This window comes from Tachypleus tridentatus, chromosome 9 (assembly GCF_004210375.1).
Source record: "Tachypleus tridentatus isolate NWPU-2018 chromosome 9, ASM421037v1, whole genome shotgun sequence".
In the NCBI taxonomy this organism is placed as follows: domain Eukaryota; kingdom Metazoa; phylum Arthropoda; class Merostomata; order Xiphosura; family Limulidae; genus Tachypleus; species Tachypleus tridentatus.
The window spans coordinates 138615150-138759328 of record NC_134833.1 but is presented as its reverse complement, the minus strand read 5'-3'; the positions used below and the strand labels follow the sequence as shown (position 1 = coordinate 138759328).

At 34.3% G+C, this 144179-nt stretch overlaps 3 protein-coding genes across 3 annotated transcripts in view; 1 reads left to right on the top strand and 2 right to left on the bottom strand.

Moving 5' to 3' along the window:
* LOC143227495 (neuroglian-like) overlaps positions 1 to 52801 on the bottom strand; it is a 63280-nt gene extending 10479 nt beyond the window's left edge. Inside the window, exons 1-5 of the mRNA XM_076458936.1 lie at positions 52677 to 52801; positions 19317 to 19416; positions 10737 to 10944; positions 6262 to 6449; positions 3229 to 3382 (exon numbers count right to left, since the gene is read on the bottom strand). Coding sequence (XP_076315051.1) covers positions 3229 to 3269 — 41 coding nt within the window. The 5' untranslated portion in view covers positions 3270 to 3382; positions 6262 to 6449; positions 10737 to 10944; positions 19317 to 19416; positions 52677 to 52801. The remainder of the gene's footprint in view (positions 1 to 3228; positions 3383 to 6261; positions 6450 to 10736; positions 10945 to 19316; positions 19417 to 52676) is intronic.
* Positions 52802 to 91670: 38869 nt separating this feature from the next.
* On the bottom strand, positions 91671 to 107360 carry LOC143226499 (protein RD3-like). Its single transcript, XM_076457526.1, has 4 exons — positions 107222 to 107360; positions 105133 to 105263; positions 102127 to 102285; positions 91671 to 94387 (listed from the first exon to the last, which is right to left on the bottom strand). Exons 2-4 carry the CDS (start codon positions 105229 to 105231, stop codon positions 94079 to 94081), a joined length of 567 nt encoding a protein of 188 aa, XP_076313641.1. The 5' UTR covers positions 105232 to 105263; positions 107222 to 107360; the 3' UTR covers positions 91671 to 94078.
* A 19662-nt stretch (positions 107361 to 127022) lies between these two features.
* Positions 127023 to 136754, top strand: LOC143226498 (dual specificity tyrosine-phosphorylation-regulated kinase 2-like). The gene has a single exon (XM_076457525.1). The coding sequence runs from the start codon at positions 127236 to 127238 to the stop codon at positions 129045 to 129047; it is 1812 nt and encodes a 603-aa protein (XP_076313640.1). The 5' UTR covers positions 127023 to 127235; the 3' UTR covers positions 129048 to 136754.
* Positions 136755 to 144179: the final 7425 nt, after the last annotated feature.

Here is a 144179-nt window from a genome sequence, read left to right as displayed (position 1 = left end):
CCAGAAGATTATTTGAATGTCATGTTTCGAAATTTAAAGAAAATAAACACAGTGATGTACGCTTTGGTTTTATACACAAAGTCAATGACGTTAACACACAGATTTAAGCCATACGTAAACCTATATAGTTAAAACGTATATTGAACGAAGTTAAATAAATGCATCTTAATAAAATAAAATAGTAGAGATATGGCCCCTTGTCTAAAAAAAAACACCAAACAGAAAACTTAATTAGAAAAACAACAGTGGGTAGATCACTTTGACGTTTAATTCTCAGGCAAATTAGTCTGAATAAAACCATAACAACTGACAAGTTGAGTAAACTTATTTATTATAATAATAATATTATAGGTAGAAAGATTATTGCATTTTTTCTTTTATCCTAATCAAAATTAAGTCAAACAGGAAGTACTAGTGTAATGTATATAATCAACAAGTATTTGATAAACACAAAATAAATTACAACACAAGTTGTAACAAATCTCCATGATACAAGCAGCTACTCCAGAAGAGCCGAAAACAACAAATTATTGTTCAGCAATTTTTAATATATTGATGTAACTCTGTTTTCCGATGAGAGAATTATTTGACGAAAATAATGCGAAGTTCAGACCAGAAGAATATAGTATGCGTAACGATAACAAATGAGTTTATTTCTTCTGTAACGTTTGCTTCAGGCTATTAATTCTGTCACCTGCCTACAATATTATTTTTGAGCCCAAGCCCACTAATAACGTTTTCTCTCTCAATTGAAATTGACTCGATAATTGTACTACGAATAACATACTCATAAACTTGCTTGAACACTCTCACGGTTAATCGATCGATTAACAGAATAAACATCATAAATATCATTGTTCTGAATACTTCACTTTTCACTAACGCTTTACTAACTGAAAAATTACTGGCTCAGTCGTATTTATACCTGTAACTTTCTTTGTTTTAGATGTTTTGTAAACCCCAGGGCCAGATTAAGATGGGAGCTGCAACTCCAGGCCCACTGAAAAAATAAGTACACCACGCTCAAGTAAAAAAGTCGCGCATCAGAAAATATGTACATTCCATATCAATAATGGTTTCAGCATTAAAAATTTTCTGAAAAAATATCCGATCTTAGTCATTCATGATAAACCTACGTGTATAAAGCTTTCAGTCACAAACAATCTTCGTGTTCCCTACGCCTCGATCTTAACGTTATGTGCCCTCTAACAAATAAACAAATTACAACATTAAAACAATACGAAGAAAACAGTTGCCCAAGGTTACAGTAAACACTATATAAATTATTCTACAACTTCCTTGCTCTTATAATATCCTTATTACTTATTATCTCACTAATATAATATGTTTCGGAGTCTACAATAAAATTTAACACGTGACTAACCAAAAAAAGATATTGGTAAGAAAACCGAAATTATCGTTTTTTTATGAGAAAATTACAATTTAAAAATATTATTGTATTGGTTTTGAACATTTATAAGTTTTAAATAATATATAAAATGTATATTAATTTGTTCTATTAAAAAAAAAGAGTATTATGCTGAGATTTACATTAAATTGATAATGTAATAAGTAGTAAATTGATCAAGTAAAAAGAATAAAATAAAGTAATAAGTGTTTCAAATTGTATCAAAAAAGATGTAGTTTTACAGAGAGATTTCGATAAACAGCTGCCATATACATTTTACTCTTCATAAAATTAAAGTTATGTGTATTAGTTAACATAATAATTGGGAAAACTCTGAGTGATGTTAGTTAATAATAAAATGTGAGCATAGCTATATCCAAATCATCAAATCTTTCAAAATAATATATAGCTTGAATAAAGAAAATGGAATATTACATTATATACATAGTAATGTCGAGTAAGAGTCAAATGAAGTCGTCGGTTCACTGTGTGATATAAAGGTTCGGCCTCGCGTGAATGGTTTGGCCATTATATTTAAATTAATAAAATATATTTGACCATTGGAGGGGCTTAAAAGAAAAACAACCAGGATCATTTCAGGGTTTAAATGGTTATACTATGAAGGGAAGTTAAAATATTTTTACACATATTTGTTGGATACAAGAATGGTTAGGGAGAACGTTATTGTGGATTTTAAGATCATTAAAAGTTTGGAATTCATAAGTTTAACTGACAATTTCGTACAAAAACTTTGCACTTAGTAAAATTAGAAGATACACTTTGAAGATGTATAAGATTCAGACAGTCAAAACAACGCTACTTTTCTTATAAGGTGGAATACACTGTCTTAGACGTTGCAGTGGTTGTAACAATGAAAAATTTAAGAAGCGATTGAATGAGTATTTTGGAGATCAGGGTTAGATATTGGTAAAAAAGGTTTGAAGTAAAATGGTATTAGAATATGGGATAACACAGATGATAAATCGGATCCCTATGCCCTATGGAAATGAAATTAAACAATTAAAACTTTTAAAACTCTCTTCACCCAATATCTTATAACAGTCAATTTACATGAATAAGTATTGTTACTTTGTTACTTGTGTAAATATGCTAATATGTGTCCATACACAAATACAATTACAATTGACTTTGAGTTACAAAAATATTTTGGGAAAAAAAAATATCATGCTGTAACAATAGATCATAACGTTATAAATGATAATATATTTTAACTTTTTTTCTTTTCTTTTATCTTTAACTAGTAAAGCATTTGCGTGGTTAATGAGGATGACAGGTTTCGAACGCAGGACACCTAGGAATCATATTGACTAACATAAAAATATTTCCAGATGGATATTCCAATATACACACACATGTTGCAGTCGCAAGTAGACCTAACTCTTAAGTAAAAATGTTTTATGTCTTAACAATATTCCAATAATATATTTAACAACAGAATTAACAGATGTTACAAACATATCTAAAACAGGAGTGAAAATTTCATGACGTTAGAAAAACACAAAGGTTCAGGAAGTCTCGACATAAATAAATAAAATCCTATAACCCGAGTGCTTTCGAAGGTGGGCCTTTTTCTTCAGGGGCAAAATGGGAATCTTAATCCCAGTTTGCTCCTGAATAAGAAAGGCCCACCTCGAAAGCGCTCAGTTATCGGGTTTTATTCATAGAAATGAAAGAAATATGTTGTATTGATAAATGGTAACACGTGACGTGATAAAAAAGTGATTTAAAAGGTTTTTAAGTGAAAACTTCATCATTATATGCGACAAGAAAACAAACTAATACAGTGTTATAATGACTACCTGTTGATATTACGAGGCTCACCGCTGTTGGGCTGGATCATCCAGAACACATATGGTTGCGGGTGCCCTTTGGGCGGATAACAATTTAAACTGAGAGGCAATCCTTCCTTGACCTCTATCTTTTTTATTTTTTCTTTTGGAAAAAAGTTTAATTCTGGAAGAAAGAATACTTTGTTTGAAATATATATTTACATTCTCAATTTTTATTTGTTTTATATTTTTGAGAATGCAAGTGTGCTATGGATAACGAGCATAATTATATTTCTGATGAACGACATTGTAAATGTTTTATTATTATTTTTTTGTCAGTGTCTATGTTCTCCTTTATTGCAAATAAACAATATTTTGCTTTAATTTGGATAATAATAAAGAACTTAACATTATTTATTATTCGTGACGTTTATATCAGTTTTGTTTCTTTATTGTAAGCACAAAGCCACACGATGTACTTTCTGTGTTGCGTCCATAATGCGTATTGAAAACAGATTTATACCGATGAAACTTTGTAGAATGGACGGCGACTACCTGTTGTGGAGACACAAGTGTAGAGGGACGACGTTTCGAAAGTCTTCCGCCTTTCGTTTTCAAGCCTTGAAGTCCTCTACACTTGTGTCTCCACAACAGGCAGTTGCCGTCCATTTTACAAAGTTTCATCATGAATACTCTGCCTAAATAATCTATCAAATAACAAATTTATACCGTTATAAGTCCTTATTAATTACGAGCATTGAAGACAACAACAATAACCAAACAAAACCTTTACACATGAACAAGAAATTTTTACATTACTTTAACAAGGAAAAATTAACACAGTTTTAATTTTTTAAATGTATGTGTGCATATATATTTTTAAAACGACAGGCTTACTTTGAAGAGATTAATATACTAACTACCTGTTTGAATACGAAACTAGCGTTACTTTTAGTTTAACTATAACTTTTTTATTTATTACAAAATGTACTGGCCTGGCATGACCGAGCGCGTAAGGCGTGCGACTCGTAATCCGAGGGTTGCGGGTTCGCGCCCGCGTCACGCTAAACATGCTCGCCCTCCCAGCCGTGGGGGCGTTATAATGTGACGGTCAATCCCACTATTCGTTGGTAATAGAGTAGCCCAAGAGTTGGCGGTGGGTGGTGATGACTAGCTGCCTATCCTCTAGTCTCACACTGCTAAATTAGGGACGGCTAGCACAGATAGCCCTCGAGTAGCTTTGTGCGAAATTCCAAAAACAACAAAAAACAAACAAAATGTACTACAAAACTTAAACGTCGTATATCCCGATTTTGATATTATTTATTAAATATTTGTAATATGTATATGATTCGATTTTTCCCTATAAAATATGTAACATGCTATATGTTTTTAATTTAAAATATATGACGTAAATATCACTTAGAAACTACAGTATTATTTTATAAATTCGGACAACGTACCCTTCACGTACAGGCTGCAACTAAATTTCTACGTAAAGCTTCGTCGTACTCGACAATACTCAATAAATTTAATCAATTTTAGATTATTGATGTCTGACCATATTCCTATTGCAGGTAAAATATTTACTGGACGGCGTGTAAATCTACGTGAAAAGCTTGGAGGTGACAGACGGATGCCTAACGTTTTTAAAACTGTGACGCTGACATTTACAAATTCTGTCATTAACGAGAAATCTGACATTTGTAGTACTTTTTTATTTCTGCTTTACTTACTTTCTGTAAATTTTAGTGTACGTCGTTATTAGCACAGTCATATAAAAGGTAAAATGACTTTTATTCTATACACATAATATGCATTTCTATAATCCTTTCCGAAGCCAGAAGTCCCGTCGTATTACTAAATATACGTATACACTCGACAACTGATTGTCCTTGAATTATAAGGCTGTGTGGAAATCTTGAAGTACTATCACGTGCAAGTTCACGTCGCTACATCATCTTCGTAGTGAGTTTATCCCTCTATATTGCCCGCACAACCAAGCCCCTTAATGAAAAACGACGGCTATTGTACAGTTGAAAATATATTTAGATCCAATGTTAAAACATGACAGTCATAGCGGATAATGCGAATTCTAAGAGCCTTCATATATATCTTCTTCCTCATTTCTAAACGTTTTCTTTCCAAAAAGTCGCGACCTCTAGACGTGGCGTTTGAAATAAACTCCTGGTTACATTACAGATACTGCACTTCCCAGCTTCACAGTAGAATTTATAGACCACGGTTTGTTTTAATCCAAGCATAAAACATATATATATATATATTGAGTACCATGGCTCCTTAACAATATACGTTTGTATGGACAGTAGTGTCAAATTCCTTTTATAATTAATATTTCTACTAGGTACATAATCTTGACGTGAAACCACCTTTAATTTTATACATATTTGAATTTGATAATAACTAAGAGTGAAAAAATAATAGTTGTAATATAATTAAGCCTAGGATAACTAACCTCATAGAAGGAAACAATTATAATGGTCAAAATAAATAAAAATTACGAACAACAACAATAAATAAATGAAAAACAACTTACCAGGGAAATAGCAGTGATAAGATGATAATGGTGGCAAAATAAATATATTTGATTAACATGCGCAAGCTCTCACAAAAATAATAAATTATCACAAAAACTTAACATGATATACATAAAAGTAAATTTAACAGGGATTATGTTTTCATCACAAAATTGTGAATTTAATTAGTTTATTTTTGAAATTCATGCAAAGCTACACGAGGGTTGTCTGCACTAGTCGTCCCTAATTTAGCAATATAAGACTAAAGAGAAGGCAGCTAGTCATCACCACCCACCGCCAACTCTTAGGCTACTCTCTTACAAACGAATAACTGAAGTGACTGCCACATTATAACGCCCCCACAGCTGAAAGAGCGAGCATGTTTGGTGTGATGGACATTCGAACCAGCGACCCTCGGAGTATATGAATTTAGTACATGTTTAAGCTGGAAATGTATGTTTTTAAGCATTTTTGCGACCGTAAGTTTCATTTTAATCAAGATTACATTTTTTTGTTCGTGTCTTACCTGATTTCCTAAGGAAAACACTGTTAGATAACGATACACCATATGGATTCTTTGCAAAACATTGGTACCTTCCTTCATCTGAAGCTTGAGGATGGGAGAAGTTCAGTGTGCCTACTCCTTTAAGCTGGGTCACTCTTTCTCCTACGAGGTCAAGGTCAAAGCGTTTTCCATTTTTTGTCCAATAGTACCTAGTGGTGGTTTTTTTTTGTTTTTTTTTAGAAAAAAAGCATTTGAAGTGTTGAGGTGATTAGTAAACTTTGCCTAAAATAAGAGTAAGCTTGGAAAGACACAAACGCTAAATATTTTTTATAAAGAATTTCAAATATCTTTTAATTAACAAGTTTATTAGAAAATCTTGAAAACCACTTTCATTGTGACTGAGCATCACATTTCTCTAATCTCACCATTGGTTATGTAGTTTGGTTAAGATTCGGGTCTGTTATCACAATCAACAACCTTTCCTTAGCGGAAGGATACCATTGAGATAGCGGAAGGATGATGCCAAGGGAGACGTCAAGCACTGAAATATCCAATAACATTGTCACAGATGTAGCACAAACCGACAGTGATGGTGTCAACACTGGATAGGTTTTATAATTGACATCCTTAGTTTCATTCCCCCAAAACAGTGGACTCCTTGTGTACTTACCCAAGATATTTGGCCAGAAGTAACAGGATTCGGCCTACAAATCAAACCTATTATACCCATCCTACAGAACAAGGCCATAAGCAAAATACCTAGACCCCACTCGCCTCACACACACACAAGTTGTTGTTCAAAGCACTTTGTTTCAAAAGTAAATAAAATATTTTCTCTTTCTGGATTTGTAAACAAGTTTTTAAAATATTAACACACAATATAAACTGAACACGTAATATATATGTATGCAACATAAGTAAAGTTTGTTTTCGAGAATAACTTACTTTGTTCTTTCTTTCTTCTATTTTATTTTGTCTAAACGGAGGAAATATCAGGATTATCCCCCCCGTCTACTGCTGCACTACTAAAACACCTTTTATTACCACAACAGACACATAGTAATTCAAGCTTAGCGAACGCAATTAACCTTGCTTCAAAGTTATAACTTATTAAACTACTTAAATCGCACTTGCATCTCTTAGCTACGTTTATACTAGAGCATGAATAAAAAAAAACGCGAGTTAAATATCAAAACTAAAGTTAGTTCACGAAAAGTACCTGTCTAAGTTCTGCATCGTGGAAGAGAAACGGAGCCACAAATGTAAAGTTTTGGCCAAAGTGTTTGCATATTTTATAACAAATGAGATCATTGTTATTAACATAGAATACTTAGTTCTATTAAACTGAGAAAACACAGTTTTATTAGACATCTGTATAAAGATGTGTAATTCATCTATCACAACAAAACAAACACTGCTGGCCAAAACCTTAAGGCCACTGAACATAAAGAAAAAAATATGCATTTTGCGTTGTTAGACTCAACCACTTATTTTCGAAGCTCTACTCAAATAAGAAAAATAGAAATAAGAAAAAGGAAAATAAAAGTAGAAAACGTTTTTAGCATTTAATAGAAAAATGTGAACACTATGGAATTAGCCTAAATACTAGTTGGTCAAAAGTTTAAGACCATACCAAAAAGAAGTCCTAAACAAGATAGGAAATGCCCAACAAGAGGTCTCAGTAGTGAGTTGCACGGCCATCAATGCGAATAACTTCAAACATTCGCTTTGACATGGTCGATATAAGCGTTTGCAGAAGGCTGGCTGGAATGTTATTCCAAGTGGTGAAGATAGCTTCACGAAGATCATGCACTGTTTGGAATTGACGTCTATTTCTATAGACTTCCCTTGCCATCCACCCCCAAACATTTTCAATAGGGTTCAGTTCGGGCGAACACGCTGGATGGTCCAAAAGAATCACGCTATTCGCCATGAAAAAGTCCTTTGTCCTGCGGGCATTGTGGATTGCAGCGTTGTCCTGGTGAAAGATCCAGTCATTTCCACACAAGGATGCTCTCTCCAACATGCCAATGTAGCCAGCTGCTGTTTGACGCCCCAGTATAACCTGAAGCTCCATTGTTCCATGGAAGGAGAAAGCATCCCAGATCATGATGGAACCTTCTCTGCTGTGTCGTGTAGAAAATGTCTCCAATGGGATATCCTTATCATGCCAGTAACGTTGGAAGTCAACTGGACCATTCATGTTACATTTTTTTCTCATCAGAAAACAAACTCTTCGTCCACTTTTCTACGTTCCACGTTTGGTGCTTTTCAGCAAAGTTTAACCGAGCTGTTTTATGGTGTGAAGGAGACGTGGCCTTTGAAGACATTCACCGTTTTTAAAGCCTTTCTCTAGTAGATGCCGTTTGATTGTTCTTGAGCTGCATTCTGCGTCTGAAAGGGCCTTAATTTGGTTTGACGATCAGCTGGTGTCTTACCGGACAACCCGTCGAACCCTCCTGCTCAACGCCGGCGAAATTTTTTTGGGCCGATCACTTGAAATTCTCGTTCTGTATCTCTCAGGGTCTTTTAAGAAATTTGCAACAGCAATCTTACTATGCCCAAACTCACCAGCGATGGCGCATTGAGAGAGACCTTGCTTTTGCAGCTCGACAATTCTGCCACGTTCAAACTCTGTCAACTTTTTAGTCTTTGCCATGTTTTTATCCAATGTAACACAGGAGGTGTCAGTGGGAGATGTTGACAACGCTAATGCTTGAACACAAATAACTAATTTCGGTACTTCTTTACCAATTAACGCTTCGTTTCAGCATGGTCTTCACTTTTGACCAGCTAGTATTTAGGCTACCTTCATAGTGTCCACATTTTCCCTATTAAATGCTAAAAAAGTTTTTTATTTTCTCTTTTCTTATTTTCATTTTTCTAAGGTCTACTCAAATAAGTGGTTGAGTCTAACAACGCAAAATACATATTTTTCTTTATGTTCATTGGCCTGAAGATTTTGGCCAGCAGTGTATATAATGATAAAATATAAGATAAAATTAATATAAATAGCATCTGTAACCTTAATTTAGTCCGTATTAAACATTCAATACTTGGTTAGTCCTACTTGTATTCTGGTAACCTCCGCAAGGTAACATGGCATGCTGTTGATGAGGTTATTGATGCCATCCATTGTGATTTCATCCAAACTTGTCAATAGAAGGTACTGAAACTCAGTTACAATAGCTGACTTAGGGTCGTAGTTAGCAATTTTATTGCTCAGTGGGATTATAATTTGGATACTTTCTCGCCATCAAGAACCGGAGACTTTGCTGGTCATGGTAACTTTGTACGTTCCTCTTGGTTAAAATAATTCGGTACAATACACACACTGTGGGCAGTGGTGTTGTAATCCAAGAACACAGATTTATTGCCAAACATTATGCAAGTATATGGCAGAAATATCTGCTTCGTGTAATGCCTATAGGAGGCGGCGCCACTGACGTTACTCTGCTGGATATGAAGCGCAGATTTTCCACTGTTATGAATAGGTACCCAAATGTAAACTACAACACCTTCTTTGCATTACCTGTGAGAAAGACATTCTTCCCTCATCTGTTATTCAGGGAAACAACGAACACGAATCCTGCCATCAGCTTTAACAAGTCGGAAACAGGATTTGGTTGAAAAGATGACATGTCGCCAATGTCCTAACTGTAACTTTTTATACTTGTTATGCTGTCTTTTCCAAGTAACACAGTGGCGACGTTGGATTCTGTTTAATATTGGTCAGGAGAATGCTCTTCTTGCAAAGTAACAATTTTTTTGGTCAATCTCTTGTTCATTGTTTTTTCTAAATACTCTGGAATGAATGTGTTCATGTAATTCCTGTTGTAAAGTGTTGCAAGACTTTTTTTGACTTTAACAAGTTAACCTGATCAAAACAAGGCCATCTCAGGAGTAGGTTTTCGATATCTATCAGTCGACTTTCCTGGAATAATGATTCTTGTAGTACGATGACGTTTCATGATTCTGGATACAGTAAATCGGGATACCCTACTGTTCTGGTAATGTCCGTTTGCTTCTTACCATTTCTGGAAAGTTGGGCAATTTGACGCCCTATAACTTATTCTGGCACTAACGAGGCTTAACTCTGCACTAAGTACAGAGAAATTGTCTGAACAAAGTGTTGATATGTTTATAAAAAGATTATACCAAAACGGGTTTATATTCTGATGAACAAATGCTCAAAACAACTTATTCACATCAAAATAGCTGCTGGTTCACATTTGTCCGATCATACACTACCTTCTCTGTTACTATTAGGGCATTTAGGTAATAAAAACTCTATACATGCAGACAATAACATCAGTATAGAACAGTATGTAAACATTTTGGCCAAAACTATAGGTGATCAGGAATAAAAGACTTATATAATACAGGACATTTAAACGGCAGAAAAGTCATTGCTAGTATTACAAGCAAGAAGTGACCGATGAAATGACTTTATTAATAATGAACATAACAATCGAGATACAACAAATTACACTTACAGAGGCTGTGGATCCCCTTCAGCTTCACATTTCAGGATTACTGGAATGATGGACTCGCCTTTGTGAGTGCTACGTGATAAAACTGTTCTGATTGTGATGGTTGAATGACGATGGTTGGAGGAGACGGAATATAAAGGACATCATTAGCGCTACAGATTTCCAGGAGGATCGCAAGAAGAAGTAATGATAAATGGACCATCTTGGAGCACTATAAGCAAGACAAAAATCTGTTTTTAAATTGAAAATAGCTGCATTAGCAAGTACTTCTTTTCTCAGTTTTGAAGATCACATTCTACCAGCTATGCTATGAAAATATACTCGAAACTAATGTTCTCCAGCGAATATCTTTCCAACACATAAACATCATATAAACTAGTACGTAATATGAACATTGTGAACATAAATTTGCATTTGTTACGTTAATGTTGACACAGTGCATACGCAAGCCTCCCTTTTGAAACAAATATTGCAGCAAGGACACTACAAAATAAAATTGCCCTAAAAGTTATCATACTACTCTATGTGTATTAGCCCAGCATGGCACTGGACTCGTATCCCCGTCACACCAAACATGCTCGCCCTTTCATCCGTAAAGGAGTTCTAATATGACAGTCAATTCCACTATTCGTTTGTAAAAGAGTAGCCCAATATTACCCTTGGCTGTATTGCACTACTGAAGACCTATTTGAGTATTACACTTGGCTGTATTGCACAACTGAAGACTTACTTGAATATTACCCTTGGCTGTTTTGCACTACTGAAGACTTACTTGAGTATTGCACTTGGCTGTATTGCACTACTGAAGACTTACTTGAGTATTACACTTGGCTGTATTGCACTACTGAAAACTTACTTGAGTATTACACTTGGCTGTATTGCACAACTGAAGACTTACTTGAACATTACCCTTGGCTGTTTTGCACTACTGAAGACTTACTTGAGTATTACACTTGGCTGTATTGCACTACTGAAGACTTACTTGAGTATTACACTTGGCTGTATTGCACTACTGAAGACTTACTTGAGTATTACACTTGACTGTATTGCACTACTGAAGACTTACTTGAGTATTACACTTGGCTGTATTGCACTACTGAAGACTTACTTGAGTATTACACTTGACTGTATTGCACTACTGAAGACTTACTTGAGTATTACACTTGGCTGTATTGCACTACTGAAGACTTACTTGAATATTACACTTGGCTGTATTGCACTAGTGAAAACTTACTGAAACATATATGTTTATAGGTACAAGAGGAATTCAACAGTAACTGTATGTTTCAGTTTTGGTTTCTTGTCAGTTAAGAATAACCAGTTTTGTGTTTGGTTCATATAGAGTAATTTTAGCATAATGCTTATTTTAATACTTCATAGTTTTCTACAACTACAAAACTGCTGTTACACGTTAGAACTTTGCCGCTGAATGTGCCAAGTATCAGAAGCTACGGTGACAAAGGTATTGGTATACAATTACTGAAGTACTGGGGATAATATACACGACTGCGTCTGTTTGGTCAGATTAGGATAATATAACTGATAGATCAGGACAAGTTTCGGACAACAATGAACGACAGTGTGATATAAATATGGACGTGTTTTTACAATACTGGTTGAACGATGGTGAGAGGTTTGTTTGTTTTCCACTTGTCCTTATTAAAACAATTTCTTACCTATGTACAGAAAGAAGAAACCTATCGTTCCAACAGACGATTATTAATCAGAGTTTGGGTTCAAGCATCAGCCAACGTTAAGTCAGTCAAAACTACAGAAACAAGCTACTACGGTTTTATATAGACTCCTAAACTGTCAAGCCTCAAAAGAATTACCGATTTTCTTGAGCAATCCATGGAACTTAACACAAAATTAATGCGTTGCCCACAACCTATTCGTTACCCCAACCCCCCACGCACCTGGCGTCATAAATGAACCTCTATTGTAAAGCTTGGAAACACGTTGAGTGACGCTTTGATTCAACAGCACCTTATAAACCCAAGGAATTTACGTAAGCCAGTATATCAAAAATGCAATTGCGTCTCTAGGACAAACTGCCAGTTCATCTGTCAATTTGGATTACGACGTTCATAGATTATAAACTGTCAGTAATAAAGGTCTCAGCAGAACAGTGAAACCTTGCTATGTGTCCTTGTCTTTGTGATTAACAGGAAAAGGTTTAACAGCTCATCTTTAAAACTTACAATAATAAATTTTTCGTTTTTTCTAACCTTAGAAAATTAAAAAAAAATTAGACCCATCAATTCTTTTCTATAGTTTCTTAAATATAGGTTACATTTTTGTTAAATAAAACTACATTAGAATAGTTTTAAAGTTAATTCTATCTCTCTTTTTAAGCTGAGTTTTACAACTGTTGAATTAAACTTTCAGTTATACCAACTTTATATTTTTACAAAGTTTCTAAGTACAGGAAATATATAGAATAACTCATTAGTGATGACTATAAATCCAGTTGAAGTAAATATACAGTAGAAACAGCTGAGATGGATTTTAAAAAAATTAGTTAAAACACAAAATAAGTAACAGCGTATGGACTACATCATTAATTTAATATGGACTTTTTAAGACTTCATTCTTAACCTGATAAAACGTTGTTACTTATTTTGTGTTTAAAATAAAACTTATTAATACCCATGTTAGTCGTCTTTATAATACAATAACAACTTGTTTCAAACATCTTCAACTTCACTGATTAAATACATTCCAGCTACAGTGTAAGAACTGATCGTGGGAAAAAAAATTATAAAGTTTCACAGCTTTAGAAAGCTTTTAAGGAAACCCACATCATAGCCTTAATACAATAGATTCAGTGTTCTATTGAAATACTTGATAGCTTTCAATTTGATAATACACAGCAGATCAGTGAGAAGGTTTGCGGTCTTCTTTTCGTTAGCGGAATAAAAAAAAAAACTACAAAGAAACAGCGACTAAAGAAGAATTAGAGCCAAAACAGGAGCTTTAAGAAAAAAATTCTGTCAAAATTATAACATGCACGTGCACATATACACTCACGTATTCATAAAATGTTAATAAAAAAAAGAAGGAAATCGTGTAAACGAAAGAAAGAATAAAAAGAGATTGTTTTCTCTATGTATCAGCTGTGAATACAGTTCACTTGTGTTTTTCTGTTTCCGCCAACCAAACAAACGATAATATCAATCTTCAAATATAATTTTTGTTATTTACACATTTCAGTTTTTAATGATCTATTTCATTACTTAAGTTGACTACACCTTAAGTCACAGATGTTTTGCCCCCCCTCATTTTTTTCTTTTATATATTTCGTTATATGCAAACTAATGTTTCGGAGGTTTAAAAAAAGTCTTCAAAACGTTCAGGTAGGTCTGCGTCCTACAGAAGAGCCTCACTGAAGTCTGGGACGTTAGATGTAGCTAAACTTATCCGTTCAAGAGGTCATATCGCGGTGGCTGAAAGCATTCTTGATGTTTATTACGAAATACTGAATTCGTTTGATAAACGTAAAACTATTGCCAAGATACGATTTTGTTATGTTAGAGTTATATGTTTAGTTATCATGAATAAATGTAAGTATATATATATATATATAAAGGCCCTATGTGCATGTGTCCGTTTGTATGTACGCTAGAGAGTAAGCCAAAAATACAAATCACGTTTACTTTTAGAAATATCCTCACTTTCATCTAGCCTTCGAAATTATTAAATATATAAAAAATACCAATACTTTGAAAAATACTAAACAGTAAAAGGTAGGGTGTTGACAGAAGGGTGTTGTGCATTTCCTAGTAATAAAAAATACCGCAGCATACACGTCCTCGAATGTCTCAACCTAACACATGTATGATATTACACAACTGAAACTAACTATGAAAACAGATCTTAGATCTGATTGGCTATTCTCAAGAAAAAAAAACTGTTCGGTCTCAGTAAAAGAAGCTTTATGTGAATCAACTTCCATTTCTGACAACACATTCTCTTTCATGTTTGGTTGTGAAAAGATATCCTATATAACATTTACAAAGTTTATAAACCTAGCACCAGATGCCACTGCTAACACGTTTTGCTTTTCTTTACCACCAGTTGTTCTTCTTGGGCTTAAATAATTATTTTACTCCTCTTGCCAGATGTCACTGGTGCGTAACACATAGGTGCAGTCTGTCACCTCACGCCTACTAGTAATACGAAAATGACGTTCCTTAACTTTTTGGTGAGGTGTCTCTGGTACATTAATCAGTTAATTTTACAATGGTAAATATTAATGATTATGTACACAGAAGCAGTATATTTCTCCTTCTCTCTTTTTTTATTCTTTATCGGAGTAGTCATGTAAGAATATACAAGGGTTTGTGAACGATTCTCAAAATAAAGAAAATGTAAATTTTTAACTTTTATATCCTAACTTTTTATTTACATTACTCTTACCTTAACGTAAATGTGCAATAACATTTCGAGTGTCTAGTAAACACCACCCTTTTAAATTACATACCCACTCTGGTATCAGTTAAGATACGAGCTTAACAAGATACGAGATTAGTTATGCTTTAACAGTTGAGTAAAAAAAAAAAAAGTTGTAGTAGTTATAACCGAATAACTCAATGAAAAAAAAAACAACAAACAACTAAGCTGTATGTCTTCTGAACAGTTTCAGTTTGAACAATTTAGGTCACAAGACTGGATCATACCTTTATCATGACATGTTTAATTTTTACACAAATTTAATAAGTTCAGGCGTTTGTCAGTTCGTGTAAACGTAAGCCAAAAGGCCATATGTGTATGAAATTGTAGAATGCAACAAGTACAAGAAAAAACAAAACAAAGATAACAGAAAGTACTTAAGCGTATCACGGAGTTTTCTAACGCGTAGAACGAGCGACAAGGATCAATACGTTTAATAATGGCTAAAAACGATTCGCTGCCACGCCAGCATTCAAATCAACCAATAGGTTTTTAACGCGTGGTGTAACCAGTTTAATTAATTAATTAATATATATATACACCACTTGTTACAAATCTTTATCTTGTACTGTTATACAAACGTACTTACACACACACATTTCTATTGGTAATAAATTATTTGATTTTTTTGGGAGGTAGAAATAAAATATAGAACTAGAAGGGGGTGTAACTGTGACGTAAGCGAAGGGGATACTGAAGAAAAAGTAATAACTTAGGGATCAGAACATCTGGTTTCTGGATCATGATTTATATTCCACCAGTCTTTGCAGTTTTATTTACGTCGACTGAAATCCCTATAGATTTGTATTGAAAAAAATCACAAAAATTAAACTATAGTTTATTTACATTTGATTTGCTTTGACGTAAAGCTACATAATTCACTTTATCTTCTACGGGGAATCGAACTTCGGATTTTAGGTTCGTAAGTCTGTAATCTTATTGACGACCCACCGGGGGACGCCCCATTAATACTTACGTGGCTCATTCCACCAGACTTCTACTCCAAAAGCGCTTTTAAAGTAAGTTAATTTGAAACTAGCATGCAATTCATGTTAGACAATAATATAAACAATATAACATTTATAGTTATTCTCTAATTTTTTATTGGTTTTGTATATACATGTCCGAACAATACATTTTGAAAAGTACTTTTTTCAGCTTCACATTTCTTAAGTTAGCCCTAAAAATATTAAAGGTGCAATAAATGTAATTACACTAGACTTACATTAACTGCCGAGTCTGTGATTTAAGCTGAAAGTGTGTATGGTTTTAATAACGAAATATAAAAAGAACTTAAGCCTCCTTTTTTTAACATTGGGATTGACTGTCACATTATAATGCCCCCACGACTGAAAGGGCGAGCATGTTGCTTGATGTGACGGGTTTTCGAATCTGCGACCCTTAGATTACTAGTCGAGAGCCCTATTTTCTTCACAATAGTCTAAAATATAATATGCTAATATGTTAATAGGAAAGTGTTACTTAATAGTAATTAACACAATGGTAGAATAGTATGGAGCTCTACTTTGTTTTTTCTATTTTTGTCTCTCTCTCTCTATAGGCTTAAGTGCTTGAGCAGATTTCAAACTTAGGTCAAATTTACAGAGTAAATGCTGGGTGTGGTTGGTTGGTATGCCTAAGCCAACAAAACTGTCATCGTGGTTTCATTGACGCCAGATTTTAGGATTAGTTTTAAGTCCTGTTGGTAATGGTTCGTTGTAAACAAACGCTGCTTGGCATTGTAACATAAAACCTTTTTACAAAGCTAAAAGATAAAATATCACAATCGTCTTATAAATATTGATTTTTTATCTTTCTATGTTTTACGCTTTGATCGACTTATAAATAAAAACTTTTGTCTTGTAATTGATGATTTAATCTTATAAATAAAGATTTTTTTTTTTTTAAATGATAACTTGATCTTTATAAGTATTGATTTATTTCAGGATGTGTGTTAAGCTGTAAACACAAAAGTCTTAATAATGTTTAGTTTAATTTTTTCAGTTTCTTCAAATATCAACATATCGTTTTATGTAGCTATAATAAAACATAATACATTTTTCTCTCAGAAAAATCTAAGCTATAGAAACAGCCACGAAGTGTAAGAACATTTGAAAGGATATTATTTGAATTTTTTTTAATATCAAATTTTGAATTTTATTACGTCATTCAATTCAAATTATTTTCTTGTAAGATTTCACGGTTTTTAAACACTGCAGCAACTGTTCAAATATTACGAACAATTTATTATATATTGGCAAAAATGCTTTTAAAAGAGCATAGAAATGTATCTCTAAAGCTTAATAGTTACGACATTTGACTGAGAGTGGCAGGTTCATATCCCATTCAACCTTCTACCCTTTCTGATGTGCTCGTCCTTTCAGCTGTGGAAGTATTATGATGTCATGATCAATTCTAATCGTTCTCAAAGAACAGCCCCAGAGTTGGTGATGGATGCTGTTTAATCGCTGCCTTATCTCTATTAGGAACAGCTAGCAGAGACATCACTCCGAGTTCCATTACGAGAAATGCAACAAACAGAGGCCTATCTTTCGAAATCATGTATAATTTTTTTGAATTGTAGCTTAATATTTCCTTCCGACCCACTAAACTATAAATTATTATTTTTATTTTATGTTGTTTCATATTTAATAAAAAAAATGGTGTAATATCAAAAACTGATCTCATAAAATTTTGACGCGTTTACTAGAAAATATGAACATCGCCCACAAACTACTAGGTTTTGGACATAAAGAATGTCTCCAAGATTAAACTACTAGAACGGGGTCGGGTTTGGTAGTTTAATATTACCCACAAATCAACTGGTGAATGTAGATAAATGGTTCTCAAAATAATAAATCATAATTCTTTAACAAAAATGTCTAAACTTTATTTTGACAATTCAGTTAAATGTTTTGGAAAAGGTGAGTGTTAACCAGAGGTTAATGAATGTGATATTCTAAGGATAAGCCAAGCAAACATACAACAAATACTTTCATTCAGGAGGTCCATGGACCTAATAAACAGAAGTGTAGTGATTTGGTGCAGATGGAATAAAAAAAAAAAGATAAGACAAGGCGCGAAATTGAAAAACGACATCACATCATTAATTGAAGACAAAAAATAAACTAATTAGAAACATTTGAAGACTATTAGTATTTCTGATGACAGCAGAACGCGCGATCAGTAGGTTAAAAGTAATGGCGATTAGTTATTGCGACAGAATTCCTACAACAAGTCTTGACTTTAAAACCAGGAATGGAACAGCTATTGATAAAAAGTATTAAACTGCTTCCACATTACACATTCTCTCTGGAGCTGACCAATCACATATCTTTATTTCGTGTGAGAGCCGTAAAGTAGTTCCATATACAAACGGTAAAGTAGAACACAATGCAGGTATTACATAAAATGTTGGATATTTTCTATGAATGAACCCTGCTACACAAAGTAACACATAACTTCGACCGAATTTAATAGGTTCTGATTTATAACTCTACACAAACATGCACAGTTTTGCAAAGTTAAGATATATGTTACGGTAAATTAAGACATATCGTACTTTCAGAACAATACTTATTGAACGTCATTCAATAATACAGGTCAAATGCCAGGAAATAAAAGAGATCAAGGTCAGTAATAAAGATAAAATTCACGCAAAAATACAGGTCGAAAGACACGCGATAATAGAGATGAAAATTCATGCAAACACGTATAAAACAAGCTGAAGAGCAAGTAGCATGCCATCCAGGAATCGGCTAAATCGGTGTAAGTTAAAACGAGCTAAAGACCCAGATCACAACAAGCTATACATCACGTACGTGACATGAAATACGTAAATGACAATTATGTTTCTGTTATTTTTAAAGAATTTTATCATAGTTTTTCAAGCTAAATAACCCTCAGTGGTACAGCGGTATGTCTGCGGATTCACATCGCTAGAAACTGAGTTTCGACACTCGTGGTAGGCAGAACATAGATAGCCCACTGGGTATCTTTGTGCTTAATTCCACACAAACAAATTAAACCATTCAAGACTGAATTTTTTTTATCATAACTACACTCTCGTTGAGCTCAGCAGTTTTTATTTTTTATTATAATAAGAACCAGTGAATGAACTGCTATACTTACGTGGAAGTCAGATGTAGGATTATTGAAGTGATGGAAGTCAGCAGTTTAGAAGCTCAACTGATATATATAGATCATGTACCTTGTCTTGTAGTCTAAGTAACTAAAGGAAGAACAAATAGTATAAGTAATATTTTCTATTATATTCTACACAGCAATAACTTTCATTTTATCTAAATTATATACATTGATAAATATCTTTGCCATTGTAAATTAAGGTAGTTTAAGAGCTGATATCAATTTTTTTGAGAAGTGTGTCATTTTCGCTCTTCTAATAACTATAGTAATGTTAAAATTAAAGGTAAAACATCCGGTAGTAAAGTTATATTTAAAAATAAGAATGAAATTCAAATAAAATAATTACCCCAAAAGTATAATATCCAAGAAAGTGTGTACAAGTATATATTTACTACGTGGGCCTCAGCATGGCCAGGTGGTTAGGGCGCTCGACTCGTAATCTGAGATATGCGGGTTTGAATCCCTGTCACACCAAATATGCTCGCCCTTTCAGCCGTGTGTATATGTGTGGGGTTATAAGGTACTGTCAATCCTACTATTCGTTGGTGAAAGAGTAGCTCAAGGGTTGGCGGTAGGTGGTGATGACTAACTTGCCTTCCTTCTAGTCTATTATTGCTAAACAGCTAGCGCAGATATTCCCCGTGTAGCTTTACGCAAAATTCAAAACAAATAAACAAAAAAATTTCCTGCGTGAAAATAAGGCATTTTTAATTTCTTATAGAGATAACAAGCCTGATTTATAAGCCTGCTTTACATATCTGATTACACTAAAATTCCACCATTTCAAATCATCACCGCTTCTTTACGAACTTGCACGCACCGCAAGGCCTTCTTCCACTCGGAATGGTGTGCTTTTAAAATACTTTATCTGTGAGTCACTTTGGGATCAAATACTACCTGTTATTTAAATAAGTATAAATATTTCATCTTATATGACGATATAATCTTATTACATAAGATAATATACAGTCCGTTGTAAACTACAGTTATTTATTAAAGAAGATCGTTGGAAGTAACTATCTTCTTTCAACACATGTACTTATGGCTACTAAGTCAACCTCTACCTATTTCGAAATTACATTCTAAGATTGATAATACAGGCAACAAACCCTTACTCATAAATCGAACTACCTCTTTTAATTTATTTTAAATTTAGAGTGTAAGTAAAGTATTTTTTTGCAGTTAAGCACAAAGCTGCACAATGAATTGCCTCTGCTCTGCTCACCACGGGTATCGAAATCCAGTTTCTAGCGTTGTAAGTCCACAGACGTACCGCTGTGTCATTGGGAGCGTAAGAATATGGGTTGTATATTTAAAAGTACTTTTAACAAAGCATGTACAACGTGATACTATGGTTTGTGGCCATGATCGTATCTATTGATCAGACAACGTAAAGAATGAACTGTTTATGAATCAACGTCGTCAAAGTTCACTACACATCATCAACACCAGAGGGAAACGTAGTAAAAGTGAAAACGCAAAGCATGTGAGACTACTAAACTCAGAGCTAACACACGTCTTTAGTGTTTTTTTCCTTTTTTTTTATACATTGGTCCTGAAATCACTTAACTGGCTTTGCTTAGTCTCATGGTCATGATTACGCAGTAACACTAAACACTGTAACAACTTCTGCGAAGTGCAGAGAGACCAGGCTATGGTTATAGACGTTGACAAAATTTCCTTCCAGTCTATGACCATACACGTTAACAAAATTTCCTGCCAGTCTATGACCATACGCGTTAACAAAATTTCCTGCCAGTCTATGACCATACACGTTGACAAAATTTCCTGCCAGTCTATGACCATACACGTTGACAAAATTTCCTGCCAGTCTATGACCATACACGTTAACAAAATTTCCTGCCAGTCTATGACCATACACGTTAACAAAATTTCCTGCCAGTCTATGACCATACACGTTAACAAAATTTCCTGCCAGTCTATGACCATACACGTTGACAAAATTTCCTGCCAGTCTATGACCATACACATTGACAAAATTTCCTGCCTGTGTGTGTGTTTTTCTCATAACATGAGGCTATTTGCTGAACCCATCGTCCCTGTATGTGTTTTAAAAGCAGACGACTTGACAGGTACATCTTCAAATGGGATTTTTCCAACACCTTTTCTCGTGAATACAGACATTAGTTTTGAGATGAGGTTAAAAGTTTAAAACTTTGGCTAAAAAGCAATCATTAATCTTTGTAAATTATATTGTTAATGATATTATAAGATATTCTCAGTTTCATTGTAGTACATATATGAACTTAATAATTCGTTTGTTTTTTTCTAGGTCTATGAGGGCGTTCTTTTAGGGTACAGTTTTATAGTTCACTAATGTCCTAAACGCTCTGCTGTGAGAGTATAGAAGGTCTTTTTCTTCTAAGTGTTGTGTCCGATAATTCCGCATTTCTTTAACAATGTTGACATCTTCTTCCAGTTACAAGACAATTCTATAAGCGTTGAGCTTTTAATAGTCGGAAATTCACTACGAACCAAATACGTAGGCTAAACATGTCGCACTTAGCGACACGTTATTGTATTAGAAAATGCAAGTCATCCCAACAAAGTATTATTAAATTTCTTTATTGTTAAATTTGAGGTTGATGAAGTAAGTTTCCAAGGTTGAAGTCATGTTATAATCAGGTCTTTCTGATCCGAGAAAGTCAGTTACAGATTAGATCTCTCCAAATCTTTCTTCACAACGGCAAGACAAATAGGACATTAATGCTAAGTTATATGCATATATCGTAGGCAATAATTGAATATTAAATGATAAAGTGAAATAAGATTTGAGACATTAGGGAAGGCAATTTATAACAGTTACCTCCACCCCCTCCATCGAGAAGTTCAGAAATCGTCTGTCAAGTCTGTTCTGGAGTGAATAATTTCGACATTGAGGGCATTTCTCAGAGTTGAGTACAATATATGATTTCTATGTGATAGTTAAGGTATTTCATTTTATTTTTTCTAAAGAAGTTTAGGTTTTCTGAGATCAGAGAGCCCACTTAAAAGTTATTGAATGGTGGGACTTGGCCACTTGAATAAAGGAGTTGTAGTTCACATACGTCCTCATCAAGAGTGTCACCTTTAAACATATGGACTGTTTCTACTTGGACAAGTTTGTTCCGGAAACGTTACACGGTGATTTATCACTAAAATAAACAGCAAAGGAGGACATTTGACTCAAGCGAATAAACAGAACAAAATATTCATTCAAAAGAATGTGTTCGTCTGATATCAAATCGTTTGGTTAATGTTTTCGTTGTGACTTCTTACTGGCTGCTGGTGTAGAAGAAGCCTTTCCAAATAAGTCCACACAGGACAAGAACAACAGTAAGAACACTGTAACAAGGCTGAGAACCTCCAACTTATGCCAGTTTGTACAAATACCAATGTTGAAATATCTATTAATTTCATCCTTCAATAATTAAATTTTCGTTTTGGTGTTCTGTACGCTGTAAAAAAAAAGAAAAAAGTAAATATAAGGTTATTATTCTTTTAGTTAAAATTACACGCTGCAATGACTACCTCACAAAAGATTCTTTTGGTTTGGCCTGTGTCTGTGTTCACTCTCTGAGGTGGGGAAAGCCTATTTCAGGATACGACACAGACACTTGTAGAAACTGATATGTATGGATTATGTGTAATGTGAAACTCTTCTGATTTGAAAGTATGATATAATTATTATTGTCCATGTACAATACAAGTGTTTTGGAAAACGTTTTTCGCACCAGCAGCCAGGATAGTGACAACAGAATTAAAGAATTTGATAAATCAGCCATAAATATAGAGACCATTTTCATGAATAGATTGTTCACTTGTGGTTATTTGTTTGCTTTGCCGTCAATTTTCAGTTTAGTCTCACCGTGGTATTTTGATGTATTATAGTAAGTTTTGGCAACATACTCGATACCAGAGTTCCTGAATAAGTATATCAGTGGCTCTGCTTCAAATGGGTTTGACACAGGGCCAAACTAATACAAGCTTCTCTGAGATAGCTGTTCTGTATTAAACATTAACTATGCCTTTTGAACATCCGACTTACGACGATATTATTCATAATCTGTAGAATATATATATATATATAATTAGAAAAGTACTTGAATATACGTTACTACAAGTATACTATAAGCTAATCATGCAAAGGCAAAAATAAGTTATTTCTACTGAGACGGTCGGAATTCTTGATCTGTTGATGACAACTGTAGATAGGAAGAAGATTGATAATAATCTTCCTCAGAACAATCAACATCGAGAATTGAATGTTTTTTCAGCTGATGGAGTCAGATGACTCTGGATTTGTTATACCATGGTCTTCTCTGTCAGATGAATCCCGATTTATTCCCCCATGATCTTTTATATCAGATGTATCTGAACTTGTTCTCCCATGATCTTTTCTGTTAAATGTATTTGAACTTATTCTCCCATGATCTTCTCTGTCAGCTGTACGTTCTCTAACCTCATAATCGTAAATTAGGCTTTTGGTTATGTGCTCGTTGTTCATGTCGATAACTTGCTAAATGTTCTACTTTTGTTCTAATACTCATAAATACCATAAAAAAGCATGCACGTGATACTGTGAGCTAGATGAAAATAAGCGAATCTGAACAGTCTCGTAGAAGCAAACAACAAAGTTAAAAATATAGAAAGTGGTGACTAATGACTTCTTACATTGGTTGTTTATACATAAATCTTCGTAATTCAATACGTTACAATCTTGTGAAGCTAAAGGCAAAGGTAAAAGAGGCGTAAAAGGTAGCTATCAACCAGCACATTATCTAACAATACGTTTTGCTCTTTTTGTGTCTGTACACGTGGTATTAAGTCTTCCTTGGAAGACTACTGTAAGACCTAGAGTAATCAATATCCATCCTCCCTCTCCATAACTAAATGATGAGCATTTATAATATAGTTGAAATTTTGAGGGACGGTAGATCTAGTTTAAAACAAGGTTTAACACAGGAGGTAAAAGCACTCGAAAGAAAGCTCATTAAAAAATGTCAAGGTCGTTGTGTATTGGATACTGATAAGTTATGGGGCTCTGAAGACAAGCCTATAATTTCCAGAAGTTATATTTATGATGTAGATAGATCTATACTCTTTGACGTTAGAAATATTCCTGTGATTTTGCTGTGTAGTTATTAAATAAACAAAACTAATACATGAAATATAGTAGACAGTGTCACCTAGGTATCATTCCATGAATCTCAAACCAACAAAATGCAACTTCTATATATATAATCCTCAACAAAATACCACTTGTATATTATATTTATAATCTTCAACAAAATGTACATGTATATAGTAGTTATAATCTTCAATAAAATGTAACCTGTGTATTATCATACTATAATGGAACTCTTGCTTATATGACACTAGAATAACTTGTTAATACGCTACGTGAAACCCCTCAACTTCACGAAATTTGTATCCTGTATGCATGTAGGTTTGCAATAGATGTCACGATTTTTCCGTTTATCCTCCACTTCCCATCACGGATAACTTTATTTTTTACCATTCTCAGGGTTCAGATACGACGTCATGAAAACGTCATACGCGGGATCTAATGCATTGGCGCCATCTATACAAATATAATAGTAGTGTCTGTTATATGCTCATGTAAATACTTCGCAGGGTGTAGATGGATCTTCATTAAAATTGGTGTGGAGATTCATTAGGTCCATGGGGAAATACACACAAATTTTTAATTTTGCATTTTGCGGTTTTATGAGAGTTTTTGCGGTTTTCTTTACTACTACTTCACTCCTGTTGATGGATCTTTATCAAACTTGATATTAAGTTTTGTTGGATCCATGCGGAGATAGATATATGCAAACTTTGAATTTCACAGTTTGGGTTTTGCTGTTTTTTTTGGGCGTTTTGGGATTTTTAAAGTTATATATAAAGGAAACAAATGTTCATGTCCCGAAATAACATTTCATTAATCATGAATTTATATAACTTTCGTCCAGACTACGGGTATCTCAGCTACTAGTTATAATTCTGAACAAAACATACGTGTATATTACAGTTATAATTTTCAATAAAATACAACTTGTGTACTATAGTCTTATCCCTAAACAAAATACACCTGTATATTATTGTTATAATCCTCAACAAACTATTACCTCTATATTGTTGTTACAATTCTAATGATGCCAGCAAATTTTCAAATGAAATCGCAAATGATTTTGGCGGTTTGCAAATTATTGTATATTTCACAGAAGGTCAATGATAGTAAAATATTTCACAGAAAGTCAGTGATAGTAAAACATTTCACAGAAGGTCAATGATAGTAAAACATTTCACAGAAGGTCAATGATAGTAAAACATTTCACAGAAGGTCAATGATAGTAAAACATTTCACAGAAGGTCAATGATAGTAAAACAGTGTGAAATATGTCAGATCCTTCTTTTTAATCTTTCTTGATATTGCTGTAGTAAGATTATTTGTTTTTATTAAGTTACTTCTAAAACATAAGATAAATATTTTAAGGCTTAATACTATAATACTGCTAAAAATAACTGCATGGTACTACATCAAAACATTTTTTTTTCATTTGGCATCTTTTAATGTAAAACTTTTAGCTAGAAAGAGGTGGATAACTAGTCAGAAGCTCTCGCACGGCTTCAATGTTTCAAGGCCCATCACGGCCAGGTGGTTAAGGAACTCGACTCGTAATCCGACGGTCACGGGTTCGAATCTCCGTCACACCAAACATGCTTGCCCTTTCAGCCGTGGTCCGTCACACCAAACATGCTTGCCCTTTCAGCCGTGGGGGCGTTATAAAGTTTCGGTCAATCCCACTATTCGTTGGTAAAAGAGTAGCCCAAGAGTTGATGGTAGGTGGTGATGACTATCTGCCTTCCCTCTAGTCTTATAATGCTAAATTAGGGACAGCTCGCTCAAACAGCTGTCGTGTATCTTTGCGCGATATTACAAAGAAGTTACACAACCACTTCTGGTTATTATACAAATAAATATTTTAATCGCCCTATTATAATAATTTCCTACAGCCTTTTATGAGACAGTTTTTTTTCTGTAAAAAGGTACTTTGATATGCATGCTGCCCACATTTTTTGCTCTCATCATGTTTGCGTTCTGCGTAGAAAGTATATTTTAAGGAAACAATCTGGTAAGAGTTAATCTCGCTTTTATTTTCTAGCATAGGAACTTCCGTTGCCCACGCACACGAACAATTATGTTTATGGCAGTTATCGTTTAACGGATTAACTATATTAGTTACAGACAGACACACACAGAGGTAGGGCATAACTGAACGTATAATGACAGCCATTTTGTAGTTGGCAGGGTTCTTTCATCCTCTGGCAAGCCTGAAGACAGAGAATGAAATGGTTGAACGGTAATTTACGAATCAGTAAAATACAGAAAAAAACAAAAGAAGATATTGACCGAAACGTTCAGGAACGTAATTCTCGTGATTGAAACCAATTATATTAATAAATCTTCATTGCTCATAATGATATTTTAAGCCACTAAACTACACATGGTTACGCACAATTATAACTCACGTACGAGTACTAGCCAGCTATGATGACCCCAAATACTCCCAACTTGCATGACTCTATTGAACACGATCTTTATACATCGACTTCTAGAGAGAAATTAAAAATAACACGAAGAGTCCCAGCTCCCGGGATTACGTATCAATCATCAGCAAAGCGGCCACGTGACATACATACACGTGAGTATTCGAATACCATTGGTTATACTGTTTATAGTTATGTTCACGAAATATGATTCGCTAGTTTGGAGTATCACTTCATTAAAAGTGTTCATTCGGGTACAGTTTGATTGTTTATATTGCGATTTCCAGAGTCCGCCAGACGTTTGTGTGTTTAATACAAACGTGTAGTGGCACCCTCGTGTTAGACCTGCGTGTTTAAAAGCGTTGGTGGCCACCTATATACTTAGTTCGAGATTGTGTTACGTCGCTTCTCGTGTATCAGGTTACTGAGAAGGGTGGAACAATAAGGCTTTATTCTTTATACAGACGGCTTAGTTTCCGTTAATTACGTTCGCATCAACGGAAATACATTCCGTACAACAAGTTTAGCTATAGATGGTAATGCATGTTGTTTCTAATCTAGAGGTGTTTTTTCTTCTTCAATATTTGAGGAATGTATGAGATCGGCGTATGGGTTCCATATCACTCTCTTTGTTGTGTATAATATACAAAACATTCACTCCACTTCACTCTCTCTGTTGTGTATATAACGTACAAAACATTCATTCCACTTCACTTTCTCTGTTGTGTATAACATACAAAACATTCATTCCACTTCACTCTCTCTGTTGTGTATAACGTACAAAACATTCATTCCACTTCACTTTCTCTGTTGTGTATAACGTATAAAACATTCATTCCACTTCACTTTCTCTGTTGTGTATAACGTACAAAACATTCACTCCACTCTCATACAAAAATTCATTCACTCTCTCTGTTGTGTATAACATACAAAACATTCATTCCACTTCACTCTCTGTTGTGTATAATATGTTGTCTATAACAAAACATTCACTCCACTTCACTCTCTCTGTACAAAAACATTCATTCCACTCTCACTTCACTCTCTCTGTTGTGTATAACGTACAAAACATTCATTCCACTTCACTCTCTCTGTTGTGTATAACATACAAAACATTCATTCCACTTCACTCTCTCTGTTGTGTATAACGTACAAAACATTCACTCTCTCTGTTGTGTATAACGTACAAAACATTTACTCCACTTCACTTTCTCTGTTGTGTATAACGTACAAAACATTCATTCCACTTCACTACAAAACATTCACTCTGTTGTGTATAACGTACAAAACATTCACTCCACTCACTCTCCACTTCACTCTCTGTCTGTTGTGTATAACGTACAAAACATTCATTCCACTTCACTCCATAACTTCATTCCACTTCACTTTCTCTGTTGTGTATAACGTACATACACTTCACTCTCTCTGTTGTGTATAACATACAAAACATTCATTCCACTTCACTCTCTCTGTTGTGTATAACGTATAAAACATTCATTCCACTTCACTTTCTCTGTTGTGTATAACGTACAAAACATTCACTCCACTTCACTCTCTCTGTTGTGTATAGCGTACAAAACATTCATTCCACTTCACTCTCTCTGTTGTGTATAACATACAAAACATTCATTCCACTTCACTCTCTCTGTTGTCTATAACGTACAAAACATTCACTCCACTTCACTCTCTCTGTTGTGTATAACGTACAAAACATTCACTTTAAGACAAAAACAAATATATAAATAGTCTATTTTGATTTTCCTTCAGTCTCACATTTCTTGATGAATCTAGAGAGCATTCATCGAGGTACCAAATAATATTAATTAAACCACAGTATACAAATTATACGATTAGAAGATAATATGACTTCTCTGTACAGCTCTGATGACGTAGGAAAGTGTTTTCAAATTCGTCGCAACTTTTTGGTATAAGAAAAATTAGAAACAAGTTTGGATAACAAGAGTTAGCTTCATACCCAAAATATTAGAAGTTTCATGTCATTTACATCAGTGGTGCTCTTTACCTGAGAATCGATAGAACTACTTAAGTTATATTTGTTAAAGATATAATAAGCTAGGCGTGGCATAGTTCTTAACAAACTGGGCCACAATTCATGGTTCGATCTCACCACCTTCATCAGGTTTTAACTGTGGCCCGTGAGGGCGCCACGGTTAAGACTATGACAAATAATCTCGCTATTAGGTTATGAATATGCATGTTGGAGACCAACGCTACCGACTGTTGCCCTCGTCACAGCAGTTCGAAATAAAAATTAGGCCTGAAACTTGGAGGTCTCTGACCTGGTGGTTTGTCTCATAGTGGCTCAGTTGAACGTCTGCAAGCTTAAGGCGCTAAAAATTTAGCTCATGTGTCACATAAGGTGATTTTTAAGGTGAAAAATACCAAGTTTTAAGATATAATGTGAAGTTTAGAATTACCAAGACTTAATATTTAGCCCTTTATTTGCACTCCTTATGTATATTAATAACCTTACATAGTTTGATACAAGAAACTAACATATTATTCTGAGCCGTTTCATTCAGCATTCGCAACGTTCACTTCCAGGCGTACTTAAAAGAAAATAAAAGAGAACATTTGAATTTAATCGTATATTTCATTTTTTCAACACCAGGGAAACATTTTCGCACATGCTCCTTCACCCTCACCCTGCGTTGATAAATCTTCGGGCTGAATACGCTAACAACCGGGTTTAAATGCCCAGGGTGGGCAGAGCGCAGATAGCCCAATGTGCTTACCAATTACTAAACAAACATCTCTTCACACGTGAAGTTTTGATGATGAGTGATAGTTAAAAAAAAATTTCTTTTACAGAATGTTCTTGTGACCTCAGAGGAACTGATAAAGAGAGATAAAGTGTAGTTATTGGTGCTAAAATGAAATTTCTCGCTTTATTAACAATTAAAAAAACACATTTAATACTTCAGGTGTATTCATATTGGTATTCAAAAGCAAAATAGTCTTCAGTTTGAAACAATAGAACAAGCAAACTTCGATTTAGTTTTAATCGATATTTTATCTTCCAAAGTCAGTGTTGAGTAAGATGCGCGCTATATACGGTAATCTTGACTGAGAAGCGGGAAGTTACGTCACTCGAAAGTCCTTAAAGGAAATAAAAAAGAAAAAGAGAGAGAGAGATAAATAATGCAAAGACAGCGGACTGGGAATTAATATTATTGCACAAGAGTTAATCACATGCTTTCTGATATGCATGTGATTTTAAAAAGTATGGCTGAAAACATTTCCCTGTTCGGTGGTTAAAGATATCCTGATTTATGACGTAAACCTCAAATATTCTAGAAGATAGTTATTTTCACATTTCCTTTTATAACCTACACACATTTTCGGTTTGTTTTATGATTAACAAGACATCAATCACGGAAGTAATTTTGGGTAAAAGAAACTTCTGGTTGAACGTCAGCGAAAAGAGAAGCGAACAAAAAATTATCTTATTCGCCACATATATAGTCATCGATGTCGCAAATAGGAACACATAGCGTTACTTTGATTAGTAATGACAGGAAGAAATGATGAATTATAATACGCATTGACTGTTATAAAATACCAAGAGGTAGTTTTAACCAGGTATAGGCATAACATATGATCGTGTAAGTTACACAGAAGAGTTGTTTAAGACGGTTCTAATACAGCATCTAAAATGAGTGCGTTCTTTACAATGAAACTAGTAGCATTTGTAAGACTGGCCGACAAGCTAGGCTACTAAGACTGGTAACATTAGTGAGAGTGACTGACAAGGTAGGTAACTAAAACTAGTAGCATTAGTGAGAGTAACTGACAAGGTAGGCTACTAAAACTAGTAATATTAGTGAAAGTGACTGACAAGGTAGGTAACTAAAACTAGTAGCATTAGTGAGAGTGACTGACAAGGTAGGTAACTAAAACTATTAGCATTAGTGAGAGTAACTGACAAGGTAGGCTACTAAAACTAGTAATATTAGTGAAAGTGACTGACAAGGTAGGTAACTAAACTAGTAGCATTAGTGAGAGTGACTGACAAGGTAGGTAACTAAAACTAGTAACATTAGTGAGAGTGACTGACAAGGTAGGTAACTAAAACTATTAGCATTAGTGAGAGTGACTGACAAGGTAGGCTACTAAAACTAGTAGCATTAGTGAAAGTGACTGACAAGGTAAGTTACTAAACTATTAACATTAGTGAGAGTGACTGATAAGGTAGGTAACTAAAACTATTAACATTAGTGAGAGTGACTGACAAGGTAGGTCACTAAAACTAGTAGCATTAGTCAGAGTGACTGACAAGGTAGGTAACTAAAACTATTAACATTAGTGAGAGTGACTGACAAGGTAGGTCACTAAAACTAGTAGCATTAGTCAGAGTGACTGACAAGGTAGGTAACTAAAACTAGTAACATTAGTCAGAGCAACTGACAAGCTAGGCTACTAAAACTGATAAGCTATATTGTATGGGAGAGACACTCTGTTATCTGTTCCTCTGTCTCTTTAATAACAAAATCGCGTCCGTAAAACTTGAGATGGACAACAGCTCGTTTCTAGACTTACGATGGGCGTTAACACAGTACACACATTATAAAAGAATAAAGAAATTTCTAGTACTTATCATTAAAACTGATATTCTCCACCCCATCCCATTTTTCTACACACGTTTTAAAAATACGAGTGTAGTCATGTCGATAGGCAAATCGAAAATTGGCTTGTGACTAAGTTATAGGCACGACGTGTTATGTTCACGCCCAGAAATACATGAAATTATTATTATTATTTTTTTTTTTTTACAGAGCAGCATTGTTAAGAAATATACTCTATTGTTATGAATCATATGCTGAAGGCACGCGAACAGTACAATACGTGTTTAACCCACTCTAAGCCTATATGAATTTATTTATGTATCGTCGGATATAAAAAAAAGATTTATACATTTATTTACACGTTAGGCACTGAAAAGCATGCTTCTCATTTCGCTAGTGGGAAGCAATACTTTTCTGACCAATACGTATTTATATTTAAATTGTCTAATAGATGCAGACCTACGTTAACTATCGAAACTCGGTGAATTTTTGATGACCTATTTTAATAGTTCCGGTATTTGTTGCCACTTAACGTAATGCTACGAAATTTTTACAGTTACCAGTAAAATAGCCCCCCGCTGGGACAGCGGTAAATCTTCGAATTTACAACGGTAAAATTAGGGGTTCGATTACCCTAGGTGGATATAGCAGATAGCTATATAGCTTATGATTTGGATGATGTCCACTTAAATCCCAACAGGTCAGACGTGGCTTAGCTGTCAACGAAACTCGGACTGCAAATCCAAAAAGTTTACTTCCATTAGTTTAAGATCCATGAGTGATTTGTAAAAGTGACGGACAAATTTCCTCATTCAGTCAGACAAGACTATTCTAAGAGTTTATTTTGTTTGTTTGTTTGTTTTTGAACTTCGCGCAAAGCTACTCGAGGGCTATCTGCGCTAGCCGTCCCTGATTTGACAGTGCAAGGCCCGGCATGGCCAAGTGGTTAAGGCACTTGACTCGTAATCCGAGGGTCGCGAGTTCAAATCCCCGTCGCACCAAACATGCTCGCCCCTTCAGTCGTGAGGGCGTTATAATGTGACGGTCAATCCCACTATTCGTTGATAAAAGAGTAGCCCAAGAGTTGGCGGTGGGTGGTGATGACTAACTGCCTTCCCTCTATTCTTACACAGCTAAATTAGGGCTATCGCAGATAGCCCTCGTGTAGCTTTGCACGAAATTCAAAACGAACCAAACCAAACTACTATACATGTTTGTTGACTGTTATATAGCGTAACCTGCAATAAATAACGTATTATTTTCTACGTTAAATCGTCCAAAAGAAAGTTTCCACAATAAAAATAAGAGCATCTCCAAGGCACAGCTGTTTAAATCAAAGTTGTTTTGTATATTGGAAAATAAACACAATTTAACTTACGTGCTTTAATTATGAACCCTCTTGAACTTTAACAAGTCCGTATGGCAATTGATTGCTTTTTCCTAGCATCCAGTACTTTGTAGTGACGCGCATCGGCCAACTGGTTTATAACACACTTACCACGAAAGAAATAGAGTTTCGAACTTCTACCCAAGTGCTCATGAGTGTTCCAGTAATAACGAAGTTCTGTGGTCAAAGTTATCATTTTTCTCGGCCTCTGCTCGTACTCAAGATTATAGTATGTTTATTGTATCATTTACATATGAATACTGTTATAAAAAAACTATTTTAAAGGAGTCAATAAAGATTAACAAAACTACTTCAATAATTAAAAAAAGTTTAATCTTTGTTGCTAACTTTTTAAAAACATTGAATTGGAAAATTTTACCATTATAAATGAAAATTCTTGATATTCAAACGAGTTCTTTAATAAAAATGAAAAGTCGCTTTAAAAGGTCTTAAGCAGTATTTTATGCAAACTGTACGTCTGGTCAGATAAGAGTAAGGATAAAAAACTTGAGCTATCCGTGTAATAACGTAGTTAACAGTAAAATGTGAAATGAGCACTGATACAATGTACGTCGTTATGGGATCAAACATGTCCTCCAGTCTTTTGTTGTTGCTGTTGGAATAAAACGTTTCTTAAGATTGCTATTCACCGAAACGTAAACGTTACATTTCAAAAGAAGTTAGACTCCATAATGTTAAGTTAAATATATATGAAATAAAGCCGTTAATAATAATAATACTGAGATGCTCAGGTGTATCTTGGTGACGGAACATCATTTCGACAGTTATGGTCTATATTGTGGTTTATTTTAGTATTTCACATAACTGTCCCTAATTTGAACTGATAGAGGCAGTTAATCAACAGCATCCATCGCCATCCCTTGGGAGATAGGGCCGGTATGACCAGGTGGTTAAGGTGCTCCACTCGTAATCTGAGGGGCGCGAGTTCGAATCTCCGTCGCACCAATCGTGTTCGCCCTTTCATCAGTGGAGGAGTTATGAGATACTCTTGTACAATAGACACACTGTGGGCGGTGGCACTGTAATCCAAGAACTCATATTTATTGCCATACGTTGTCCAAGCATGTGGCAGAAATACTGTCACCGTATGTACTTGTCGGAGGTGCCATTGATGGTTCACTGGAGAACATGAAAAACAGTTTTCCTACCATGATAGATACCTGACCAAACATGTTCTGCACCACCATGTTGCTTGTTGAGAAAACCACCTTCTCTCGTCTGTTCTCCAGGAAAACAATGAACACAAATCCTGTTATCAGCTTTTTCAAGCTGGAAACAGAACTCATTTGAAAAGATGATATGTCATCAATGCATGCTGTCTTTCCCAAGTAACATAGTGACAGCAGCGAATTCTGTTTAATATTGGTCAGCAGAAAGCCTTTTTTGCAAAATAACTTTGTTCGGTCAGTCTCCTGTTCATTGCTCTTCTGAATACCCTGGAATGAATATATTCATACCATTCCTGTCATAAGGTGTTGCAAGGCTTCCTTCGAATTTCATGATGACGAAAAACCACCTGAAGTAGACAGGTATTCTAAAGACGGCTGGTATGGGCATTAAAACTTTAATTAAAATAAAGTACAGATCAACGTTTTAACCTTTTTAGAGCATCTTAAGGTTAACAAAGAGGTAACTATATAACGCTCCCACGGCTGAAAGGGCGAGCATGTTAAGTGACAGGGGTTTGAACTTGTGACCCTCAGGTTGTAAGCCAAGCGCCTTAACCACTAGGTCATCCCAAGCATTCAAATGTTTGAGCAGTGTTATATGCTGACGAACACGCATAGTACATTCTGTAGCATGAGCTTTGTAATTATGACAGTGAATTCCCCTAGTCGGCTCAAAGTATCCCCATAGGTGATGAAAGCTACTAACTGTCCCTCTGGCTAACAGTTTAAAATCTACAATATAAAGTTATCAACACAAAAGTTACGAATAAAGCGCTGGCCATTGAAAAAAAAAAAAAAAATTTACCAGTTGCAATTTATTCTATGTCTGGCGATTCCTTGTGTAATATTATATGATAAACTCGCATATTTGGGAATTACTTTTCAGCGTCGTCCACATGTGTATTTATTTATCCATTATTAAGAATGATCAAGGATCGCACCTGAAATATAACTGTATTATTATTAAACCTACTACTTACAACATTCAGTACAGGACATACTTATAGCGAAATGTTTTGCATATTATGATATCACACTGGTTTCTGCAAATGACACTAGGATCGCTGCACATAATTATTTGCAAATTGTTTTGGTACGTAAGCATAAGATGAAATGAGCAAATGTTGCTTAGACGTTAGAAGTGGAAAATACGACACCATTTCGGCTTGGAACCATGCTCACTCGGGTGGTGTTGACGGAACATTACCAACAAAATGGTTGTGATACTAAGGCAACACCATGGGCATACAAAGGCAAGCCCAACACAAGATGTTGGCAATGAACTGTTATTGCTGTCAGCATATATTGGGTAGAAGTTTTTCAGTGGCTGATTCACTCATGCTCGTCCGCCATGCTTTTCTAACCATACACGTTGACCACTGGCTTAGACCTAACCACACTTGATGACCACTGGTTTAGATCTAACTACACCTGCTAACTGCTGGTTTAGATCTAAACACGCTTGCTGATTGTTGTTTTAGATCTTACTATACCTGCTCACTGTTGATTTATGTTTAACCATGACTGCTGTTTAGATCTAACCATGCCTGCTCACAACTGGTTTAGGCCTAACCACACCTGATGACTGCTGGTTTAGATTCAATCACGCCTGCTTACAACTGGTTTAGACCTAATCACGCCTGACTACTAGTTAGAAACTTTTATAATGTTTCGGGTCTATCCTATAACCATGCAACCATTCTGTATGAGATTCGAGCTCTTCCTAAAGTATAACGGAGCATTCGAAAAAAACGGTGGCAACAATAAACAATTTTCTAGTGGGACCCCTAGTGTCATTTTCAGAAACTAAAGGAATTCGCTGCTCATGATTCCTTGTTCATGCGCGAAAAAGTATTTCGACCATTACATATTCAATACAGTTTCTACCAATTACTTCATCTACTTTATTTTAAGAAAAAATGAGAAGGAAATATTTAAAATTGACGGTAGGTGGCATATACATAGATTATCGTTTTCTTTACATGTAAACTACAATACTTTTGTTTGGAGATAAATATGATATAACTGAATAATTTGATATGTTATCAGAACTGTCTTACTAGCAGTTTATCGTTTCTCGTCATCTGGATTAGCAGAGGATAGAGTTCATGAGGCGCACGTGTTTGGTCAGAGAGTAAAACGAAGGTAAACAAACGGCTTATCTGAATGTCAAGTTTGACATTTAATTTTCACAATACAATTTAACAATTAAAGTTACTGTACTATTCAGAAGTGTATTAATCTCGGAGTCACGTGAGTCACAAATGTATTGTTGCTCAAGAACACACTTAACATGTACCTAATTATAAGGAACACTCTTAAGACGTATCTGACTATAAATAACACTCTAAGGCGTGTCTGTCATAATTATAAATAACACTTTTAAGGTGTATCTAATTATAAGGAACACTCTAAGATGTATTTTACAATTAAGGACATAAACTATCCTTAGGCTCAGCGGTAAGTGTAAGGGCTTATAAAGCTAAAATCTGGATTTAGATACCTGCGGTTGGCAGAACACAGTCAATTGTGTAACTTTGTTCTTAACAACAACTAAAAAATAATAGATTTAAATTACTTTTCCATCTGTTATAACTTAGATAATAGAGTAATTAATACCGAACAAACCATCAAAGACCCTGTATCTATACTTATATTAAACCATAAACCAATTACGTAATATCTATACCCCTAACAAACATCAACCAAAGACATATACATATATCTACATAATAAACAAGCATTACTGTACCTGTAATGGCGTGAAATGTGTCCAAGCAATCTTTAGTTAATAAATAAATCATGGATAAACTATACCCAAAAGACCATTACTTATAGCAAAAAATTGACCATTGAAAGGTCATAATGCGTACAAGTTAAACGTCCACAGTGCCTCCTGCACAGGTACTGAGTTGAAGTAAACTTAACAACAAAACATAGAATTAGAACTTAGGTTAGATATAAAACACAATTATATGTTAATCATACAAAATTATAGAGAGAACAATCAGCAATGAGAAATCCAAACTGTACCAAACCAGACTCATTTTGCAAGAAATGAGAAAGAAAGAAAAAACTGACCTACAGGTCAATGTACCGGATTGTCAAGTGAAGCCACATAGTACTTGAGAAACCACACACACACACATATATATATATATATATATATATATATATATACCACTGATCTTCCAGAAAGTCGTTGATAAACAAGAGAAAACTAAGGTGTTTGTCGTCGGAATTCTGTAAAGTACCATGCTTTCGGATTCTTTGATGAAGCGGTGTACTGTGACACGAGTTTGTTTTCTAACTAGGTTTTAGGAAGTGTTTTGTTTACCAGAATTCTCACCAAAAGTAAGTTTCTAGTGGCATTGTTAAATTCAATATTCATTCGCAAACAGTTAAACAACCTTAAACCTTGAAGACTAAGTACAACGGATAAGCTGTCATGTTATTAAAATAATAACACCAAAATATAGCGTCACAACTCATGTAGGTATCACAAGGTATATCTTGATTATGACCCGGCATGGCCAGGTAGTCAAGGCACTTGACTAGTAATCCGAGGGTCGCGGGTTCAAATCCCAGTCACACCAAACATGCTCGCCCTCTCAGCCGTGGGGGCGTTATAATGTGACAGTCAATCCCACTATTAGTTGGGATTGAGTTGGCGGTGGGTGGTGATGACTAGCTGCCTTCCCTCTAGTCTTACACTGCTGAATTAGAGACGGCTAGAGTAGGTAGCCCTTGTGTAGCTTTGCGCGAAATTCAAAAACAAACAAACAAATATCTTGATTATACCTACAACATATTCATAATTAAACATTACAGTTCGTATGTTCATTTAAAAAATTAAAACCTTAAATATTACTGCTTAAATTGTCAAGCCTTTAAACATTTACAGCTGTTATTAGCAATTCACACTATGCATGATTCACATACTGAAATTACATTCAGGAAGTTCAGCGTCTATCAAACTTTTCTTAGTCATACACGTATAAATAAATCCGTTATGAGTTTATTTTCTAATACGATATCAGGCAGCAAATCGTTGCTGTATTTTGATATTTGAACAACTAGAATTACCACATTTTATCAAATTCGTTATTATTATTTGTTTATCCAAACTATTTACCTTACTATTTTTTTCTCTATGATGTTATTTTTTACACAATTTGAAGTTACACAGAATTTATCACACCGCTGATAAGAAACAGAAAACTCGATACGTGGCATTAATAAACTACAGTTAAACGAGAGATGAAATACGTTAATACGGCATTAACTGGAAAAAGAGCCAGCTAAAGAGGTTATTTAGTGGTTATACAGTATTTTGTACGTAATTCAAACTGACTATATTAAATGTGTACTGAATACAACCTATGTAAGATATAATATTCAATAAAATGGACATCAAGGAATCGGCTTATTGGTGTAAAAAATATAGGTGATTAGAGTGTTCGAAAATGGAGTGGATGGGAAAACAAACCTTATAATGTAACGAAAAGACTGCTAAGCAGCTGACTTCATAAACGGAACGTAACCTTTAATCAACCTTGAGTTCTACTTTTTATCGTACTGTATCAACTTATTCATTGTTTGTCTTTCTTTAGGCGTAAGCACGATAAATTAATTGTATTGCTGGACTTTTACAATTTTAATTTGGTTGGATTTGCTCACAATGTTGTGAAAAACAATCCTGCAAATAGTATTTAAGTTTAAACATATTTCATATTTGTTAGTGTTAAAAATGTATTATTAATAAGTTATCGCAATTACTATTTTAACGTATTTTCCTTCTACCAAATGTATCATTTTGCTAACTTACATGTTTATAACAGTTGAAGATTCATTCGTCAATATTTCACCAACCGATTGTGACCAAACGACAAAAAAACGTTTTTATTCCAGAGTTAGCCAGGGAAATTGACGGCATTAGTAATGATAAACTTTAAATCAAAGAGTGTAATTAAGAAAATAATTTATTATTTTATTTACTTTTTAATAAACTACAACAACATCCTGTAACAAAACTCACCACTTTATGATCTTTTCGTTTAAGCCAATATCCTCGTTCATTTCTTTTTTGTAGAGAAATAAAAATTGCTTATATATTTCTAATATACTGATTCATGTACATCTTTCTACGAACATAATGGAAACTGTTTCTTTATAAGTGTTATCACGATAGAACATTTTGTGAAAACCGTTGTAATAATCGACGTTGACGTGTCGCGAGAAGCCAGCCTTATTTGTTGAAATGATAATATAATTCTGTTGCATATGTTGTTACTTTAAAATACCTCGAGCTAAGTCTCACTCCTACCCATAAAAAAAACACCCACGGGGATAATATTTATGGTTCCTCAGTGGGTACTTCGGTCTAGTTACAAGATGATTTTACAAATGGAACGTGCCACGCATAGAAAATGGAACATGCCCAACAGAACACTTAGATAAACATTCATTATGAATATATATACATGCAGGCTTCAGTTTTACTACTCTATACAGATACAACACCAGCATTCTATATATACTTAATGTTTTCACTATGTAAATATAACTTTAGCATTCTTATGTAACTATAATATTTAATATTTTCACTTCATAAACATTTCATTGATTCTGTATGTAACTATAAGATTCGATATTTTCACTGTGTAAACATTCCGTTAACACCGTACTCAGCTATAAGATTTAAGCTTTTCACTGCGTAAACATACCATTAACTATACACGTAACTATTGGATTAAACTTTTTTAAACACCCTGGCACTCGTTCAAAACTACTCCACATCTGGTGTAACCATCAGTTCTGATGATTATTCTATGAAGTACTGTCTCATGACAACACCATGGCACCCACATTTGGTTCAATGATCAGTTAAGATAACTGTTTGATGAAACACAGCCTCAGAACAATACTCTATCACCCACTAAAATCTACTTCTTACCTAGTTGAAATATCAGCTCTAATAACTGTCTGTAAAACAGTTTCGTGGCAACGCCCTGGCACCAACTAAAAACTAACTCACACATGGTCAAACGATTAGATTTGTTATTGTTCTTTGAAATACCGACTTACAACAACACTCTGAGATTCACTTGAAGACACCTGACATCTGGAAAATAGAGAACAGTTTTCGCAAACACATTTATAAACAGTAGATGTAGAAGAGTGAGACATTCAAGGTTCTTAAGGCACTTGACTAGTAATCCTAGGGTCGCAGGTTCAAATCCCAGTCACACCAAACATACTCGCCCTCTCAGCTGTGGGGTGTTATAATGTTACAGTCAATCCCACTATTCGTTGGGATTGAGTTGGCGGTAGGTGGTGATGACTAGCTGCCTTCCCTCCAGTCTTACACTAATAATAAATCCGTTACGAGTTTATTTTCTAATACGATCTCAGGCAGCAAATCGTTGCTGTACTTTGATATTTGAACAACTAGAATTACCACATTTTATCAAATTCCTTATTATTATTTGTTTATCCAAACTATTTTCCTTACTATTTTCTCTATGATGTTATTTTTTACACAATTTGAGGTTACACAGAACTTATCACAACGCTGATAAGAAACAGAAAACTCGATACGTGGCATTAATAAACTACAGTTAAACGAGAGATGAAATACGTTAATACGGCATTAACTGGAAAAAGAGCCAGCTAAAGAGGTTATTTAGTGGTTATACGGTATTTTGTACATAATTCAAACCGACTATATTAAATGTGTACTGAATACAACTATGTAAGGTATAATATTCAATAAAATTGACATCAAGAAATCGGCTTATTGGTGTTAAAATAATAACTTAATAATTTAAATTAAAACCTTCATCTTTTCACTGTTGTCATCTTGCTACAAACTGCTAGTGTTTTTAGTTATTTGGTATGATTCACACTTTACACAGAAAGTACTAAATGTTAGCTACATGCTGTTATTAAAGGTGATTATAATGAATTTTTTTTTATGTTTTTCCGGGTATTCTCTAATTGGGCGTGGCCCAACTGGCAGTCCCACCAGTTCCATCATTTGATTTATATGTTGAATTCAAGTTTTTACTTTCAAATAACTTCAAGCAATTCTTGTAACCTTATAAGTCTTTATAATGTTTATATCCAGTACAGTCCAGCCTACTATAGGTAAAAGACTGAACCACCTACATTTAATTTAAAGTAAACTTCGTTATTTTTTTACTTAAATTCCATGTTTTGTTTGCAGCATTATTAACTCTAAGTATTACCTCCATATTACATGTTCTCTACTTACATCCTAAGAGTGTTGTTTATATGTACAAGCACGTCTCTATTACAGTTCACTGCTATTTGGTTAACAGGACTGACCTGTCCCTGAGGCGAGAATACACTAACTCAAAAGGAATGTGGCAGGAAACCACAACGGTGGTTGGCGATTATTTTCAGGTCGGCGCTAATTTGTTAGGCAATAAGCTCAGTTTTACAAATAAACAAATCGTGTTATCAGTTAATTGCCACAACAACATGGTGTTAAGTAAACAATCAAAATGAAAATGTATAAAAAACAATTTGTGAAGAACCGAAAGCAAACGTAAGAACTGATCTCAACGTGAACGGTTTAGGCCTAACTACATCGTCGTTCATTTATAAGAAGGGAAGTAACAAATAGTTGCTAGAACACTGAAAATGATAACTCTCAGGTGACAATTGGCTTATATAATGACCAGCAAGCAAGCAATCAATCCTGGACATTGCTTTAGAAAAGTCTACACGGATTAGATGCAATAAAAAAACTGGTCTAAAATTCAAAATAAATACAAAGGATACCATTGTAGTATTCCGAGACTGTAATTTAATTTTTAAACACAAATTCATTAGATTTATTAGCACTAGTGTGCCCTACATCTATGCGTTAACTGCATTATTAATACCATAAAAATAACATTTTTGTGAATATTCTATTCGCTACATGGGCAGCTAGTACCTTCTAGTGAGAGAGAATACTGAAATGTGGAGGTATTACACTATAGAAAAGAGCTCTTGATATCATCGCTCTGAGAGTTAGATTATTATAAGATCAGTAGTCACGTTAGTTCTTTCTTGTATTTTGTTTTTCCAACATGCTAAGCCAGATACTGTTTAACCATAAGTTTGACAAACCCAATATTAACTAAGCACGATCATGGTGAATCGAGGTTTCAGTCGTGACCCTTCAGCCTACAGTGTGAAAAGTGCATTTTAAAAATTCGGTTTCAACGTGACGAGTCCCCAAGTGGGGTGTTCACACTGTATTTTCTGCACTGTCGTTATCTGAAACACATTGTCTTTATCTTAAACGTTCTTGGAATCCCGAAGCAGCACTCTCTTTTGGCTTTAGACCAAATTCTTTATTATCTCGGAAAGTAAATTTGAAAAACAGACAAACAGAAATGAAACGTAATGAAAATTTTTACAAAAACCATTCCAATACGATAAAATCTTACCACATTTCAAAGATTAGTTCAATAATGCAGCGTTTTCAAGGTGTAATAAATAATAAATAATCATTCCTTCTACTTCCTTTTGAGTGACAATAGTAAATGAAACATCTAACATTTGTTTTAGAACATTTCTAAATATCAATATTTAAACTCCTAACTATAAGATTTTGTGACTGACTGAAGCGTGTATTAGTTTCATTAAACCATACTAGTTAACAAGTATAATGGATAGGTAAATAAAAACTACCTCCAACAGTTTTTATAAACACTATCGTAACGATTTTTCCGAACAAAATACCGTCCTAGATTTCAGAACAACAGATTGCTTCAATATATAACATTCAAGCGTACGGTGCGTTATACAATAAACTACACCTTTATACAGTTTAGACTTGAGTTTGTTTCTAAATTTTGTAATACTGTTTTGGTTCTGATTTGACTAAGTTTGACTGTTTTTCTTGTTATAAGTCTCACTCCTTGTCATGTTCGTTAAAACCTTTGAAACCAGTGAATCGTGACGTAGCTACTCTTGAACTAGTCCTTTTTTATTTATTGAGAGTTCATTTATCTTCCACTCCTATTTAATATCTTTAAGCTTTCCAAACAAGTTTCACTATAAAAAAAAATCTGATTTACAGAATGTGAAACATAAAATACTAATTCTATCTATTATAATCTTAAGATATGACGGATATCTGATATAGATTCGATGAACACAAACTGTCGGGTAATAAATTTATCGAAAGGAATAAAAAAATACCAAGTTTGTTAAAATTGTTTCGAAGATATTTTTCTGCCAGGAAAATGAACAGCTTAACCATCCGTATACGTGAGTATACGTCTTAGCCATAAAACAGAACCTACACCTCTGTACAGAACCCTGCTTATTGTTCGCAACCTGATATTTAAACTTTCATGTTACATCGTCAAGCATGTAAATTGAAACGTCTACCGTCTGGAGACTAACTTACACAAACCATACGCAATATCACGGGTCAATATCTTGAATCACGTACCTTGAGTTCAAAGTTTTTCTGTACTTATAATATGCGTATTAATGTTGTGTGTTCCAACTCTAAATATTTGAGGATGTGTCACACAGTATGATTCGTTACGAAGCCATTTCGACACATGTAGGTGGGTTGTCTTATTAGGAAACGTAGTTCTGATTAACTATTAAAGAGATGCAAAAATATGTGAATTTTTAGAGAGACATTGGAGAAGCTGCCTAGATTAAGTGGTTACACCATACAACCTAACACTTCCTTTGGGTCTTAAGTGTAATATTATGTGACTTATCTGTTTACACAATTTGCCCTTAGGGCTTATGTTGCATCCATGTTTAACTAATATATCACCTGCGAACTGGTAGGTGGTCTGGTGAAATCTATCAGAAATGTAATCTTTATCGATTCTACTTGAGTAATAGTTTTCAGGTGTGTATTTTTCTATGGAATAGTTTCGAAGTACATATAAAGATTGACACACAGTAATTCCAAACTCATAAGAAGAAAAAAATCGAGCGTAGGTTTATATTTGCTAAGGATTAAGTGTGGGACACAAAATATTTAACATACTAACTTGACTTATAAACAAGTTAAAAATAGAATAATACAACTTAGTATTTCAAATCTTAAATTCAGATTAAGAATGACCAAGTTCGAAGTATACTTTCATAACAGAGTGAGTGACATTAACAACAATATTTGAATTTAGTATTAGAAGTTATAACGAAATGTGAACCAAAGTTATAAGTTTTTCATCGATTCTGTCTGTTTTATAATTGTTTTGGATACGTTAATTATACCACAAATTAGATATATACTGTTTCCTAAAAAAAATTCATAGTTGCACTTTGCCCACTCAACACTATGAGTGTAGTTGAGAAACGACCATTAGACATACACAAAATGATCGTAATAACTCACTGATAAATTCACAACCTATACTGTGTGGTGAACATAAACGATAGATACAGCTACTGTAATAAATCAAGCATTTTTTTTTTTAGATTTATAAAGTATTTAAAATTTGTTTCTAGTGGAAATACCAGAGTCAGTGAATACCTCAAGGTTTTAACTTCTTCTTAAGGGCGTTATCAAACTGAATGTTATCTTTGTCTGTATCCTTGTATAAAAACAAAATACAAATCATATTCAATATTTATATGTATTTGGTTCTAGATATACGTATTAAGTGTAAAGTAACTTTGACGATCGTCTATATTTTTGGGTTCCACAATCTGTTCTGATACGTATAAACCAGACGATGTCAACTATTGGTTTACTTCCAATTCACTTAGGTTGAAAATATTGACGTACCCATCACGTATCAGAACGTCTACAGTAATCTTTATCTACGTTTAATGTACCGTGTAGTGGTAGTGCGGATCATCTGCGCGATATGACAATTGACTGTTCTACGGTTTTCGTTTTTAATGATCACGTTATGGAAGTAAGGTAGCAGGCTACACAATTCCTGCACGTCCAATTCACATTAACGGTTTGGTTGTCTGGCTTTCAACCCTATATTTGTTTTATATGTAAGATATAAGTAACATCAAACATTGTTCCATTATTTTGTTGCCTTGTTAGTATGTTATTCGATATGCTTCAAATGATTATAAGCCTAAAATTGTTTTTTTTTATAAAAAAGCGTGATTAATACTTCGTGAACAAAGAATATATTTAAGCAAAAGGTTTTATACAATGTTTTCTCAATTGTTTTACAATTTAACTCCATCAAATCCTGAAACTAAACTAATAAGCATCTATATTGTGTCATTACAGCGACGTATACAGATACGTCCTGCACTGTAACAAGGCAAGAGAAAAATGTTTGAATACCAGATGAATTATTTTAAGATTTTCTTTACGCTCTATTTCTCTTGAAACCTGTTTTTTTTATTAAACGTCATCCAGTTCTCACACAACCTGCAACACAGTTCATTTAGTATTTTTATTACCCTTATTTAATTACTTGTATTATCATATCTGATATAGAGTCCATCCGTGTGTTAAATTAGGAATAAATAAACGTTAAATACAGACCTCTTAGAATCGGCCTGGTGTTAAAAACTGATAGTTTTAGACCTACAAAACGGTCTGTTTGTGCTCTGGCCATAGAAACAGAGAGATTCAACCTTGTATTTAAGAACCCTCACGATTATCACTGAGCCACACAAACGCTTTGATTTTAGTCGAAAGGTCGATAAGCGAGAAACTATTGCATAATTTATTGTAATTATTATTATGATGATAAAAATGAATATTTAAAAGTAGTTAGAGTATGAATTTTGATTAATCTTGATTATGTCGCTTGAGAAGACATTTTACTGATTTTAACTAAAACTCAAACCCGATATTTCAATCTGTATTAAAAATCATCTTGAGAACATTTTAACCTGTTTAGTTTAACCTTCATTAATATTTATACAAACAAACATGATTAACTCTAGATATAATGCGATGGTTGTTTGTCATTGTTTATTATCTAGAAAGGAAATGCTACACTTACGTTTTAATAGGCAAAGAATGTTATTAGATATGTTTACACCCACCAGTGGGGAAAGCGATATGTCTGTGAACTTATACTGCTAGAAACCGGGTTTCGATACCCGTGATGGACAGAACACATATACCCCTTTGTATCGCTTTGCTTTTAGTAACAGAAAACAACAATATATATTTACATAATACACTACATCAAAACATGTTTGTCTTCACATCATAGAATTCAAACAGATTATTAATATGTATTTAATTCTATATGGAAAGCTGATCTCAGCGGTGACAGGCCCGGCGTGTCCAGGTGGGTTAAGGCGTTCGACTCGTAATCTAAGGGTCGCGGGTTCAAATCTCCGTCGCACCAAACATGCTCGCCCTTTCAGCTGTGGGGGCGTTATAATACTTCGGTCAATCCCACTATTCGTTGGTAAAAGAGTAGCCCAAGAGTTGGCGGTGGGTGGTGATGACTAGCTGCCTTCCCTTTGGTCTTACACTGCTAAATTAGGGACGGCTAGCGCAGATAGCCCTTGAATATCTTTGCGCGAAATTCAAAACAAACAAACAAACAAACAAACTCAGCGGTTACCACCCAACAGTTCGTCCACGTATATATATATATATATAATTTATTATATTAACTTAAATACAAGCAGAAACAAAATAAAAACGTTACATCAACTGAAAAGATCCCAAGGCACAATCTACAATGTGGGATTATAAAATGTACCCTGAGCTTTGGAGGTGACTGAAGAAGTAGGACCCACATAACGGTGGGGGTGCAGCGCTTTTTATTTTATTTTGGCTTGTTTTTGAGTTAAAATAACAAATTATATTATTAGTTATAGGTTTGGATATGCTGTTTTTAACGCAGTCCTTTTTCATGATTTTATTTATTTTACTATTCAATTTCATTAAAATGTAATTATTTACACTTAAATATATATGTATATTTAGTAGGCCAAATAATGTTTGTGTGTCGGACTCTGGTACGTCAATTGCTTGATAAAATCGTCACAAAAGTGTTAAATATTTGACATAATATTTGACATCAGCTGTTTAAAACTCTTCAGAGATTTGATCCGTTTCCGTCATTATTTTGTGGGATTATAATTTATTGAATATTCGCGGTTCTGGTGCTGTTTTAAGATTTAACTAAGTCGTGTCAGTATCTGAAAGAAAAGTCACAACATCAGCATTTCAGTACCTCAGACTTCGAAACGTTCTGAAGCCGCAGTTACTTTAACACTCCTACGAAAAGTGGGGCCTAATAGGCCCCAGAGCAACTTGAAAGGTTATTAATATTAGGCTAATAAATTTGTATTTGTATTTATCGTTTATTTAATTTGATTCATTTCATCAAATGAAATGGCAATTTCATTTAAATACAAATTTATTAGCCTAATATTAATAACCTTTCAAGTTGCTCTGGGGCCTATTAGGCCCCACTTTTCGTAGGAGTGTTAAGTACTTAAAGCATATGTTACAAATCCTTATAAGGAATGGAGTTATGTACAGCGGCCGGTTTTAGGCGTTGGTTTTATTGAGATATACCGGTCTTGCTTTTTGTTGACACACTTGCACTTGACAAGAATTAATGCCACCTTTGAACAGACAGCATTGGCAGACTGATGTGGTGGACTTTGTTACGTCATTTAAGTCCCTACACGTTCATTGCACCCTATGCTTGTACTTTTATGATTATGATATCCAAAACAATGTTTAGTTTAAAACTAAATTAATAATGAGTAAAAAAATGCTTCTTTCTTAACCACGCAGCTGCACGAGTTTTGATCGATATCAGGTTCATGAACCTAGCCGAGTGTATAACAGACACAGAAGTTATGTGTGTAAAAGTTTAAGATTAGGTATGAGTAATATTTGTTTTATTCAACTAATGACGATGTTCTAATTATGTATATGTATATTAGTTTACACGCTTAGGATTATAAATCAAAATCTTAAAGATCATTGACCACGAGAGTATCACAGACGACAAGACGATGCAGAATTCTCACGAAGATCAGGATTTTCAAAGTTGGAATCTCACAGCGTTGCGTATTTTTATATGAATTAACACGTTGTTGGTAAAAGGTTGGATACTGTTTTCACACGCAACTTGAAAAACATATAATAAAACTGATGGCAAAAATTAGGTTGCCAATATCGTATCGTATATGTTACACCTTATATTCGTAAAACGCAAAATATATATGTGCTTTACTATTACTCTTACTACATATATATTTTAAAAAAATATTATGTTGATTTCAATGTAATATTGGTACGATACAGGCAGCATCTTTTACGATTTCTCACATTTTATACAACTGTTTAGCCACTGATTATATAATATATGTATTTCTTAGTATGATAATTAATATAACATACTATTCATTATGGCACGAAAAAAAAAGAAAATGAACCAGATATGCTGCAATTCAGTTGTGTTTACAAACACAATCTGAAACACTAACTTCCCAAAATTTATTATGTAATACTTCAAAGCGTTATTTTGCTTTGAGGAAATAACCTAAATTGTGACTATTGTGAGCTGTTCTTTTGTTATAGTTCTTCGTTTAGATTTGGTTTATTCAGCACCTCCTTTTGCACCCACTATACAGAGCATGCTGGGACACTTTCCCACATTTATCAGCTTTCTAAATGAATAGTGTGAGTAAAGCAGGTTTCCAGAAAAGGTATGATAACAACATTAGGTTAAGAAAACGATCTGCCTTAGTAGTTCTATGGCTCGTTATCTGGACCTAATTAATAAATTAAAATCTCCCAGACAGTAAAACACATTATGTTTAAATTATTTAAAATGTTTTGAACAAAATAACACATAACCAAATTATAACCAGTTGTCCATCCATTCAATACCAGACAGTCCTTCTCACGTCCCTCCGAATTCAACCTTTCTAGCTCTGTACATGTATATAGGAGTTATTTCCCATGTTTCAATTCTCCATTGTTTTTACCGTTTTCAAGAACTTGTTTCATACTGTAAAGACTACCGGGTTTGATGGTATATATATGGTAGTTTTTTACATAATGGTATATTAAATTTGTCCTGACGTTGTGGTATGACACTAAAAGACCAACTGGCGTTTTCTACGACAATATTCAGCTTATTGTCACTACATGATCAATACGCTCGAAACGTCACATTGTGCAGCGAGTTGGAAAGTCATATTTAACAACCAGTAACGGATAAAAGGTCACATCTACAACACCTAGCTAGCTCCAGATCTGTGAAATTTTGGCGACTTTCTATTAACTTCTTTCCCTTACAAAAAGTAGTTAGTTAGACTTCTCCTTCAAACCGAAACCAAAACCTGATCATTTAGATAGTGCCAATTTAAACTTGGTAAGTCCCTTCACAACTGTAATAAGGGATGGTTCTACACATGGCCATAGATAGAATGAAAATTTACCCTAGTTCCAAACATAGGATCTGCATTATATATTATATACCTTTTTAAATTGTAGTTTACATTCAATTTCAAATATTAACCAAGGTCTGGTTCTGGGTGATCTCACAGCTAGCTACGGCCATGGTTCTATGCACTTTCACATACATTGTAACCACTTAACCACTTCTACTGTGGGTTGGTACAGGACATGAACATACAGGTCTCCTCGTAATTACTAAGGTCGTGTAGAATTGTTACGTGGACCGTGTCGTCATCAGCTATGTATCAGCGAATCATTCACAGAGTTCATCTTAATAAATAATTCTACTTTTTTTTTGTGGATAAATTTCTTAATAAAAGTCTGTATGTTTGCAAACACATATAAGTAACGTATAATGTGAAACAACAACAACATTGAAACATCATTATCCAAGAATGGAAGCTACTATAGTCCCAAAGATTTCCGACATTATAGAACTTTTGGTTAAACTCCTGTAAACCCCAATATTTTTTATTATTATTTTGAAACGCGTATTATTTTTCAAAAAAAAAGAGAAGGAGAGAGAGAGAGAACCTATTCTACATAATAATTATTCTTTAAACAAAATAATTAATTTATTATTTGTCGATCCACAAATGAATTCAACAATTTATGATAATTATCCAATATTCTTTATTAATAAGTTATTTTACGGCCCGGCATGGCCAAGTGTGTTAAGGCGTTCGACTCGTAATCTGAGGGTCGCGGGTTCAAATCCCGGTCGCGCCAAACATGCTCGCCTTTTCAGCGGTGGGGGCGTTATAATGGGACAGTCAATCCCACTGTTCGTTGGTAAAAGAGTAGCCCAAAAGATGGCGGGGGGTAGTGATGACTAGCTGCGTAGTCTTATACTGCTAAATTAGGGACGGCTAGCGCAGATAACTCTCAAGTAGCTTCGCGCGAAATTCAAAAACAGAGAAAGTTATTTCAACAATTTACTACAACTATTCGACCAGTACCAGTTTGGTCAACAATTTATTATAATCATTTAACATTCTTTATTGCTAAGTTATTTCAACAATATGTTACACTTATTTGGCATTTTTTATTACTATTTCAACAATTCACTACAACCATCCGACGTTATTTAATACCAAGTTCGTTTAGCAGTTTATGATAATCATTCAATATTCTTTATTACCAAATCTATTTAACTTGAAATGACAAAGGGTGTGATGTTCCAAACAATGCACAACCGTCAAGTATTAAAGACAGAAATAAGCGACACACTTGGGCCATTTCTACTTTTCAATTGGTTCGAGTTAATGGCACAAAATAATCCAACCGAAACATAATTTAATCTTCAATTTTAACGAATAATTTAATTGTTTTATTTAATACGTTTCAGTTTATTCGATTTAATCAGTTTTGGAATTTCAGCCAAACTCTATGCAATTTCGTAAAATACCTGAAATCAATCTAAAGATTCTATAGTCCTGTTGTTCCACCGAATTCTAGAGACTTTGTTTAAGAACGTACTTGTGGCTATAGTGATACATTCTGTATAAATGCGTAATATGGTATTTTATGAAAAATATGTTTCAGGGGAGCGTTACTGTTTCAAAGTATAACCAAGGACAGTTGGAACAGGTTTGGTCATTCGTACAAAAGCGCTTTTTCTGACCTTATGTTTTTTCCGGATATTTCGTTCCTTTGTTTGACCGATTAATCCTATTCAAGTGACTTACTTATAACAAGTTTTCAGTAATTCCAATGTAACAAATAAACACGATATATTGGAATTGACAAAAAATATATATTATTATGGTACATTTAGCAAATCAAAACTACTTCGCGGAATAAACTCATTGGTTTTAGTTGTTACATGTTACACATCTAGTAGATGCAATGTAACATTGTTTTCAGTTAAAGTGCCAGGAAAGGTTCCTCCCCTCTCTCGTCATGACGAGATATTGAAATGCCTGACAAACCGGTTTTATCCCCAGGGATCATCTGACTCAGCACCACAAAGGTAAGCCTACTATCTTCCCTGGCGTCCACAAAGCGGCTAACAATATTTCTGACCGTCTACGTACTCCACCCCCTGTGGCCAATAAAAAAAATGATGGACCATACTTAGTGAAAATCGTTTTAAGCCTTTTTGTTCACTTCTGTAATGTGGCATTCCATAATATAAAAGAAAAATATAAAGTAGATTCCAGACCCACCACAAACTCTTGGGCTACTTTTTATTCAATAGTCTTATAAAGTGCCAATAGCCCCAGCAAAGAATACGATTTTCTTTTAGTAATGTGACGCGAACCATGAAGTCTTCGAACAACTGACAATACCAAATGCTTAGGCATCTGTTAGTTGTAACTTACCTACATATTTAAAGTTTTTCTCTCCTATATATCAAAATATGAACATTGGTTATCTATATAACATAAATGAAATACATCTTCGACAACGGTTTCAAAATGTACTTGCTACACTTGGACATAAACGATATTTTTAACTACAAAAGCTTAAATGTAATAATTTAAACTCACATTTCGATGGCGCAGAGATGTGTACATAAAGATATAGGCTATAGTGTAATAATGACATTAGAGGGCTCTGCTTCTGAAATGCTTAAAGTAATTCGTCTTCTTTTCTGATTTTTAGCTATCGTATCATATTTAATTATTCTAACGGGTAGTTACATCAGTAAGTTTTACCAATGTGTATTTGGTACGTGCTAGATATGAAAATTTGAAAATATTGACCACTTTTGGGTAAAGCTGCGATAAACAACTTTGATATCAGTACTAATTAAAAATACAATCAGCAAAGTATACAAAGGTTTCGCTATGAGCAAAGCCTTAAATAATTATAGGAATTATTTTATTTTCAAAGACGATTTATGACTCTTTAAATACAAATCTTAATAATTAATTACTTTAATTTAATTTTCCAATACTTTAGTAATGATGCATTACTTTTTTATATTACCCCTAAACGAATGAACGAAAATCAAATTATTTTCTGATCTGCTTCTACGTAACTTGTAATAATATTAAGTTAAACAGTGTGTGTGTTTACGGTAACGTAAGACACACAACCACGAAACGAAAAAAAACTCACGTGTATAGATTTAGAAGACCGCGTAAAATTTAAAATAATAATTTATTCCTTTTTGTCGAAAACAAATAAATAATAACAATAAAAACTAAGTTAAATAAACAAGAAAACTCTTACTTAATGAATATGGAACGAATTGTTTACCTTTTTCAGGAGTTCGTTCAGAAGTGCATATAATCAAATGCTGTCGTTCCAGACGCGGAAACTTACAACCAATGACTATCGTTTGAAAACAGACGAAGCTTTTCAAACCACCTGCTGTACAGATGGCGCCACTAATTTGATCAAAAAACGAACCTCGCTATCGCAAATTTTATAACTTAACTTCAGAGACTGTATGGAAAATGTTTCAAAGTTGTTCTGTTTTTGTTTGTTTTTATAGCACGACGTAAAGGTTATATTTTCTAAGGTGAAACACAATATATCGTAAACAGGCACACACACACACAGAAAGTAAAAGCGACAAAAGACAGGAACTTTATCACGTGGAGTTTCCATTTAAAGAAGCTGTTGGGAACAACTTTCATCACATTGATTTCCTGGTTACGTTTATATCTTTCTATAAATCAATATAACTGATTTTGTTTGTTTTTAATCTGGAATTTCCATGTCTTTAGTCAATGATATAATATATATTTCACTTACATCATTACATCGAGCGTGGTCCAACAATCATTGTTACTGATTCAAGGTTTTGTGGCTCGCGTCCCGTTAACGCTACAAAGACAGAAATCGCGCTCCACACTTTAGGTTCGTGACTCAGTTATAAGAGTGATGGTCAAACCCCAAAATTCGATAAGAGGTTTGTGATTATTGTGAGAGATATTGACTGGTTGCCTTCCATTTAGTCCACTAATTCAAAATTAGGGACGACCAGCGAAATTCAATAAACTGCAATTTATGCCACCATTTAAATTTAGAATATTCCGAAATAAATAATTATTTTATCTGGCATCACCTTTTGGAAATAGTCAAATTTATCTCCACAATACTATAACATTTTTTTAGAGTTATCACCCTTAAATATTTACCTAAATCTACAGTGTAAAGACATATTTTACAGATACAATCTTTAAAATATAAAAAATAACTATACTTAAATACAAGGTTCCACGTTGAGTCTGTAGGAAGCTTACAGACTTCCAAAGCTAAAATTTTAACTTCGATTTCCCGTGATGGGCAGGGTTCAGATTGTCAGTTGTCTGGCTTTGAGCTTAAACATACAAACATTTATATATATAAGAAAATACAATGTAACAACTTTATTGTATTTATATCGATTTTAAAACTTGGAATATCTATAGCTCAGTCTAAAATATGACTACACTTTTATAATTTGAAATATCTATATTTTGATCTACAATGTAATAAGATTACTTTAAATACATCATCTTTGACAACTAAAATACACGAATATAAATACAAAGAACGATAATATTCTTTAACAGATATTTCCATTAGAATTTGTAAAATCCGTATATTAACATACACGGTGTAATAGCATTAGTTTACATATACCACCTTGTTGCTATTACATTTTGAAATATCCGCGTGGTGTCTGAATAAGAAACCCATCAAGAGTGTGGGTTTTCTTATACCAAAGCCACATCGCACTATCTGCTGTGTCTAAAGAGGGAATCGAACTCACTGATTTCGGTGTTGTAAATCCGAAGACTTACCGCTGTTCCAGAGGAAAACGTGCATAAATGTTTTAGTTTAGAAAAACAAAGTTTGAATTCACCAAAATGGTTGAAATTTCCAACACATTCATTTGGTACATTGGGTTGAGCGTACAGTTAAATTAAACGTTGTAACCTCATTCATACGCTAGTCACACATTCTGAGTTGTTTTTTTTTAATTTTGCGCAAAATTATACGAGGGGTATCTGCGCTAGCCGTCCCTAATTTAGCAATGTAAGGCTATAGGGAAGACAGCTAGTCATCACCACCCACCACCAACTCTTGGGCTACTCTTTTACCAACGAATAGTGGGATTGACCATCACATTATAACGCCCCCACGGTTGAAAGGGCATGTTTGGTGTGACGGGGATTCGAACCCTCGACCCTCAGATTACGAGTCGAACGCCTTAACCTACCTGGCCATGAAGGGCCATTCTCAGTGGTCTTTCCCTTTTATGCTCCTGAGGTTTCTAAAGGAAAGAGTTTGAGAATTATTATGCATTTTATTTGTGTGTTCTTTGGTGATGTCAAAGTTCAGGAAGACAGCCCAACTGTAAACTAACACCCATGGGTACCATTATACTTTAGTAAGCTGTTAGGTAATCTTCGATCATTTGACCTCTCTGTTTCATACTGTACCTATGTAAAATACTATATTTGGTAATGATATAAGTTTAATGAAACATTGTACATTTATAATAAAATTTTCTCAGTTAGTTATAAAACGTAGGTTCCTCGTAATCAAACTGCAATTTACTATTCGACTGATTTTAAGTGGGATATTTACTGCTAGAGTAGTTTTATTTATAATGAAGATACGTATCAGTAGCTGTGGGCTGGGGTTCGTTTTATTTATTATGTAAAGAGTATCTTTGAACTTGTGTTCATTTGATTTATAGTGAAAATATTTAGCAGTATTTGTGGACTTGGGTTTGTTTATTCTTTATTGTCCCCCGCTGGTAGAGCGGTAAGTCTATGGATTTACAACCCTAAAATCAGGGGTTCGATTCCCCTCGGTAGACTCAGCAGCTAGCCCGACGTGGCTTTGTAATAAGAAAACACACACATTATTTTTATTTATAATGAAGATATTTAGCACAAGGGTGGATTTGAGTTTGTTTATTTTTTATTTATACTAAAGATATTCACAAACATCTGTGAGCCTGGAATCGTTTGATTTATAGTGGAGAAACTTACCAGTGTCTGTGAGTTTGGGGTTGTATCACATAAATGTAGCTGTATATCACATATGATACCAAAAGGCTCGAACATTATGTCCTGTGAATCTCATGTGATGCACAGGATACGTATAAGGCTAATTAATTATTAACCTTCCCATATTGCTTCATTTTTAATGGGTCAGTTTAAGAGTGGAATGTGACAATGAAACATACGATAAATAAGAGTGGTATTTGTTGGATGTCATGTTTATCTCTTGTAAGCTTAGCTTACAATTCTCTGTCCACTCTGGATATTTTCGCTTTCATATACAGAGTGTTCAAATTGATGCATATTTCATATCATTGTTTAAGCTACAATGTCTTCAGGAAAATGTTCTTCTAAGTTTTCAGTGAGAGTAGACGTTTTGGATGGGACAAAATTGTAATCGTATTGCCAACGTTGTATGATTATAATGTTGTAATCGTATTATCAACGTTGTATGATTATAATGTTGTAATCGTATTGTCAACTTTGTATGATTATAATGTTGTAATCGTATTGTCAACGTTGTATGCTTATAATGTAATCGTACTGTTTACGTTGTATGATTATAATGTTGCTAAAAGTAAGGAAGTTATGCCCAGTTAGAAATAAGGTTAAGTACAACATTGTCCGTTGGATGATGTCTCTTTCTCGATACGTTAGAATACTGTAATTAAAATTATCTAATTAGAAAGTTTTACCACTTTTGATATTTAGAGAAGTGTAATTCGAAATGTTCGTCTTTTATCTATGTATTTGTGTTGTATTGTAAACAATATTAACTTGTGGGCTTTAGGTATCAGAGAACATATTTGATTTTCGCTTCAGTCTGAAGTGGCAACCTTGGTAAGTATAGCAGTCTAATTCTACAATAGATCTATGAAGACAAAAGATGGTCTAAAACGCTGTTTTACTTAACTCTGATTACGAATCTTAAATGGACAAAAATGAGGAATGTGAAAAAACACGTACAGTTTACGTGATTGTTACGAATGTTAGACGTATCTTTATTAATGTATCTACAGTTTATATGATTGTTACAAATGTTAGACGTATCTTTACTAATGTACCTACAGTTTACATGATTGTTACAAATGTTAGATAAATCTTTATTAATGTTTTGTAATTTATTTATATCAAAGGGTAGTAGTAGGGCCAAGTGGTTAGGACACTCGACTCGTAATATAAGGGTCGAGGGTTCGATTCTCTATCACACGAGATATGCTCGCTTTTTCAGCTGTAGGGGTGTTATGAAGAGTATCCTACAAGTTGGCGGTGGGTAGTGATAATTAGCTCGCCTTTAACCTAAATTAGAGATAGCGAGCGCAGGTATTTCTCTTATAGCTTTGTGTAAAAATAAACAAACAATCAAAGGATGTTAGTACTACGACAAATATTTGTAATATGTTCATTAAAATATGTTGTATTACGTTATATTTTTTGTTTTGTAGAGCTCTCATATCACTGTGGTAAAAACTAATAATTTTGTGTTTTTAGACCATTGTTAAATAATACATTATCATGCATTTTTGGATTATTATAATATTTTCACACCTACTCGTGCTCAGTGCACATATTTTGATGTGCGTGCAGTTACATTTATTATAATACATATATTGTAACCTTTTTCTTTAGCTAGTTATACATTGTCATCAGGAATTCCTCTTTGCGAAAAGTAAACTAAACACTAAAAAACACAAAGCAAGACATTACTTGTCAAATATTTTTAAGCTTTCTTTTAAACTCCCTTAAATTAACAACATTTACCATATCTGAAGGCAACTCATTCCAAATATCAACCACCCTCTTAAAAACATAAAGCTGTCTTAGCTGAAGATTACTCTAATCCTGCTAAAATTTATATTCTTGTCCCCTTGTCCTACCATTCTCACCAATAACTATGAAAAAAAAAGATGCATCAATGCTATAAATTTCCTTACCAATCTTAAACATCTCACTGTTTGACATCCGCCCCTTCTCCCAGCGGTATTTTTGTGGACTTACATTGCTAGAAATCGCATTTCGACTCATATAGTCTATTGTGTAGTTTTGCGCCGAACCACAAACAAACAATGTAATCACATCCTCCCTAAGTATTGTTCCATCCTAGTGGCTCTCCTCTGAGCTCTTTAAATTCGTTACGTTTGATTACACCAATATCTATACTGAGTTCAATTTAAAAATCAGTTATATATTTCAAATTTTATTTATTTATTATTTTTCCTTTTGTAGGTGGTAGTGCCAGATTTGATAAACGAATTTGTTAAAAAACACACACACACACTTCATGAGGGTGCGTAAATAAAAGTTAAAATTAGTTTTATGATATATACAAACTTATTATGAAATCCCTTTAATGATATACGTGATGTTCAAGTGCAACCGGAATGACTAAATGTTACCCTGAATGTACTGGAGAACTGCGTTGAGTTTGCCCTGGTTTTCAATATTACTAATTGCTCGTGACAAATATCGAATTATGATATTTCTGCCTACATAGTAAAAGGATCTAATGATAACCTTTCATTCTGTGATTGTGCTCATTAAATAATAATTCACGAGCTGTGCTTCCACTTTCTGCATGAAGTTCATTGAACGCCAAGAACGTCAGGCTTATATAAGTAACGCCATCTAGTAAATAAGATAGCAATTATAGACTTATTTGTAATTCTAAATATATATATTCCCTCCCCTAGCGGCACAGCAATATTTCTGGGTACTTACAATGCTAGAGGCCCGGCATGGCCAGGTGGGTTAAAACGTGCGACTCGTAATTTGAGGGTCTCAGGTTTGCATCGCCGTCGCACCAAACATGCTCGCCTTTTCAGCCGTGGAGGCGTTATAATGTGACGGTCAATCCTACTATTTGTTGGTAAAAGAGTTGCCAAAGAATTGGCGGTGGGTGGTGATGACTAGCTGCCTTCCCTCTAGTCTTACCCTGCTAAATTAGGGACGGCTCGTGTAGATAACCCTCGAGTAGCTTTGCGTGAAATTCAAAAACAAACAAAAACAAACAATACAATGCTAGAAAATAGGTTTCGCTACATGTAGTGGGCAAAGCACAGATAGTCCATTGTATAGCTTTGTACTTGGCTTCACCCACCTCCCCAACAACAAAACAAACTAAATGTACATTGCTTGACTCAATACAGGTTTTTACTTATAACGACTAAAGATTATAAATATCTAAATATACAACATCAGAAAAGGTATGAAGGGTCAAGTAGGCACGTACAAGTTTTACTATATTATTTAAATAGGCACGTACAAGTTTTACTATGTTATTTAAATAGGCACGTACAAGTTTTACTACATTATTTAAATAGGCACGTACAAGTTTTACTATATTATTTAAATAGGCACATACAAGTTTTACTACATTATTTAAATAGGCACGTACAAGTTTTACTATATTATTTAAACAGGCACGTACAAGTTTTATTACATTATTTCTTTTTTGCAGAATCTGTTTGTGTTTGAATTTCACTCAAAATTACACGAAGGCAATATGCACTACCTTGTCCCTAATTTTGAAGTTATGGCTTGTTTGTTTGTAATTAAACACAAGCTACACAATGGGCTATCTCTTCTGTGCCATGGGTATCGAAACCCGGTTTCTAGTGTTGTAGATCCGCAGACATATCGCTGTGTCACTTGGGGATTTGAAATAATAGATCATAGGAAAGGCAGCTAATAAACACCACTCATGGTCAAACTCTTGCCAAATGAAATAATTAGATTTGACTGTAACCTTTATAATGCACACACTGTCCCAGAGCGCATTTAAAAAAAATTGGTAATGGGCAGTGAAGCAAAGAACCTTAGCTCCGCAGTCCAGAGGTACTAATTATTAAGCCACAGTCGACCTTAAGTTTATATGAAATTCTGATAACTTAAAGCCACATCGGGCTATCTGCTGTGTTTACCGAGGGGAACTTAAAGGAAAAAATATTTCAAACAGAATAGTATATATATATATTATTTATAAATAAACAAATAGGTATAGTTAAAATACATAAGAAAATGTAGTGTTTTTTTCAAAGACGAGTTTAAACAAATTAACTTATTAATCTGTAAATAAAAAAGGTATTGTAATGGAACACTATGGGTTCGAGAAGAGACATGGGAAAACCTATTTGTGCTATGCACACGACTTACGCTCTCGCGGCCCGGCATGGCCAGGTGGGTAAGGCACTCGACTCGTAATCCAAGGGTCGCGGGTTCGAATCTCTGTCACACCAAACATGCTCATCGTTTCAGCCGTGGTAGCGTTATAATGTAACAATCAATCTCACTATTCGTTGGTAAAAGAGTACCCAAGAGTTGGCGGTGGGTGGTGATGACTAGCTGCCTTCTTTTCAGTCTTACACTGCTAAATTAGGGACGGCTAGCGCAGATGACTTTCATGTTGCTTTGCGTGAAATTCAAACCAAACCAAACTATATATAATAAAGAAAATCCAAAAGGATAAAATAAGATCACCAATAAATAAATGAAATTGTAGGTGGCAAAACTGAAAAATTTCAGTACATAACACAATTACTGAATCAAAGAAAAGGACAACAAAGAGAAGAAAAACTAAACCATAAGTTAGGGAGGTCTTTTATACACACGGGAAGAAATTGTATACAGTAATAATAACATCATGTTATACATATATTCACAGATCCTGGGTTTAAAAAGAATGTCATATCATACTCATAAAAAGAAACTTAAAATTACAAAAATACAATAATGAAGCTTTTAAGTAAAACAATATAAATTAGACCATCCAAACGTAAAGATATAAGACATTGCAAAATATACACACACATGTACAAGTAAAACTAAAATGTACCAAATAAAACTAAAGGTAAATTAACAAAATATACATATTTATATGGAAGTGTTTCATCAAGTCTTATCTAAGTGAGGCTGGTGGGCAGGCAGGTCTTCTGATGATAGTCACTGAATGACATCAGTTGCTACAGCCACATTACTCCGAGTTGCAGAAGGTGTTTTCTCAAGTACAAATTTTGTCTGATGCCTATAAAGTAACGAAGCATGTAGTCTGGGTTGGTAGTGGTACCAGCAATACATACTTTCTCTGGAGTTAAAATCCTCTGGACGGTGGTGAGGAGCTCTACTGAAAGTTCCCCGTGGAAAGTAAGGAACAATGCTATTCTTTTATAGATTGTTTAGGCGGAGTAGTCCAGTGTATTCACCAAGGAAATCGTCACTAGAGTCAGTATGGAGCTCATACATAGATACAGCTGGAGTTTAAATACTTTGTTTTTTGTTTACAGCTTTGATCTTTATTCCCAAACACGATATATTCTGTAAAGTATGTGATTATTTATAAATATTCTTATTAACGGTTTGGTACGGTAATACATTTTTGTATTTTTAAACCTATTCCTCCCTCAGAGATGGACCTACTTTTTATTTTTGTATTAGTGCCTCTCCGATAGCCAAGTAACACAGTATTGTGTCTACAGTGTTTCAGAGAACTTCGTTCCCTTTTTCAAGCTGTTGATGGAAAAGCTCTGCTTCTGTACTTGTCGTCTTCTGCTTCATCACCAGATAGTATTACGAGGAAATAATGTTTGTTTGTAGATAAGCACAAAGCTAAACAAGAGACTATCTGTTCTCTGCACACCACGAGTATCGAAACTCAGTTTGTAGCACTATAAGTCTGCAGATATACTCCTGTGCCACTGGGGGGGAGGGAGTTAAGGAAGAAAAAAAATAAAAGTTGCCTGTATACCAACACTGTTACTGGAATGTCGGCATCAAAGAACAGCATGTTGAACATGTGTAAAGCTACAGTGGGTTGAACGGTTAGGGCAGGAATGTCTTTTTTTGGTAAGTATGTCAAATAGCTAAATTTGTATTAAGCACAAAGAGTTAAGAAATACTGTGGTTGAATGTGAGGATGAGAAAGACCAGTATGTCTGTTATCTTATGTTATATAAAAAGAAAACAAATAGGGTCAGAACTCAGAGAGTTCAGACTTAAACATAGAATGGTGAATGGTGAAACTTACTTTCCAACTATACACAGATGTTTTTTTCAAGAGCATTTATGCATAGTTGTTGAATGTAAAGGTTGCACACATACCATCTAAAACATAATTATTTTTTTAAAAGTATCCAAGTAACTCTAATTGTCTAAGTGCTAATGTACAATAACACATACACAAAAGGTAACATAGAACACTGTATAACTATCCTATGAAGCGACGTTCCAGCTGCATAAACCAGCTCGTTCAAATTGGAACATGACCTCGAATGGATTTAACACGTTCAAAATTATAACCTTAGAAAATATTTTAAAAAGTTGGAAACATAAATTATAGGCCCCACAAGGCCACGTGGGTTAAGGCGTTTGACTCGTAATCCGAGGGTCGCTGGTTCGAGTCCCGGTCGCACCACACATGCTCGCTCTTTCAGCCGTGGTAGCGTTATGATGTCACGGTCAATCCCACTATTCGTTGGTAAAAGTGTAGCCCAAGAGTTGGCGGTGGGTGGTGATGACTAGCTGCCTTCCTCTAGCCTTACACTGCTAAACTAGGGACGGCTAGCGCAGATAGCCCCTGAGTAGTTTTGCGCGAAATTAAAAAAAAACAAAACAAACATAAATTGTGTAAGTTATAGGAGATATAATTTCAATACTTCACAGTGTTAATACGTATGTCATAGGTTTGTGTAGAATTATGCACAAAGCTACGCATTGGGCTATTTGTGCTCTGCTCTATACGAGTATCGAAACCCGGTTTTTAGCGGTGTGAATCTGCAGACATACCGCTCTTCCAGTGTGGGATGCGTAATTTCTAGGAAATGGTGATATAATTTATATACTTCACAATTTTAATACGTATCTTAGAGGAAAGGGTGATATAAATTATACACTTCGCAGTTTTAATACGTATGTTGTAGGAGAGATGATATAATTTATATACTTCACAGTTTTAATACGTATGTTGTAGGAAATGGTGACATAATTTATACACTTCACAGTTTTAATACGTATGTTATAGGAAAGGATGATATAATTTATACACTTCACAGTTTTAATACGTATGTTATAGGAAAGGGTGATATAATTTATACACTTCACAGTTTTAATACGTATGTTATAGGAAAGGATGATATAATTTATACACTTCACAGTTTTAGTACGCATGTTATAGGAAAGGATGATATAATTTATACACTTCACAGTTTTAATTTCAACAGTCGCATATGGCTCTAAGAAGTGAAATCTCAAGCTAAATGAACATTTTAATTTCCTAAAGCCTTATTTAAATACATTATTCTTCACGAATGTTGGTATTATTAGATACAGTGAGGTATAATTTCCTTCCTAAAGAAGGTTTAGCCAAAATAATTTTCACAAAGGTACCATTACTTTATAACCTATACCAACTATATACACGTTAACTGAACAAGAGAATAATATTTGGAAAGCATCGGTAAAACACCGTAACACAATGTAAGCTTTACATTGTTTAAGGTTAAATAAATTACGTTGCTCGTCTTTAGAATTTCAACCCCATGATAACATTTTTCTAATATTAGAATAAAAATTTAGCTTTCTGGTAATTAAACTGACAGTATAATAAAATTTAACATATTTAAAGTTATTGCCTACTTTAAGATCTGTTAAATTACCAAAAATCAAGACTTACTAATAATAGCAATCTTAATGGTTTCTTTACTGGCTCGATATGAGTTGGTGAGGTAGCTGATAATACTATCACTACTATCAGTAATATACTTCCCAGGTTTATCATAGTTAGCTGTAAGATGTGTTTATGCAGATGTGTAAATAGAAGATAATATGTTGCTGAAAGAACAGTTAATAATATTTTTAACGCGTTTTACTGAATGAAAGTGGTGGATGTTACATGTGTTAAATGATTCCTTGATAGTGAGAAAAATACTGGTTGTGTGCTTTCTATATTACACAGATTTCCAGTGGCTTCGTATCTTGCTCTTTTAACTTGGTCATTAAACATTAATGTACATGTAGCTTTGAGCTACTGTAAGGATAAATCAACTGATAAGATAACTTACATTTCTTAAAATAACACAATCATATCCACCTGCCACCTTTCAAGGCTTTCACCATCATTAACTATACAGTAAACTTTAGATTTTCTTCAGAAGAATGAGTTGCCAGTGAGAAACAATATGTTTAGCACGGTTGAGAAACCTTGTAAAGCTTTTTCTAGTATCGATCAGTGGAGAAATTTGCAACCTGAAAATTAATTAATAATTAATTTTTCCAGTTGTGCTGTAGGAATTAGATGATACTGTAAGTCGCAAGATATATTAAAATTCGTAACAAAAATAAGTTTTATTTGTTGTTAAGCACAAAGCTATACAATCTGTGTTCTATCCAGTTCGGGTATCGAAACCCTATTTTTAACGAGAAAATATCTTAAACGTATCATTGAGTCGCCAGGCACTAAAAATAAGTAGTTAGATAATCTGATCCTTTACTGAGTTTTTGTATGCCTTTAGATGCAGGGTTAGCGTTATAAGATAGGTAAAACAGGCAATCAGTTATCAATAAAAACTAATAATAACTCTATATATGAAGTTATTTGTCAAGATCGCTGTGTTTATGATATCAACTCTCTTGTTGTTACTCTCTTTCTCTAGATGAGCATATCTACTATAAGTAACCAATTGGAGGGCTGAGGAGGAATATTCTGTTTCTCTCCGAACGTAATATAAAAATTATAGTTATGTTTTCTTTTCAGGAAGCACGTAGAATAAAAACACTTCAAAAATATGCAACTGAGAAAAAAAAGCCAATTTTCTCAGGTTTTGCAAAGCAAAACGTTAAAAGGGAGAGAAAATATTGCTATTAGAATGGTTCAAGAAAGCACTACAACTAAAATCTTTGAAAATACCAAAGCTAAAACTCTTTGCTATGACGCAGCTTCTGATGACACAGACAGTTATAAAAAGAAGAAAAGCAGGCACAAAGCGAAACAATGTTTGTATTTTGTTTGAGTGATATAACCAAATGGCCAAAAGAAAAACTACAAATTCAAAGGTGTGACAGTTTTTGGTTGAAATGGATGGAGTGAAATTCTGGATATTTTGTTTTTTCAAAAAAGACAACAAATTATTAGAAGCAATGGCCTTTCAATGCAGAAGAAATATTTAGCCACTAGGGTCAGTGTTAGTGGGCATAATTCTGGTAGCGTAGATAAGCTTTTAAAGTTGTACATTGAAGACAGCACTTTAGTGCGGTCCATTTGGATGTATGTCTGATAAAAACCTGTAAGACCACATAAATGCATTATATTTTAGTATTACTTTGTATGTATTTTCATCAAAACGACACCGTTTCATTTATAAATTAATCAAGTTATTCAATTTACACGGGAAGAAGCATTTAATCTTAACTTATTGGTCCGATTATAAGGAAATGTAGCATTTCCTGATAAGGCAAAGAGTTGTTGCCTGTATCAAAGATACAGTCTTTGATAAATATTTAGACTGTAAAACTCATAGTCACCTTATACTCGTGATCGACCACAGACCCTCTCTTCCTAATCTAACCTGTCGCGTTCCTGAATGACAAGATAGCTATCTGTCTAAGCATGCTTACCAGATAATCAATTAAGATCATTGATAATTCTTGCAACTAATCCATTTCTAGGTTCAGTTCTTCAGTTATATTATTGATTTTGCAAATCTAAAAAAGGACGTTATTATACTTAGTTTTATTTCCCATGGTTTCTGAAAATGGGAGTCGCCTTATATTCGGGATTACCTTATAATCGGGCCAATACATAACAACTAAATGATATTTTTAATTACATACGAACACAATATTCCATTAGCTTAAGACCCTGCATTGCCAGGAGGTTAAGGCATTCGACTCGTAATCTGAAGGACGCCGGTTAAAATTCCTGTCACATCAAACATGCTCGCCCTTTCAGCCGTGGGAGCGTTTAAATGTGACTGTCAATCCAACTATTCGTTGGTAAAAGAGTACCCCAAGAGTTGGCGATGGGTGGTGATGGCTAGCTGCCTTCACTCTAGTCTTACACTGCTAAAATAGGGAGAGCTAGCACAGATAGCCCTGGTGTAACTTTGCGCGAAATTCAAAACAAACCAAGCCAAACCATTAGCTCGATGGTAATATGTCCACCCTATTTACACTTTGCTCTATCCCAATTGCAACAAATTAGTTTTTTGTCTTTTAGAAGTCGGTAATTTATCATCTCTCGTTCAGGAATTGACTGGTCACGTAGCTAGCCAGGTCAAGCCATGGCTAGGCCACTACATATTCAGTTTTTGTTTTTGCTGCAGGAGTTTTGGCATAACTTGTCACTAATATTTTTATGTTGACAAGAAAAGTCTGCAGGTCATTTAGAAGCAGTTCAACATTGAGAGGAGTTAGAATATTTATTGGGTATAAACTAAACCTCTCTCTGTGGCACAACACTATGTCTGCAGACTTACAATGCTAGAATCCAAGTTTCGATATCCGTGGCAGAACACAGATAGCCCATTGTATAGTTTTGTGCTTGCTTAAAAAAAATATAAACCAAATAATTAAAAGGGAAAGTCTACACCTCATTAAATAAACGATGAACCATTATCAAGTTGTTCTAGAATAACTTATTGTCTTATTAATGGCATTAAAAGTATCACGTCTTATGGAAGTCACGAAAAGCTCGTCATCCACATTCATTATGATTTCCTGAAGTTTGTTGAATACTTAAACCTGCCACGAAAAAGAACGTTAATATTACTTTGTAAAAAGTCCAGAAACACTACCTCGAAAATGACGCCCTGAATGAACTAAATCATCACCGTCCAGTTCATCCAGGGTTATATGCTGAATGCTGTTAGAAATGACAAAGATTTTCTCGAAGATCCTCCGGGCATAACTGTTTAGAACATGTGACAAAAATCAGTTTGTTTGTCACAACTATTGAGGTATCTGCATATGAAGAATGCACGATAGAAGTTATTATTTTAATAATTTTAATACTTTTCTTAAGCCTTTAATAACTAAATATAGGTAGATGCATTTCATTTGTAATTTTCTGGTTTGTTGAAGATTTGAAAGTAAAACTAAATGGGTAACACGCTGAAACTTGCCAGTAATGTTCAGATTAGTTTGGATTGGAATTCGTTTAAACTTCGTGATCCTATTAGAATAATTATTGTTGCACGGGTTGTTGTTTTTTATTACTTTTATAAAACAAATAAGAAAGGTCAGTCCACTTCAAGATATCACAAACATTTTGCTTCTTCAAGTTCTATGTTTAGGTCAAACAATGTTCACCAATATACTTGACTTTTGTATCTTTAGTTCTACGAAAGACAAAATTAATAGTTACAGCATTGAACTAACTAGTTTGCTGACAGTAACAGAGAAGTTGACAAATATTTCACAGATTAATCGTTAACTGACATGTAAACTTGCTCACACACTCTTGTCTGGCTAGTATTTTGTATATTGCTCAAAAAATTTCATAAACTTTGTAGAAAACTCAGACATTAAAACTACAACCATAACGGTAAGTTGAACAACCTTCCACCTAAACAACAGAAACATCTACATCATAAACACTGATTACAAAGATTTAATGTTAACGACCTTAAGTAAGATTCACAATTTAAATGGATGAGTTTTAGAATGATCATCAAACTTCACTATTTTATGAAGAATAGTACAGTTAGTAGTAACTAATATATCTTTACTGGCATATTTTCAGGCATTTTGTTTATTCCACTAGAGTTAGTGACATCCTTATAAATGGGATGTCGAATAATTGTAAACAAATGCGAAGAAACTAATGAACACCTCTGATACCACACTTGACTTTTCCCGTTAAATACTTAACCCAGCAGGTGATAAAATGAAAGTTCCTCTGATATAAATGCTTTTAAAGCTATATTTTGTACTTCATAACATGACAGTAAAAATCGCCGCTGCAAAAGATGATGAGATCTGAAGTTAGGTTGGAACTTGAAAAATAAAGTATGTTGTAGTGAAAAGAATCATTTATATTCCTTACAGAATCTAGAAAGACAGGAGATCCAAGACAAAAGTCATCATCCATGACTGTGATGGAAGTACTTCAGTGAGAGGACAGCTAGCTGGTTCATTTGAAAGAAAACTTTGTTAGTATTAAGTCAACCTACTGAAGACCCCAAGTTTCTTGTGAAGACAGTTTCAGATAACAATTTATCAGTGAAAAGTCAAATTGTTGAAGTGTCTAGGGTTTTTTGTTGAGAATATTTCCAGAGTCTTACTAATGATGGAAACACGTGTGGATTTTTCTCGACCACGTATCTGGAGATAACTTTACCAATGACAAGATAGTAAGTGACAATAAGTGAAAAGAAAATATTCTATTGTTGTATCACAAGAAATACATAGAAAAGATTTAGTGAACTGACAGTTCAGTGAGAGTAAATGATATAACAAAACGAGATTATTTTGCTAATCATAATTGTGATTGTACTTTGTTTGATACATTTTATTAATGATATATGCTGATTATAATGTATGTGTATTAATAATAACTTTTGTTATTTGTTAACAATGATTTTATAATTAATTATGCAAGTCTAACGAAATGGAAGAACATTTCATGAAACACACCAAATATCGTGTGGGTTTTTACATTCTTTATAGTAGTAATCTCAGGGTCGCGAGTTCGAGTCCTCGTCATACCAAACATGCTCGCCCTTTCAGCCGTAGGGGCGTTATAATGTGACGGTCAATTCCCCTATTCGTTGGTAAAAGAGTAGCAATCTCAGGGTCGCGAGTTCGAGTCCTCGTCATACCAAACATGCTCGCCCTTTCAGCCGTAGGGGCGTTATAATGTGACGGTCAATTCCACTACTCGTTGGTAAAAGAGTAGCCCAAGAGTTGGCGGTGGGTGGTGATGACTAGCTGCCTTCGCTCTAGTCTTACACTGCTAAATTATGGACGGTTAGTGCAGATAGCTCTCGTGTAGCTCTGCGCGAAATTCAAAACAAACCAAACCAATTTTTATAGTAGGTGTCTGTGACTTCTTTAAACAACAAACGGACAACACACAATCCACTTTTTAAAAATAATATATTCAAAACAAGTAAAACATACCTAGAGAACTTCGTTACAAGATTGATTATCACAGTTGTATTCAGAGTTTTAAATAACTGCATATTGTTTTCGTCAAAGTCTATACAAGTGTGTTCAGTTACTTCATTACATTATTTGACAAGACAAATAATTCTTCACTGTCTCTTATGTTACAACAAAAGCTGTGATACTTTTATTTTAGAAATCACCACTATACTTTCTCTATAGCTGTACTCGCAGTCACGCAAGCTAATTTCACTTTCACTAACTTACATCCTTGCACTAACTTAGTTACCTATATATAAATACCACCTGACTGAAGCCTAGAACTTTCTACAAAGTATGAGGTATATTATGATGTGACGAGAGTTAATTAAAGCAACGAGAAAAATTCAGAAGATTCACGTAACATGACATTAGTTCACAGCAACTGAACTACACAACAAATGATTCGTCAATATTTACATAAGCAAACTGGCATAATTACTTGTTCTAAAAATAACTTATTTTAACGCTCACGCGATATAAACGCGTATTAAACTTAAAATGAACAGTCGTGTATATCTAACAATGAAGCAAGCCTAATCTGCGCTTTTAACCAAATATAAGTTAAATAGCATGTTGTGAGAACAACACATAAGTAATCATATTAAAAATTAATTGCAACTCTTAATATGTTAAGATGATGGCAATAGATCCAATGATGTACTGTTGTGTATGAGTGAGAACACAAGGACACAAAACTAAATCAATAGTTTAATCAATTTGTTCCCTGTGGAAGACAATGACCGAGTCTAGTATAGAATTTAGTTCGAGATTCAACACTTCTTAATATTAAAACCTGTGTTCTGAGAGAAAGGGTTTCTATCAAGGATATAAAAGACGAGTTCATCAAAGAATGACTTAAGAAATATACGTTCTCTGAGCCTGTGAAACAACTGGAGTTGAGAACAATAGGTGATATGAAAGGTCAAAACATTAGAGCACAAAATTCTATGGTTAATGCACCAATGAAATGGTGTATTCCATCTAGTATTTACTCTCATATTAAGGCTTTAAGGTGGACCACAAAATGGTATGTAAATTCGTCCTTGTACTATAAAACACTGGAACAGCTGATGGTATCCCTACCAAAAAGAAAGAAATTCAAACGATGCATCACACTGAAAAGCTAGAAGAGTTGTTACATTGACTGGGCAAACGACAATTTTTATTAAAGATGGAAGTGCATAATTATCATTGTGAACAATGCACCTGGCAACTTCCTATAGGTTTATCACAAGGTGTTTGATTTGATGGCAGAGAATTGTAATATTATAATTAGCACATAAAGAGAAAAACCGACGTCTATAAAATCAATGAAAGTAAAAAAAGAATGTATGCAAACTCATCGTGGAAAGTGAAAATACAAAGAAATCAGCAGATTCAAAGCTGTTTCTCACAAATGATGAAAATAAGAGCAGTTTGTGCAGGTTTTGCATGATGTGAGGGCAACAATTTCTCAGTGAGAAAGTTTGGAGTGAAATAACAGCATACTCCTTGACCACAGAAGAATGTAAGACAACAGATAAAATAGAAATCAAAACTCTTTGTTCCACACAATAAAATACAGATGAAAAAATGATTCTCTAGTACAAGAAAAAAGGTCACGTGTCTATGTCAGAACAAAGTTTAGTGACAGACAAACATTTTTCACTGTGTAACATTTTGCTCAAAACCAGAAATTTGTTATTTCCTCGTCCAGGTGACTGTTGTTGAGACATTTAAACACTATATTAATTGTTTGTTTGTTTTGAATTTCGGGTAAAGCTACACGAGAGCTATATGCGCTAGCCGTCCCTAATTTTGAAGTGTAAGACTACAGGGAAGGCAGCTAGTCATCACCACCCACTGCCAACTCTTGGGCTACTCTTTTATCAACGAATAGTGGGATTGACTGTCACATTATAACGCTCCCACGGCTGAAAGGGTGAGCATGTTTGGTGTAACAGAGATTCGAACCCACGACCCTCAGATTACGAGTCGAGTGCCTTAACCACCTGGCCATGTCGGACCTGAAATGTGGTAATATGTCATATATCAACACTCGAGCTCGCAACATGGAAACACTGACAGGTGTTCTCACAAGATTGTGAGCTTGTTGAATTTACAAACCCTGATCACCACGTGGCTGGGAAAGTCATTGCAAAAGCAGCGGTATTGGCCTATTGTACTGAATGTGGTAATTTCATTGGTGGACAGATCAATTAGTGACACTTCAGGAATTCTAGGAAAAGCAAGTGAAGGACACTCATTTAGTATGGGTACTCCTTGCCATAAAGTAAAGTGAAGATCAAACACAACCATTACGGATAAAGAAACGTGTCACACTTAATGTAACCTGTGGCACCTGTATGGGAAGTTACGGGTGTAAGAAGGTGTAACGTACCAGATGTATAAACCAGGGAGATGTAGCTTTTAATCTGTGACGCAACTAATGGTCCCCAATGTTCGCATGTGGGAAATACTTCATATTTTGCATAACCTAAACACTAAAAGCCACCAAAGAGTATTTCATGCTTATATTAACACACACAGTTAATTATTCTGGCTACATTTACAAAAGGAGACTGAGTGCTATTGTGAATATTGTGCCGTGTGTATCACCAGGAGGAAAAACTGGTCAAAATGTGGAATGTTTCTGGAAAATGAATGAAGTAATTTTATGTGCTAACTGTTTCTTTACTAAGCATCCTAAGATTATATACTGCCTTAATCTGTTGTTGATGCGTTGGTTGAAAAACAGATAACATGACTTAGTAGTCGTTAAGAAATTCACATTAATGAAAAGCCTAATATCAACTGTTATTTGTAGATTTATGTAAGCCTGATGGTTTAGTGGAATGGATGGTAATAAAAAAAACACAAACGTAGCTTATTAAATCTGTTTATCCCGATTGCACTGGTCAGGACTGACATCTTAATAGCGTGTATGCGACAGACGAAAAGTTACGTGGTTATTTACCCAACATGCCATAGTGTCGATAGGAATATGTGATGTAGTTGAGGTCTGCAATAGTTGATACACATCAATTCACACATCAATATTGGGAAAGGCCACCATTCGATACGGAGGCCACTCGGTCTAGCAGAACTAAATCTTGCATCATTCTAAGGCTAACTCAATCTATTACACTGTGAGTTGTGGTGCTTGATTAACGACTTTCAATATTTTTCTAATTTACCAATGATCAGTTGTTGAGTACAGAGAATGACCCTTAACAACACCCAATCATCTTAACCTCTTGTAGCTTCTTTTATGATCAAACACGAACATTGACGTAGAGTCTTCACCTACAAAATGTAAAGAAAGAAACTTCGTTCTGATTTTTTTTTTGTACAAACGACTTTGGTCTAGATCTTGAAACTCCAGATGGAGCATAGGACTTCAACATTTCACCATCAGATACGGTTCCGGACTGTCTTCTTTCCACTTCAGCTCATTCCCATCATCCTTAACTCTTCATCAACCAATCTTCTGCAAGTCGTTTTTAGACGGTACTCTTTTCTTCTGCCTCAGAGGTTCCACTCGAGAGCTTGTCTGGTGATGTTTTCCACTTTTCAGAAGTTATTTCTAATCTAACCATATTATTTTCTTTTTGCAATTTGGATAAAAAGTGGATGTTAGTTTGTTCTCTTAACAAAAGGCTTAATGGTATGTAATTCATATTGTGGGGAATAATTATTATTTTATTATTGTATAATTACGATAATTGGTATACATAAACATTGTTCACAAATAACTTCTTTATATATAAGTGCAATATTAAGTATCATTTACACAAGACTATATCTGTAGGTATGTGTGTCATGCGTATTACTTCCAGATGTACGGTGTATGGACTGTACTCTTAATCAGCACGAAATATTAATTAGGTTGCTATAAATAGTGGTTAAATAGTTATTCTTTCAACGTGTTTCTCCTATTCGTTTGTTTGTTTCTTTGTAATATCAACTATAGTAGGTGGGTCCACCCATGATGGTGCTATATGTCAGCAGCCGATCATTTTTCATCTGTTTGTTCAGTTGTTGTTGTTGTTTTAAATTAAGCACAAAGCTACACAATGGGCTATCTGAGCTCTGCCCACCACCGGTATCGAAACTTGGTTTTTAACGTTGTAAGTTCGTAGACATACCGCTGAGCCACTAGGGGGGGCTGTTTGTTCTTCTGTGATGCCAACTGTAGTGGATTGGTCGACTCTTCAGAGTTGTATGACAAGATCGTGGAGTTGGTACATTTATTTTTACCATTGAAAGCTGCACTTGGCCTGCGATAGTCTGGGTATATGTAGGTGTGCCATTTATTGTACAACACAAATATTTGTCCAAGCTGTTTTACCTTTAACTGGAAGGTCTTTGTTGAGCTAAATTCTTCGTGGGATTATTTATTTTATGATGTTGAGACAGAGCTGAGTTTATCAGCTCGTAGATGGCGGGACAGTAGCAGTTAGAACTCGGGTAGCGCCACCTTTCGTTCACGTATTTATTGTAAATATGCCCGTCTGTCATATGCTCAAAGTGAGAAGTTTGAAAGGTCTGTGTAGAACCTAATTAAACAAAAATGAATCATGTAAAATTAAAGGAAGACAGCTGCAGCCAGTAAGAAATAAACTGACGCCCTAGAAAACAACTTACGAGCATCTAAAAATGAGTTGGTTTTATGTAGCATAATCAAGTTATTATACATATTCAACTATGTTTCACACGCCTTTCTTTAGTTAATTAATTTACGAATATGATGTTTTAATATCCAGTAATGTTTTATATGCGTTCTCAATATACAATTATTTTCGTTTTGTTTTCTGAAAACAACAACAAACAAACGAACTCATCTTCAATAACTTTTAAGTTATTTTACCCTCCGCCAAAACAAAGCGAAATGTTTTGGATTGACTAACTATGCTTAAGTTATTTGGTGAAACTAGAACGTATGTGTGTTACATATACTATCAATATTTAAGTAATTTAGATGAAACCAAGTAATAAGTCTCCCTGTGAGACAGAAGTAAGCTTACTGATTTACAACGCTAAAATCCAGAGTTCGAGTATCCATAGTGAACAAATTAGACAGCTCGAGGTGGTTTTTCTCTGAAACAAAGAAATTAATTTATAATTTCTTCCAAGGTGTTGTGTTTTATAAGTATAAATTTTCGTGTTATTTATATAAATCTGTGTGTTTTTGTGTGCGTTTTTCACCAAGGGGAATCGTCCCCCTGATTTTAGTGTTGTAAATCCGTAGTCTTACCGCTGTACTAGCAGGAGGCTGTATAAACCTGTTTTACTGTTATTGTATTATACTTTACCTGTAAAAATAGAAAATACATTATTTTATGAAACTAATATGTTTGCTAATCACCTACTTTGAAAGCATCATCTTGGTAAAAGCTCCTGTCTGTTGTTTGTTTCTCAACATAAAACTACATATTGGGCTATCTGTTTTGTGCTTGCTACGCGTATCTAAACAATGTTTTAGCGCTGAGCTACTGTGATGGTTTACATGAAATGAAACCGGAAAATGTAATATGTAGCAGAATTTAATTATTCTAGATATTTTAGTTATGCATTTATTTTCATAAAGTATAATTACTGTTGTAAGGGCGGTCGATGTCTGTAATATAGGCTGTATTTCATTGTGGCCGCTATATAAACTATAAATTTATGTATGTAATATAATTTGATTGGTGATAAAGTGGTTGTAATATTTTATATTATTATATATTTTTGTATGGTTCTCACACTGTTTGATTATGTATGAAAGTCAACTAGATGTTGTAACTCAATTTTCGTTGAAAGATGTTTTAGTTCTGAGACTAATTATTGTTGTGGAATCATTCTTATTATAATGTTTGGTGACATTCATTGCTGAATTTGTAATCATTATTGCCGTATTTTATACCTTGTTAGACGCTACATCATGGAAGACACACCCTAATTTCAGAAAAACAATTCTAAGAAAAAATATTTTGACTCAGCAACCAGCACCTTGATACAGCCTTGACTTTTTTCAACCTACTGAGAAATATAGTCAAATGCATCATATTCTTCATCGTATATTGATAACATTAGTTAAATTGAATGTTTTATGCTATTGAAAATACTTGTAATTGGTAAGTAACAACATTATGATAATCCCTTTTAAGTAGATCATAAGCTAACCCCTTCTGTAACCAATCACATTTGTCTTGGAAGATGCATGGGGATTTTTCAAAGTGTTTTCTTTAAAAATACTTGACTGGATACAAGAAGTATTTCTATATGAAATCATGTTAGTCTTCTGCTTTGTCAATTCAAAAACGAATTTCAGTTTTACTCAGGGTCGAATTAAGGACAAATGATGCTCTAAGCAAGCTCAACAATGGTGCCCCCCTCGGCCCCTCCACTGCTTAACTGACAAGACATTGAGACTCAATAAGTGCTGAAAGTGAAATAAAAGTTTGAAAATTTATAACCCTTCTTCAGTTTTCTTCCAGGTCAGACCCCACAACTATATTAAATAAAAACTTTTTTATTTTTTTTATTTAACTGATTGGGCATGGATCAAAATCAACTAATGACTGAGGCCTTTCATTTAGAAATGAGGAGGGAAATCACTTTGATTAATGATAATAAAAAATAATTATTTTTATTGTGTATTTTTTAACTCTGAGTTAAAAATTTTCACGTTGATGTTAACAAAAATGAAAATTATTTACTTAATACTTTAATATTTATTTAAATTTTAAAAAGTTTTATTCTAGAGTTTTTAATTGCAAATTCTTTGATCAAACCCTGAAAACTAATTTGGCGTAACAAATCTGCTTCTATACTCAGTAGATACAAGGCATACAGCCTGTGTTGTCACATAGTTGTTCTGTTGGGATTTTTAACATGCGTGAGTTGAGAAAATGAACGCTCAGCTGTGCAGTTTGTGACCGTTAATGTTAAAAATATATTCGCAATGCAATGTCTACGTTTGAAAACGCACATTCAATTTTGTCTTCTGAAATTATTTTATAAAGTTTAGCATGATTGAATCTGATTCTTACAGTCTTTGTTGCACTGAACTTATGGCGCACATATGAGTGAAACTGCTGAAGTTCGGCAGAGAAATTAGTGTCCAAGTCCTCTGGGTAAGCATCAATTAGCTTTTGAAAACACTGAGAGTACCTTTCAGTTCCAGCAGATTAAGTGACATCATTTGATACATCACTTAGGAAGGAAAATCTGTTTATTATTTCTTTGTAAATCTCTCCTCTTCTTCTCATCTGGGTTTCTGAGTTGTCAACAATTGTGTAGAAGGTGATGATAGGAAATTTATCTCTGGCATTTGGATCTACTTCTTGTGCATCTCCGTCATTGAGTACCTTCTTTCTAACTCGTTTGCGAGTTTTAGCTGCATTGTAATCAACATCTGGTAGTATTTCCTTTGCAACTGTTTCAAATCTTTCAAAGTCATCCCTTAAAGTGCGTAGTTGGTTAGCTAATGACCCGTACAGATCTGCCTATGTTTTTAAGTTCACATCCTTATTTTGCAGAACTTGACTTGCTTTACGAAACTTTTGCAAAATTTCATCCCACATGATCAACATAAAAACAAATTCTAATCATTGCACCTTATTTGTAATATTGTCTGCTTCTCTTCTAGTGTCTTCCTTTTGTAACTGGTCTTCAACTAGACATTCTAAAGTTCCCAAAATCTTAAAGAAAGACTTCAAAACTGCTTTTGTTACCATAGCATGTGCCCCCCATCTTGTATCAGAGAGGGATATTAACACACTTTCATTTCTAAGACAAGCTTTAAGAATTTTCCATCGGCTGGTTGAGGCTGAAAAAATATATAGAGCAAGTGTATTAGAGAAGACATTTAACTGCCACTTGAAAGCAGTCAACAGCACTTCAGCTTACCAGATATTATAGTGAATAGGCTGCACAGGGCACCTGTATGGCAAACTTATTTTCTTCTAAAATCTTTTGCTGCATCCCCTTATACCACCCAGATATGTTAACAGCATTGTTGTAAGACTGACTCCTACATTTTAAAAATTAAATTTGCAAACTTCACGTAAGTACAGCAATACCTGGTTTGCCATTTCCTCACCAGTGTGGATTTTCGGTTCCAGAAAGGTTATAAAGCGTTCAACAGGCTGCCCATCTTTTAAGTTTCAAAGTACAACACTTAACTTATCTGTATGTGATTGATCTGGCGTCGAGTCAACTGACAAGCTAAAATAACCAGAAGAATTTACTTCATCAAGAATGAATATGTGAACCTTCTGAGCCATTGGTTCATTGAGTTCTTCACAGGTGGTTTTGGACAAGTAAGAAGGATTTCCTTTTCCAGAATTTCCAGAATTCGAAATGTGCTGTGAACCAAATTTTTCATCTGTTCCTCGAAAAGCCAGGCCACGTTCAGCTAACGTATGAATAACGGCTATTACACGCTCCAAGACATGTTCCCAGTAATTGCACTTTTCTTTAATTTGTTTTTCTAACTCTTGTTGCAAGCCTAAACCTTGTCTGAAAGTTAAGTATGTTAGCATAGAGTTTCGGTGAGTAGTGCTTCTCTCATGATGATTAATTACAATAGTATTTTGTCAGTCACTAAACCCTTCTCTTTCAACAAAATGCGAGGAAAATTTAGGGGTAAAAATTTACAAACAAAGCAGTAAACTGACCTGTTGATGGTGAATACAATTACCACTCTCTTGTATTGCTCACCATTGGCTTTTACCCCAAAGAAAGGTTTTTGAGAATAGTATCTCGTTGGTTCGCCACTATTGAAAGTCCGGCAAGATTTGCCAAATGGCCCATTGTGGTGTTGACAGTCAGTGGGTCCACAAACAATCCAATAAGCCACATCATCAACAGAGAAAACGAGCCACAACCATGGATATTTTGCTTTAGTTTTTTCATCTTTTGTAGACTTTTGTAGCGTTTTACCATAGTCCAGTAGATTTTCATTTTCAGCAATTATTTCAATTTCAGACTGTCTTGAAGAGTAACTTGCATCAACATTAACGCTAGAAATATCAGAAAAATTTACAGGCAAAGTGAGATCAGTTTTGAGACTTGTGCCATTTGAGCCAGCCTGTAACACCTCAACGTCATCATGATGTTCTGACTTTGAAGTGGACAAACTGGAACTTGTAGGTGTGGAGCTTGGTTCAACTTTAATCTTGTTAGAGTCAGATGACTTGTGCCAGTTGAGCCAGCCTGTGACACCTTAAATCACGTTTAAAGCCGGACACCCTTGTATTTATCCCCTAAGTAAATCTCAGCTTTAGATCTGTTTATATTATTACATAATCACAAGGGAATACATACCCAAATACTCTTATAGGTTACATGTAATCTATGAACGGTGGTATTGCTACGGTGGCATTCCTTTCTAATTTTTCTTTGGTATGATAAATTTCAAAACATGTGCTCACACACAAAGGAGTTTTTACAGCAAGTTGTTTAAAACCAAAAAACTTACGGCTCAGAAAAGCTTCAGTGAGAAACACACTTATAAAAATATTACAAAACACATGAATAACGCGATACTAACGGAAATAAAACTAAAACAAACGAGACAGTAACTCAAATATAACGTACGAAAACAGAAGCCCCAAAAAAACTTAAAACTAACCACATCTCTGTACACATCTGTCACCATTTCGTTTGACTCATGTTTCTGTGATATTATACTCTTATTTTTTTGCAGATGTAACTAAATAAAGTAGTAAAAGGTAAAACAAAACAGTTCCACTGCCTATAATTTCTTATAAATAGCCATAACAGAAGGAATGATTGGAAAATATTTCATCTTCAAGGTCAGACATCATAACATATGATCATCTTTTACCTGAAGTTTTATCAACATTTTGTACTGCTCTTTTGAGTAATCTTTCGCAAATCAATGACTTCTTACTTTAGATAAATAGTTTAGTAGTTTGTTGAAACTTTAGTCACTCACCGAGCTAAAGAAAATTTTCTTTTAACAATGCAGAGTAAAGTCGAACACGAAAGAGGATAACAAAAAAAATCGACTAACGTTGAGTGTAGCAGTGAAAGAGTTAAGGGCATGATAGCTAGGGGAAAAACTGTGGTGTCCCCCTTCTCTTGGTGCCCTAAGCACGTGCCTGTTTTACCTAATAGTTAAGATGAACACAGATGACCTAAGAAGTTGAAACGTTGTTTTATACACTATTTTAATTAAAGTTTTAATACCCATACCAGCCGTCTTGAGGTACATTTTTACTTCAAGTGGGTTCCTCGTCATCACGAATTATAGTAAGATTTGTTGCCCCTGGTGACTGACTGTTCAATACTGAAGTTGAGCAAGAATTAGCAAACAAAACAAAATCCGATAACGGCTGGAACGTGAGTAGATTAACCTTTAACGTTTCGATATCATAAAAAGAATGCACCAAGTTAATCTTAATTTCAGAATAACTCTAGGTTGACTCTACTCTTGTTCAGACCTTTAATACTCGTTTCTTGTTCACAAATGTTAAGTGTAAAAGTACGCAACATTGTATTTTCTGCTAACAGTACCGCATTGCTAATACACAACACAAGGGAGTTATGGTTTACAGTGTACATTGGTTTGTAGAAAGCTTCTAATGCATATAATTAGAGAAGTAGGCTAATTAGCCTTAGCCTATATGTTTGAGCTTTAGGCCTACATTCCGGTAAATTAAACTGTATTTTAGATGAATAGCAACAAGCGTATCTTAATTTTAGTCCTAGAACAGTTACGATGTTTGAAGATAATATTAGGCTTAAGTATTACTTAAAAGAGGACCGTATATTACACGTTTTGAAAACTATAAAGACCGCGCGCGCGAAAGACCACTGGACTTGAAACGGACAGAGAATCGCGAACTGTTTTATTAATTGGCTTCACTCTAAATTTTCGTTGTTTCAGTTAGAAAGTGATACTACAAATAAATGCTTTTGTACGCCACACTCACTGCCTCAAGTAAATCAAATTATAATATTAATACAAGATAAACAAAATATTTATTGTGTGAACGTTTAATTCGTTTATCATCGTGCACTCAGCAAATTGTGCTTGAGTAACTGATAGTAAAAATATTGATATGAACAGTGTTTACAAAGCATTAGTAAAAATAAGGCATTATTTCATCTCATAACTCCTTTTTAAATGAATTTTTCCATACCTTAAATTCAGCATTATAAATAAATAATGCATTTTTATAATATGTTTTGTGAAAAAAACACTCAGTGAAACATTTTAAAAAATTCTCAGTATCCTTTATAAAACTGTTTAATTATTTTTTTCAGAAAGTACCAGTACCAGACGAACTCAAAATTAACGACAGCATAATTGATGATGACGCTTTAAAAGACCCTGTGGGATTCAAGGCTCTATATAACCAAATAAAATTTCAACGGTACAGAGCAACTGACGTATTCACTCGTTTAGACAGGAGTAAGAAAGGACATTTCACCCTTGCTGATATTAAAGAAGGCACGTGTTTGGTGAGGAATAGATACCACGCACTTACTAAGAGGAAAACCCCCTATTTTTGTGTCATAAAAATATAGTTTTATAGTTGTGTTAGCTACTTATAGTATTTAGCATTTTCTATATAGTTTACATTCTTCCGATGAAGCATTAGCATTTTTAGCTTGAAATAATCGCATAGAATGGGTTCTGTGGACATTTTATAATTAGAAGTCCGAAGCCATATTGCTGCTGCCAGGTTCTTTACAGAAGATATCTTTGACTTGTTGGCGATAAATTTCAACAATAAACAAACAGCAACATAGTTCATTTGTTTTAAAATAATATATTAAAACAAGTGAAACGTATACACAAGTACTCGTAACACCGTTGGTTACCACAGTTGTATCGAGAGGTTTAAAACTGTCTCTTCTTCATCAAAGTCAACACAGACTGGTTTAATTACTTCAGAACACAAATGATAAAACGAATTATTATTTTCTGTTATTATAATATAGTCTTTCATAACTTCACTTTAAAAATCACCATTGCACGTGATACTACATAGTACCAGAGAACTAGATCTAAATAATATTCTTCTATGTATATTTATACCCCAATAGAAGTCTGGAACTTATACGCAATACTGGACATTATTATGCATTAATACTCAATTAAAATAACGAGACAAATTCAGAATGTTCTAGTAACATGAATCAACATTGCAACAGTCAATAACTCGTAACAACTGAACGTACAGGTTATAGCAACGTGTGATTTGCAAACAAACTTGCTATGAATGTCGCTTGTAAAGATAACTAAATATAACACCTGCGTTATATAAATTATCCAGATCATAATTCTCCATTAATCGTAAGCTAAAACAGTTGTGTATATTTAACAGGTACATGTGGTTTTGAGTACAAACAAGCTTTGTCGTGTCACGGAAATAGCGCTGTAAAGAGATTGTGGGCTTAAGATTTAAGTATTTTTGTAAGTTTTTATTTTGTACAAAGCAAGATTTGAGATCTGTACTGCTCTTAAAGCCATTTGAACATTATAAGAGCAAAATCTGGCTCTTGAAACTACAGAGCACACAATATACAAGTTAGACCTTCAACTTCTTACTGAAGTGCTTATGTGAAATTAATTGCATCGATATACGAATGTTTTTGCCAGCAAAAGAAAATGATTAGCACGTGACGATTAATATGCAGTACAAGGTATATTTACTTCTTTAGTAGGTAATATAATCTTTGACATGCAATTAGAGTAGCTATCTTGTATTGTGTTGTGCATATGATTGGCGTTTTAAATTACAGAATTTGTGTTTATTCCATGAATAATTTATACGTTTATATATAAGTCGTTTATATATATAGATTAGTACAACAATAATCTTTACTTTAGATTTTATGTATTATATAAAATTTTACTTCAATGTTATGTTTAAAGCTATATACTGGTCGTCTCTTTAAAAGTCTTATTCTGGTTCCAGTGACAAATGTGAAGTTCGTGAGGTTGAAACTATTAAGATACATTCTTGTGGTGAAGACACTGATGATATGCAAGCTGGTTTATTTGAGCCTCAAACGGTTTCAAGCACTGAAGACTCCATTCTTTGTAAGTCATCATTATCACAGTGCACTACAACAACCATGGAATCGTGAGAGATTTACCATGGTATTTTTGTAGTCACTGAGCTATGCATTGGTATAGTCAATTTATTAACACCAGCAACATTACTTTTCATGAAAGATGTCAAATAGTACTAATGTATTAAATATGTAAAGGTATTGCTAGCTTTACAAGCATGTGGCGATACCAAATGTTTTCCTGCACCTTTTAATGGCAAGTTTAAAATAGTCTGGGTTGAAAAATACCAATGGTTGTTATGCAGCCCAAAGTTAGATAGAATGTTTTGTAATACATATGTTACCCTACTTTCAGTTTATAATCGATGTCACGAAATCATTTAACATATGGGTAAAAAAATCAGGGATACTTCAAGCAACCATTCTAAGAATGTTTATTATCATGATTCTGTGCAGGCTGCTGATGCTTTGAAGGCTTCCATTAAACGCCCATCATCAAGTAGAATTTATATTATCACCAACAGTTCCCTTCAATTATGTATAACTTAAATAAATATATCCTTCATGAAAGAGATCACGCCATTTTGATTTTTAGGAAAACAAGGCTTGGCATTTCGGTGTGACACTGAATATGTTCAAGCAGAAACATGATACTGAAAACAATGAGATGCTGAGACATTATTTGTATAATCCCAAGACAAAATATGATACGTATTTATCTCCATTTTCACAAAAAAAGGCATAATAGATGTCATAGGATATGATGTTATTCGAGTGAAAATCATTCATGAAGTAGAAAAATGGTTATGAAGTGTCTTCTTATAAGGCGTGGGACTCATAATCTGAGGGTCGCAGGATCGCATCCCCGTCGCGCCAAACATGCTCGCCATTTCAGCCGTGGGGGCGTTATAATGTGACGGTCAATCCTACTATTCGTTGGTAAAAGAGTAGTTCAAGATTTGGGGGTGGGTGGTGATGGCTAGCTGCCTTCCCTCTAGTCTTACACTGCTAAATTAGGGACGGCTAGCACAGATAGCCCTCGAGTAGCTTTGTGCGAAATTCAAAAACAAAACAAAAAGTCTTCTCATAATGTAGAACATTTATCAAATATCTTCGCTTTGTAGATGGCAACTGTGATAATAAGGAAGAATTTGTTAGCTTTGTTAAGCTCAGAGGGTCAGAGCAAAAAATATACTATGTATAATTACAAATATATTGACTGATGTTGGATTATATCTAAATGAACTGCTTCGTCAAGAATATAATGGAACATCCGCCATAGCTGGCGAGAGACTGGTGTCCAAAAACAAATTCGTCAAAATAAAATATGGTATGCTTATAGCACTGGTCACTCACTTAATTTTGGTAATATATAAATTATATATTATATAAATTCATTTTCAGTCCCATCAGTACGAAACTGTGTCGAAATATTTAAAGGAATAACTATTTGAATTAAGTCTTCAACTAAACATAGGAAACTATTAAAGACAACCAATTAAAAGGGCATTCAGCATGGAGCAGCTTCATCACGTCTTTCACTACTCAATGTGTGCATCACACTCTGAGTTTAGAATATTGGAGATTGGGACAGACTCTCTTTATGTCATCCTTTGTTACTTCACTCTAGTGAAGTTATTATGTGTGGAAATGATAATTTTGAAATGTTTAATGACAACTGGGTTGCTCAAGGTAATACAAATGCTATGGCTTATCTGAAAATATTGGTATTATTTAGATTCATTTTTTTAAACAGATTCACAACGTTACATTTACTATTTTTAAGAAGCTTCTGTAAACTTACAATGTCCAAACCAAGACATTGTTTCTGGTGTTTCCATGATAGAACAATGCTGTAAAGAACTGACTTCATTAAGAGTGAACATAGATGATATTCACATTTTATCTTGAAGCATAGCAGTAATATTACAAACAAATCCAATATTAATGTTAACAAGTTACAAGTTAGTCAACTACAAGCCCAACATGTAAATGTAGAATATAATTCCGTGGAGGGTTACCTTAATAAAACGGTAAACATTCCTTTTGTTGAACACATTATCAGTAATCTTTCCTCCAGATTTGATACACAAATACAACAAGCGGATCAGTTCAGAAACTGCCATCAAAACATCCACAAGAGTTTTCTATCTCTGATATCAGACAAGTTATGGATTTGTACAAGGAGGATTTACCAAATACTGATATCTTTTATGAAGAAATTCATTGGTGGAAGACAAGGTGGTTTTCTACACCTCTCCAGGATAAGCCCCTGATACTGATTGACTCATTGAAATCATAGTTCAATGTACCAAATATCTTTATGTTACTGAAAGTCTTTACCATACTGTCACTAAGTTCATGTGAAGTTTGACATCTGGTCTCCAAGGTTGAAACATTACCTGAGTTTACACAAACACTTGCCTTAATATGTAATCATTGTGACACTGCTATCAACACTTAAACTGTATGTAAATTATTTATGGAAATATACCCTATAAAAATGGAGCATATTATCCTGTTATTTCACGCGCACGTTCACGTACGTACATGATAGCCAATGATTGAAATCGCTAATATGCTATTGTTGTACACAGTTGTTTAATTTAGTATTATAATTTAACAATAAATAACTACCTTGTACGTAGATAATACAGTAATTTACTGTAATAAAACATACATATTTATACTAATGTACGTTTAGATCCTCATAACGAATAATGGTTTGCTTACTTTTCATTGGATTCTTGTGAATTTTATGCAGCCATGTAACTATTTAAGTTACATTTCATGCAAAATGGCTTCCAGAATTAATCTCATAACACGTTTTTTTTTTTTTTTTCTGGGCGGTGGCTCCTCCATACGCTTGAAGCATTAGCACGCTGATTGTATTTCACACGATATGTGTGTTGGCTTTTGTTTTCAAATATTAAAACCCAGTTTCAAGCGTTCTGCGCGGCCTGTTTACAATCTCTTATATCTATTGTTTGTTGATTTTAGAATTTCGCGCAAAGCTACTCGAGGGCTATCTGCGCTAGCCGTCCCTAATTTAACAGTGTAAGACTAGAGGGAAGGCAGCTAGTCATCACCACCCACCGCCAACTCTTGGGCTACTCTTTTACCAACAAACAGTGGGGCTGACCGTAACATTATAACGCCTCCACGGCTGAAATGGCGAGCATGTTTGGTGCGACAGGGATTCGAACCCGCGACCCTTGGATTATGAGTCGAACGCCTTAACCCACCTGGCCATGCCGGGCCGTTCTTATATCTATCAAACCGCATCGTAATATGTTTAAATTAGACTTTCGGAGTTGTTCAATCTCTTTGTAGTTGAGCTGCTAGTGCTGATGCATAATTTTTCCTCATTTGCATGTTATCGACGGACATTCGAAAGTAAAGCATCACTCATTATTCTAAAAACAATTCTGAGCTTGAGATAATATGTTATCAAACTTTATGTTTTATTGCTGTAAAAAAGGAAACGAATAAATATCATTCTTACATTTTAGGAACGATCACTAAAAACTGAAACTAAAACCATACCGCTAGAAACTGACTGATAGATATCATAAAATACATATTTGTGTTTTGTCTGAGATTAAACGAGCAGTAAAATTCTACTACAATATCCATATTATTTATGTAACGTATTTTTATATGAAGTTCATTGCAAAGGTGTAAAGTATTGTTATTTAACATTTTATGGAAAGCGTATGTGCCATACTATTAGAAATAATATTCTATTACTTCTTATATAATTTTATCGTAATAAATTTTATGAACTAGAAACTGCCTGTGTAACACCTTCAGATGCACAGATTATTATCGCTATATTTTCTTCAACTAGAAAAATTTCTAACTGATGACGAAGTTCTAGATGTTACGACGACACTTGACAATCAAAGGAAACGTCATGTGACATTCTTCGACTTGATGAAAGGCATCGCTATGATTCGTCGAGAGAAACGTGTACGAAGAGCTGCTCACAAAATCATGTATGTAGAAACTTTGTAATAGGTTAAAAATAGATGTTTTTATCTGCAGCTTATTTGGTCATCTTGTGTTTTAGTCCTAAACATTTACCCAAAAACAGATAGTAACAAGAACCTAAGTATTTATAGTAAGTCGAAGACATGGTACTTACTTTTTATCAGTACAAAGTTACCTTGAATAAGACAGAATCTTTTTATTGAGTGCGAAAATTGTTTATATATATATTTTTTTTTTTTTTTTCATAATGTATGGAAGAGTGCAACTTGAAAATAAAAGTAAACTTCAGTATACTGTAATAACTGTATATAACCTTAATACATTATTACCTGTTTATAGTACCAACAAACCGTAAGAGTTGCAAGTCATCCTAAGATTAAAGGTAAAATTGACCGAAACTGGGTTTACCACAAAAAATGAACGAAATATATTTTTTAACATTTCTTCTCACTTCGACTAAGGATATAATTAATTCACATCTTCATTACATGTCTAGTGAAGGTTTACCACTACCGTTATCAAAGTATCCTGTCTCTAAAAAGACGCTTAGCGATGACAGAATAGCCCAAAATGAATTCTCCGGGAAGAAAAATATTAGTGTAAATATAAAAACACTAGACGTTGACAAAGAGAAATGCGGTGCTCACGAGAAATTAAAAAAGGCGTAACTAATGAACAGTTGTTGGAAGCGACGAAAACCCTATCAAACCCATTGAATATGTTGTGCTTGAAAAGAAAATTCTCAGATTGAGACAAGAAAAATGCAAATGTTGAAAAGAATTGATCAGTCAAAGAGAGAGGTAGGACAGGACTTCTTGCTTTTATATCTGAAGAGTAAATGAAAAGTTCTACACGTTTTGAGACTTGAAAATACCACGAAAGAATTATATGGTGCAGGAGAGTAGGTAAAAAAGAAAAAAATGTCAAGGAGAGGAGGTGATATATTGAGAATTAATTTAATAGGTTAAAATACTTATCATACTAGAAACCTATTAAATGTTGAATGTATAATAATAAAACGACGCTTCTATGTGTGTGTGTGTCCGGGTACTGTTACTAACTGGCCTCATTAAGAAGTTTCATACACTCTTCCATGTGGAAAAATAAGTAATATCCAGGTGCACAGCCATAGCTTTAAGAGGAAAAAAACAAGAAACCTGACATTTTGCACCCATGCTAAGTTTACCCTGAGGGTGTGCAACTGTGTATTATTACTTATCTACGTGCGCACGCGCATGCGCGTCTTTTTATGAGCCAAGTTAACGAAAAATGACATAAAAAATATTGACTGTCATAATTCCAAGAGAAAATAATCTAGAAACCTATAATTGTGCACACATACTAAGGGTATGCACCTGATGTTATTACTTACCCGAGTACACGCCTTTTTAAATGAAGGAAGCTAGCGAAAAACCAAGTGTTTCTTTCACACCAGTGAATAACCAGGCTTCATTCGGGTTATTAGGTTATTAGATGAGTATGTTACCGTGTGTGTATTCAGAACCTGTTTAAACATAAAGGTATAACCTTTATACGTTTCTTGCTACGCAACATGATGTAAAAGTCGTTGTTGAAATGCATTATTACCCAAATTTACTGGCTTTTCTAAACATTAGAAGTTGTTATACAAGTCACCGCTACTTTGTCTTATTAAAAAAATGCATACGCGCATGCATGTGAAAAAGACACGTAATAATACATAGTTGCACACCCTCGGGGTCAACTTTGCACAGGTGAAATATTTCAGGTTCCTAGGTTCTTTCCTCTTGGAATTAAGGCGGTGAATCTTAGCATTACTTATTTCACACACACACACGCACACACACGAGCATGTTCAAAAATTTTAATAAGGCAAGTTAGTAGAACTGCCTAACTTAGTTTGGGTCATTAGGTTGATATATTCTAGATGACTATGTAAGTGTGTGTATTCGGAACATATTATAGCATAAAAGTATGATCTATGTACTTTTCTTGCTGTACAACATAACAGAAAAGCTATTATTGGAATATATTGTTATCAAAACGCATTGTTTTTTTATATATTAGAAATTGTTACGTGTGGTTTTCCGTTAGATTGTCTCATTAAAAAGATGTGCATGCGCGCAAGCACGAAAGTGCGTGTTCGTCTATCCGTAATTTGTATTTGTAAAATAAGGAGCCACTTATATTCTATATGGTTGTTTTGAGAAAGAAAAAGCGACGGAAAGGGTCAAAAACACCTTCTTCGAATACGTCTGCTAAGACATAAAAAATCGACAAAGACTGACAAACATAAAACGCAAGGATTTTATTTATGCTATGCATAAAAGAAAGGTAGGATTGGATTTTAGTTAAAATATAGAGATGTTCAGTTATTCAAACACTGGTGACAGAATTAAATAAAAGTCGGAAATGAACATAAACACTTGTGTAGAGTAACAACTATATAATTGTTTTAAATAGAGACGGAAAGCGACACCTGAACGATTCCTAGAACATTTTATGTCACTTTTCAGTGTACAATTTGTTTGTTTTTCAATTTCACGCAAAGCTATATGAGGGATATCTGCGCTAGCCATCCCTAATTTAGCAGTGTAAGACTACAGGGAAGGCAGCTAGTCATCATCATCCACCGCCAACTCTTGGGCAATTCTTTAAAATACCAACGAACAGTGAGATTGACCGTAACATTATAACACCCCAACGGCTGAAAGGACGAGCATGTTTGATGTGACGGGATCTATCTGCGCTAGATGTCCCTAATTTAGCAGTGTAAGATTAGAGGGAAGGCAGCTAGTCATCACCACCCACCGCGTACTACTTTTGGGTTACTATTTTACCAACGAATAGTGGAATTGACCGTAACTTTATAACGCCCCAACGGCTGAAAGGGCGAGCATATTTAATTCGAACTCGCGACCCTCAGATTACGAGACGAGTGCCTTAACTACATGGTCATGCCGGGCCTCAGCGTACAAGCCTCGCTAGATACAATAAAGAACACTACACTTATTACTTACTTTATGCTAGTAAGTTGAGTCTTTTAACCTGTTTGAAATTTCTTTTTTTTTTTACACATATACAGCTCTGTTACTAACAACGCAAAATGCATATTTTTTCTTCATATTCATTGGCCTTAAGATTTTGGCCAGCACTGTACATGCTACAGTTGACCTTAAACAATACAGAACTTTCGAAGCAAATTATGTGAGTAATCACTTTTCGCTGCATCACTTAACTGGATCACTTATTGCCCTAATAATTAGTTCATCAGTGATTTTTGTAGCTTACCACTCATTATTTATGGACCTTTTATTATGCTGTATGGAAAGACTATGAGTAGTACATTAAATAGCGAGTTTACTTACTGATCAATTATATTTTATTACAAGTTACAGCTTTTACAGTAAGTGAGATTTGTTTTTAGAATATAAGGACATTTTGATAAGTGGTGAAATCATTCTCGAATACACAAGTTGTACATGAAGAATGATCGCACCAATGATTTAATGTTTTTAAATTACAAATTACAGCTTTTACAATGAGATTTTTAAGAACAGGTGCGACCTTTCGATAATTGGTAAAATAATTCTCGAGTGAAACAAATTGTACTGAACCAAATGCTGAGCCATTTCCCGCTCACCTCCTATTTATTTTGAAACGGTCCCTCATATACACTTAATTCTGCATATGACATGTGAATAACCAATCAAAAGCACATAATTTCCCAAAGTAATTTTTTTTGTTTCCCAACCATTTTCCAAATATTACGATGTCGGTTCTTTCTGTAGGTATAAACCTTTATGCTAGTAAGTTGAGTCTTTTAGCCTGTTTGAAGTTCTTGTTTTTTTACGCATATACAGCTCTGTTACTAAACTAAATAAATTATAATGGGTTTTTATTGTATCGATATAGTAATTTGTTATTTTATGGTTACACAAATGTTTTATATAAAACCTAAAAAAAGTATTTCGTTTTACATCTTCCACTTGCGAAATTTCTTAAAGCCTAGCATCGTACGCCAAGCAGAACCCGAATACAAAGGTCGTTAATAGAAGAGAGAATTGTTTGCTTTACTTCTTTATTTATTGTTCCTACGTTCTAAGAAAAATTAGTTTAAATCTTATTTGTAAATAGCAAAAATATATATACGCACGTATAATGTGTTATAACTCAAATGTTATTGTATTTTAGAAAATACTAGTTCACTGAAGAACAACCAACAGATATCAATTTGTAAGGACCACAGTAACATGAGTGCGCGTGCGAATCATAATTGTAACTTTTATTTTAGCCAGCAATGGTTGAAATGTCCGTATGTTAAGAAATATGTAATGTTAGGACATTTAAATGTTGGTGTTTTCGAGTTATAATTTGCAGCCATTTTAGAAAGAAAAAGTACAATGTATATATTTACTTCCTAATTTTTATGGTGGTTACGAGATCGCTCAAATCTATCGAATATGTACAGAAAATCCGATTTGATAGTGAAAATAACAGATAAAATAGAAAGTTTTGCTTTAAAAAATCATTTGACAATTATTTGGAGGTTATAATGATTTAACGTGCGAAATTTGAAAATTTACTCATGCATAGAAGTATTTTTAGTCTTAAAATGAAAATTGCTCTACATCTTGCCTGGTAAACATTCTGAAAAATATTACGAGAAAAATTTTAATTAAAATGTCTTACTACTTAATTTAAAAACCTGATATTACGTGTATGAAAGCATTATAATGTTTACTAATAAGCTGAACAAATTTTGTAAACATATGCTTACATGATCAAAAACCATAGTATAATTACCCTCATGGATGTTTTCGTGTTTACAAGTTGGGTGAATTCCACAGCACTCTTAGTAAACTGCGCCCACGGTAATAAAGTAAGAGCTGCATAACTGAGTGAGGTATCCAAACATAATTATAAGAACTTTTTATGTATAGATACGTTTTCTCAACTAACCTGTATAAAATCCAGTGTTTGTCTACGCTTGATTTCTCGAAATAGGAGAATAATAAACTCCAAACTGCATTTATCCAAGTAGAATTGTTCAATTACTATCTGTCCATTACGATTTTAATAATGGGGGTGAAAGGGGACCATGAGAGGAGTTCCGTGAAACCTTATAACTGTAGTGAGTGTTGGGTATATTAAGCCTAACGTAAAGACGTAGTGCGGGATAACCTAGTCTGGAGCTAAGTGTATGATATTTATCATGGAAGTAAGAATATTGATCCAATTTTAAACTTAAATCTTTTCTGAATTAAGCTATTTTCTGTAATATTATCGACGTCTTAATAAAATACAAACTTCTTTAATCAAAAGATATTCTAAATTAAGAATACAGTTTTCTTTCCAGTATATTTAATTTTGCACTTTCACTACATAGACTAACAATGATATTAAGTTATATTTTTGTTGCTAAGTGACGTGACATTAAGGCCACGTTGTTGTAACATAGTGTTACTAAAACGTACTGGTTGCAATATATTAGAAGTTGTCAATATAACAGTTTTTTTCAATAATTATTCTACAAATACCCCACGAATTTATTTCAGGAATTATCTTAATTTTGATTGGTTCACAAAGAAATGCACCAACGTTTGATTCCTCGACTGCACTTTTCCTGCTTATTTGTCGGTCAATCTTGATTTCGCAAAATGTATTTATTTCAGTTAGCTATGTGATGTGAGGTTAGTGTATACTCTTAGGTGAGAAAGGTAATATTTACTCCGTTAAATTTGACGAGCTATACGCTAATTTATAAATAACAAGTCCTTTATCTACCTTATCTTTAGACAATCACCTTATATTTTCCTATTTTTTTTACTAGCGTCGCTTATATTAAGCCTAATATAAGAACATATATATAGTGTATTAAATCATTTGTATCCTCACTGGTTACAAAATATTGAATATACAGGATTTGATTTCAGGTAAATCGCACTTCTGCATATTTCATAGATTTTACCTTTTCGTTACTCATGTTATACATTTTATAGAAGACGTGAAAATATTCACAGTGAATATACGAGCTATGTACGTATATACATCGCAATATTTTTAATAATGGTTATCAATAAATGGCATATTAAATAATTCATATTCATATATTATAGTATTAAATCTTCCAATAATGAAGTAATTTATTTATTAAGTCTTCTAAGAATACAAAGTGTCATTTACACACGTATTCATTACATTATCAGTGATTACAAAAATTCAATATTACGTTTTTTAACAATTCATTGAGTCGTTTATTTATTTAATTATGTTTTAAAAGTTTACAATTTATATTTTTTTATTTACGTATTATTTCACTACATTATCACTACTTATTTATTACAACTAATAAGGTTTTCAACAATATGGTCCTCAGTGGTACAGCAGTATATCTGTGGACTCACACTTCTAGCTTCAGGGTTTTGATACCCGTGGTAGGTAGAGCACATATATCCTCTTGTGTAAATTGTTTGCTCGATTCCAAACAACTCGAACAATATACTGTTTTTTAATTATTTATTCGTCGTATCAAATCTTTCAATAGTAAAATTCGTCAATTACTTATTTATTCATTACACATAGATTCTCTAAAATGCACAGAACCATTTTTAAAATTAAATCTCCAATAATAGAAAATTGATTACATACATAACTATTACGCCATATTTGTCAACACAAACACTCACTTGGAAGTTACAATGAATATTAACATTGACTTAACATAGGCGTAGGAACCAAGAAGTTGGGGGATGAGGGGTAAACTACTCATTAAAAAATGAAATTTTTACTGTGTGAAAAGGAAGTACAAAAGGTAGAATACAGACTGCAAAGGTAAACATTTAACACTAGAATGTGGTAGCGCTTTATGTGTAATTTAACATTTGGTGTTGGGATGAATCCGTGAGAGAAACAACGTGTGTTCTAATGTAATTAACTCAAGAGATATATCATTTTTGTGTATATATATGTTTGGATTTACCTATTATTTATGTAAATTCTAACTTTCCGAACAGTTTGTATTTTAACTATAAATGGGATTTTTCTATTTTGTTTTATGTTTCAAAGGATTTTTTTTTCAAATAGTCCTGTTTCATATTTTTACTGTTTTCGCATCTTCAAGTAATTGTGAGGATATTTGTCGTATCTGTGGGTCTCGTGTAAGTGTGGTTAGTTTCAGTGCATTGCAACGCATTATCAAGAGATGCGAGTTTCTGATGATCTCTATAGATAAAGAAATAAGTTGTGATATGCAAATTACAAATACCTTGCTCTCCTACAGTATACGTTCAATATTTGTAAAACTTTAAAAATTTTCTAATAATCTAATTCTAATCATATTAAATTCAACCGAGGTCATGTGTTAGTTCAGCCCTAAGTATTACTTTCTGTAGAATTATCTAGTCATACAAACTACCTACTATTTTAATGAATAATTGTGTTGTATTCTGCTTTGTCTTGCATATGTGAGACTGCTCTACAAATGTCATATGAGGCATAGTTACTTCTGAGTCCTTGTGATACTTATTTCTGATTGGCCAGATACATGCTGAAAGTAACTTTTAAATGCAGTTTGGTGTTAAAATTCAGATTTCATTGTTTCGCAAGGTTAAAGACCTCCTGTGGAATCTTGTAGTTGTCTTTCACAAGTGTTCAACTTGCTTATCGTGAGATCAATTAAAGCTAATCTTTGTTTAATTAATTGTATTTTGTTCCCATTACTTTTTACTTAAATACGTTTTATTTTTAGTTAGTCCAATAACACAATATCTATTTTCATTTGTTGATCAGCCTGTATTTAAATTAGTCTCCTATTTGCTTCAATAAATAATATGGTTATTTTTATATCAACTTGTCTCTTTCATTCCACCGAATATTAAATTGCTATACCTGTCCTGTTGCATAATAGTGAATCTTAAGTTGTTGCGAAGGTCAGATGGCTGTATACTATGTAGGTTATTGTGGTCTGACGTAATAGCGATGTATAATTTTACAAAAACAAAGAATAAAATACAGTACACGCTGTCTTATATTTTGCAAACAATGGAAAAATATTCTTTAGAACATGATTATGGAAATTATAGAAAAGTTAATTTATACTGGGCCAACTTACTCAGTTCTGAAGTACGCTTTAAAACTTGCTGTGTAAGGAGTAATCTATATGAAAAACAAACAAACTTGTTTCATTGCTTAACTTATCATAACAGAATGTAGGAAGTAGGAAGAAGATCACTTTTAGATTTTTAATTTGTTTAAGGGATAAGCCTACTTCTTTGGGGGATGGGTCTTCTGTCAAACACAAAGAAAGACCCACACATTAGATGTTCGGCTCTTTAGATCCCCCAGGCAAGATGCGTTCTTACGACAATATCAAGTTGTTAAGGAGAAATTTGAGTGTTAAACCTTTACACAGGAACGTTTTTGTTTGAGTGCCAAGCAGTTTAAGTTTACTTCTACGTTGAATCACGTGTGCATTTACTAACTCATAGCCAAGAGAAGGGTTTCTTCTAACATATCCAGTTGTGGTTATTACACTGGGAGGTCTTCTACCCTGCTGCTGAGTGTTGGAACACTTTGTGTCCTCATGACATCAATATTGCTATCTCTTCGGACCATGGCAAAAGGAGACACTTTACTAGATGGTCCTCGAAGCCAGGCCAAACTAGCAACTCTCTCTAGTGCTGCACTTTTTACTCGTCTGCTAGGTAGAGGAACCGGCACATTAACAGTATCAGTTACTAGGTCTCTCATCAATTGAACAATCTCTTCGGGTTTCATTCCTGGCGTTACATGTTCTCTGAACTTAATGATGACTTGGTTGCAATCTGTAGGTTTTACCTGTTCGTTAAAAGAAATGTAAAGATTCTACAAGTATAAACAATAGCAAAATATGTCATATACGTCACTCTTAATATTTACTGAATGTGATTCACAATTTTGAGAAAGTTGTGTTTCAATTTCTTTAGCGAGATAAGATGAAAGAAATCCAGTTTCATGAGTGTGCGACATACACAAATATTCTGCGTGTGTGTCTTCTTATAGCAAAACACATCAGTAGTTTCATGAGTGTGCGACATACACAAATATTCTGCGTGTGCGTCTTCTTATAGCAAAACACATCAGTCTATCTGCTGTTTTCACCGAAGGGAATCAAACCCCTGATTTTAGCGTTGTAAACCCTTAGACTTACCCCTGTCTCAGCGGAGAACACAGACATATTATGTATTTTCCAATGCCTTATTTAGTATGGAATTTTTACACACTTCTTTATCAATGTAGCATTTATTCTGAATACAGAATGCTGGTGAAGGGTTGTTGCTGTTGTTTGTAGTTAAACATAAAGCTACTCAAAGGGTTAACTGTGCTCTGCCCACCATAGGTATCGAAACCCGTTTATAGTGGCATAAGTACCCAGAAATACCTCAGTGTCACTAGGGGCACTGAGTAAGGGACTCACTAAGTTCATTTCACTCTACTCTCACATAAATTGGCCATTATATTAGGACGATACATGTACTTTCTAATAAGGCAGACTTCTGTAGTGTAGAACGTGGTATATAGACATCGATGGTGATATTATCCATTTAAAACTCAGATGATCCAAAAATACAATGCCCTATAGTTTGAAGTGAGATTTACAATAAATTAATTGGACAGTCTGTGCTTCTTGAGAAGAATGACATTTTGTTTTTATTATGTAATGCCATGTTTTTTTTTTCAATATAGAACAAAATAGTTTGAAATTATTGTAGATATTGATCTGCTTTAAACATATTATCACTCTTTCAGTGCACGTGTCTTGAACTTAAGTTGTGTTTGTGTTGAAATAAAGACTGTTTCACTGTGCATATCATGTGCGGTTTCTTTCTTTGCTTCAAACTCAGTCTAGGCTAAGCATATTTATATTTTGTTCCAACTTGAATTTTTATTATAACTTATTGTTATTCTATTGCTCATACTTAACTACTGTAAAGTAAACCACTACACTTAGAATCACCACATGGTAGGAAGGAGAAAATCTGGTGTCATTACTATATGATTTGTTTTTTTGCAGAGCGTTTCTTTTTTTCTAGATGGGTGTATTTGCTTGCACTCTCCTAAACTTTTTTGAATCTGAGAAAATGAAATTTTTCATGAGTTGAAGGAATTATTTTGACAAATTTTGTTTGCTGTTAAATTTCGCACAAAGCTACATGAGGACTATCTGTGCTAGCCGTCCCTAATATAGTAGTGTAAGACTAGAGGGAGGGAAGCTAGTTATCATCACCCACGCCAACTCTTGAGCTACTCTGTTATCAGCGAAGAGTGGGATTGGCCGTCACATTATAACGCCCCCACAGCTGAAAGGACACGTATGCCTGGTGTGACGGGGATTCGAACCCGCGACCATCAGATTATGAGTTGAATGCCTTAACCACCTGGGTTTTGTTTACGGCTTAAAAGAAGCACTTTGTCTCAGAACTTGGCTGCTTACAAAGATGATTTTGCTAGTTTTATGGAAAAGCATACAACACTAACAGATCATAAGGACGTTTTTACTGATAACTTTACTGAGAGATTCGTCACTGAGCAGATAAGGCATCATCATTTTAGTATGAGAGAAATTCTTACCTTTATTGAGGAAGATTTTTATGGCAACAAGGTGTAAAGGTGTAAATTCCGGACTTTGAATAGAAGTAGAAGAAAGGTTGGCAGCAGCTGCTATGGCTGTAAATTGGACTTATCATCATATTCCAATGAGTTTCTCACTCCAGGCTCGAGTTTTGTCTAGATCAAACCAACAGCTGACATATTCTAGCATTATACACAATACTACTGACTCCTAGTCAATGGATATTGCTTCTTTGGTGAACCCATAATGTTTGTTTCATAGCTGGTGACAATAATGCCTCCATCTAGACGTTGCTTTGGAAAGGAGGATGAAACTGCCTTTATCTTTTTATGTAGTAAGATAGGTGACACTACCATTTTTGACCAACTGGAGGAGAGTTAATAGTCAGAAGTAGCTACTTCTACACTGGAAAATTAACAGAGACTGGGCTCGGATTGAGCCACCAACTTAGAAGAGAGCAGCTTGCGGCTTTTGCTAGAAGGTTTGGTAATCAGCTCTCCTCTTTGAAGTATGAATTGGGCTTCTGAAACTAAAAGGATGAGAGTTTCTTGTTAATAAATGAACTATCGGGAACTTGGTTGATTTTGCAATATATCAAGCGCTCTTAGTGAAAATCCACTATAGCCAGTTAATACTAAATGGTGACAGATGGAAACACATGTCTAACTATGTCAGTCACAGAATAAAGGTAGTCATATTCATTCTTGAGTTTGAAATTAGCATCCCGTTGTTGGATGTAATGCTTGTGCTACAGGTGAATTGCGTTTCTGCTGGGGGAAACAGCAGTTGCTTATCAGATCAAGCCTTAGAACAGTGGACTAGACACGTATATGTTACAGAGGAACACGTTGCACTTCAGTGTACACAAGTGATGTTTTATGATTCACTGTGAATGAGGTGCGTTGTAAGTAACTAATAAACAATTCAAGAAACACACAATTTCCTGTCCAGAAAGTAAGAGAAATAAACCCTGATCTTGTTCTGTGACATAGGCAGTTGGCATTCCAGGCAAACTGAGGATAACGAAAGCTAATGATACATTCAGATTGTGTCACATCTTAAAGCAAATTTTGGTTGTTGACATATCGAAGCACTCTTATTTCAACACAGTAGCAGAAGGTTAGTGTCCTGTTGGTTGAGTATTCCATTGTATTTATGGCTGATTTGGTCAAACAGAAAAAAAAATACTCGTCATCACAAAAGCGATATATATATGATTAAATAAGTGCCACACAGGCTTTCATAGAGCATTAGGGATACAATCAACATCAAATTATTTTGGAAAATAATCATGAGCATTCAGAAATTGCATTTTATTTTCCAACACAGATTATGCAGAAGGCAGGTTTGCCAAAATAATGTGCTGATTTCAGACAAATTATCATGTTGATTCCTTTCCCTCTCCATGGCCATATACATTTGTCGAAACATTTAGCACGCCATAGAGGTTTACATTTGTATCTGTTATCACTGACTTTCATCAAATTATATGGTAACTTCTCTTAAGTTATGGCCTGGCATGGTCAGGTGGGTTAAGGAGTACGACTCGTAACCCGAAGGTCGGAGGTTCGCATCCCCGTCGTGAAAGGACATGCCCGTCCTTTCAGCCGTGGGGGCGTTATAATGTTACAGTCAATCCCACTATTCGTTGGTAAAAGAGTATCCCAAGAGTTGGTGGTGGGTGGTGATGACTAGCTGCCTTCCCTCTAGTCTTACACTGCTAAATTAGGGACGGCTAGCACAGATAGCCCTCGAGTAGCTTTGTGCGAAATTCAAAAACAAAACAATCTCTTTAAGTTATTCTTCTGCTTCTAATAAATTGTCAGTTTTGGATTGTTTCCTTTATACGCCCCATTTTAATGTCTAGTAAACATTGAGTAAACTTTGTTTTAGCAAGGTCACTCTCAAACGCAATAGTGGCTTGAGACTGGTAGAACTAAGTTAAATATGCTAGTGGTCATGTATTCAACAAACTGTTCTGTAGTTCTGTGGACATCTGGCTAGAACTTGCCACCTTCCAAATACATTTGTACGTGTTTCTGTAATTTATAGTATTAAACTAAAATAATTGAATATGTATTGAAGTTATTTATAATATTAGCTATAACAATTAATACGTAACATTGAATTTCTTAAACAGTAATATCTACATTGGCCAACTTTGATAGGCTTGGTAGATAAAGTTTTATATTGACAGTTTTGCATTGGTACTGGATAATATTGTTAAGCAGACACAACATCATCAGGTTTTCTTGGGTTAAATCCAAAAATATTGCTAGCAGCAAGGGTACCCAACTGATAACCTAAGACGGAGTTGTCATAAAAGTTCTTGTAGTTTGACTGCATTCATAATTAAGACTATTTTATTATTAACTATAATTATTACTGGATAATCTTAGCATCCCTCCTGGTAAAAGTCATTAAATAATTAATCAGAGGCTGAGACTGTTTTTTGTTTGTTTCCGAATTTCGCATAAAGCTACTCGAGGGCTATCTGTGCTAGCCGTCCCTAATTTAGCAGTGTAAGACTAGAGGGAGGGTAGCTAGTCATCACCACCCACCGCCAACTCTTGGGCTACTCTTTTACCAACGAAATGTGGGATTGACCGTCACATTATAACGCCTCCACGGCTGAAAGGGCGAGCATGTTTGGCGCGACGGGTATGCGAACCCGCGATCCTCAGATTACGAGTAGCATGCCTTAACACACTTGGCCATGCCGGGCCAGGCTGAGACTGACAAGTCAGAAAATGGTGAGAGTACTATTTCCTATCATCTCAAGCCTGCTGTTGGAAGATTTTGAACTGGAGATGGGGCATTTACTTTCTGACTTCTACGACTGTCATTAACTACCGGACAAATAATCAGGACAGTCACTTGCTGCTAGACAATCGACGTCTGAGTGATATTTCTTAATGAAATGTATCAACATGATTCGTATCTTTCGAGTTACTGAACAGTTTCATGTACAAATATCCATAGAATACTGGTAATAACTGTCCAATTATCATAGAGGCATGTCTGTTTTAGTTTGTAAATATCATGCCTCGCAAATAATTAATCTGCATAATTGTTGGGAGTGAAGAAACAAACTCGGTTGAAACGGCATCGAAACCCTGAATTTCCGAATTATTGAGTTATTTTCTCAGTGAAATATTGTTCAACGTTTTTTGTGATTATTGCTCATCCTGTCTAGTCGAATATCAGTGGAACTTCTGTGGGGCAGACCTCTCGAATCTCGTTAATTTACAGTACACTCGAAGTATATATATATAACTTCTTCATGTGCAATGAAAGATTTGTGTTCTTTGTTTGAATTCTCAGTGTTTACCTTTCTGTGAAGCCATCTTAAATGAATGGATCTCGTTAGTTGGACTACTGGTGTTGGTACTTGTGTATAACAGTAAAATTACTTACTGAAGATGATTCCATTATCCTATTGGGATTTCAGAGTGTAATGATACTAAAGTAGCGGTAACAGGAGTTCTAACTCTAAATCATTTAGTTTAGAAGTCTTGGTTTGACTAAATTATGTTATTGAGTGTTTGTGTTATGATGTCGAGAAAAATGTATAATGGCTCGCTGATAGCAAGCAACACGTTACATCACCGCAGCTATTGAAACAGTTAGCAGAGGTACCGGTGTAAGTTACCATAGTAACAGCACACGAGCCGGAGGCAGTCTGTCTGCATTTACTAGTGTAAGTGGCGATGTGTGGTATTGAAATATACGTACATAACAATAGCTGTATATAAATAAATATATGCAAATTGTGTTGTAATGGCGTACGGACGATATGTAAAGTGTTGTATAATACAAAAGAAACAGTTACAGTGATAATTATGAAGACAATTTAAGCCTAAACAGAGGATTTGCTCCAAATGTTAAGCTTTTGAGAACAAAATATGGTTTAATTAGATGTTTGTAAATTATTATTTGAAGATATAGTGCAACTAATATGTCCATTAACTGGTGAGAAGACGTACGAGTTTCGACCTTGAATCTGAAACATTCTCGTGAGTGTGAAGGGTAAGCCTTGGATGAAAACACAGCTCAACACATTCCTTTCGAAAAGCTTCCCAGTAACTCAGTGGTATGTCTACGGACTTAAACCCCAGAAACTGGGTTTCGATACCCGTAGTGGGCAGAACACAAAAAAACCCTTTGTGTAGCTTTGTGTTTAACTGCAAAACAAACAAACCTTTCCATATTTTAGTTGGATCGAATCGAAATATTAGTGAATTGGTGAAATCCGCAAAATGTAAGCGTTTTGCATCCAGTGTTTCACTTATTTATGAGTTAATACCTTTAATCATCTAGAACGAAGTATTTTGACAAACACATAGTTTTACTGAATATTTGCAGAACATTATTTCAGTACGAGGTGCAGTTTAAATGCATCTAAGTACAGAGTGTAAGTGTATAGATGGAGAATAATGTAACAGTAGCGATTCATAGTTGCCTTCAGCTGTGCTTAACTTGTGTCTCAGACTGATGGGTAATGATTTATCAGTCTGTCAGCGTTAATGAATTTAAACTTGTGTCTCAGACTGATGGGTAATGATTTATCAGCCTGTCAGCGTTAATGAATTTAAACTTGTGTCTCAGACTGATGGGTAAGGAGTTATCAGCCTGTCAGCGTTAATGAATTTAAACTTGTGTCTCAGACTGATGGGTAATGATTTATCAATCTGTCAGCGTTAATGAATTTAAACTTGTGTCTCAGACTGATGGGTAATGATTTATCAGTCTGTCAGCGTTAATGAATTTAAACTTGTGTCTCAGACTGATGGGTAATGATTTATCAGCCTGTCAGCGTTAATGAATTTAAACTTGTGTCTCAGACATATAGGGAGTGTTTTATTAGTATGTCAGTGTTAATAAATTTAAATTCGTGTCTGATACTGATAGACAATGATTTATCTGTCTGTCAGTGTTAATAAATTTCAACTTTTGGTTGATTTTATACTGTGTCTGGTCTATTCTTTTTAATTTGTGTGGAAACTGGTGTTTACAGTCTTACATTTTTTTTTTTTTACTACTAGATCAAGCTCTATTTGCATAACCACCAGACAGAAGTGAAATGAATGTGGTTGGTATTACAAAGATGTATAGATGATATATGAAGTGTTACACAAAATATGAACTAAACAGTATTTTAACATCTTAAGTATTAAGATTTACTGCTAAACCACTTAGGTGCAAAATATTTTTAGGAATGAGAGTATATTACACTGATTTAGTTACTGATATGTGAGATATCTCAATTTGTTTCTAATTTTAAAATTACGGATGGCCAGATTGGTCTGAAAGTGAAGGAGGTAGGGAATCTGTGGCATGTAATTAAACTATGTGTGTACTAGCCTTTATATAATAAAGGTAGTTCTTGTTCGTAAGTTTAGAATTTTATTTCACATCCCATATTAATAAATAATGTGATTTGATGAAAAAGTCTTGGTTCTTACCCAGCTGGCGCTAAACATGCTCGCCCTCCCAGCCGTGGGTGCGTATAATGTGACGGTCAATCCCACTATTCGTTGGTAAAAGAGTAGCCCAAGAGTTGGCGGTGGGTGGTGATGACTAGCTGCCTTCCCTCTAGTCTTACACTGCTAAATTAGGGACGGCTAGCACAGATAGCCCTCCAGTAGCTTTGTGCGAAATTCCAAAAAAACAAAACAAACAAACAAACTTACCCAGCTGATGCACTTTCCTTGAAAAATTAACAAGAACTTGTTGTTTCATTAAGTTATTTTATTTTCCTTTGACAAGATGCAAGTTCATGAAAGCCCAAACATTCCCTGAACTATAGCTGGTTTCATTAAAGATAAATAATGCTTATTGTTTATACATATAAATGTGTGTTTGTCTGGGTGTTTGTCTGGAATGCTTATCATTGACAAAAGCAGTATTCTTTCACCTTAGCTAAAAGAATTGTTCTCTAAACTTTGAAAAGGATAAGAGTTACTTGTGAACAAAGGGACTCCAGTTCGAGCTTTTTCATAGGCGGGATATCATAAGATCTGACAGTGTGATCGGTGGCTAACCAGCTGTAATCAACTGATTTCGTGTCACTATTCTTGGTTTTCCTGTCTTCTTCAAGGTGTTGTTTGATCATTGTCTCCACCTGTAGTTATATAATATGTTGATAAAAATCAATTACCTTTTAATAGTAGCAAAAACAGTGCATTTTTGTAAAACTATTATTACTATTCTTATTAGCTTTCTAAAAATATTACACAAAAGATATACTATTTATTGAAAATGTTTATGGACACATCGTATTGTTTAAAACATGTTAACATGAATGAAAACTATAGAATTGTCCTATCAATGTGTTGAAACAGAGCAAGTTTGAATAATTGTGGCATCAATTGCAAAAGGTGAAAAGAGACATCCCATGATAATTCGTATCATCCCCAACTTATCGCAGCATGTACTTGTCTGAAGTAGGACAGCATGTTTGGTCCGCTTGTAATGTGATGTTCTAATGTTTCCCATAGATGGTCAGTTTCGTTGATATCAGAAGATTGTGGTGGTCGGAGTCCATGTTCTGTTCAACAAAACCAGTCTTGAAAGTTACGATTTCGATTAATGGAGTATTTCATCCTAAAATATATAACCATCATCTGGATGGAAACTCAGCATCATAGGGAGCACCTTGTCAACCCTTGTCCATAGATACTCCCTAGTTGACATCTGGCCTTCCTCCAATCAAATAGGTCCGAAACCATGTCTGTCAAGAGTATTAATAACTCTATGTTCAGTAGTCCGAATGATTAGCAAGATGCATTTAGGGGCCAATACTCCATCAGGATTCTTTACAAATATAACCTTCCATTTTGTTTGTTCAGAATCTAGTCCTATTTCACATCATCATTGTAGGCGGCATATCCTTTTGTTTGGGGTTATGAATGCCTTACAAAAACATGCAATGCCATTGAAAGAGTATATTTCTCATTGCATTACACTTGTATCCTGTTTACACTTGAATGTGTTGGTGATATGGCTGACTGTTACTTGCTTAACGCTCCCCCACATTGCTCCAAATCGATTTACCTTCCTGGTCGACTTTGTAACGTTTCTTGCTAAACGTATTTGTTAGCTTTGTTCTTCACGTATATATTTCAGCCTGCTTCTTATAAAGTCGTTTGAGCCATTCTGTTTCTTCATGTTATAAATGTTAATGGAATCTACCAGTGAAGATTCTGTTTGTATACACTTGCTTATCAAGTCGAAACCACGCAATCCAACATGTGAAAGATAGTGAATTCGACGGCCTGTGAGAATAATACTACAATTAATTTAGTATTTTAAACTTTAACAGTGCCTTATGCAACTAAATTTCCAGGCTAAAGGTACCAAATTCAGGAATCTCTGTCTCTAAGTTTGAACTTATGACCAAAAGAAGAAAAACCAGAGAGTGCCCATCACCAACACAACTCCTCTTCTTAAATACAGAATGTACTGTCACTTTTATGATGCACCTACATCTGAAAATAGAGAACGTGATCACTGACACATTTTTAGCTCGAACCTAGGACCTTCGATTATCTAGGCTGGTATTCTAATCACACTCGACTCTCAATTGGTGCGAAAATCGGCGGTAGTTAAATCGTATAGTTTCTGCTTATTAACTTATTTGTATAAACAACTTCCATTTTCATAATACTGTAACCGAATCAATAACTATAAGCAGACATATGAGGTATTTCATTGACACTCAACTCTCACTAGTGTACGGGCAACAAGCTTAGTAAAAAGAGCTTCAGATATAATCATCAATTATAATGAATCTAAATAAAGCGTTGGCTATAACAATTTAAATTAAACCGTTTCCGAAACCAAAATATAGTGAAATAAACATAAATATACAAACCACTAAGTGTCTGAAATACAGTGAAATAAACAGCAACTTGCTCATCACTAGGTGTCTAAAACATAGTGAAACAAATATTAACTTACTAGTCACTTGGTGTCTGAAATGTTGTAAAACAAATGATTCCTTACTAATCACTAGGTGTCTAAAACATTGTGAAACAAATATTAACTTACTTATCACTAGGAATCTGAAATATTGTAAAACACATGATTCCTTACTAGTCACTAGGTGTCTGAAATGTTGTAAAACAAATGATTCCTTACTAATCACTAGGTGTCTAAACCATTGTGAAACAAATATTAACTTACTAGTCACTAGGTGTCTGAAATATTGTAAAACACATGATTCCTTACTAATCTCTGGGCGTCTGAAATATAATGGAAGAAACACGTAATGTCCATATTTCAAACAGAAGCGTTACGCCTAAGAGATTCGAGTCCATAATCGTTTTAGTATGAAATCAATCGTGCTATTCTATTCTGATTTGTGGCCCAGCATGGCCAAATGGGTTAAGGCGCTCGACTCGTAATCTGAGGGTCGCGGGCTCGAATCCATGTCACACCAAACATCTTCGCTCTTTGAGCCGTAGGGTGCTATAATGTTACGCCAAATCCCACTTTTTGTTGGTAAAAGAATAGCCCAAGAGTTGGCGGTGGGTGGTGATGACTAGGTGCCTTCCCTCTAGTCTTACACTCCTAAATTAGGGACGGCTAGCACAGATAGCCCTCATATAGCTTTGCGCGAAATTTACAAGCAAACATAAAACTTTTCTGATTTTTCAAGACACCAGCTGGGTATTTGGGGAACTGTCAAACGGAATCACAGCACGAGCTGGGTATCTGGGGAACTGTCAAACAGAATCACGGCACGAGATGGGTATTTGGGGAACTGTCAAACAGAATCACGGCACGAGCTGGGTATTTGGGCAACTGTCAAACAGAATCACGGCACGAGCTGGGTATTTGGGCAACTGTCAAACAGAATCACGGCACGAGCTGGGTATGAAGGATGTTTTACTAGGCTTACTTTTGTTTATCACGGCTACATACAATTGTTCATGAATTGTCTTGAAGAGTGTTGTTCTCGGCTTACCTCTGTTAGCAAAGATTCAGTCACCAGTTCAGATTCTGACTTGCCAGTTGGTCTGAATCCACTTCCTCGGCGCTTCAGAGAGGACATTGCTTCCCACATGATAATAAGCAAAGTCGTTCTGGGATATTTTACTTGTGTTAAGAATCAAGAAAAACAAAACATGATTACTTTCACAAACTCTAAAATATGAAACACAGACACACCAATTTGATTTTTATGAATATTTATGAAGAGCAATGAATATAATATAATATAATATAATATAATGTCCAAACCATTAAGGATATTATTAGCAAAATACAATTCCCATGTGTGCACGTGTTTTCACTTTAAGGCAAACGTTACAATCAGATAAAACGTCGTTATCTGTTTAGTTTGTTAAGTAGTTCGTTATATTGAGCTCTCAAAGTGAAAGACAATGTCTTTATTGCAAACTACTGAGCCATATAATCTCGCGTTTTGAAACACCTGACTCGAGTGATAAAGCGGTAAGCTTGTTTTCTTCTTGGATTCAGGAAGTACGTCATCATCGATCGAATCTTTATCCTACTGAAAGTCGTAATTCTGGTGATGAGACATTACAAAGAGTGACGTTATTTTTACTATTCAAATGGCGCCATTTTACACAGTCTAATATCGAGTTGAAACTGTAACCAGCCACATATATTAACCAATTCCATACGCCACCTAATAGATGGTAATACTGATTTTCAATATCGAGTCAAAACCAAAGGGCTGATGTGTGTGTATGTTAAGTCGATTTTAATTTAAGCTGGATATTTAATATCGATCTATTTAAACTTATCATTGCCAGCAAAGATATGAAAACTAGTTTGGTTTATATATATAAAAGAAATGACGAGCGCTTTTCTTATAAGATGCGTGAAAAATCAGCGCGACAACATTGTATTCTTAACAACGAACGCAACCTAGTCTTAAAAGTTTGTTTGTTTATTTGTGAATTTCGCACAAAGCTACTCGAGGGCTATCTGTGCTGGCCGTCTTTAAGTTAGCAGTGTAAGACTAGAGGGAAGGCAGCTAGTCATCACCACTCACCGCCAACTCTTGGGCTGCTCTTTTACCAACGAATAGTGGGATTTGGCGTAACATTATAACGCCCCCACGGCTGAAAGGGCGAACATGTTTGGCGCGACGGGTATGCGAACCCGCGACCCTCAGATTACGAGTCGCACGCCTTAACACGCTTGGCCATGCCGGGCCAGTCTTAAAAGACGTTACAATAGGCGCAACATGAAAAGTCATGTCTGTCTACTTACTTGTTTCTCAACTAATCTTAACATTTGAAATGTAAAGAAACATAAACACTCATACACATAAATATATCACATTTATAGTAAAATTTCTTCTCTTCTATCCATCTCAAAGTTTAGGCACCCAGAAAGGTACTATTCACTTCTAATTACGATTGGTTGTCCACTTTCTTCAACGCAAATGACTGAACCGACGGACATACCATGTTTGGAAAATGATGACTTTAATGTTCACTTAGTAATTTATCTTATCTTATAAAAATCCATATCCATTAAATAAAACAACCTATTCTTATTAATAATGTAAGTATTATTATTGTGTTACTTTTTGCCTGATTGCTACTTCGATCTTGAAGTAATAATCAAATACTTTATTTCTTAATATTCTAACTAATAACGCATCATTAATAATATTTACACTCTTTATCACAGAAAGAAATGCTTAAATGACTGTTATTTTTAGGCCTTATTATAGTACTACAAAGAAAGGTTATTTGAAATATTATGAAGGCCCTAATTACACTGTTTTTAGAATCTGGCAGTTCTGAAATGATTTTGAACTATGAACATTTTATTACTTGTCTTTCTTTTTGAAAACGCTATGCTAAGAAAAGTAATTATATTTACATGAAAAAAGTATTTGTTAGATTTAAGCTGTACACAAGTGACTGCTTCCTTGATCTTCGCTAAAACCTGTAAATATTCTTAAAACGTAATATATACAGAAAATTTGACATACGTCGTAGTTTCTATGAACCCTTATTTTTTATTTATCATTTTCTAAAGACTATGACGGCTTCTTCTTTCAATATTCTTACCTGAACCTTCCAACTTCACGAATACGTGTATTCAGTTCGTCTTTTCGTTTAGCTGCAAACGAAACGTCTCTTCCTTAGCCACTCACAGTCGTGTCTGGTGTCTCAACTTTACTTTCTGTTTACTGTCCAACAATCATGAATAAATAAATATTACAAAATTACCTTCCTTTTCATCGATCACTTACGTGTTCATAAAGTAAGTCTGAGAATAAGAAATGCAATGTTCGTGACTGTATTCTACTAGATATTGATTTAAAAACAACGGAAGCAAAGCGACTTACCCGCTTGCGAAAAAAAAACAAACAACTGTCATTTATACGCATGCGTATAAAAGTTAAAAAGGGAAGGCATAGGGAATAAGCTATTAGATAAAAGTAGCTCGTTGCACGTAAAGAACAAATTTGTTGTTTTAATTCCCTGGTTGTCATGGCAACCATTAAAAATGAGATCGGCTCCACAGGTGGGTGTTTAACAGCATCGCTTAATATAATTTTGGGTGCTTACTGAAATACACAGTAGGGAACACTAGCAGAATAAATTGAACCACATCTCTGTGTTCTTAAAAATATGAGTTAGATAACAAAATGTAGGATCGCTTAGATACAGCACTGAATTATTGATAAATACACAGAAGAGGAAACACAAGGAAAAGAAACTGAGACATAGTAGTATGTCCTTAATGAAACACGAATTAAAAAATACAAGAAATGGAAACTTCGAAGAAACACAAGGGATAAGAACCAGAATAATGGAACACTAAGACACAAAAATGCCTGCTTAATAAAACACCGATTATAAATTACAAGGAAAATAACCAAGATAAAGCAACGTGTTATTCGAAGCACAGATTAGATAATACAAACAAGTGCAACATATGTAATCAGACTTCTCTGTCTTGCGTTTATTATCTTTAACTTTGAAAAACATCTCTCCTAGTGCATTTGGGTATTGAAGAATGTCAGGAGAATGTTGTACTTTTTAAGTAAGTTGTTACATGTTTAAGGTTTACGAGGAATGGAAATTGAGTTACAGCACTGTTATTAAAGAAATACAGATAAGACGATATTACCAAGGAACACTGGGATACAGTACTGTGTTGTTAACGGATTAGGGAATATAAGGAAGAAACATTGAACTAGTATACTTTGTTTTTGATGAAACTCTGATTAGGTATTACAAGGAAGCAACATAGAGATACAGTAGTGTGAATTCTTAAAGAAACGTGGATTAGATAACACAAGGTAGGAACATTTAGATACAGCACTGTTTTCTTAATGAAAAACGAATTAGCTGGTGCAAGGAAGGGACACAGTTCTTGATAAAGACAAATTATGGAATGCAAGAAAGAAGCATTGAGATACAATACCGTATCTCAGGGAATACAGAAAATCAGTGACGGATTGGATCCCCTTTGTGAGCAATAGCAAAAGATTTTAGGGGCATTCCATTGACGATCTTATAATTTGTGAGAAGTATATGAAATTACACTCCGTATTGTCCTTACATGTTATCAGACTACGAGTGAGAAAACCCATAACCTGCAAAGACGAAATAAAACTTTTGCTGCAATAATTTTATGTTTATTTTAAATATAGACCTTTAGGCTTATTTGTAAATAGCAAATGCTTATGGTATTAGCATGTTATGGAGTGTGCGAAAACTGCCTGTAAAAGTATAGTTCCTCATACCAGTGTGCATACAATTAAAAACACATGTATACTTTATATAGTAATGTGTTCTTGTACTATATGCGAATAACACATACATGAAATAATACATGTGAGTATCCAGTATTTGTTAGCAACTATAGTATCTGAAAAATCGAATTCAGTACGTCGGCAACCGTTTGATTTTGAGAGCATGTCTATGATTTGACTGTTTGGTATCTCAGCCGTAATGTTGGTTTTAGTGTCTATGGACATGAGAGCTTCGTGATTCTCAGCTGTCAACGGACTCTTCGTGTTTTTTTATTTTTAACTTCGAGAAATATATCTTACAGTGTATTTGAGTGATGGAAAGTATCATAAGAAAGTGGTACGCCTTATGTAAGTTATCACGTGCTATGTGCTTTAGAACATAGCATGTAGTTCTCAAGCACCTACTGAAAAACACATGCTAAACACCACTTGGACCTCTGAAACATTTTGCACGAAGTAACATTCTCCTGTTCTATTCTTTGGTCAGTCTCAGATGCATCATTGTCGTGATCTCCTTCTAAGGCAGTTTTTTAACCTTTATTTTAGTTCATGGACCCCCATGAGACTCTCATTCGAAAACTATGTACCCCTTCCCTAGCAAATGCACATAAGCACACACATACAAACAAAATAATGGAGAAAAAATCATTTTTTGCCCCATTTTCACGGATCCTCTGACACCGTTCCATGGTCACTTGGAGGATCCATGGAATAGACCACTGGTGAAAAAAAAAACACACCGTTTTAAAGCAATGTACTGGTCTTCTGAAGTTTGATTTAACTTCTCATTCACAGAATTGTGAAATGTTCCAGGTCAAATCTTACTTTTGTAAGATTTAGGTGTTGTATGAGCTGACCTATCTTATTCAGTGTTCTGGCAGGCGGTCCCTTTTTTCTTTATGTCAGCAAAATTATTTGAGTCAAAACATTGTATGTCAGCATACAGCTCATCATGTTTTAGACTTCTTATTGTTGATCAAATACCACGATCAAAGTATCAATCGTGTATGTAGTCATAGATGATGTAGTTATATCATATACAGCTCATCATGTTTCATAATACTTACGTTATCGCTTTTCTTTTCCTTCTGGCAGGTAATTCAGCTGACGTCATCACATTCCTCAACATCTCACCATTAATACTGAACAAACTTTTATTAGTTTGTCCGACAAGTTCAACTACTCCAGCTACAATGTTTTGCATGTCGTCTCTCGGCTCTCAGTTAAACTGTACACTCTTGTACTTGCTTTCAAGCTTGACATGAATCAAATAAACTTGTTTGAAGATATTCTGATGCGGGTGTGATATGAAGTGGACATGAATGTGTGTGTGGTCAAAATTGTTTCGTTCCTCAGAAAGCCCTCCAGTATCCCTCTAACCTCTGTTTTTGTAGTAACATCATACGACTTTGAATGCTGCAATGTAATCAGATACTTGGTCAAATCTGGTGATGCACTTTATGTTTTTGACCTAAGACTGGTAGAGGGATAAAGTGGTCAAGTAGCTGCCAACTAAGATTTCCCATAGCAATACTTAGTTACTATTGTAATGCTAGGAATATTATAAATAAAACTGATGAGTTAAAACTAGTTGTGGAAATTGAGGATTTTGACATTGTGGGTATCACTGAGACTTGATTGTATATGAACAATTTTGAGAAGGTAAATTCTTTGAAATACCGTGCAACTGATTATATACTAGAAATAGAGTATTGAAAAGAGGGGAAGCAATAGCTTTATATGTGAGGAGTGAAAGGCATCCTGTTGAATTAGAACACATTAAAGAAAATAAGACTGAGGTAAAGTCAGTGTGGGTTACTATTAGTGGATATAAAGGGAGAAGTCTTGCAATTGGGATTTGTTACAGACAATCAGGTCAGATTGTAGAAGTTAAAGAGAAATTTTATAATAAGATCAAAGTAGTAGCTGAAAGAGATGTTATTATGGGATATTTTAATTTCAGAGGTGTTGATTGGAAAAATGTTGAGTCTGACAGTGAAAGGACAGGGTTTCGGACTTGTCCAGAATACTTTTATACACCAACTGGTTATGGAATCTACAAGAGAGAAAGCTATATTACATTTAATATTAGCATCTGCTGTTGATATTACAGACAGTGTTGTGGTTGATGAGCATTTAAGTAAAAGTGGCTATTGCACTATTAGATTTGGGATTTTACTACATGTAGAATTAAGGAAGAATAGTAACCTGATTCCAAACTTCAGTGAAGTCAATGTTTATATTATGAGAGATGATCTGGCTTCTATAGATTGGGTTAAAGAGCTGGAAGAAATTTTAAACAGATGTGGGAAAACTTTAGGGAAACATTGATAGGAATACAGCGCATTCATATTTCATATAGAAAAAAAATGTCTGTGGGATCGTGTTAGGAATAAATATAATAAATTCAAGAAATTTAAACTTTCTGGAAATAATAAGGACTTAGAAGACTATAGGTAATGAAAAAAGTTGGTTAAAAAGTAAATAAAAGGGTAAAATTGTATATAATACAGAGTTGGCTGAGAGAGTGAAATCAAATAATAAGTAATTCTTTAGGTATATGATGGGTAAACAAAATGTTAGAATGGGGATTGGACCTTTTAAAAATGGTAGTGGAGAGCTGATCTCAGAAGATTATGAGATGGTAAGCTTATTAAATTATATGTTCTATTCACGTTTTATGGAGAAAGATACAAGTATGATGCCTCAACCAGAGCATGAGATGGTAAGCGTATTAAACTATATGTTATATTCACGTTTTATGGAGAAAGATACAAGTATGATGCCTCAACCAGAGCATGAGATGGTAAGCGTATTAAACTATATGTTCTATTCACGTTTTATGGAGAAAGATACAAGTATGATGCCTCAACCAGAGCATGAGATGGTAAGCGTATTAAACTATATGTTCTATTCACGTTTTATGGAGAAAGATACAAGTATGATGCCTCAACCAGAGCATTTAATGTATGGTGAAAATGTTGATGTAAAAGATATTTTAAGTTCTTAAATTGCAAAAGAAAAGTTAGAAAACCTGAAACCTGATAAATTCCTTGAACCAGGAAACTTTTATCCTGGAGTTTTAAAGGAACTTAAAAATGGTATTTGAGAACTGCTAGCTAATAGGCACGGCATGGACAGGTGGGTTAAGGCGTTCGACTCGTAATCTGAGGGTCGCGGGCTCGAATCCCCATCGCACCAAACATGCTCGCCCTTTCAGCCATGGGGGCGTTATAATGATACGGTCAATCCCACTATTTGTTGGTAAAAAGAGTAACCCAAGAGTTGACGGTGGGTGGTGATGACTAGCTGCCTTCCCTTTAGCCTTACACTGCTAAGTTAGGGACGGCTAGCGCAGATACCCCTCGTGTAGCTTTGCGCAAAATTCAAAACAAAAAACAAACAAAACTAGCTAATATTTGTTATAGGTTAATGACTAGTGGAAGAGTATTAGAATATATGAATTTTGTTAATGTTAGTCCAATATTTAAAGGAAGTGCTAAACATTGTCCAGAAAATTACAGGCCAGTTAGTTTTACATCAGTAGTTGTGAGGTTTTGAAGAATGTGATTAAAGATACATTGTAGAGTCACTTAAAACATTTTGATATAATGTCAGAGTCAGTATGGTTTTATTAAGGGGAAATATTGTTTAACAAATTATGTGGAATTTTTTTAGGATGTTGCTGTAAGAGTTGATGTAAGAAATACTATGGATTAGTTTACGTTGATTTTCAGAAAACATTTAATAAGGTGCCTCAAAAACACTTGTTACAAACTTAAATCTATGGCTGTAAAGGAAATGTTAGAAAATAGTAAAAATCTGAGTTAAGTCTTATTCAAGCAGTGTGCCCCAAAACTCTGTGTTGGTTCCTCTGCTGTTTTCGATTTTCATTAAAGATATTGACGCTGTTATAACTAACAAAATTTTGAACTTTGCAAATTGCATTAAAAACTTTGGAGTAGCCAACTGTATGGAAGACGTTTGAAACGTATAGGGAAATATAGATCATTTGATGCAAATATGTGGCAGATGATATTTAACTGTCCGAAATATAAGATGATGCATGTAAGTTTTCTCAAATTAAATTATTATTATGATTTAAATGGGAATATACATCAAACATTATGGTTAAAGAAAAAAGTCTTGATGTTGTGACTTAAAAAATCATCTAAACAGGTAGCATTTATAGAAATACTGAATTCAAGGTATATTATTGTTTTACTGTATAGTTCACTTGTAAGGTCTCATTTAGAGTTCGGTGTACAGTTTTAGGCTCCCTTTCTTAAAAAGGACGTTGAATTGCTAGAGAAGATTCAGAGAAAAGCCACTAGGATGATGCCTGGGATGGTGAGATTGTAGATGAGGAGAGATTAAAATCTCTAAACCTGATTTCTCTGGATAGGAGAAGGGTCAAAACGGATTTAATTGAAAGGTATTAAGGGTATGATAATATAGATCCACCAAACTTTTTGTGTTTAGCAATAAAAACAATAGGATAAGGGAATAAATTCAAATCATTGCAGCATGAGAATGGTCTGCAGTTTGGACAGTATTACTTTTCAAACAGGATGGTTGGCTTTTGGATTGAGCTGCCTTCAAGGGTGATGGAGGCAAAAATTGAGTTCAAGAAAAGATTATATTAATACATGAGTAGCAAGGAGTGGTTATAGCTGGAAGCTGGAAGGGACATTCTTCATGAGCTAAAATGTTCCTTTTTGTCCTTTTAAAATTTTATAGAATTTATGAAGACTGTTTAAACCATATTACTATTTTTTTTTAATTTCAGCATCACTGACTGAAAAATGGAAACCATTATGTGAAATTGACAAACAACTTCAGAAAAAAATGTTTAAGTACTTGTACCCGACGTTTCGGCTTACCCCTTTATCAAGGGTCTATGAACGTCACAGATTACCAAAATGATTTTAAATTACAGTAACCGAAAACAAAACACATCTTCAACAATATAACGGAAAAGTGTACGTGAAACAAGTATAATTGAACAGTTTTGAGTTGTTGGCCATAAAAATGGACAAAACGATAATCATAACATAAAAATAGATAATATGAAAATGACAAAATTAATAATAATAATAAAATATTAAAGGTGCCTGGAAGGGGAGTCTGGATTGAATAAAAAAAATCTGCATAAAATATAAGGAATCACATTTTCTTCGGAAACTGTTTGTTGTTTTTACATAACGTTTAAACCTTAATTTTTACATATTTTCATATTATATTTCTAATGGTTTTACTTTTGACATACATTTCTTACATTACCATTTTAATAATTTATCATAGTTATTTGCATATCTCAATCAGTTTGTAAGACACTTTATCATAACTACAATTATTACAATTCAAGTGCCTCCTAAGAAATCTTTTAGTGGAGAATACACAATCATACTTTTTAAACAAAGGTTATGTAATTTTTCTCCTTCTTTTAAGTGCGTATTAGTACATCATAATGTCTCAGTTTGTAGACAGTTCTAGGCCTCAGTTGGGTAATATATCGGTGATCAAGTCAGTGAAAGTAAAAGTGAAGTTAGACCATATGTGAATTATCCTTACCAAGCGATTTCTAAAGTGAATTTCACAGCTTGTATAGCAATAAGAGAGATAAAGGAAAATAATTTGTCTTTCCAAAAGGCGTTATGAAATAACTGTTTCATTTCCCTCAAAGTTCGCACAGGTGGGTTCAGTAAAATTCAGTATGGCATTGTCCAACGACTCACAAAAACAAAATAAAAAAATCAAATGTTGCACCTCGTTGAGATGGAATAAACGTATGTTAATAATACTATCAACTAATTGTTTGACGAACATGTTTATGTTTAAGTCTAGTGACACATTTACTGAGGTAACAACATCTTCACTTATGTTGAGAAATCCTTGAATTGCTCATGCCTAAAGTCGTCGTTCAGTGGCGCTTTTTTACGATATGGCTGTCAGAATTTTAACGGTATGAATGCAGAAGACCTGTATTTCATGTACAAAGGATGGTTTGCGCTTTTAGCTGAACATTTAACATTTGGGCTTTGTATATTAACAAACTTGAATTCTTTTTCAGACCAAAGTGAGAAGACTAAGTGAAACTTGAATATTTGGATTAGTACATTTTGTTTAATATGGTAGAAAAAATATACTTGTTTTTCTTGAAAAACCTAAAAGGGCAAAGTTTATCCTTTAAATTAACCTTTACTAATTGTTTAATTTAAATTAGTTTTTATATGAATGTTTGTATTTATGATACCATGGTGAATTTTTTTCAATCTTAATATCTTGTAAAACAAACTTTAAAGCTTAACTATATGAACCAGGTCACTATATCAAATTTATAGAGAAAGTGTTTGTTAAAAACTAAAATTTCCATATTTTATTGAGTATTTTTCACGTTTGTATATAATTTGTGACGTGACATCAGACATTAAAATAAATAGTCAGTGGATTAAATCGTTCTTGAAAAATGTGTACACACATGAATTATGTTATATTAGTTTTTAATGTTTTCACAGAAGCTACTTTTACATGTGTAACCTGATTCTCTACGTTTCCTGTAAAGAGCATACATACACATACACATTTATGCATCCAAGATGGGGAAACAGTTTTGCACCCATTTGTAACACTGTCCCATTCTTACATTATTCAGAAGGGCATATAAATACAAAATTCTTACCCGTATCCTTGTAAGTACTCACCTTGACGATGAAACCAGTTACTTCCATGCTGGCTTTATGTTTCATCTACTGCTATACTACCAATCTATGAACCATTGCTTTCTGCCTATGAATACACAAAACACAAGAGTTAGGAAAACTTATCAGGAAAACTTACATTTATATGGTTATAAAAGTAACAAATCCGAGTATCATAAAATTTGGTATTTGTTTGGGTTAGAACATAATTGTGCCTCATCCTGTAATTTATATATATATGTGTGTTTGTGTGAGAGAGAGAGAGAGAGAAATAAAACATAGTGTGTTTGTTGATTACTTCATTATCATGTAGTTACAATCCGTGTTTGTATTTTTGTCATATTATACAACTTTAAACACTTCTAAAACAATATGTATGCGTACTGAGTATTGCTGCATGAGTAATATTAGTCTTCCAGAAGATGTGTTTGATTGAGCTAAATATTTATATTTGGATAGTCTTACAAAATAGATAAATATGTTATAAAGGTAGCGAGCCACGTTTGTTAGCTGTAAGGTACAGTGAAAGTAAAAAAAAAAAAAAATGTCTGCTCTTAGTTTTACTTTACATGTAGCAAATAAAATTGCAAATTTTCGCAAAGTAGTATGTCTGTGAGAAAAACAAGAACTTACCGCAAGAGGGCTACCTTTTTTTATTCATAAACTCTATATTATTAAATGATGCACATTCAAGTGATATGGTGGTACTCAGTGTTGGTTTAAGAGCTAATTCTATTCGAGCAAAAGTAGGTAAACAAAACTGGCTGTAAAAGAACAGAAAACAAAAAGTACGTTAAAACTTTATGCTATTTGCATAATTAAGTAAGATTTATTTATTATGAAATGAACATTATCAGTTTATGGAACACAAACAAATCTAAACATTGAATATATTATAAAGAGTGGTCCAAAGGTAGGTTTACAGTTGCATATGTTGAAGTTATTATTTTATTTTGAGCAGTGGAATCTAATGAATCTGTTGAAATGTGATTGTCTTGTTGAAAATTTCTCTCGGAGATGGACAGGTTGCAATCGAGGAGCCTCTACAGTCACCGGACTTATCTCTATGGACTTTTTGTTGTGGAGAGTAGTAAAGGACAAATTTTTCAGTAGAAAATCGCGCAATGTTGACGAAATGAAAGGTTACATCCCAGACACATTTACAGAACTTGACGGACAGACATACTTGTATCAGAAAGTTTGTAAAGGTGTGGCTGGCAGACTTCAGGATTGTGTGAACAGCGACATGTTTAAGCCTAAGTACCTGCGGGATTAACTTTCTCATAATTCCACGTCACGTGTAAAGTTTAGTTGATAAATTAAACTTAACAATTATTAATTGTATACTGTAATTTTAATTTAATTACCTTAAAAACGTTACAGTTATCAACTATTTACTTTAATTAGTTTGGTTTGAATTTCGCGCATGACTACACGAGAGCTATCTGCGCTAGCCGTCCCTAGAGGAAAGACAGCTAGTCATCACCACCCACCGCCAACTCTTGGGCTACTCTTTTACCAACGAATAGTGGGAATGGCCGTCACATTATAACATACCCACGGCTGAAAGGGCGAGCATGTTTGGTGCAACTGGGATTCGAACCTCTGACCCTCAGATTACGAGTCGAACGCCTTAACCCACCTGGACATTCTGGGCCTTAATTTAATTACTTGAAATAGACTATCAGTTATCAACTGCACACCAACTTTCGGGTTCCTCCACTGGGACAACGGTAAGTCTTCGGAGTTACAATGTTAAAATAAGGGGTTCGATCTCCATTGGTGGACACAGTAGATAGCCCGATGTGGCTTTGCTATTAAAAAACACACACACACAAATACTTTTGGACCATTCTAAATGTACGTACAATATCATAAAACATTTTAATTCTTACATAAAACAAAATTTTGATATTATTTAAAAATCAAAATTTATTTGTGCAGATGAGGTTTACCCAACATCATGACTCTATCAAAAGAAAGCACAGCCATAAGAGAAATTAAAATTATCAAAACTGTTAAATGTATAAGAAAGACTTTTGGTCAAATTAACCCTTTTATTGCTCGAATTCATAGTTAATTTTTATTTACATTTATGTACGCTTGGGATATTATTTTTGTAGATGTTATTTCAGAACTTAAAAGATATTTTTATTTATAACATATATATTCAATACTAAAGAGAGATGACCAAATAATTAATTGTTTTTAATTTAATTTTTTTTGTCATTTCAGAACTCAAAAGATGTTTTTATTTATTTTGTATATATGTATATATATATATTCGATACTGAAGAAAGATGGTCAAATAGTTAACTTTTTTTTCAATTTCAAAAACAAAAGTTATGAAAGAATGAAGGAAAGTGTGTGTGCCTAGTTTGGAATATTAAAAACAAAATTCATGTTATACTTTCACCGTTTTTAAGTAGAAACAGATTTATAAAAAATAACAGATACTTTTAAAGAGTACAATTTGAAAAATTTCGCTTGAGACCTTGAAAATGTTGAAATTAATTTTTATAGACACATAGAATGATACGAAAGCCAACCTTGTAACACGTAAATAGGACACAACAACTATTTCAAAATATACAGGAAAAATAAGTAGACTTAGTTTCTGGAAGATTAAAAAGAGTTGTCTAGATTTTAAAAAAAAAATGATGTTAGTCTCTTTGTGATAGGTCTATTATGCCAGGTTGTCGAGCCTCTTAGCTGCTATTTCAAATTTCTGGCTCTTAACATCATTCTTACTTTAGGCTTGACTCCTGTTTCTGTTTTGTCATTTTAAGTTTTTGTTTAAAGGGAGAGGATACTTGCATCTGGACGGCCAGGTAGATAGGACGCTCGACTCATAATCTGAGGGTTGCGGATTCGAATCCACTTCATACCAATCATGCTCGCCCTTTCAGCCTTGAAGGCATTACTATGTACGGTCAATCCCACTATTCGTCGGTAAATTAATAACCCAAGAGCTGGCGGTGGATGGTGATGACTAGCTGTTTTCCTTCTAGTCTTACACTGGTAAATTAGGGATGGCTAGCGCAGATGGGCCTCCTGTAGCTTTGCGTGAATTTCAAACACACAAACTTGCATCTTGCAAGAGATTGCATATATTCTTCCTGTACCCAATCTAGAAGAGTAATAATGGTGTAATGAAAGCAAGATATATGTATAATATTATTCCGCTCATTTTCTCACTTTAAAGTTGTTTTATTTACCATTAACGTAAGTGTTTGTAAATAACTTGTTTTATTCGACGTAAGGTTTCCTCCCTATTTCTTTAGGAAGCCCAATAAGATCTTATACCTTTTTGGTAATGGAGCCTACTAGAAACAATGCTATTTTAAATTTCAAATACAGAAATGACTAAAAGGGAACAACTGATCATTTCTCTATTAGGCTGGATGTTTTTCTACATATATAGATAGAAGGAAATTATATATTCGTTACAAATATCAAAAAAGTACATTTAAAAGGATGCGACAAGAATTATTTGTTGTGAATTGGGAAGCTGACACTGATCATATGTGAAATATTTTTAAAGACAATGTTTTTAATATTCAGGGTAAACATATTCCTTATAGAAAGTAAAGGCAAGCAACAAGTAGAAAACCATGTTGGCTCACAAATAGTATAATAGATAAAATTTTGAAAAAGCATAAATTTAAAAAAATTAAATTAACTTGTATGACAGGAGATCTAAAAGTTTATAGAAGATCAACAAAGTTGGTCAAACAGGAAATTAGGACATAATAAAGAATGTACAAGAAACAGTTGGCTCAAAATGTTAAAATACAAGTACAAACAAAATGTTATGATGAAGGAAGGACCCCTGACGATGATAAAGGAAGGCTTGCACCAGGTGATTATAAGTTGGCTGGTTATTAAATTTTTCTTTTTATTCAGTTTTTACTAATGCAGATTTAAGCAGTATTTCACATCTTGAACAATTGATAGATGGAAACAAGATCCATCAAAATGACTGCAATAATTCCGAGCTTGTTTAAAAAATTTGAGAAGTTTAAAGAACGATAAGGCTTCTGGACCAGATACTTTTTACCCAAGAATTTAAAGTAGATAAAGAACTGGACATGTGAGCCACTTTCTACTATTTTTTGTACGTTTTTGAATATTGGGCAGATACCAGAGAATTGTAAGTTGGCTAACTTAACTTTTCTTTTTCCAGTAATTATAGGACCATTACTCAGTTGTGGGTAACGTTTTACAAAACCTGATAAAAGATACTTTGCAAAGCTATTTAACCAAGTCTAGAATTTTATTGGACAGTAAACTTTTAACACAATTTAGAGACAATATTGGCTCCTTTACAGTCGAAATATATCTGACTGAAAGTGTCAAAACTACTTTCACAATCTACGTGCTCTCTTTCGATGTACTTATATTTCTTATATTGTAGAGGTGGTTGTTGATAATTATGCATTTGGTAGTCAGGTAGAACTTAAATAGTTAAGAAGTGTTTTTGGATAGTCAATACGGTCTCACTAAGTGAAAATATTACCTTACAAATCTTTTGACATTCTTTGAATAGCTTACTCCTTATGTAGATACGGGGAAGAATATAGATTTCGTATACTTGGATTTTCAGAAAGTCACATAAAAAGCTTGTAAAAGATTATCTCTATAGGTGTGGATGATAGGTTAGCGAATTGGATAGAAGAATCACTGGATGAGAGAAAGATGAGGGTTGTTATAGATGGAGTTCAGTCAGACTGGATTAATGTTACAAGTGGGGTACCTCAGGACTCAGTCTTTGCTTTTTTTTAGTTTCATCAATGACATAGATGAATGAATGATTAATAAATTACATAAATTTGTTCATAATATCAAGATCTTGGGTGTTGCTAACTGTGAAGAGGATGATGTTGCTTTATTAAAATACTGAAATAATTTAGTAAGTTGGGCAAATAAATAGCAAATGAGTTTAAATTATAATAAATAGGAGAGAATGTATTTGTGTTATCATAATTTCAATTATATATATAGTTTGGACAGGAATAACCTTAAAGTTGAATTTTATAGAAAAAAGAAAACTTTTCAGTCAAAATAACTACTCATGCTGATTAATTTTGCAGGTTCACATTTTTTATAAAATATATGTACTAATAAATGAAACATAGAACTTGGTGCAGAAAGAGCCCTTTCCGAGCGGCAATCCGAACGTTTTAGTTTATACGTTTGCCGCTAGGAAAAGTACTGTGACGTAATAGTTGCCAACCAAACCGCCAACGCCAGCGCGTTGAATGTAAATAAACTTGGCCAGTGCATACGGAGAAACAGAGGCGAAGTCTGTTTTGACTTTGTGTTCTGAACAATGTCGTGTAGAGCCATATCAATTCGAACCTACTCCGAACGAACCTAGAACAGTTACTTTTGACACAGATCTGACAAGTTCTAGTGATGAGGACCGTTCCACGAGCGAGAGTAGCGGAACTATGAGTGATACTGATAGCGCCCAGGCTGGTTGCGTGTCGGTCATACCTCCAGTGGAAGAATGGTAAGCCTAAATCATGACAACAAATATGGTCTGTATTATTTCACGTGCAATTTTATGCATCTCGAAACCTCTCTGGTGTTTATAAATTATTGGTATCACAGACTGGGTTTTATTTGTTTATACTTTGCCGACTATGGTTATTAATACTTGGCCCTTCCACAATCATTGTACCGGGTATTTACCCGCGGAATCCAAAACAGTGGGATCCGACACAAAACATGAGCGTTCAAAGTGATTTTGACAAACTTTGCTTGCTGTGAAGTAGTCCAGTTCTTATTGACCATCCGCATCCACTGTCGCTACCTTGCCGATTCCTTCTCCTTGCACGGAAACGAAAAGAAGCTTTTGCCCGATGCCGAACCGTTTTTACAACCATAAGCAACGCAGTAAACCATGTTATCATAAAACAAACATAAAGTAGCAATATCAAGACAAACAATAGTCTCACAAAGTGTAATCCGAAAAAAAGCACCGATAGATTTACATAAAACATCAGCACTGAAAGGAACAAAATGGTCGGCGCGCAACGAAGCGTGTTTGGCAACTATTACGTCATAGTTGTAAAACGTCACGGAAGCAGCCGAATGACCGAGAGGAACTTGAGTTCGAGGACCCGCATATTTTGTTTCATTTTTACTCGAAAATTAAAGTGTTTAAAAATATGGCAACCACACAGGAATTATACCTAACCAAAGTACAGTTTCTAAGGCAATTATTAAATTTGTTGAAAATTCACGTTTAACAGTGTCATGAAAGAAAAGTATCTTGGTTTAATTGTTGATCAGTCTTAAACAGCAGTGTGCTGTTGCTAGTGGCAAAACATTTAGAATGTTGATTGTATCTATATAAATATTGAATACAAGTCTAAAGAAGTTATAATTTCATTGTATAGGTCATTGTTTGGAACACATTATGAGAGTTACTGGAGTGGTGTGTAAGATGGAGGGGTTGTCTTACGAGGAGAGGTTGAGATTTCTCAAACTGTTTTCTCTTGAAAAAGGAAAAGTTAGAAGGAATCTAACTCAGGTATTTCAGATTGTAAAGAGAATTGACAACGTTGATACATAATATTTTTTCATACTTAACACTGTAAGTAATAGGACTATGGAATATTGTATACATTTTAGTAAGATAGGTGTCATCTACAACTAAGAGAATTTTATTTTTCTAAGACGGTGGTGGGCGTTTGGAATGGGCTGCCTTTGCATATTTTGGAGGCAGTAGATTTAAGTGATTTAAGAAAAAAAGTTTGATTATTATATAAATAATAAAGGCCGGTTTCAATATTTTGTTTTGTTTTTAATTAATTTATTTAATAGTTTTAGTTTAGTTTAGAAGATCGGACAGATGCTCCAATAGGTCCCTTGGTGTTCCCAAATATTATGTTATTTATATTTATATATTATTAAAAATGAAAAAAAAACGCATTTATACAAAGCAGTTACTTTATAGATAACACAAAATATGAAATATATGAAATAAGACCAATCAAGGTTTTAGAAAGCAATTTTATAAAAAAAATGATCTGATTATAGCTTAAATATCATCTAGATATAACCTGGTAAGCATATGATTACCTTCGAAGTTGTATAAATTTCAGTAAGGTAAAATAGAAGAAGGAATCATATTATCGTTGCAGGTAACAGTGTTCATTGGAAATCATCAACTTCATATAATATGTAAAAAACTGGTTACAAAGTCTTGACCAATCTGTGTGTAAAAAAGTATGTTTCAGCAGTGATTGATCCTAATTTTAGGTATTTTCCACCAGCGGTGGATCTTATAAAATATCCACATTTGCGTTTTCTTTAAAAAGAAAACTGACAATTTTGTTTTGAATTTTGCGCAAAGCTACACGAGACTATCTGCTCTAGTCGTTCCTAATTTAGCAGTGTAAGACTAGAGGGAAGGTAGCTAGTCATCACTACCCACTGACAACTTTTGGGTTACTTTTTTACCAACGGATAGTGGGAGTGATCGTAACATTATAACGCACCCACGGCTAAAAAGGTGAGCATGTTTGGTGCGATGGGGATTCGAACCTGCGACCCTCAGATTACGAGTCTAGTGTCTTAACCACGTGGCTATGCAGAGCCCTGACAATAATATTTAAAAACTAAAATTTCAGTAACGTTTCTAAAGTTCATAAAAGAAGAGAAAAATTATATTGGATTTTGCCACTAGATGACAGCACGCAATACGAAGAGGAACATGATGAAACATTTTCCACAGTTCGAAATTTCCCTAAAAAAACATTTATGACTGCTTTTAATACTAACATTATAAAACTATCATTTGATTTAATTTCTAATATGTAAAGACCTGGCTGGTTTCAAAGCGCACTACAAACCACACGGAAAAGAGATACTTAGTTCACTGTTCATTACTATTAAGACTGCAGTACAGGGGCTCAACCAAAAGCGGGGGCTAACTACTTTTTTTTTCTCTAAATGCTTCTTTTAAAGTTGTATTGTGTTCCTTGATTTTGTACCAAACATCACATATTAATTTTGTGCAGAAACGTATATCGTTTGTTTTGCTTGAAAGATAATTACTTCCTATAAAAGGCTTATTCCCTGAATTTCTCTTGACTTATGCAAATATATAAATACAAAGATAATGAAAAGTTTGGTATTCAAGTATCTAGCCACTCCTCGAGAAAATCCTGGCGTAGCACGTGCAGTAATATTGTTCAGTTTTTGAAAAAAAATTTTTTTTTTTTTGGTGTGAGCGTTTTTTAAAGCTGTAGAAGCATAATTATAATCAGATGTATTTCCGCGGGGTCAACGAAAGTGTTCTATTTGAAGATTAAATAAAACCAAAATTAAGATCAACAAACATTTTTATTTCTTGCTTTTCAAGTTCATCTATCATGTTATATTGTAGCATACACACTACATAATTCTTCTCTTTATTAATGGCATGTGCATGTTTTTCTGATACCATGAATTCCAACGTTAAACATTTTGTATGTGATATCATTTTAGTGTATACTGACTAACTGACAGACAATACACTACTGTACTGTGGGGGGAGTGGTTAAAACAGGTGACTCCCCCCAAGGGGCCATCGATTCAATTTAAAGGAAATTGTTAGTACCATAATACATTAGTGTTAAGCTTTTGTGTTTTTTTTTAATATAATGAAATAATACTAATGCATTATGGCAGGTATAACTAAAAGTTGTGTTTCTAAAAACTTAAAAGATAAGAACAGTTAACCCATATCAGAACTAGCAGTACATCCGTGAAAATTAAGTGTTGTAAGTGTAGTGAATTGAGTGACGATTTAGTTGTTTTTTTTATGGATAAGACACACAAATAATAAATTGTATTATCACCCTTCAAGTGTGTTTTTGTTATAGAAAAGCCACATCGAATTGCCCGCCATGTCCACTAAGGGGAATCCAACCCCTGAGTGTAGTGTTGTAAATATGAATACTTACTGCTGTTCCTTCACGGAATCGTACACCAGCCGATCGAAAACAATTTTAAGTCTTGTATACATAGATGGCTCATTAGAAAATATCCTGGTGAATCCTTATTCACATTTAATTTTCGGTGATCTCCGAGTTATTGTACACATAATCAACGAGCTCCTTATTTACTCGGAGTTAAGTATGAGGGTTTATAACGCGAAACATTGAGTTTTGATACCTGCGATGAGCACAGCACAGATAACTCAATGTGTAGCTTTGTGTTTAAGAGCAATAAAACAATTATTACCAATCAGTCATCACAGCATATTTGAAGTGAATAACAAATAAAACTTATAGGAAGACTATTTTCTGTGTGATTATAAGCTTCGCTAAGCCTCTAGTAAGTACAAGAGATCGTATTTCCTGGACCACGTTCAAGTTTGTATTTAAACCTTTTTTGATATTATTCGATTGAAAATGGGTATTTACTACGTTAATAACATAAATGTGCAATCAGGTTTATAAACAGGTAGTGGGTTTCTGGTCCGATCTGTTTTATTTTTCTAGTAGAAACACTGTCGGGGAGTACTACTTGTAAATCTACCAGTTTTTATTTATTGTTTCGTTTTTGAATTTCGCGCAAAGATGCACGAGGGCTATCGCACTAGCCGTCCTTAATTAAGCACTGTAAGATTAGAGGGAAGGCAGCTAGTCACCCCCCCTCCCTCAACTCTTGAGCTACTCTTTTACCAACAGATAGTGTGATTGAACGTAATATTATAACGTCACCACAGCTGAAAGGGTGAGCAAGTTTGGTGCGATGGGGGATTCGAACCCACGACCTTCGGATTACGACTCGAGTGCCTTAACCACATGGCCATGCGAGGATTAATTTATTACGTTATTTTAAGTCCAAAGTGATCATTGTTTCCTATAAAATAGTAAATTCAATGTTTAGTATAAAGGTACCTGACAAACAAGGAAACCAATGCTAAACATGATCAACTAAGTTTTGTAGTTTAGAATTATGCGCAGTATTAACCAGTGTTCACTAGCGTTAAATATGCAAAGTTGTACTAAAGTTTACAATAATATAATTCTACTGTATCTAAAAACGGAAAATTTCACCACAGTCCGTTGCTTGGATGTGAATCATCAATAGCGCCACGGTTTTGTGTGTGTTCCTCAACTTTAACACAAGTTCATCTACCTAGTTCGTGAAATGGCCGCTCGCCAGACCTCGGCCGTCAACCTCTTCTCTTTAGATGTTCTGAATCTTATTACACGTACCCCTCACACTGTTCCTCAAGCCTCACAATGGATCAGTCCTACGAGCAGGCACCATTCCAAAACCTAAGCATCCCTTAGGCTGTAACTTTAGTCGTCGGTTCCTTAGAGCAGTTTAGCCAAAACGACTGGACGTTAATGTTAGCGTTTACTTTGCAACATTTTGAGTTACATATTATTAACATTACACGTAATTTCGAAGTGGCAAACATTTTCGTACAAATCCAAATATTCTGAAAATAATTTGGATAAGTATATGCTACAATTAATTTAAAACGTGAGACTTCCAACCATGTTTGTTATTAATAAATTAATAATGTTTGATGAAAATTAAGCTAATTAAAAATAAATTAATAAATTAACAGTCACTTTTATATGTAATAAATGTCTTTGGTCTTATCATGTTGATATTTACAAAGATTTTGTTTTGTTTTGAATTTCGCGCAAAGCTACTCGAGGGCTATCTGCGCTAGTTGTCCCTAATTTAGCAGTGTTAGACTAGAGGAAAGTCAGCTAGTCATCACCACCCACCGCCAACTCTTGGGCTACTCTTTACCAACGAATAGTGGGATAGACTGTACATTATAACGTCCCCACGGCTGAAAGGGCGAGCATGTTTGGTGTGACGGGGATTCGAACCTACGACCCTTAGATTAAGAGTCGAGTTCCCTATCCACCTGGCTATGCCGGGCCATTTACAAAGCTAAAAATGAAAAGCCCACAGTAATCAATTTTACTGACAAATAATAGTTCTCGACGTGAAATACTTTAAAATTTTACCTAGAATACTTAAATCTTAAGCCCCCAATGGCAAAGCAGTATTTTGCGGATTTACACCTTTATAAACTGGATTTCGATACCCGTACCATGGGCAGAGCACAGATAACCCATGGGGTAGCTTTCTGTTTTATTACAAACAAACTAGACTTTTATTTCAAAACATTGAATATGCACGTACACGTAAGATAATAATGCAGGTTTGCATACAATGACGTAAGTTGTCGCTTGAAAAATATAATTTTACATCTCTTGTATTTTATAATTGTAGATTTTTGTAACTCATATATACTAGCGTTATCATCGTCAGCTGATTAAGTTTGCTTTACAGTTATATTTTGATTGGTTGACTATTTATGACGTCAGAAAAACGACGCGTTTCTAGTGCTAACTCAGCGTGCAGCATAGCAACAGCCTTGATGACAGTATAGCAGACTACTGTTACAGTGTTGGTGAACTTGGGATGGAGACCGAACGAAGCAACTTTCTGTTATTTAGTTTATTGTGTTGAGTTTGTGCTAAGGTGCATTGCAAGAAAAACCTCAATGTCAGCGAAAACAGTTATCTGGTCCACAGTTTGTAGGCTAGTAAAAACTAGCTTCTTTGTTAGGCTTAGGCTATGTCTAAAAGCACAAGGGTGAAATCTCAGACAAGCATGCCACTCTCTCGAACAAGATCATTGATCGCCAACATTAATGGCTCGTCGAGCACGTCTTCAAATGATGGCTTTCTCTCCAATATTCCAGAAAAATTTACCAACGTCAATTTACCGCCTATTAAAAGTCAGACAATTGGAGGATTTAAGTCGGAATATCAAGATGCAATAGAAGTGCAACAGTTATTTCAACCGCTTTCAAATCGTTCACAAACGCAACATGGCGACAGCACTAACGTTAGTAGTAATACTAATAATATAACTACTACTGGTAGTGGTAGCATTAATACCAGAGGATCGGTTACTAAACTACCCGAAGTTCGTCCAGCTACATCTGTGGACACTAATACCAATGTCAGTAACAAAAATGCACCTTCCAAAACCAAAACTCTTGTGGCTACGCCAGAACAGGTAATGAAGTTATATATGCATAAACTTACTCCTTATGAACACCATGAAATTTTCAGTTATCATCAAATATATTTCATTGGTGCCAATGCTAAAAAACGACAAGGAGTCATTGGGGCTCCCAGTAACTGTGGTTATGATGATGATCAGGGTTCTTATCTTCATGTGCCTCATGATCACATAGCTTATCGGTATGAAATGCTAAAAATTATAGGCAAGGGGAGTTTTGGTCAAGTAATAAAAGCTTATGACCATAAGAACCACCAACAGGTAGCTTTAAAAATGGTGCGGAATGAAAAACGTTTCCACCGACAAGCACAGGAAGAGATTCGTATTTTAGATCATCTAAGAAAACAGGACAAAGATAATACTATGAATTTAATACACATGTTAGAACACTTCACATTCCGAAATCACATATGTATAACTTTTGAATTACTCAGTATTAACTTGTATGAACTTATTAAGAAAAACAAGTTTCAAGGATTCAGTTTGCAACTTGTTCGGAAGTTTGCTCATTCTTTGCTTCAGTGTTTGGATACTTTGCATCGAAATAAAATTATACATTGTGACTTAAAACCAGAAAATGTGTTATTAAAACAGCAGGGACGTAGCGGAATAAAAGTGATAGATTTTGGTTCAAGTTGCTATGAACATCAAAGAGTATATACTTATATACAGTCCAGATTTTACAGAGCACCAGAAGTGATCCTTGGAGCAAAGTATGGGATGCCAATAGACATGTGGAGCTTAGGCTGCATTCTTGCTGAACTTTTGACAGGCTATCCCCTTCTCCCAGGAGAAGATGAAGGGGACCAGCTGGCTTGTATGATCGAGTTGTTGGGCATGCCACCACAAAAACTTCTGGACCAGTCAAAACGTGCCAAGAACTTTATTAGCTCAAAAGGTTATCCACGTTATTGTAGTACTACAGTTGTAGCTGATGGCACTGTTGTGCTTAATGGTGGTCAGTCTCGACGAGGAAAAATGAGAGGTCCTCCAGGCAGTAAGGACTGGGTGGCAGCTTTAAAAGGGTGTGATGATCCACATTTTATTGATTTTTTGAAACGCTGCTTAGAGTGGGATCCAAGTTTGAGAATGACACCATCAGCAGCCCTCAGACACGAATGGCTACGTCGTCGTCTCCCAAGACCTCCACAAAATACTGTAGACAGTAGTTCTTTAGATTCTCAGCCTGCAACTCAAACCAGTAACCATGTTGGAAGTACTCGCAACAGCCTCATCACACGTGTTAATACAATTGGTGGTGCTAAAGCTCGAACAATAGTAACCACCATTAGTGAAGACATCCCTGGTACAATGAATCCTCACACCAAATTACCCCAAATTAGTAACCCAGTAACTTGATAACTTAGGGTTTTAGAAGTGAGAGAATGTGAGTGCACTTTATAATGAAAGCAAGTTGGCATTGCTAGCTACAGTGCTCAGTGATTAAAATACATTTCTCTCAGTATAATTCTTTGCAAATGTTAGCAAGTCATTGAACATATTTGTTGTAAAATTTGCTGTAAGTATTTTCATTGGTTCCTGTATTTATTGATTTTGTGTGTGTGTGTGAGTTCTTACTGCCATTTTTCTTTTTGAGGTCTAGTAGTAGTTACATGAGAAATTATAATTGTGGTTATTTTTTAACTAAAAATGAAATCCAAAAGGTGAAAAACATTTTTTATGGTAATTAATTTTATTAGTAGTGTTTAAGCATATTTTCCACCTTTCTTCTAGTATGTTCTACTTCTCTTGTTCATTGTTTTTTTTTAAAAAAAACGTACTATGTACTAGCATCATGTTACCTTATCTCTTACAATACAGTACAGTAAATGTTTAAAAGCTTGTGGTAGAGTTCTGCACATGTGCTTTTTAATTAGTTAAATATATATATATATATATATATATACACATTGATTCTCCAGGTTTAAAGTGTTCCTTAAGGTGTTATGTATTAGTGTTTGAAGTTCTAGATGACCATTTATTTCTTAAAAAGTAAGGTGTTTTTAGTTAGTTTGGCAGTCAGTGCCCATTGGAGGAATACTTCTGTAACTTTTGTCAAAGATTAAAAGCACAAATTTGATCTCTAAATTTTCCAACTTAAATTTGTCTTGGGAGAAACAACTTGGCACAAACTCAGGTTTTGTCTTGTTCTTACTGTGCAGTTGGGCTTGGCAGAATTATATTTGTTTCGTTCCTTCATGTGTACTGCAGGCAACAACTATTAAGTGTTTAGTCTTACCATAAACGTCTTGATATCCAATGATATCTAATGTGATACGTTATAGATCTCTAGCATTTTATCAGATGCTTGTATTGATGTATAGTGCAGAAACTGTTTGATGATTCAGCTTTCTTAACATTGGTTATTCCTTATTCTCAGTTTATCTTTTTCAATCTTATTTTGTTTTTTCTTAAGGCTTAAAATTTCACCATAATAAATAAAAACATGCATATGCCTCAGCTGTGGGCTCAGTTCACAATTTTTGATTGCATGTGTTTAATTTACAGTATTAGCTTACCTTAAAAAGTGAAAACATTGTCATTGTGAGTTACACAGAATTTTATCTTGCCAAAAAAGAAAAGGTTACAATACATAAAGTTGTTTTATTTATGTGTTTATTTTTGTAATTTGTTTTTAAAGACCTTAATTTAACATTACTTTCCAGTTATGAAATTTGTTTTATAGGAAGGAAATGGTCTGGGTTTGGATAACTACACACTTACTTGTAAGTCACCTCACAATTTACCTAGCCTCACAAGTGACACGTTTTATGTGTTGTTGTGCAGTGTAGAAAAAGAACCCATTTTTGGTCACATGTTTCTGTAAACCTTGTGTGAAAAGTTTGTGACATAGTTTGTAGGATCTGTACAGGAATATGTGTGTACGTCTGTCAGAAAAACCATTTTTGATGAACAGATACTCTTTGGATCAAATTATTGTGTTCATTGCATTAAATAAACACAACAAGCAGCACTAAGTTACACTTACATAGATGCTCATATTAATGTTTAAATTGTATACTGTATGTATATGTACCAAAAATACTAGATATTACATTTTTATCTCTGATGAAGGAGTTTACAAAATCCACAAGAATACGTGTATGTGTGTCTAAGAAATTATCTATAGTATGGTTATGTTATGCTTGCAAGGAGTAATCTTGTATAAAGTTGTGCATGAGAGTAGCAAGTTCACAGTTTTACACCTAAAATGTAAGGAGTAATTTTGTATCAAGCTGTGTACGTAATAGTAGGCTCACACAGTTTTACACCTTGCTATGATGTAAGGAATAGTTTTGTACAAAGCTGAGTGCATAGTAGAAGTTTCACACAGTTTTACACCTTGCTATGATGTAAGGAATAGTTTTGTACAAAGCTGAGTGCATAGTAGAAGTTTCACACAGTTTTACACCTTGTCAGGATGTAAGGAATAGTTTTGTACAAAGCTGAGTGCATAGTAGAAGTTTTACACCTTGTCAGGATGTAAGGAGTAATCTTGTATAAAGCTGTGTACATAATTGCAGGTTTACACAGTTTTACACTTTTTCAGGATATAAGTAGTAGTTTTGTATTAAGTGGAACACACAGTTTTCTACCTTTTCAGGACATAAGGAGTAGTTTTCTGTAAAGCTGTGCACACAGTAGCAGGTTCACACAGTTTTCTACCTTTTCAGGACATAAGGAGTAGTTTTCTGTAAATCTATGCACACAGTAGCACGTTCACACAGTTTTCTACCTTTTCAGGACGTGAGGAGTAGTTTTCTGTAAAGCTGTGCACACAGTACCAGGTTCACACAGCCTTCTACCTTTTCAGGATGCAAGTAGTAGTTTTCTGTAAAGCTGTGCACACAGTAGCAGGTTCACACAGCCTTCTACCTTATCAGGATGCAAGTAGTAGTTTTCTGTAAAGCTGTGCACACAGTAGCAGGTTCACACAGCCTTCTACCTTTTCAGGATGCAAGTAGTAGTTTTCTGTGAAGCTGTGCACACAGTAGTAGGTTCACACAGTTTTCTACCTTTTCAGGACATGAGGAATAGTTTTCTGTAAATCTATGCACACAGTAGTAGGTTCATACAGTTTCTTTCATCTGTAATATGTTGCACTTTTATAATAATTACTGCACACATTTTAAGATACATGATTCTTATGATAAGGTTAAGTGTATGTAAGATTTGTTGATTACCTTGTCCAAGAAAAGGGCCTTTTGTATTTTGTTAGTATTAAATGATGATTTTGTGGTTCAGACATTATCTAAAAAGGGTTTTTGTGGCTGCTGCCTTTGTTTTACTTTACTGTAGTTTATTTACTTTTCTGTGTAGATTTATGTTGATAAATGTGCATCACATAGCTGTGTTCATTGTTTCTGGGGTGAAAAATGTCTTTTTAGAAGTGTATATTTGTGTGTCATTCCTTCTTAACTATTTGGGAAGTTTCTGTTAGAAAGATATTTGGCATTGGAGTAGTATATAATATGTATTTAAATACACTAAGTAGAATGTATTTTATAAATGCTCTGAAAGTTAAAATTCCTGTTAAATGTATACTTTCAATTGATCTCTGGATGGAAAATCAGTTTGGTTTTACAAACTTTCTTTGTTTAGATGTCATTCAGGAAGAAAGTGAATTTTCTTTATAGTATATCATCCAATACAATTAAGCTACTGTTTTAGTATGTGAGCATACATCTGCTAATGGCAGCTTGTGGTGTACTCACTAAGATAGATGAGGTAGAACAGAATGGAAACTGAGTGATGTTGATTTTGAATGACTGGTTGTAATCAAGTTCTTAGTGTAGGTTGGAGAGAGGTCAAAAGGCTGGAGCATAGATGAGTGGTTAAAAATGTGTTTAATGATGATTTCTTTGTACATGGATCTGTAGGTGGTCACACAGTTTGAACTTGGCAAAGCCGACATACAGATGACTCAAATTTACTCTGGTTATAAACTGAATTAAATAATGAAATAACTTCAAAAGCAGATAAAATAGTTAAAAGGGATGGATGTATCTGCACAAAGGTTGTTGTCCATAAATTGGTTTTTGAAATGTAGAAACCCTTAATGACCATACTAAGGTGCACATTGTAAGATCTGCTGGTATTGGTGGAACAACACAAGTGAGAAGGTTTTAATGCATTGACTTTGCAACAGTATAGTGTCAAAGAGGATGTATTCATTTGTCAGTTACAGATAAATGTTGGTGGATCAGTTTGGTAAAGAAACAAAACCCTGATATGTTTAACTTACTGGAAATAAAATCTTATTACATTCTTAACATTGCTAGAAGTCATTAAAAACTGTGAAACAAACTCATTGTAAAGGTTGTATTTTTACCTTTTATACCTGTATTTATTCAATAAGTTAGATGTATAATTGGAATTTTTAAAAGCATTAGGGGTCTTGGTAAACTAGGTGGAAGGCTTTGTTTATTTTTTATTTACAAGGTTGGTATTGGTGAATTGAATATGTGATGTAACACTTTGTAAATCGAAATTAAGAGTTATATTCAAGGCACATTTCACCTGTCAATTTTTACAATGGTTTCTTAGCTGGTATAGGATGTCACCACTCTCAGTTTGCTTCTGAAGGAGAAAGGTCCACCTTTCAAAAGCATTTGGGTTATAGGGTTTTTATGTAATTTCCATAGGATGTGTTTGATAATACAGGGGTCCTTGCTTCAAGTCTTTGTTGGATTGGTTTATGAATGGAAAGGGAAACTTTCACATAAAAGTTATATCAATGATTCTTAAGTGTTTCTATGGCCTAGTTCTTTTTGTTTTTACAATAATTTGATGAATATTTATTAAGAATAAACTAACTCGGAGCATGTACAAATTTGAAATTAAAGCAGGATTTAAATCTTGGCACCAGGTTGCCATGGCAATGAAATATTTCATCATGTCACCTATTAAATTATCCCATTTTATCTGTGTGTAGGGCTCTCCTAAATAGAACTTGAATATAAAATAGTTCTGGACTTTTGAAAGTCTAGAACTGTTTTCATGTTCATTGAGTCCTACATCAAACTTTGTTTCTTGGAATTTAATGGTGGATTCAACACTTTGTTTTCTTTGTGTTCTTTCAGGAATGAAATGCTTCAGTTGCACAACACATTGCTAATTTCACATCATTTTGTTTTTCTTTTTCCTAATTCAACCAATCAGTGAGCATGTTTAGATTCATACGGGACCAAAGACAGTTAGTTCAGGCAATACTATTGAGTGACTGTTGATACCATATGATCATTAGGTTGTGTTTGTTGCTGTGAAAGTAAATAAATATACAGTAGTTCCCATTTCTAAGTACAAACAGTAGTGACATTAGGTTTGGAACATCTGGCTCCTGCATTTTTGGGTTGGTTCGTAGATATGAAAATATTTATTGAGGCCTGCATCAGAGCATCACATTGATTTGTATAAATATTAAAATAGAAAACAGTTAGGAACATGGTTACATTTGAGGAGATATAACTGAGACTTGGGTTTTTTATACAAGAAAAGTTTTTCTAAATTTGTAGTTTTGAAGCAGATGTTCTGAAAGTCACATACAAGACATTTTTGTTTAGTGAAAGAATAGAACCTTAAAAAATATATAAGATTATTTTTTTGAGCTCAGAGCAATCCAATGTTAAAAAGAGTAGTGTTTAATGTTGTATTTTTGTTTATGAAAGGTTAGGATGACAGCATGGGTAATATGAAATATGTACAGATAAACACTAGGATAATTTCCATGATTAACTATGAGGATATCCAGAATCTGTAAGTCTAATCTGGGTCAGTTTGTACATACATCAGTGCATGATATATCTTGCAGTAGATAAGTGTAGGTAGCAGAAGTTGTTACATAAATAGCAAGATATAAGATGTTTCTGTGTTTTTTTTATGTCATTGATTACTTCAGACTTGGTGTGTATAGATTTAGTACCCCTGGGTGATTACCTGTAATTAAATAGCCTATTGTGAAGATAATGTGTATGTTTTAATACACACATCAGTCTATTTCGACTGTGATTTCTAATGACATGTTGTTAGGCAGGGCCACACATTAGCCCCATAGCTCAGGAATGTACTGTCATTTGGGGTTTGTTTATTCATTTTATTTTTTCTTAGTTATGAAGCTATTAATGCTATTTTTGTGTGTATGCATCATGTCTTATAAGCATATATAACACTTTAATTCGAAATAAAAATTATAGGTTTCTAAATATTTTATTGTTTCTTGATTTCATCATTCATCAGATTTTCTGTGCTGTCTGTTATTAATTATGGTCTTCTACAATTTAAATTTATCACACCTGCTTTTGTGTGTAGTTTCTAAAATTCCACATCAAACTGCTGCTTTGTTCATAAGTGATATGTATTGATACATTTATGCCTAGCTATGCAATTCTTTTTAAAAATATTTTTGTATGCAGATGCATAACTTTTAAATATATGTACATATTAGGATGTGTATACAAACTACAGCCCTAAACATTAAGATAGGCAGTGTTAACATTAATTGCACATTGTTGCTTTGGCTGTATTTAGTGGATACATACATGTTTGTTTTCTTAATTATATCAGAGTCAGATTGATAGATTTTATACCCATGGGATGCATAGAGCCTCTAGTAAATGTACATAGTACAGTCATCTCTTGATAAGTAATGAAAGTAATATAATTGAAAGCTTCTGAACTCCAATATAAATTAATTTTTCTCCATGTTTATTATTCACCATCTTTTCATGGATTATTGTTCTAAACAAATCTCATCTTTATTTCTGTTTTTCTAGAGATTTAACTTAGGTTTTTTCCAATTAAATGTTAGATTTTTTCCAGTGATTGCACTAAATTATGCAAAACAAATTATAATTAATTTGAAAATATTAAAAACTCCAGGTTTTTAAGGGGGAGTGGGTGGGTTTAACCAAAAGAGATTAACAGTTTTCATCTGCTGTTTTTTGTAAATGGACAATGATGTTTTTTTATTGTCCTCATACCTCTTTAGATTTTACAAACATTTGTTTTTGTTTTTCTACATTTATTATTTTTACATCTACACATGTTTACAAAACCAAATTTTTAAAAGTTTATGTGCATTTTAATATATCAGACTTCTCACTGTTTTGTGATGTTTTAATTACAGCTTGGATAAGAAAGTAAGTTAAGAAAAAAAATGGATTTAATCCATCTAAATAGTAGGTTTGGTGTTAATATTAAAAATAACCACTTTTTTATTTGATTTCTGTTTAAAAAACTTATTTTTACATTGTAGTTGATAATAATAAAGTTTATGTATTAGTAAAACTAGAAATGAGAGGGTGATAAACAGTGATTAATTAAACTTTTTACTGTTATTTTTCATTCTACAAGTGCATTTTATCCATGCTATTTTTATTTTAGGACTACTGTGCTCTATTATGATTGGTCTGTAATTGTTCTCTGTCCATCCAACATTCTTGATCGCTTTAAGTGTTGCCTTTTTTGCTACCTAAATGTGTTCTATCTGTGTTGTATTTTTATCTTTAACTGAGCTCGACCCTTGTTATATTTTCCGTTGCTGAGTGCGCTTTGTTGTAATTTCTTACGATGCTTGGTCCTGGTGGCACAACAGGTTTTGCTTTATATTGTCTGCTATATTAATTTCCATTTGTTACTGTGTTTTACTAGTACTGTATACTTTTTCAGTTTATTGAATTTTTATCTGTATTATCGCTACTGTGCTTTCTGTTCTTTAGACAGAAAATCAAATTATTCAAAATTAATTTCATGTGTTGTAAGGCAGGCAACAAGTGTTACGTGTACATTTATCGCAATGCCTTTTTTTAAATCAACCAACACATAGATGCTAAATCTTTCCAGATTGACTATATGCGTGCAGAGCTACTTTTATCATAAAATTTGTATAGTGTTTTGGACACGGGTGCCTTGCTTTTTGCGAAGATGGACGTCACTTTTAGTATGTAATGGTGTAGCTTTGCACAATTTTTCACTTATTAGAGATAAAAACGAGTTTCTGTATTAGGCTTAGGTGGTCTCCTGTGAAAAAAAAAGAAAATGTGTAAATAAATATGTATATAACTTGATTTGTCATTTTGTTATTTTATCATCAGTAAAAAGTAACACACCTATATGAATTACACGTACAGTTGAACATAAATTACACATAATATAACAACTTTTAAGGTTAAACTTGGTGTACATGTTTGTTTCTCTTTATTTTATCGTTACCGTTCAGTATCTTATTGACTAACTGTTAAGAATCTTACCGTCTTGTCAGTAAAGTACCATGTATTTACTAAGAACTAGACAAAGCAAGTATTTCGGGGGGAGGGGGGTGACGCTTTGAAGAATTGTCCTGGATCAGCCGAAACGTGCGGAAACATGTAGCTTAACTAGAACCATGGTAACGGACAATTCCATTAAGTATTCCAGGGGTAATCAGGAATACCTTCTGTGACAGCGTTGCTAAAACAGGGATTTCGAGATACCTAATAAATATTATACGAGTTATTGTGGCGGCAGATCACTGACTTCGAAGAGTTTAATGCAAGTCTACATATAATGGAGTTGTGAGTAACACTGCATTTCCAATACTGTCTGACACAAGATAATAGTTTTGTGCATTTTCCGTGATTTTTACATTTGTGTATCATACATAATTTAATTTTTCCAGAACAATCAACTACAGGTAGAAATGGTATGTAGTAAGGACGATTCCGACACCAGGTGACACTGTGACAGGTTTATAAGCTTAAATTAATAAACGCATAAACTGTTTTAAATGCGATGTTTGCTAACGTTATTTCAACTATAGTCTTACCTGAGGCAGTTATAAATAATTTTAACCCAATTAAAATGTGTAATTGTTGGCTGATTTAGATTAAAAACATTAAAGCTGTTGTTGTTTTTTTAAATGCTTTGAATACACAATTATGGAATTTGTTAAAGTTTATCACAATGATTTTTAAAAAAGGTTTAACTAACCCTATAATTCATTTCAAAGCAATAATGGTTCATAATATGATTCGCGTTGGAATTTGTTCAAAACTCCAACAGAACATTCGAGGTAGGGGTTGGGGAACACCTTAAAAAGCGGGCTAATTCTTTAAACAACACCTAAAACTTTCATTTTTAATAGTTAAGACCACTCAAATATTGATAATAAACAAAATAATTGATTTCACGACTGTAGCCAAAATCAAATTTGCTCAATTTTTTCGTATTATTACTATGAATATTATTGTTTCACAAATCTAGAGCAAATTCAACTGGATATTTTGCATCAAAACCTGAACGTATATACGAAGCGCTGCGTGTGTCCATGACCTATTTAAAAATTGATTATTTTTATTTAAAGTTGATTTACGTGGTTAAAAATGCATAACAGATGCGATGTTGTTCTGCTGCTATTCTATTTGTAAAATTTATACTCGCTTAGAGGGAGGTGTGTCTTACCATAGACAGGTTTTCTGTTATGCAATAAAAAAACTCAACATATAAGATAATTAAAATGTAGAAATTAAAATCTAAAAATTGGGATCATAAAAGAAAAGCGAACAAGGCTTGGAGATTTACTGTTGGCAGTTTCCTCAAACTACAAATTCCATTATGATTCCACTATAAAATTATTGCAAATGATATCTTCTGTAATGTAGGATTGAACAGAAATGTTGCAAAAAACTAAGAAAGTAGTTTGAAATTTAAATTCGACCTTAATTTTGTCATTATGTGAAGATTCCTAATCTCTTCTATTTCCGCCATAAAAAGATCTGGTGTTTTCCTACCGTGCGTGTTAGTTGGAAATCATAATTTGTGTATTTTCTAGCAGACTCGGCATTCCACTCATAATCTAAGGATCGCGGGTTTGAATTCCCGTCGCACCAAACATGCCCTTTCAGCCATGGGAGCTTTATAAGCCACGGTCAATCTCACTATTCGTTGGTAAAAGAGTAGCCCAAGAATTGGAGGTGGGTGGTGATAACTATCTGCCTTCTCTCTAGTCGTACACTGCTAAATTAGGAACAGCTAGCGCAGATAGCCCTCGTGTAACTTTGCGCGAAATTCAAAACAAACAAAAAACAATCATCGTTACTTTAGTTTGCTGTCTCTACAAGGATTTCTGTGACTATATTTCAGTTAAGTTTTTAACAGTGGACGATTATCATAGTATATTTTTCCACTCAGACGACGGTGGTGATTTTTTCTACTGTTTTTTATACTTAGCTGAAATCGTGAGTACATAGCATTTATTATAACTTTATGCGGCACTATTTCATAGAGCTATTGCTATTTTTGAATACTTGGTGTTAAAGTAGCGGTTGTAAATATTGTCGATTTACGCTATGTATGTCCCTTTTGTCTGTCTCGCATACATATGTGTCATGGAAACTTATCAAGGTAAGCATGTTACTACATCTGTTTGTATTGTATTCATCTCTGTTACATTATCTTAGAAGAAACTTTATTTCTTTCCGATGAGACTGCTTTGTTACTGCTCATCTTTTATTACATTACACTGTGATACTGATGGAAGCCAATCATTAAATCAGTGATGTTGTATTTACATACAAGTACACGTGTTTATTCTTTGTTACTGAATAAAAAGCCAATAAATAAATGTGTAAAACATATGAACACATATCCACGTATGTAACTTAAAATTATTTTCCATGAATGAGCATAAAACGTAAGATTATTAAAAATTGATAATTTGAAAATGGGAATAAGGTTGTCAAAAAAGTGCAGTTTGGTTTGTTTCGAATTTCGCTCAAAGTTACATGAGGGTTATCTGCGCTAGCCGTCAATAATTTAACAGCGTAAGACTAGAGGGAAGTCAGCTAGTCATCACCACCCACCGCCAACTCTTGGGCTACTCTTATACCTGGCCATGCCGGGAGCAATTCAACTTGTAACTGTACTTTTGGGCCCGGCATGGACAGGTGGCTAAGACACTAAACTCGTAATCTGAGGGTTGCAGGTTTGAATTCCTATCACACCAAAAAAGGCTCGCCCCTTTTAGCCGTGGGGCGTTATAATGTGACGCTCAATCCCACTATTCATTGGTAAAAGAGTAGCGCAAGAGTTGGCGGTGGGTGGTGATGACTAGCTGCCTTCCTTCTAGTCTTACTCTGCTAAATTAGGGACAGCTAGCGCAGATAGCCCTCATGTAGCTTTGCTCTAAATTCCAAAAAAACAAACAAGTTGAATCAAAAATGCAAATTTTATATTTTCTAGCCTACAACTAGGTAATCTAAAAAGTAAATAAAAAAGTGATTATAGTACTTTTCAATTTTAGTGTGGAGTCAAAATAGGGATTTGTAGCTTGAAGTACAAAGGCTAAATATTCTGTAGTTTTCCCGAGAAATAATCATTACCTTTACGTAAAATAATTACAGTAAATATATTGAACGTTTGTCGAGGAAATTTTTCTTCTGAATTTTTACACTTTTGTAAATTATAACACTTTTTGACCTAAATAATAAAAAAAAAGGTGGTGGTTCACCCCCTATACGATGAGCTATTTGTGTTGTGCCGACTGCGGGTGACGAAGCCCTATTTTTGACGTTATAAAATTTCACTCAGACTTGTTCATGAGCAATAGGTGGCTTTTAATAAATATCCTTTAAAGTGTTTAATATTTTCTCAAGAAAAATCGTAATTCTGACGAATTGTTTTGCGGTATGCTTGGTTAAAGTTCATATTATAATATTTTAATTTTTTATGAATAGTGGTAATGACTTCAAAACATATATTTTGTATACGTATAATTAGATTTACTAGCTTCAAGTGAAGACGTCAAGAACCTGTAATTATACAAATACCGTCTGCAAGTATTAGTTCCCAAGAGCAAGACAAGTGACGTAATACCCAATCCACATTCCATGCAAGACAAAGTGTATAAATATTGAGCTTGTAAAAAGGGGATCGTGGAATAAAAGTTTCTAAGGATTGGACATTTTGTTGCATCAGTCGCTTAGTTATAATTTTCTTGAGTTTCAAGGTCTACATGAGATATTCTGATACCCTCTCAAAAAAAAAGATTTTTTTTTTTTAAATCGCACATTTCGATTAATTGTTTTGAGTGCGTTTCCCATAATCTAAACTTTCTACATGCTTAGTTAATATTCTGTTGAACATTAGAAACATCGTTCACACACAGTGGCTTTTGCGTACTCTGACACAGTCTATTCGAATTGCTGTAATTACCTATTCTGACTTCAGCAAGTGATTCACCGATTCACCATGGTTGAGTTCCATCCAATCAGAATGAACTCACAGTTAGTTGAAAGCGTCGGGCACTCGTTTTAGCTTGTATGTTGTCTGCTGTTTGTGTGAAGGCTATTCGATTGTCACGAGCAATATACCTGAGTCCTGCAAACGTCTAGGCTCCTCAATAACACGCAGATAGCAATGGTTGCGTAGGCTGCTGTATCAGTAGACTCGAAAGGAATGTTGGAGAATCTAGGGGTGGACGATACATTAATATGTTTGAACATGTTAACAACGTAAAGAAAAAACTTCGAAAATACAAAGACATATATATATATTCATTGGTGTGAACCATTTTGTCAAACTGTTCTTTTAATACATATATATATATATATAAAGAAACTACTCTCCTGTTTCAGTGTGATTATTTGGCATAGTATTTCATTACGAAAAATGTAAAGATTGTTGGAAAAATTTTATAAGATTATGAGACTTGAAGTTCTAAGTTTTAACCAGTTCTTACATAAACGACTTGGCATGGCCAGGTTTTTAGGGTGCTCGACTCATAATTTGAGGGTCGAATCCCCATCATACCAAAGACGCTAGCCCTTTCAGCTGCTTGAGTGTTATAAAGTTCGGTCAATCCCATTATTTGTTGGTGATGGGTGGTGATAACTAGCTGCTACCCTCTAGTCTTACACTGCTAAATTAGGGACGGCTATCGCAGATAGCACTTGTGTAGCTTTGCGTGAAATGCAAAAAATAAACAAATCTAGTATAAATCTTATTCAATATGAAATAATGTTTCACAGCTCGCAAACTCTTAAAACCGTACCATTTTAGGATTTTTTTTTTAATTGGGTAAAATAACCAGACCATTTTTACAGGCATATTACGCTTTAGGAACTCAAATATCCTACGACATATCAGCCACCAAATAAAGTATTTCTTCCCCAGAAAATAAGTAAAACAGAAGGTTTGTTTTGCGTCTTACCCAGAGCTACGCGAAGGCTATCTGCACTAGTCGTCCTTAATTTAGTAGTGAAAGATTAGAGGGAAGGCAACTAGTCATAACAACTCACTGCCAACTTTTTTTTTTTTTTTTACTCTTTTACCAACTAATAGTTGAATTGACTTTTAAATTATAATGCCCTCACGGCTGAAAGGTCGAGCATGTTTGGTGGGAGGGGTTTGCAGTTTCGAATCTACAACCACAACCAGAAGGCGATAGCCAGTTTGGAGTCCTTGCGCAACACATACAATAAATCTCTATTTGTCCATTATTCTCGTTTTCATCACAAATGGCTAACTAGGAAGCCAAAATAAAGAAGAAAAGAAAAACACCTTAAACTAATAAACCATAAACATATTTGCAAAAATATTAAAATACACTAGAGTGAAAACAAAATTAAGCTTTTATAACAACAACAACAAAAATATACATCCTGTATTTATCGAGTTATAACAACAATGGAAAAATATCGATGACTCCAATAAGTACAACATTCATAACATATCAGCCATAGTTGCTCTCAAAGTCCAAATAATCCTAACCGTACTTTCTTTCTTTTTGTCGTTTAGGCCTTAAATATCCATGAAAAAATAAAATAAAAAAATCGATTTTCTTTAACGGTCAGTGCCGATACTTAACTTATTTGAATTCAACTAAATAAAATCGCTGTTCCTAAAACTGACGAACCTTGGGTAGTTGTGCCACGAGTGTAACATACATGTATTCCTAGAGAGCATTTAACGTACGTTTTTTTTTGAGGTTGTCAGAAGGATTAGAATAAAGAGATACCTGAGAATATGGGGTCCTTTTTCAGACACTTTATAGATGTAGAAGATCATCGGGTTGAGTACGTATTACGTATATTTAACAGTTTCTTGAACTTTAAAACTGAAAAGGATTTAGGGAGCTACCACAATTTTATTTATTGGCAGAGTAGTACCTAATGAGACACGAAGATGTTACCAAGAGTAGTGCCTACTGAGACACGAAGATGCTATCAAGAGTAGTGGCTACTGAGACATGAAGATGTTAGTAAGAGTAGTGGGTACTGAGACATGAAGATTTTACCAAGAGTAGTGCCTACTGAGATACAAAAATGTTACCAAGAGTAGTACCAACTGAGACACGAAGATTTATATGCAAAAACGGCTCGTTTGGGTTAAGAAAATATTTTACATAGAAGAGCGAACAACGTTTCGACCTTCTATGTAAAATATTTTCTCAACCCAAACGAGCCGTTTTTGCATATAAATTTCTCAACAAGTGGGTTTCTCGACATCACTGAGACACGAAGATGTTACTAAGAGTAGTACCTACTGAGATACAAAAATGTTACCAAGAGTAGTGGCTACTGAGACATGAAGATGTTAGTAAGAGTAGTACCTACTGAGACACGAAGATGTTATCAAGAGTAGTACTTACTGAGACACGAAGATGTTACCAAAAGTACTGCCTATTGAGACATGGAAATGTTACCAAGAGTAGTGGATACTAAGACATGAAAATGTTACTAAGAGTAGCCTACTGAGACACGAAAATGTTACTGAATAGTGGCTACTAAGACACGAAGATGTTACCAAGTGGCCTACTGAGACACGAAAATGTTACTAGAGTAGCCTACTGAGACACGAAGATGCTATCAAGAGTAGTGGCTACTGAGACATGAAGATGTTACCAAGAGTAGTACTTACTGAGACACGAAGATGCTATCAAGAGTAGTGGCTACTGAGACATGAAGATGTTACCAAGAGTAGTACCTACTGAGACACGAAGATGCTATCAAGAGTAGTGGCTACTGAGACATGAAGATGTTACTAAGAGTAGTACCTACTGAGACACGAAGATGCTATCAAGAGTAGTGGCTACTGAGACACGAAAATGTTACTAAGAGTAGTACCTACTGAGACACGAAGATGTTACTCAAGAGTAGTGGCTACTGAGACATGAAGATGTTACCAAGAGTAGTACTTACTGAGACACGAAGATGTTACCAAAAATAGTGCCTATTGAGACATGGAAGATGTTACCAAGAGTAGTGGATACTGAAGACATGAAAATGTTACTAAGAGTAGTGCCTACTGAGACACGAAAATGTTACCAAGAATAGTGGCTACTAAGACAGGAAGATGTTACCAAGAGTATTGCCTACTGAGACACGAAAATGTTACCAAGAGTAGTACCTACTGAGACACGAAGATGCTATCAAGAGTAGTGGCTACTGAGACATGAAGATCTTACCAAGAGTAGTACTTACTGAGACACGAAGATGTTACCAAAAGTACTGCCTA

Bases quoted from the DNA above. Each gene is read 5' to 3' on its own strand.
- LOC143226498 (XM_076457525.1), top strand. From the start codon at position 127,236: ATGTCTAAAAGCACAAGGGTGAAATCTCAGACAAGCATGCCACTCTCT.
- LOC143226499 (XM_076457526.1), bottom strand. From the start codon at position 105,231: ATGTGGGAAGCAATGTCCTCTCTGAAGCGCCGAGGAAGTGGATTCAGA. The intron at 102,286-105,132 runs GTAAGCCGAGAA...ATATAACTACAG, and splicing joins CTGAATCTTTGCTAACAGAG to GTGGAGACAATGATCAAACA. The intron at 94,388-102,126 runs GTAACTCTTATC...TTTAACGAACAG, and splicing joins TGGAGTCCCTTTGTTCACAA to GTAAAACCTACAGATTGCAA.